This window comes from Crotalus tigris, unplaced genomic scaffold, assembly GCF_016545835.1.
Source record: "Crotalus tigris isolate CLP2741 ecotype Arizona unplaced genomic scaffold, ASM1654583v1 scf7180000024345.2110221, whole genome shotgun sequence".
Lineage (NCBI taxonomy): Eukaryota > Metazoa > Chordata > Lepidosauria > Squamata > Viperidae > Crotalus > Crotalus tigris.
This window is the reverse complement of record NW_024100514.1, coordinates 1,613,625-1,757,803: the sequence shown is the minus strand read 5'-3', so window position 1 is coordinate 1,757,803 and position 144,179 is coordinate 1,613,625. Positions and strand designations below refer to the sequence as shown.

The window sequence follows — 144,179 nt, the reverse complement described above, 5'->3', positions numbered from 1 at the left end:
AATTGCAAGCTGTTTAATCAGAGGAAAATTACCCAGAATACTGCAGAACAATGGTGTCCAACCTTAGCAACTTTACGATCTGTGGACTTCAACTCCCAGAATTCCTCAGCAAGCATGGAATTCTGGGAGTTGAGGTCCACAAATCTTAAAGTTGCTAAGGTTGGACATTCCTGCTGTACAGAAGCCAGCATGATTGCACAAAATGTTTAGTAAGATTATAAAAACAAAGAAACCAAAAGGACACATGTAGGAAATGGAACAAGGGAGAGGTCAGCAAGGCAAAAAACACAACAATATTCAAAGCTGTGGTGAGGATGGTGTTGGAAGACTCAGAATGAGTTGAGGTTATAAAAAGATATAAAAAATAACAAAAATCTATGTAAAAAAATAAAAGGAAACCCTCCTCAATATGTTAGTCAGTGAGGGTGGAAAACACCAGCAAATAACAAAGAAAAATCTCTTATTTTGGCTTAGTCTTTTGTGAAAAGGAGGTATTTTTTCCGCAAGGTGATTGTGAAGAGGAAGATGAAGGGGTAGGAAACTGAAACAGACAAAAACATCATGGAATATGATAATGAAATATCCTCTGGGTGTTATTTACCTTGAATGACTAAGTCTCCAGAGTCAGATGAATGACATCATTTTGTAGCTGTAGAAGAAACTTCTCAGTTAGCAATATAAATTCTGGTTTCAGTTGTGGTTGTAAATTGAGGACTACCTTAAACAGTGCTCATTGGTGATTTTATATCCAGTTAAATGGAGGATTCTAATGGGATCCTATGTCTGGAAATCTTCAACACTTTTGTGAGAAGTCTGGACAGGTGGATGGAATGCTTACAGCAGGGGTGTCAAACTCAATTTCATTGAGGGCGCTATCAGCATTGTGGTTGCCCTCGGGGGCCAGGTGGGTGTGGCCTACTGGGTGGGCATGGCCAGCTCTACATCATTCACATCAAGGGTACCTGTGGGGGCCTGGGCAGGAGTGGGACAGATCTGAGGGTCTCTGGCAGAAGGGGGTGGGACCAGGGCACGTGCCAAGGCACCAAGCCCAGCCCCACTTCCCCAAGGGGGCACCCAGCAGCACTTACCTTCTCCTCAAGGCTGCTTCTGCTGTGCTTGCTCTCCTTACCCAAGTTGCTCATGATGGGTACGAGGGCAAAGTCAGACGGAGGCCCATTCCCTCTCCATGGGAGGAGACCCGGCTTTGTATCCAAAGCTTCCTTAGCAATAGGATGGGAGACCCCCAGGATAGGCCAGGAGGAGGGGGCAAGGGGATGGTGAAAGGGCAGCAGGGCAGGACTAAGGCAGGACTTCCCTCAGGCCCTCCCTCTCCTTCTTTCCTTCTTTCCTTCCTTCCTTCCTAAGTACAGAGTGGTGGGAAAATATTTGAGATGAAGGAGGGAGAAAAACAGGCAAGAAACGCAGCTGGGGAGGTGTCACCCTTCGTGAGGAATGAAGAAATGCACCATGGAAGTGGCCAGCACATGGCCCTCACCTACTTCACATATCTGGCTTGGTGGGCTCTGGGGGAGGGGATGCCATGAGCAGCGTGAGAGTCAATGTTACCTGCTCAATGCCACTCAGCCCCCAGCCTGCCCAGTTTCGGCAGGCAGCGGGGCGCTCTCCTCACAGTGCCGAGAGATTGAGGTGGGCAGTGTGAAGTTCTCCAGCTTTGCACCTTGCTGCCTGCTGAAATTGGGCAGGCTGGGGGCTAGGCAGCATTGCACTTCTCATCAGATTCATGCCACCTGGCTCAGCTCTGGCACTGTGAGGAGAGCACCCTGCTGCCTACTGAAACTGGGCAGGCTGGGAGTTGGGCGGCCTTGCGTTTCTTTTTGGATCTGCGCTGCCCAGCTCAGCCTCTCAGCACTGTGAGGAGAGCACCCCAGTTCCTACCGAAACCCCTTTCCCAGATCCCATGAAGATGGATATGTGAAGTAGGCAAGGGCCTTTTGCTGGCCACTTCCAGGCAATGGTGCATTTCTTCATTCCTCACAAAGGGTGACACCTCCCCAGCATGCACCCAGGGGCTGGGGCTGACCCGGCAGGGGCTGGTTCCTTATTGTTTCCAGACGGCCTTGTGGAGCTAAGACTTAATGCATTTCAGCATAGATGGCCACCACAAAATTATACATTGGCTCCTGGCCGGCCTGGGCCAGGGCCAAGGCAGTGGGGGCCGTTCCCTCACTGTTTCCAGGATGGCTTCGCGGGCCACATGAAACCACTTTGCGGGCTGCATCCGGCCCCTGGGCTTGTGTTTGATATGTCTGGCTTACAGTATTAAATTTACAGGCAGTGCAAAATTGGCTAGAATAACAACTGATCTAGAATACAAAAATCAAATTCAGAACAATCCTAATAGTTTAAGATTAGCAGAATTGAATTCAAGCAAATGCAGTTACTTAAAAGTAGTAATCAAGCATAAAATGGGGCATCCTGGCTTAATAACACTACTTAAGATCTTAAAAGGCATCAGTGCGAAATGGCTGCAAGAAAGCCAGATGCAGTTTTAGGCTGTGTTAAATGCAAAAAATATTAAGTTGTACGAAATACTGCAATTATTCCATTTGGTTTGTTTAGTGTTCTATCCTACTTGTCTAATTGTCCCATCCAGTTTGGTCTAGTGCAGGGGTAGGCAACCTTGGCTCTGTTATGACTGGTGGACTTCAATTCCCAGAATTCCTGAGCCATCAGGAATTCTGGGAGTTGAAGTCCACGAGTCATAACAGAGCCAAGATTGCCTACCCCTGAGACTCTAGTGGCTAGAGCTCCAGCCTAGAAACCAAGAGACTATGATTTCTAGTTCTGCCTTAGGAAGGAAAACCAGCTGGATGACTCTGGCAAGTCACTCTCTCTCTCTAAGCCCAACCTACCTCACAAGGTTGTTGTTGTGGGGAAAATAGGAGAAGGGAGGAATATTAGGTATGTTTTCTGCCTTGAGTTGTTTATAAAAAAAAGTTGTTTTTAAAAGGCAAAGAGGGTAATCAGAACTAAGTCCGATGAAGAAAGTCCAAAGGAATGGTCTGGGAACGTTTAGCCTTGTGAAAAGAAGAGTGAGAGCAATCTTCACAACCCGAAAGAAAGTCACAGAGTCTGATTTCTCTTTGCCAGCTGCGTACGAGCAGAGGCTAGGCAGCCATATTTAATCTGGATTCCTACAAGGCATAGGAGATTGGACTTGATGAGCCCAAGCCTCCTGCCAACTCACAAGCAAGCGCGGAGAAAGTCAAGTTTATTTTTGGAATGAGAATTATTTGCACATTAGATGCTGTGTACATGATGACTTTGTGTGACTGTTTTTCCTCACGTTGTCACCAGCTTTATACTCCGTGCTACTTTGGGGGCAGATATGTGAAAATCTAGTGCATTTCTCCCTTGAGCTTTGGGACTGTTCTCCATCAGGTCAGAATAAGGATGGGGGCTGGCAGGAAGAGAAAATGGCTTCTGATCAATCTGCCAAACCATGGGACAGCGTAGGAACGGGCCATTCCTTTGCCCTTGTCCTCCTGCCATTTCTTCTTCCTGCGCTTAGCAACTCATAATTTTCACAGCGGTGAATTCAACTGACATTCTTTTCTCTTTGGAAGTATTGTCCCTGCTTGTTTTTCCTTAGGGCTGGGCAAGGCAGTTTCCTGCACGGAGAAGAGCAGGCGGAGGCTGTGTTGGTGCTCGCAAAAGCAAGGGCAGGGTGACTCATGCTCGGCAGAGAATACGTTGCTTCTCCAGGACCAGCCTGTTGTGAAGCAGGTCTCTCTGACTTCCTCTGCACTTCCTCTTCCGCCTGCTTTCAGAGTGGCCTGAAATCAAAGGGCCTATCAGTTTCCACTCAAGAAGTGACCTTCCTTGCACAACTGTACACGAGGCTTCTTTTAGCTGCTTTTTTTTTTTTAATGATCACATTAAAAAAAGGAACATTTTTCAAAGAGGAGCCTGGTGCTTTGCTCAGTTTTCCAGTGAAATGGCTTACTTAATCCCGATTTGTCCTAATGGCATTGGGCACAGATCAGACATACCAGATAAAGTCAGGGATAGTCAGCCTTGGCTTTTTTATGACTCGTGGACTTCAATTCCCAGAATTCCCAAGCCAACTCCCAGCTCAGGAATTCTGGGAGTTGAAGTCCACGAGTCATAAAAGAGCCAAGGTTGACTACCCCTGAGATAAACTATATGCAGGCTATCATGTATGATCTTTAATGTGAATGCATTTTTGCCTCATCTGTGTATACAGGTAGTCCTCAACATGCTACCCCAATTGTGCCTCAAATTTCTGTGGCTAATGAGTTTTTCCCCCTTTTACAACCTTTCTTGCCACAATTGTTAAGTAGAAGCACTGCAGTGGTTTAGTTAACATGGTTGTTAAGTGAATCTGGCTTCCCCCTTGACCTTGCTTGTCAGAAGGTCACAAAAGGATGACTCCGGGACACAGCAACTCTCATAAATAGGAGCCAGTTGCCGAGCCTCTGAATTTTGATCATGTGACCATGGGGATGCTGCAACGGTCATTAGTGTGAAAAACGGTCACAAGTTACTTTTTTCAGTGCTGCTGTAACTTCGAACGGTCACTAAATGAGTGCTTGTAAGTCAAGGACTACCTGTATATTAGGATTGGCCCTGGCTTCCCACTATGTGGAAAACACAGTGTAAAAATCATACATGGAAATATTCTGTTTTTTGGATATGGAAAAAAATACAGCCATTTTAAAATACTTGAATAGTAACATGTTTTTGTTCCATAGAGCTATTTGCATTTGGTGAAATAACTTATTATTTATAGAAAAGTCTGTACTCCGCATTCTTTTACCCACATTGTGCCCTTTCAATACTTCATGCAAATAAGTCCAAGTTAATTAATTTGCATAATTTTACTTCCCAAATTCAGCTATACACTGCTTATGGTTCACTGAAATGTTGACTAGTCCATGCCTGATATTAAAATAAATTAAGTCCCTTTAATTTCTATGAATCACAAAGAGGTAGATCTAAATTGATAAACAACACAGCTGGATTTTCAAACTGCAATCTTTCACTATAAAAGAAAAAATTCCTTTGACATTGTTTTCACAGAACATTGAATCATTAACTAATAAACCATCTTTCAGATCAGTTTGTCGTGTGAACTGAACTTATGTGATGGTTTAAGGAAGTTAAGTCTGTCATTAAACTTGGGAAACTGGGCTATTACAGTAAACTGTTCAATTAATCATGACTGTATTGTATAAACCCAATGTTTTTCATCAACCCACTATAGGCTATCCAGACTCCAGAGCTGAATCATAGTGTATTATGGTTGAGCATATAACTGGTAAACATCTTCAGGCATCTCAAAAGATTGAGCCACAAGGGAGAAAAAATATAATGTATACAAGCCAATCTGACTCAAAGGGAAAATTGCAAGCTGCAGAGAAAATGGCAAAGTGGTAGAAACTGTGTGGAGGAGGAAGAAAAGACACATGAATCAGATAATTTATACATAAGTAGGCAATTAATGAGGGCTTTAGCTTTTACTCTTTTGAGAAAGCCTTGGGATTCCCAACTGTTAGTTCAAGAAGTATCAAGATTCTGATCACATCTTCAACTAATTAACTTATTCTTTGTGTAAATTTGTTCTCGGGAAAGAGTGCTAACATTGTTACTTGACTTCCAAATCTTGGGTTGACATTTCTTTCAGACCTTGTCTCCACTGTTGTATAGTAGCTAGGATAATAACTGAAAAAAGAATCATTTTTCTGTCACAATTTCTTTATTCATACATACTGTGCTGCTCTTTGCTACGAGGTATATAGATCACAGCCACTACATCAGTGTTATTTTCCTTAACGTTTAATGCCTCTATTAAATAAACAAAACAGTACAATAAGAAATACTGCCAATGTCTTACATTTTTTTCAGTAAGAACCCTATATATGCCACAAATTATTTGAAATGTCCTTGAAAATGATTTTGCATTGATAATACAGCCATACACTGTCCACATTTAATTAAACTGAAGAAAGACTGTATGGGTGGGGGTGAGAATTGTGCCATTGGCCACTTAGGTTTTAAATATGCAGTTCTTCAAATGTTAAGCACGTGAACAGGTCTCTGGGACATCTGTAAGCCTTGGCATCAAGGTAGTCTGCTAGCTCTATTGAAAACTACCGGTAGGTGAAAAGCTATATCAACCAGAGCCCAGGATTGCTCTGAAGCTTTTAGTGTGAGGAAACAGGGTTGGATCTCTGGAGCACCCAGTAGCTGCTTGCTGACACCTTGCTCTGAAGTCTGTCTGTCCTAATACCTCCTAGAACAGGGGTAGGCAACCTTGGCTCTTTTATGACTCGTGGACTTCAACTCCCAGAATTCCTGAGTCAGCCATGCTGAGGGGAAAGGGAGAGGTTTCCAAGCTGAGCCATGCTGGCTCAGGAATTCTAGGAGTTGAAGTCCACAAGTCATAAAAGAGCCAAGGTTGCCTACCCCTGTCCTAGAACTCTTTTGAATGAGGCATCAAAAGTACCCTGTGTTCTGAAGAGCCAGGCCAACTATTTTCCTGTCACACAGAGGAATGGTGCTTGGCATGGCTCTCCAGAACACATGCCAGGCGCAAATAACTCATTCCAAACAGGCCTTAGAGGAAGTATTGTGGAAGCATAGGTGGACTCCATAGCTATTTCACTCACAATGCTTCCCAGTCAAGGGCCTTCTGAGCAACACAAAGTAGGACAGGAAGGGGCAGATGAATGGACTGTCATCAGTTTGTGCATTAGTATCTCTTCTCCAACTTTTAGGCAGCAAGCATTTTTCGTCCTGCCAAGGATGGGGAGAACACTGTGCAGAAGACTAAATGGAATATAAAAACTGCACGTCACAAATGAACATTTCTGTAACCCAAAGAGAAAGAAAAAGTTGGCAGGCAGTGGTCCTGTTCACAAGTTATGAATGCTGTACAGGATTACAATTATAGTTGTAGAACAATAATATTTTGCCAATGTTACATATTGCCATTAGAATGCTTCTACTGGCTGGATACCATCCACCCAGGAGAAAAATCTATACGGGCTTGGGAAAGCTCAAGGAAATGTGCTTAGATTTTATAGTCCTTGGGGCTTGGTGTAGTGCAGGGGTCTGCAAACCTGGCAACTTTAAGATTTGTGGACTTCAACTCCCAGAATTCCCTAGCTATTGCTGGCTGGGGAATATTGGGAGTTGAAGTCCACAAATCTTAGAAGTTGCCTACTTTGGAGACCTCTGGTCTTGTGTGTGGAATGGATCAAGAGATTTTTGTTATTCCAGGAATTACTTACTGTAAAAAGCAGGACTGTGACAGTAATATGACTCTCACCGAGTGGTCAGCTGGAGGCAGCACTGATGGTTTCATCATGTTCCCCGCCCACTGGCCTCATCCACACTCTCTCCTTGATGTGCTTTCCTCCCGTGCTTGAGATAGAAGGAACATTGGTCGATTGGAGAAAGGCTGCCCCCATAACATTCCTTTCTGCGCCTCCAGAATCCGACTGGTAGAATCATTGCTGTCAAAAGGGGGCGAAGGTTAGCTGCTGCTGCTGCTGCTACTCTTACATGTGTAAAGATAGCAAAGGGGATTATTCTCCTTTTCTGCTGCCTGCTTTTCTCTTCCCAGGCCAGGCACATATTTTTTACCTTCTCTCCTCATTCTGACTGCAGAAACAGTACCATCACATCCAGGCATAGCACAAATCCTTACAGTGATGCAAAGGGCTGCAGATATTTCTGCTAATGGGGGCGGTGATCTCTAGCAAGGATGGAAGTAAAGAAATGTGCAGCAAAGGGGAGAGGAACAGGAAAGCCATAGCTAGGGTGAGGGACAGAGGCCGGTAGGCAGGCAATATGGAGATTAATTCCCTTCCCTGCTTCTTTGCTTGGGGGTCTTCTGGGAGGGGGTCTATGACAATTTGCCATAGCCAACTTGCCACGCCCAACTCATCGCAGCCAACTTGCCGTGGCCTATTAACTGCTGGACAAATTGCCACAGCCAACTCACTGCAGGACAATTCGCTGCAGGATAAGAGTTACACTAATATCAAAGAAATAGTGGAATAGAATCCCGCAGCAAGTTGTCCCACGGTGAGTTGGCTGTGCTGAGTTTTCCTGCAGGGAGTTGGCCATGGCGAGTTGGCCACGGCGAGTTGGCCGTGGCAAGTTGGCTGTGGCAAGTTGTCCCATTTCGCTTGTAGGGAGAGAAAGGGGACAGGCAGGAGAAAAAGAGGCAGGAAAGTCAAAGGAGACTGAGACTGGTTGTGCAGAGGTTACTGGTGGGAATAGGGACTTCATGGAAGGCATTCCACATGAGTGGAGCAAAAAAGACAAGAAAACTTTGGTTATCAGGAGAGGTTTTGATCCTTCCAGCAGCCAAAGAAGGAATAGCCATGAAGGCACAGAGAGTCTTGCAGTTGAATGAGAAGGGATGATTGTGCAGTGAGTCAATCAAGCCCTCAAAGTCAACCACCTCCACCCTTCTCCTCTTCCTCTTTGCAAGACAGAATGGTTGCAGCCTGTCTCAGCAATGGGCTGACCACAAGATGAAGCCACTGCTGTGGAGATAAGTTATCTGTGAAACAGAAAAGAACCGTCCTAGAACTGGGATGTAGAGACTATGGGGATAAATTCATTGTGGCCAATCCAAGATCAGCTGGAGTGAAGACAGTTGCAAGGGCAAATTTGAAATACTTTGGAAGGATCAGAGAGTAGAAACTGTGCTGCTTGCAACAGCTTGCTGTGCAAACTATTTGGAAGAAAATAACATTTTACTAGGCAGCCTCATGGTGTCTGAGGCTTGATAGGAATCCATTATTTATAATATCTCTGCCTTTTGAATTTTTTCTGACTGTGTGTGTAGCTGTAGCAGAGCAAATGTGCTATTTTTACTTGACTTGTTTGCCACAGCTATAACCCTGAGTGAAGGCTAGGAAATTTTAGAGTAGCTTTGAACAGCCTGAAATGTTGGTGTGGGTACACATAGAGCCCTAGATCTTTAGGTAGATAATAGCAACCTATTTAGCATCTTTTGTTCTTGTGCTATTTCTGACGAGATCGGCTTGGATTTCTGCAGCTCTACTGCTCCCCAGGAGTTTACAGGTTCAAAAAGAACAGCTCTGCGGTTTCTTTTTAAATTCTTTTTTTTTTTTTGTCAAGGTGCTAAACATCAGTAAACAAATGAGATGCTGAAGAGTTTTGTTTTAATCTGGTAGTTGTAATAAGCAGTTACGTACATATATTCCAGTAAGAAGTAATAATTGTAAGCTAAATAAATTATGAAATACGAAACAGGGAAACAAACATAGCTAAATCTACTTTGTACCGATATTATGCTCATGTGTCTCTGTATCTTTCTATTGTTATAAACCCTCTTTGCTTTCTCCGCATCCATCAGCGGCTTCATACCTTGCCTTTTGTTCTCAAACCTGTCACCTCTTTTTAAAGATCTCATCAACTCCATCTTACCCAGTGTTCTCAATCTTCCTCTGTCTCAGTCGCTTCCTTCCTGATACAATTATTCAGTCCTCATTCTTTCTATATGACCAAACTACCCCAAGATACTTCTCTACTACTTTAATGTTCAATCCACATTCATTCATTGCCCATTTCTTCTCAACTCTCTCCTACTGATTTTATGAGCTATATTCCTATTGCATGAAACTTACTTTCCCCAATATATGTGTAGTCCTTAACGTGTGACCACAGTTCAGCCCAAAATGTATGTTGCTAAGTGAAACACTTGTTAAACAAGTTTTGTTCCATTTTATGACCTTTCTTGCCACAGTTGTTAAGTGAATCACTACAGTTGTTAGTTAGTTAGTAACATGGTTGTTAAATGAATCTGGCTTCCCCATTGACTTTGCTTGTCAGGTCACAAAAGCTGATCACATGACCCCAGGACACTGCAAACGTCATAAATATGAACCAGTTGCAAAGCATCCAAATTTTTCATCACATGACCAAGGGGTTGTTGTAATGGTTGTAAGTGTGAAAACTGGTCATAAGTCACTTTTTTCAGTGTCGTTGTAACTTTGAATGATCACTAAATGAATTGTTGTAAGTTGAGGACTACCTGTACTTAACTCCCCCTTTCATATAACCAAGTGGGTAAAAGCCCACTCTTACGTATAACTGCTTTCATTTTGTCTGAGAAATGTTCATGCCTTGGAATAAACCAGGTTTTTCTCCCAGTCTCTCCTCATCAATGTTTCTCAGTCCAATTCCCATCTGTAGTAAACATTGTACCACAGTACACAAATTCATCTGTTTGTTCTTGTGTTTTGCCTTTTATGTATAACTTGCAATCATTCACTCCTTCTTCCCTGCCAAACTTAGACAAAATTGTCAAATGCAACTCCCGTTTTCAGATTAATATCATTTGCGGCATCCATTAGCTGTGAGTAACCTACCTGCTAATTCTTCCAATTCCACAATGCCATTTAAAATGGTTTAAGTATGGTCATTTGGTGGCTTTGCAATAGATGTTTCATTGCTTCTCATTAATGTTTTTGTTATTTTTCCTGCTGTTTCATTTAGCTTTGCTTTTATTGCTGCTTTGTCTTTATTGCATCCTGCTTTGCAAACATTTACCTAAAAAGTAAAGTATGTTACAGGTTTTTAAAGTAAAACAATACTGTTCCTGATAGCATATTAGCTGTATGAAATGGTCAAGAAGCTGAGATTGGGGGGTGAGGTTTTGTAAATTTCTGCTACTGGAAGGGGAACAAGGCACAAACTTGCTTCATTGGAACCTAAATCTACCCCTTGTGTGTGACATCATGATGCAATTATGAAAGGGTAGAGCTTGCATTGTGACATCATAACATACACTGGGCAGCATCATGTGCAATGGTATGTGGAAAAGACCTTAAAAGATGGGATGAAGAGATGCTGCATAGGGAACAGTCAGATAAGAGACAAAAGAGCCCACAGAGGGATAATGAGCAAGGCAAGGCGCTCAGAAGGCTCTCCCTAGTTTCTTGGGCTGTAAAAGAGACAACAAGAGAACAGTACTTTCAGACTTGCAAGATTCTATATATTAATAATATGATAAAATAGAATTAGTTTATCTGTTCACGTTTCCTGTCTGATCCCCTTAGTATGGCTGACATCATGACTCACTGTGCATGACTGTGAATGCTGCTGAGTGCAGAAAACCTCTAAAATGGATGCATTTTATATTAAATTATCAATGTTTGTGATCTGAACTTATGTATGTCTGAATCTTAGGTATGGAAATGTGGGACAATTCACTAGTGGCTGAGTGCAGTTTTATCCTTTTTTACCCACATATTGTACAGTCCTCCAGCAGAGAGGAATTTGCCCTGGCCCCAGTGATGTATTTTTGTTTCTAGAATATGTGCTATAGTTCAATAGTTCAATCGGATTCAGAAAAGCAAATAATACTATGTTTCTAATTTTGCTCTGTATAAGAGTTGTATAAACATTATTCTATTACATTTATTATCATGTATAAGCACACGTGTATGATTCAAAAGTTCCAGGTTTTTCACTGCCTCCACAATGCTCGGTGTGCACATAGATGTCTTAAGCTGTAACACCTCAAGAAGTTCGGAAAATAAAAATGGTACTGTATATGGTATTAGACCTTTCATGTCTAAGAGTGGAGAAACACACACCATACAGTACTCTTCAGTGCCAGCCTCAGCTTCAAGACCTCAAACAATTCCAGCTATTAAACAGAGTTAAGTTTTGGAAAATAGCCAGCAGAATATTTGTCCTGAGTATTGAGGTCCCGATGAAATCGGTGCATTCTTGTAACTGTATGTTTAGAAGACAGACTCCAATACAGGTAGTCCTCGACGTACGACCACAAGTGAGCCCAAAATTTCTGTTGCTAAATGAGACATTTGCTAAGTGAATTTTACCCCACTTTACGACCTTTTCTTGCCACCGTTGTTAAGTGAATCACCGCAATTGTTAAATTAGTACTCTGATTGTTAGAGAATCTGGCTTCCCCATTGACTTTGCTTGTCAGAAGGTTGCAAAAGGTGATCACATGACCCCGGGACAATGCAGCTGTCATAAATATGAGTCAGTTGTCAAGCATCTGAATTTTGATCACGTGATCATTTGGATGCTGCAATGGTCGTAAATGTGAAAAACGGTCATGTCACTTTTTCCACTGCTGTTGTAACTTTGAACAGTCACTAAACGAACTGTTGCAAGTCAAGGACTGCCTGTATTAGTACGGTTAATAGCTGTCGTAGAAATGTTTTTCAACCCTATGTGACAAAATGGGCAATGTAAACTCACATTGGCCATAGGATAACTGAGGTTCAACAATATTTAAAGGTACAAAATCCTTTTGTACATCCTGTTTCTTCAGAGGGAAAGAGAGAAGCTTCTATAAAAAAAGTGTAAAATGTCAATGTTATTAGGTATTTATTTGTTTTGTGGTTCCTGAAATCTGGAAACAAACAAACAAAGCCTGTAAAACTTTGTTGTTTTTGTTGTTTTTTTTTTTAAAAAAAGCCTATCGCAAAAATTTAAGTCAGTTCACTTGGCTGTTGTTCTGGAAGGAAAATGGTGGGGTGATATTGCAGAGGAAGGAGTGGGCGAAGGAACTGACAACTGAAACGATGCTGTTAGGGGGAACCTAGCAACGGTCCCTCCTGTAAAGAACTGGTATAACCGAACTGGAGTTGTTTTTCCTTCCACCAGGATAGTGCGAGAAACTGCAGGCTGGTGTTTGTACCTCATTCATTTAAATAGAGGAAGTGCCCCAATTTAGTTTAAACAAGCATAGGCCATGAGAGAGCTTCCAATTCTATGGCAAGGACTACTCCCCCCCCCCCTCCACTTTGATACAGGTTGGCTAGAGTTGGTGAAACTCAGCTTCAACACTTGGGAACCATATGTTGCTCATCTCTGCTGTAAAGCTTCAAGACGTGATTCAAGATGTATGGATTGAAACTGCATTTTGAAGGAAGATTGTAGGAAACAACCATAAGACCTAAAAAAACAAATACTGGCCTCTAAGGTGGCGGAATGAGGTTAGCTGCTACTTCTGCATCTTTTGAAGACATTCAAAGACAAGGGCTTCCTATTCTTTATGGAGTTTTGTTTGTCCTTTCCAAAGAGCCAACAATGGGGTGGAGGAAGCACGTTCAAAACGTGATTTCTTTTCTGTCTTTGAGGTGTTGAAAAGCCTCAGCATCTGTGATAAAATGTTGTACTCTTACAACACTTCTACTTTGATTTCAATAATAACTGTTATAATAGAATACCAACTGTTAGAAACAAAATAATCCTTAGTAGCATCTCAAAATCTTATAGATGCGTAATGCCATATTATTTCATGATGCATAGGTAGTCCTTGACTTATGACCACAATTGGGACCAGAATTTCTGTTACTAAACAAGACAGTTATTAAGTGAGTCACAGTTGATTCTACAACCTTTTTTTGCAATGGGTGTTAAACGAATCACACAGTCGTTAAGCAAATCCAGCTTGCCCTATTGACTTTGCTTGTCGAAAGCTGGTTGGGAAGGTTGCAAATAGCAATCAATGTGTCTCTGAGATGTTGCAACCACTGTAAGTTGATGTCAGTTGCCCAAGCATCAGAATTTTGATTGTGCAACCGTGGGGAGGCAGTGATGGTCGTAAGTGTGAGGACTGATCGTAAGTCACTTTTTTCAGTGCTATTGTAAGTTCAAATGGTTGCTAAACAAATTATTTTAAGTCGAGGGCTACCTGTACAGACTTCGTCCATATTATGTTGCAAACTATAATCAAAGTTCATGCCACGATACTCTTAGTAATCTTTAACATGCTGCAAGAGACTTTCCTGTAAGACAGACATGTCAAACTCGTGACGTCACATGACGTCGCACAATGTATTGGGACGGTTTTGCCATTGCCGGCAATAGGGTGGGCGTGGCTTCTGGATGACGTGTCCAGCCTGCGGGCCAGCAGATTGACACCCCTGCTCTAAGATGACCCTTACATCTGCCTGTGAAAGGAAAACAGAGCTGCCTACATTATTCCTGGGATTCTCCTTCAGAGGCCATTAAAATGCCCAAGCCTTTTTAAAAACAGATTAATGAACGAAGCTGGAAATTCTAGAGAAAACTTAATGTCAAACTGAAAAATTTGGACAGGTGATCAGTCTGGTGAAAGACAAATGATTTATTATTTGTTCAATTATTCAAATTATGTCCTGTCTTTTGCAGAAGACCTCAGGGCAGCATATGTAGCACTCCCTCTATCTATTTCTCCTTATAACAACCCTGTGAGGTAGGTTTAGTTTGGAGGAACCAATCACCTAGGGAGCTTTCCTGACTAAACGTGGATCAGGGTCCTGATGCTCCTAGCTTAGCACTACTCTGGTTTTTATTAAGCAGCAGCAACAACATTATATGGCTATATTTTTGTAGGAATTTGATTGAGGATCAATAAGTCTTGGCAGAGGAGATAAATGGCATCCACAGAACTGCAACTAGGCAAAATTCATTTACTTAGACTATTTTTCAGCTTACAGAAATGCAATTAAACCTAGAGAAATATAATTGAAACAAACCTTAAAATATAACTGAAACAATAAACAATCCAATAGGTACTATATTTTATTTTCTCTCATATTTTTAAAGTTATTATTGCCTGGGAATTTACTAGAAAAATGTCTACTTATATGCTATATCACAACTCCCTCTCTTTTTGAACCACTGGACACATAAAACAAATTTGAGAACATGTTATGAATATTCTCACAAAATTATTATTATGGTTGGCATGACCATAAAAAATACCCATTTCCCAAATGTATTATTTTATCTATTTATAGATAAAAGTATATTTAATTGGATGTTTTCAGTGATTGTATTAATTTTGCTGTTTTCACTGTTTTAATTTAAATTTTTTTTATCTGTAATATACTTTTTGAACTGAAGCTGCCCAGAGATGACTGGCTATAGAAATTGAATGAATGAATGAATGAATGAACTAGTGAACAAATGAACTCATTGCGGTGAACATATCTTTTCCTCCTCTTATTTCCCCCATGACAACAACCCTATGAAAATGAATTGGGCTCAGAGTGACTGGTCCAAGGTCTCCAGCAGGCTTTCATGGCTCTAAGGCAGAACTAGAACTCACAGCCTACTGGTTTTTAGCCTGATGATTTAACAGAGGGATAGACTCAAGATCACACAAAGTGTTAATATCACTTTACAATACCTTGGTAAGGCCACACTTGGAATACTGCATCCAGTTTGGGTCACCACGATGTAAAAAAGATGTTGAGACTCTAGAAAGAGTACAGAGAAGAGCAACGAAGATGATCAGGGGACTGGAGGCTAAAACATATAAGGAAAGGCTGCTGGAATTGGGTATGTCTAGTTTAATGAAGAGAAGGACGAGGGGGGACATGATAGCAATCTTCCAATATCTCAGGGTTGCCACAAAGAAGCTATTCTCCAAAGCATTTGAGGGCAGGACAAGAAGCAACAGATGGAAACTAATCAAGGAGAGAAGCAACCTAGAACTAAGGAGAAACTTCCTGACAGTTAGAACAATTAACCAGTGGAACAACCTCCCTTCAGAAGCTGTGAATGCTCCAACACTGGAAGTTTTTAAGAAGAGACTGGACAGCCATTTGTCTGAAATGGTATAGGGTTTCCTGCCTGAGAAGGAGGTTGGACTAGATGACCTCCAAGGTCCCTTTCAAACTTTATTATTGTTGTTGTTGTTATAAAGGGTAGCCTGAAGCCTTCTTGGAAATACAGATTATGCTTAGGGGCTGGTGCTTTGTTCTGCAGATATGTCCTTGACAGGAAATAATAGGATTTGGGGCTCATTTTTTTCTTTGTTTTTTGGGGGGAAGAAGGGCCAAATTTTATTGGTGTTTTTATATTTATTAGGATCTTAATGCATCAATTTTATTTAATTTCCTGGCAAAAGTTGGCAGAAAATCATGTTATTTAACATTTACCACTCAGTTTTAGCTGTGTGATTTTTGAGATCTGGGAACTGTAAGAAAAGAGGCTTTAGAGTCATGAGTGACCTAAAAACCCACAGATATTTCACTGAAAGAGCGGATATAATAAGTTACTGGAGCAGTCATATGAGTATTCAATTATATTTAGGGGGAGAAAATATATACTTACTGCCATGTATTGTGGGATCTTGCAATAATCCTGATGGTCTTCTTGAAGGGAGATGGGTTACAGATGCAGATCAGTGTAATAATAATAATAAAAAACTTTATTGTCATTGTATGTGTATACACAGTATACACATATAACGAAATTTACGTGACACTCAAAGACCAGGTCCCACACACATAATCCCCAAACACACTCCCACCCACTGTAATATATACAGTGAATATGCTTTCAAACGAGTAATCTGCATACAAAGCATCTGCTCTGCAAATATTGTTTTAATAATCAAAGCCTGATTGCCTGAACATCTCTATTCTTTACAACAGTAATAGTCAATAGGAGCCTTCTATAACTCTGCACAATGGATCCATCATACCAAAAATGAAAGCAGAGGTCTTATTTTCTGATATAGCAAAAGTTACTATATTACCAAATCACTTTTTGAACTATTTCTAATCTATTGTATGCTAAATAAGCTAAATTCAAGAGCAGGGCAGGAATATATCTGTCTCAATCTTGGATTGATTGCAAAATGTATTTGCAGCTTCTGCTTTTGAACCCCCTGGATTAATTATTTTGTAGTCATTTTTTGGATGTCATTTAGATGTTTCTGTTTGGGGAAGAATGTATGTTGGTTCCACATGCATGATTTTATGTTTCTTCACTTCCTAAGTCTCTTCTTTATCTAAAATAGATTGACAACTCTATTATTGGCATACATGAACATAGTCCTTGTGTAGCAACTGCCTCATAAATGACCTTTCACAGTTACAACAGTATGAAAAAGTAACTTTGTGACTAATCCTCACATTTACAACCCTTGCAGGTCTGTAAAGCAAGGGAAAACTTAAATTGGGATGATAAGCAGTCACAGTTTTCTTTAGAAATTGTTTTGCTTTATGACCAAGTTACCAATTCCAGTTGAAGACATTAAACAAGGATTACCCATAAGATAATGTGAAATTCAAATAGATATATAGCACCATCTTATATCATAATCTGACCAACATGCTTGCAGTTTCTGTTCAAGATATATCATATAGTCCATTGTTCAGTTCCCAGACTTAGAAAACAGAACATTTGGGGAGTGGGGGAAAGGGTGCAGGGGAGTTGCTAAGATGGCTCAAGGTTAAAAAGGATTCTGATGAACGTAAACACTGGTTCCTATCCAACACTATGGAGTTCAAAGTTGAGAAATGTAAGATTCTGTCCTTAGGTATGAAAAACCAGATGCACAGGATTTGGGCATCCTAGTGGACCACATATTACACATGAGCCAGAAATGTGCTTCAGTTGCCAATGCAAACTTTGGCTGCATCAACTGTCAAGTTCAGGTCACATCTGGAATAGGGTGTCCGCTTCTGGACACCACAATATAAGGAAGATGCTGGGGAACTGGAAAGAGTACAGAGAAGAATGACATAAGGCTTGGAAACTAAATTGTATAAAAAATGGTTAAAGGACATGCTGGCTGAGGAATTCTGGAAGTCCACAAGTCATAAAAGGACCAAGTTTGAAGACCTCTGGTATAGTGGCTAAGGTTTTGGACTAGGAATGGGGAAATCTCAAATGTAAGTCCAGTATAACCCAAGGAAACATACAGGCTGATTTTGGTCTCTCAACATAATGCATCTCATGGGTTATGACCTGAGAGAACATGTTGTGAGAGGCAATGTTATTTTATACTAGGCTGACTTGAGTCTCTGAAGGTATAGTATAATATGAAGTTGAAAATGAATAAATATGTTCATCTTCCATACCATTCATTTAGTGATCATTCAAAGCTACAAACAGCACTGAAAAAAGTGACTGATGACTGTTTTTCACATGACTGTTGCAGCATCCCCATGGTCACATGATCAAAATTCAGATGCTTGGCAACTGGCTTGTATTTATGATGGTTGCAGTGTCCCGGGTCACGTGATCACCTTTAGCAACTTTCTGACAAGCAAAGTCAATGGGGAAGCCAAATGCACTTAGCTGTGTTACTAACTTAACAACAGGGTGATTCATATAACAATTGTAGCAAGAAAGTTTGTAAAATGGGGCAAAACTTACCTAACAACTGTTTTGCTTAGCAACAGAAATTTTGGACTCAATTGTGTCATAGGTCAAGGTCTCCCTGCAATAATCCTGCTGAATTTTACATTGAAACTAGTTGACTTTCTGCAATGAATAGACATAAATCGGACACCAGGAATAGCAATATTTAGGGAAAAAAATGGGGGAGCTTCATGACGCCATCTTAAACAGAGCTACTGTAAAGACTAATCTATCAGGAAACAGTGGAATTTATTTCACAGAAATTAAACTGACCAAAATTTCTTTTCACAGTACAATTTGGTTATACATTGCACTGAATCATGCTTAGCCACACTTCACTGAACAAATATTTTACAAATCACAATAGCCAAGCTTATATAACTACTGAAGCCAGACAAGACCACCTACAGCAGCTTAGCAAATTGAGAAAAATCTAATCTGTAGGAGTCGCTCAGCTCAGTAATGTAAGGATATCACACTTACGAATGTCTTGCCTCTACCAGTCGGCTAGTCAGATTTCTTCCATTCCCTGCACAACGTCTACACATACATCTCGGTGGACTGATAGCACCTTTTTCTGAATAATAACATTTTAATAAAAATGTTATTAAAAGGCATAAGCTTTTCACCAGAATGGCTAGACTGGTATAGTATTTAAACTGGTGTGAGGCATTGGGGAAGGAAGGAAGACAGGCTGTTTATACAGATGCAGGTGGCTATGCATAGTCCTCGACTTGCAATAATTAGGACCAGAATTTCTGTTGCTAAGCAAGGTGGTTAAGTGAGTTGTGCCTGATTTTACAACTTCTTCGCCATGGCTGTTAAGTGAATCATGCAACTGTTAAGTGGATCCAGTTTCCTGAATTGACTTTGCTTGTCAGAAGCCAACTGGGAACATCACAAATAGGTATCACGTGACCCTGGGATGCTGCAACCATTGTAAATACAGGCTGGTTTCCAAGCCCTGAATTTTGATCATGTGGCCAAAAGGATGCTGTGACACTTGTTGTTTTTTTTCCAGTGCTGTTGTAACTTTGAATTCACTCAATTAATGGTTGTAAGTCAAGGACTACCTGTAGTCTCTTATTAATTAGCTATTGCAGTGCTCTAAGTGTCTGCAGAATTGCCTAAAATCTTTTGCTGTCGGTTAAGTTCAGCAATCTCTTGTTCAGCTGTTAGGAAGCAAAATGTGATTCTTCCCCCCCTCCCCCACCAGAAGGTTATCTATAAGATATTGGTGAGGCTTAAGATGCCACAAGATGGTTTGCTGGCTTGGCTGCAGTTCACTTCCCCAGCTCCCCCTCTGGATCTCAGATCAAGCAGAGACATCAAAGGCAGTGCAGGAAGTTGCTAATACTGTAGGCAGGCACTTGGGCCTCTTACCTATAGACTTGGTATTCTGTACACCTGGTACTTTCAAAATTGAAGTAACAGTTTAACTTCTCTTTATATTGCTTTACTCTCTGACAGCAATTGAGGCTCCCTTCAGGAGTGGAGACTCAAAGGGTAACATTTTCTTGCTATTAAGATGTGGGGCAGGAAGGATTAATTAGCTAATGATAGTAATTGGGTGAAGAAATGTAGCTGCTGAGTGGGCTGCAAGTGTCTGTGTGTATGTGACTGTTTACAAACCGCAGTACCAACACCTTCCGCCTACGAAACATTTAACAGACAGGGAAAACATCTGCAGCCTTGAAAGGGGAAATTCTAGATGCAACACTTATGACATCATGAGTGGGAGGGAGTTATTCTCCAGGCATCCCCTTATCTGGGTATAGCACCAGCAGATCCTATCTCACCAGAAAGAAGGAAACCAAATTAGCTATCTTAGATATATAGATAAAAAAAAAAAAATCACCTCCACTGTGGGGGTGGGAAGGGAAAATAAGCAGACTGACCACACAACCAAGCCTAACAATTTCAGTACAATTTGACTGAGTTGTCACCAGTCTCATTGGAAGCCAATTTTGTCTCTTGAGACTTGTGGGATTACCTCAACAGAGTTAAGAAAGATCACCGACTATAAATAGTCAGTTCAGCAGCCTTTACAGTGAAGTGGTCTGAGTTAAACAACAATAAATAACCACTCCAGACCTGCAGACAAATTGTAATCAGGGCCAGCTTGGTTTCTCTAGAGAAGGTCACAGCCATGCTAGCTGGGCCTCCTATTAGCTTAGGTGTTCGGGAACAATGGTGAAATTATACTTTCTCCTTTCTTCTCTCTCCCTAAAATAAGACAAATCTTCATACCAACCATAAAAAGTGAACTCAGGTCTATTAGGAGATATCTGCTACTTAATTTGTCTGTGTATGTATGTTTTCCCAGAGTCACCCCTTTGATGGTTCAGTTATAGGGATATAATAGAGATAGTCCTTGACCTACAACCATTTGTTTAGTGACTGTTCTATGTTATGGCACTGAAAAAAATGACTTATTACAGGATCCAATCTGGGTCCGTCACAGGGACCAGAGGCTTAGTCTTCCGAGCTGGAGCCCATCCTCAGGAAACTTCTCTCTAGTACTCTGCTAACTCAGAAGACTCAGATTGGATCCTGCAACGTTGCCCTGAGATACTTATATTCGCCTTCACTTGAAAGTTACTTATGATCTTGGCTAGTCTAAAGAAAAGAAGAAATAGGGGAGACACGATAGCAGTATTCCAGTATCTGAGGAGCTGCCACAAGGAACAGGGGGTCACATTATTCTCCAAAGCACCAGAGGGCAGGACAAGAAACAATGGTTGGAAACTGATCAAAGAGAGAAGCAATTCTGGAATTAAGGAGGAACTTCCTGACAGGGAAGACAATTAACCTGTGGAACAGCTTGCCTCCAGAAATCATGAGTGCTCCATCACTGGAGACTTTTAAGAAGAGACTAGACAGTCACTTGTCTGAGATGGTATAGGTCAGTGGTGGCGAACCTATGACACGGGTGCCAGAGACGGCACTCAGAGCCCTCTCTGTGGGCACATGCGCCGTTGCCCCAGCAGAGTTCACCAGAATTGCGAGCACGTGGCGTTTGGAAGCAACAGGATAGGAAGTGAGCGAGCAAGCGGCGTTGGCCCCCCGGGGATGCCCAGTCTACTGTGACCATTGCAGCCATGCCCACCCAGTGGGCCACGCCCCCCCGGCCCACCTAAGGGCATCACAATGCTGATGCAGCCCTGGCACTTTGCGATAAAGAAGTGGGTTTTGGGTTGCAGTTTGGGCACTCGGTCTCTAGAAGGTTCGCCATCACTGGTCTAGGTTCTCCTGCTTGAACAGGGGGCTGGACTAGAGGACCTCCAAAGGTCCCTTCCAGCTTCTATTCTATTCTATTCTATTCTATTCTATTCTATTCTAGTCTATTCTAGTCTAGTCTAGTCTAGTCTAGTCTAGTCTAGTCTAGTCTCGTCTAATCTAATTCTATTCATCCCTGTGGTCACGTAATTAAAATTCAGACACTTAGCAACTAGTTCATATTTATGATGGTTGCAATGTCCTGGGGTCATGCGATCATCTTCTGATGAGCAAAGTCAATGGGGAAGCCAGAATCACTTAACAACCATGTTACTAACTTAATAATTGCAGTGATTCACTTAACAACTGTGGCAAGGTTGTAAAATGAGGCAAAACTCACTTAACAACTGTCTTGCTTAGTAAGAAAAAAATTGAGCTCAATTGTGGTCATTAGTTGAGGACTACCTGTAATTCACAGCAAAATATATTTCGAAGAACAGATCACGGCAAAATATGCTACAGGATGAATAGCTAGAGTTCCTTCCACCCTGTGCAGGATATTAGCTGGCAAAGATTTTAAGACAAAAGTTGGAAAGACTTTCATTATGTTATAGTCCAATTCTAAGGATATCTACTCAGAAGCAATCCCATTGGCATCCAGAAGGACTTTCTCTTTAATAAACATTGTGCGCTTAGGATTTCGACCAGACAGGAGCAATTTAATGATGGATGTAAGTTATCCTGTAGACGCTTCCAAGCTGATACATGTCTATTCAGAAAGCAAGGTACATGTTGATGTTTACTCTCATATAAATGGGTATGGGATTAGCAAAATTGCACCAACTTTCCATAGCTCAGTAAGTCGGTCTAGATGTTGGCATACCAACTGATTTGAATTGACAAAACAAGAAGCTGTTTCCAGTTTTACCATCCTAGATTTATTCAGATAATATTGCACATTATTGTGGAAACAAAATTCATTCAAGTATCATTTTTTTCTGATTTGGAAAAAACTAAAGAATTTTCTAAATTTTTCTAAGCTATAAAATTCTAAACTTTGCTGTCTCTTTTTTTTTTGACATTTACAATACTCCCTTCAAGAAAATATGGAAAGGGGTATTAATTGCTGGTTGGAGAAGGCCCAGTAATGGATCAATGTTCTAACCTACATCTTTTAAACGTACATTCACATATACTTTGAAATGTCAACATCTCTGGGCAACAGACATGTTTCATTTGGAGTGAAAAAATACAGAGTCAACATAAATTGTATTTCATTTTTCATGTCTACAGGCATACATATATCATTCCAGTAACCTTTAACTGGGTGAAACAGTGCATCTTAGAGTAACAATTTTGGAGCCAAGATAACTCAAACGGGCTAACTTAAAGAATGGATCCGAGATTTCCATGACTATCATGGAACTGAAATTTGGCAAAGCTTATAAAACATTTTATGACATAAAAATTGTCATAAGATAAAATGTCATTAACATATTTCCTATGCTGAGGTTTGACTATTCTATGCAGTTCAACATGGGCTATTTTCAAGGCAGATCCAGCCCTGAATGTGTTCAAACTTTTCCAATGAACACAATACATTAGAAGATCTGTCACAGTTGAAAGTATTGAAGAATCTGGTAAGGAAATATCTCTGAAAGGATAACTCAATGAGTAATGTGTTGTCTAGTATTAGTTAATAATGTTGCCACTCATAGAGCCTCCTGTTATATATTTTTCTATCTAGTACTGACAGTTAAGGTATAAAACCCAACAGCAAAGTGTACCTTGACCTTCCACCACGTGCCAGAAGGCCAACCCCCTCCACTGGTGGCTCACCTTGTGCCACCATGTTTTTCCCCCCCTACCTCTCTTTCTTAGCAGCAGGTAGAGGCAAGCACACAAGCAGCCTTGTCCTAGTTCTGGGCTTAATTTTCTGCCAAGAAAGAAACCCTGTGGAGGAAATAAACAAACAACAGGGATGGGTGTAACTTCTGCCTGAGCCAAAGAATGAGCAGGGCATGTGGAATGCATTTATTTAGAGCCTTATGTAGGCCAGATTTTCACAAGCACCTATTTCCATTCCAATACAGGTAGTCTTTGACTTAACAATCATTCATTTAGTGACCATTTGAAGTTACCACAGAACTGAAAAAAGTGACTTGTGGCCATTTTTCATGCTTACAACCGTTGCAGCCTCCCCATGGTCATGTGATCAAAATCCAGACACTCATATTTATGATGGTTGCAATGTCCCGGGGCCATGTGATCACCTTTTGTGACTTTCTGACAAGCAAAATCAATGGAGAAGCCAGATTCACTTAACAACCATGTTACTAACTTAACAACAATAGTGATTCACTTAATCACTATTGTGATTCACAGTTGTTAAGTGAATCACTATTGTTGTTAAGTTAGTAACATGGTTGTTAAGTGAATCTGGCTTCTCCATTGATTTTGCTTGTCAGAAAGTCACAAAAGGTGATCACTTGGCCCCAGGACATTGCAACCATCATAAATATGAGTGTCTGAATTTTGATCACGAGAAAGTTTGTAAAATGGAGCAAAACTCACTTAACAACTATCTCATTTAGTAACAGAAATGTTGAGCTCAATTGCGGTCATAAGTAGAGAAGGGCCCCTTTAAGGACCAGGCTGCCTCCAAATGCCCAATTACTTCTGTTCTGTCCTAATATATATACCTAAACTCCTGGAAAGAGGAGCCAGCAGTTTCCATAACCAAATTGTAGGCATAATGTAGAAGGCTCACAAATTTATACTTCTGCAGGATTGATGGGAACTGTAAAATAGAATTAAATTATTTTAAATTATTTTCTTTCAACCTGTAAGTTATGTAAAGAAAAGAATCATCAGTGTAAAAATCAGTCTGTAGGTGACAAGACTATTAGAGGCATAGATAATTAGATTAGATGATAGATAGATAGACAGACAGACAGACAGACAGACAGACAGACAGACAGACAGACATGCAGAGACAGAGACAGATAGACAGATGTATATTAATCAATGTATGGGTTGGATTCAGTCCTAATTTTTCAAGCAAAGTTCTTACTTGATATGTTAGCAATCCAGCCCTGTGCCAGACTAATTTATATAGCTAATCACTGTCAAAGTGAGGTATTAAAATATACACCATATGGCTATTTTGGAATAAGCTCCTTATTATATACTTGAATCGGTTCTAAGAAATTGCTTAGGTTTATGTGTTGTGCTAAAGCATTATTTGTTTCAACTATTATTTATTGTGGAACCCTGCCATTGGGTAGATTTGCAACAGACCAGCCAACCCTCAAAATGCTTACCATGGCCCTCTTTAACTGATGCAGTTCAGATGAATTGAGACTGCAATTCCCCAGTCACTCCTATGCTGGCCAGAAATTCTGGGGTTAGCAGTCCCAACATGTCTGGAGGGCAACAAAGTACAGGAAATCTGGCTTATAACATGACCCAGGCGCACACCCACTAACATCCTTCAGTGCACTTGAAGGAAGTTAAGTAAGAAAAGAATGAGTTTTTGTAAATGTTGTGCTATTTAAAATATACCATCTGAACAGATAAGGTGTGTCTTTGTGTGGGTGGTTGGTAGATAGATGAATAGCCATACAAAAATACCACAAAATGTTTAAGCATGGAGGGCTTTGCCTGGTATCCCAGCGTGCGAATCTACCTTCTTTCAGGGTATAGCTCTCTTTCATTCATCTTTCTTAAAACAATCATAGTTGGCTTGTTCTTTTTTCTTCTCCAACACTGACTCTTTCATTTTCAGCAGTCCAATTTTGACTACTGTATATAGTCTTTATTATGTAGCATACAAGTGTGTTTAGGCAGAGCATACATATAGTAATTAATAGTTTGATGTGGAAATGATCAAATTGAGTTTAATAATAGGTGGCTAGTTGTTTTTAATTGTTGGTAGATTTGGTAGGTCTTTCATTTATATAACAAGGACAAGGAATTTTCAAACAGCTTCTGACATACAATAGATTAATTAAGGTTATTCAAAGATTGATTTTTCACCCCTCATACTATCCAAATAGGGAGCCAATTTTACTCTGGTAAAATAATACCAAGCTGCACCTTCTAGATCAGCATGGCTGGCTCAGGAATTCTGGGAGTTGAAATCCAGGAGTCATAAAAGACCCAAGGTTGCCTACCCGTTCTAGATTCTGGTGCATCTTAGAACAGGGTGTATATATGTATGTATTTAATACAGTCAATCCTTGACTTACAACCACAAATGGGCCCAAAATTTATATTGCTAAAGCGAGACAGTTGTTAAGTGTATTTTGCCCCATTTTAGACTTTTCTTGCCACAATTGTGAAGTGAATCACTCTACTTGTTAAGTTGGTAATACGATTGTTAAGTGACTATGGCTTCCCAGTTGACTTTGCAAAAAGGGAATCACATGACCCTGGGACACTGCAGCTGTCATAAACACAAGTCAGTTGCCAAGCATCTGAATTTTGATCACGTGATCATGGGCATGCTGCAATGGTCGTGTGACAAATGGTCATTGCCTGGAATGATCTGTTTTTGACAAACCCATGTTGGCTTCTGGTTATAACTTTGCTTGCTTCTAGGTGTTTGCAGATCTGTTGCTTGATTTCTCTTTTCCAGGATCTTCCCAGGTATTGATATCAGGATGATTGGTCTGTAGCTTTCTGGATCCATTTTTTTAAAAGAGGCAACTCTGAGAATTACCTGCAGAAGTAACATCAGTCATATTTTGGGAGAACAAAGTCCAGTTTGAAAATCACCAAGTTGGGATGCTCCTTTCCTCGGAATATTAGGTATAACTCCCCGCCCCCGCCCCTTTTGTTCTTGCGATCCCTATGAAAATTTCTCCATTAAACCACTGACCTGGATGGCAAGAACCGCAAAGGAACCGGGGCGAAGCAATCCTACTGAATCCGCAGGGAGAGCATCCGGGCATCTCCCCGTCCCATAAACCTTGCTCTTAAGCGATAGGTGTTTAAAATCCCGGCGCTGATTTCAACTCAAGTCTCACTCTCAGGATGGCCCCTTCCCTTCCTTGAAAGCAGCTGCGGTCTCCGGGACGGGCCGCCTCCACCCTCGAGAGGTGCACGCTGAAGGTATCTAACGCAAGAGCCGAGGCGAGAGGGAACTCCTTCGTGCTGATGTCAGGCGTGGCGTAGGCTGACTCGCCAGAGGGTGTGATTGCGTTTGGCTGAGCTTCAGACAGCCCCTCTATCTTATCCTGTTAACTTCCCGGTGCTGAGGCGGGCTGCGCGAACGAGGTACTGTGCGGACCATCCTGCTTGCTTTCCCTTTTTCCTCGCCTTGCTCGCTCGAGGCAAGGACTGAGGGCGCGCGCCGAAGGAAGGCGTCCAACCCGGAATGCTTGCCGTGGGCGCGAAATGGGGGAGAAGTTGGAGAAGATGCAAAGCGCGGGCGTTTTCGGGGCCGGCGGGGCGCCCCTTTGGCGGCAAAAGGACTCTGAGGCAGATGTTCGAGCCCCAGATTGCGCTGTGAGCTGTTACCGTAATAGTTTCGCGGGGCTGGAAGGAAACCTGTGCAAACGGTGTGAGGGACTAACTGTCTTTCCCGCTTCCAACTCTTGTCGCTCGCCCGCTGGTCTTTCAGGAGGAGGGAGTGAGCGCGGCGGCTTGTGTGTGTGGGGGGTGGTGGTGGTGGAGGGAACCTTCGAGAGATGCAATCTGGGGAGCGTTTTTTTTTTTAAGGTTTCTTTAAAATATCCATGATTCCGACGCAGGTCCTTGGAGAAACCAACGGACGGCTTCTTATTTTAGCAGAGAGAGAGAGAGGGAGGGAGCGAGAGAAAGAGAGAGAAAGAAACAGCCCTTTGCATGTTTCAAGAGAGAGAAAAAAGATGGGTAAAGAAACTTCAGAGTACTGTCTCGGGTGATTCACCTCGGACTGCTTTGCAAAATGGCATGCAGTGTTGCCCCAAGAAACCATGCGAGCGCAAACTTTCTTTGCTTTTCAACCGCCCCTCCCCGCCCTCTAAGAGGAAGGAAAACTATTTTAATCCAGGCTGTGGTGGGTTGCCTAGTGCGGGTTGAGTGCTTTTCAACGTGGCCGTTGCCCTGCTGGTGTCAGCGAGTCCTTCCTTGAAGGCTTTGCGGCTTTATCTGATCTCAGGGAAGGCCTGCTTGGCTTCATTTCCTTTGAATAAGTGGGCGTTGATTATTTGGATTTATTGAGCATAACATGGCACAGTGTTGCATGCCTCACGATTCTGCTGCTGAGGATCTGAGTATATTTGTGCTCTTTCCACTTGGCTGTATCTCTCTCTGCAATGCAGGAGACAATTAAAAAAAACAACAACCAGTGGACAATAGGACATTATTTCAATCTAAATAATGGTGAAGTCCCTTCCTAGGGATAAGAATATAAGGTAAGTGATGCCCTGCTTGGTCCAGATGGATCCCTAGCCTAACTTGTGCTGCAGTCTGGTCTCACAGTGGCCCACCAGCTGTCCACATTTGTCTCCAAGCAGATGGCCTTCAGAAGCAGTCCCATTAAAGTTAATAGCCCTTGATCTCCATGAATTGGTCCAACTGTTTTTTGAAGCCAGCCAAATTGGTCACCAGCACCACATCTCTTGATTCTGCATACAGTAATGTCTGAAGAAAAACAACCCCCTTTTTTTTGTTCAATAGGATTTATTCCATAGTCCACATTACAAAAGTGTCAGAGTTTTCTCTAGTTTCCTTCCTGAAGACTCTTAAATGAAAATGTGGAAATGTTGTAAGAGGCAGCAGTTTTTGAGTAACTATCTTGCATTACTCTACTGTAGCCTCTGCCAGTCTAAATGGTAGACAGCAGTTGAATTTCAATATACATCTCTCAGGAGGTTCCCTCAACCCCTCCCTAACAGAAAGCTTCAGAAGGAATTTGGGGAATTTGTAGCAGAAGAAGCCTTATTCTTTGCACACTGAGTGGGGGAAAAAAAACCGTATAATGGTTCAAATGTGTAAGAGCCAATATAATCAAGGAAATTGGAGAACTGACCCAACTTGCACAGTGGAGGTCTAACTATTGGTACCTGGACCATAGAAGCAGCTGGGGAGATGGTCCAGAAGCTAGCTCTCTGGGGGCCGTGGGAAATGGTATCAATCTCATTGCCTCAAGATATTTGTAAGACGAGAGGAAACCTGACCAATTAGGAATGTCCCAAAATGAAGGTCAAAGTAAACCAGGTTGCATCTTCAATTCATCGGCCAGAAAAACTGTGCAGTAAAGACTTTCTCGGTCCATCCATAAGGCAAGTGGATATGAATTTGAATGGACAGTATGTAGTCTTTTGGAGAGACACTGGAGCTATAGTCTATCATGGTGTACACTCAGTACTTTGTCAAGGCTCAAGCAGAAATGGCCTTTGTTAGGCTTTTTTTTTTCAGTGAAAAAAATGGAATTTTGCAATGGTGGAGAGTCATCCATATGCCATGCTGTTTGAGGGTGACTGAGCAGAACACATATAGAAGAGCCACCAAGAAGGCTCAAGAATCAGCTGAGAGTGGATTTCTTGATCCTGACATAAGGGATCGGCTGGAGTGGAGGAACTCAGTTCAAATACAGGCTGAAGGGGGAAGGCCAAGTAAGTCTGGTAGCAGAGAATAAACCCACCCACCCAAGATCCCAACTTCAGTTAGGTGGCAGAGAATTCTAAGGTTTAATTAGTATGACCCTCCTCAGTCATCTTCACCAGTACCATCTGGCAAAGAAAGATGGTTTTGTGTAGACTGTAGAAAGCTTAATAGGAAAACAGCCAAACAGCTCTCTTGTGCCTTGCACTGATGACCTGCTGGAGCAACTTTGGACAGCCAAATACATTTGAGTTGGCCAAAGGATACTGACAAAGATCCTTGTTAGAAAGTGGTATGAAGAAGTCACCCTTCATCAGGGGTGTCAAACTCGCAATGTCACGTGATGTGTCGCGATGTATCGTGACTTTTCCCTTGCCGGCAATGGGGTGGGCGCAGTTTCGGCATGATGCGTCCGGCCCATGGGCTGGCAGTTTGACACCGCTGGCCTACATCATGCACCATAAGTTGTGATCTATAAATTTAACATGTTCTTGCTTGGACTTTCCTAAAATTGGTCCTTGAGTTGCTCAGGAATTTCAATCACTTTCTTCTTTCTGTGCCTTAAAATCAGTCTTGATTCCTGGTGACTTCCTGACAGATTCCTGCAGTTTTCTTGGCAAGATTTCAGAAGTGGATGCCCCCTTCCTATGGCTGAGAAAGCGTGTCTGGTCCAAGGTCATCCATCTGGTTTCGTGCCTAAGGCAGTACTAGAACTCACAGTCTCCCAGTTTCTAGCCGATGCCTTAACCACATCAAACTGGCTGTCTCTAAATCACTGTGCTAGACATATTTAGATAATATGGCCATCTTTTCAATCACCTGAAAGCATAGCTGGAACACCTAGAAATAATTTTCCCACTTATCAGGGATATCAGATTCATTATTAAGACCAAGATGTTCACAATTGAACCAAACCAGATAATTGGATAGGTCATTTAGTTATATCCTCTTTGATAGGGAAGAAACAGACTATCTAGGAATGCCCTGCCCCAACAAGAAAAGATAGATGGGATTTTTCTTGGGATTACTATAGGGGTTTGTGCCAAGGAAGTCACTCACAAGACTGGTGCTGTAGTATAATGTGATGCTGTAGACTGAGGAGTGCCAGGTTGCAACTGCTTCAGCTGTTATCTGATGTTATGAGTTTTAGACGTTGCTGTGTTTGTCTTACCACCCCTTGCTGAGGCATCATTGACTGAGTTAACGCGAGTGGTGCAAGTGAACCATGCTTTTCATCTGGAGATCTCCAGATGATAAAATGTCAGAGAGGAAATCCCATTGGTTTGCGTATGAGAAGGAATGTGATGCCATCGTTTGTACCCTTGAGAAACTAAACACATAACAGATCTATGGGGCCCATTGTTTTGAACTCAGAACTGTCCACCTAACACTGAAGTGGCTAAAGTATGTTCAACACAAGAAGATGATTGTACATCAAGTCTTGCTCTACAGAAGTATGATTTCAAGATAAAATACATTCCAGGGAGGATGGTCACACTGCTATGGTAGATGTGTTGCCCAGGATGTTGATAATTCATAGTGGAAAGTAGAAGAAAGGTTGACCAAATAATGGAAGGATAGCGTTTATAGATTATCCCAATTCATTTTCTCTTTATAATGTTCTAAGTGTTATGTCTTAGCGTAATATTCTTTCCCATGAGAACTTTCAGGAGTTGTAGGTTGTTTTTAAATCAGCTTTCACTCCCTAATCTACTTTTAAAACTGCGGCTGTTTCAAATAACCAACCTCATTGTCAATGCTGCAGCTTCATTGCTAGTCTACCACACTGAGTTTGAATACCTACTCCCAAGTATGGAAATTCAGGCGATTTCCTCATCCTCTTCCTTACTTGAAAAAGGATTGTTGTTTTAAAATGCAAAGACAGTACTCTGGGGACATTGACCTAGATGTTTTTGTGCTTGAACTGGAGAAATGAGTGGAATGTACCAGCTCTCCAACAGCTTTTTTTAAATCTATTCTTTTATTGTTTTTAAAACAGTGATAAAAAAGAAATGGGGAAAATTAAATAATATATAGATTAATGAAATATGGCTTTGTACAAAATACAGTAGTTTTATAAAGGATAGTTATATAAATTTATATGAAATATGTGGATATTAATTGCATTAGATAACTATATATAGAATTGTAACTTTTTACTGTTAAAATGATATATTGTAGCTCCACAGCAGCTCTGATAAATGCTTGCAATTAAGCCAAGAAGCTGCTAGAAATCTGAAGAAAAAAACCAGAAAGCTTTGCTTCAGGATTCAGGTTGTCTCTTAGGTAGCTGCTTTATTAAATATTGTGTTGTTGTATATTTTTCTGTATTCATTTTAAATTGTGTTCCAGCTTTAAATTTATCTTAATTTCTTGGGAGCTGATATATAAAATCATTAATTCATATTAGTCCTAGTCAAAACCATCTTATGATCTGCTAAGAACGTTGAACATATTATTGAAAACTGAGCTTCCAATATCATGTACTTTGAATTACATTATTAAAATAAAGTTTGATTTTCTTTATCACATATGAGATTGATTTAAATCCCAAAGATGGAAGGAAGGGCTGAAAACATCAATTGCAAGCATTGTCTATGCTATAGGACAACATGTTGTGTTACAAAAAAATTTATCTTTGATTTGGAAGAAAGGCAGTCATTTCCCCATGTGACTCACCACTTCTATGTTTTTTCTGAAAACAGGTTTTTCTGTACTGTGACTTTTAATTGAAAGTGCCAGATTTTTGGGGGGGTCTGGGCATATGCAGTATTCTATAAGTTAGTCGTGCAGTTAAAAGTGCATTTTAATGTATTTATGAAGGATGTTATCAACATTTTATTGAATAGTTATATTGATAAGCAGATAGATCAAGAAGTGGCCTTGAATAATTACTGTATTTTTAAGGTAATGTGCATTAAATGCAGTGGATCTAAACAAGGCTTTTGATTTCTTTTGATTATTCTGGTAATTCAGAAATTCTTGAAATATTACGAGTCATCTAGGTCAGAGGTCCCCATCCTTTTGAGCCCCAGGGACTGATTACATGGAGAGAAGTTTTTCCACGGACCAGAGGGTGCAGGTTTTGTGTGCTGTCTGCATCTCGCAGATGGGGCTTTGCTTGTTTGTGTGGACCGGTTGCTGGCATGCCGTGGTCCAGTACTGGTCCACAGACCGGGGGTTGGGGACCTCTGATCTAGGTGGTAAAGCCAGAAAAATAGCTGTGTTATGGCATGTTTGCAAAATAGTCTAGTAGTTGTTTGAAGAAGGTTGTTGTTGGCAGTTGGCAGAATTAGCCTGCAATACTGCATTCTAACCACTGTGCAACAACAGCTCTTCAAATATGAAATACTCAAAGTGTGCAAGATAATACCTGTAATTAAACGATCAGCCAGTATTTAACAGGGCAATTTTATGCACGTCTACTGAAGAAAGAGTTTTTTTGGAATTCATGGGTGTAATTAGAATTATAACCAAAACTCTGTTTTGTTTTGTTTTTCATTCTGTAATATATGGCCTGGCATACTTGTAATTGTTTAAATGTTTCCTAGAATTGGAAAACTACAGATGGAAAAAACTAGGGAAGAGTTCACTTGAATAGAAAGAATCAGCATTCAGAAACAAAATCTAAAGCATGAGTATGACCCAGAGAGGAGGTTCTTTGCCTGGATAGAGATGGAAATTGCTAAGCATAAATATTTTTTATAAACAAACAACAAACAGTAGATGAAGTGGAGACGTGATTTATTACCCAGGAACATCATTGATATTAGGGATTAGTTCCAAATAACTGGGGTTCCATAAAAAATTAAACCAGGCTGCGAAACAACTAAAACCAAGAGTTTAGATCTGAGCTGGCAGATAAGGATTGAAGCAGCTAGCGACAGGAGATTACAAAGCAGAACTGTTTTGATCTCAGGACTGGATTATATTCCAATGGTGAGATTTATTTCAGAGGTAACAAACCCACCACGTAGTTGGATTACACCAACTCACTCCACAGGTAACTGGTACAAATCGTGATGACATGAAAATGATAAAATGTGCATTACCATATCATGACACATGCCCTGGCCTTTTGCATCTGAATCCTAGTACTGGGTACACATATATAGATTATAGCAGTTTGTGTTGCATTATTATGCAGATTTCATTTTCTGTTCCTTCCTGTGAACACTTGTGATCAACTCTATCCAGAATGCAGAATAACAGAATAACAGAAGAGTTGCAAAGGGACCTTGGAGGTCTTGGAAGCATTACTGACTCCCAAGTGAACTTCCAAGGACTTCTTGCTGATATACATACATCCCTATCTAATAATGCATTTGGTGATGCTGTCCTCCCACAGATTTAAATATGGTTTAGTGGCATCTTTGAGTTTTGCACTGAAGGACTTATGCTCATAAATATCATAATTTCCTGGCCTTCTGAATTAGATCCGAGTTCTGGGCACTTGCCAGCTTCTTATTCTTCCCCAGGTACATACCTTATTCCTCTTTATGGCAGAATCTGTGACATCTAATGCCAAATGTATGGTTTGGAGTTCAGTTCCCATCAGTGTGGCCACAAGCTAATTATGGTAGCTGTAGTAATTTCAGGTTGTCTACTGATCTAAAAAAAATGTAAATTAATTATTCACATAACAATACATTAATCCAAGGGCCTACATCAGGGATGTCAAACTCAATTTCATTGAGGGCCGCATCAGCATTGTGGTTGCCCTCGGGGGGGCTGGGTGGGTGTGGCCAGGGTGGGTGCAGCCTACTGGGTGGGCATGGATGGAGTGAGTGTGGCCTACTGGATGGGCATGGCCAGCTCTGCATTGTTCGCGTCAAGGGTGCCTGTAGGGGCCTGGGCAGGAGTGGGACAGATTTGAGGGTCTCTGGCAGAAGGGGGTGGGACCGGAGCAAGCGCCAGGGCATGGTCCATTTCTTCATTCCTCACAAAGGGTGACACTTCCCCAGCAGGCACCCAGGGGACAGGGCCGATACCGCAGGGGCTGGTTCCTCGCTGTTTCTAGACGGTCTTGTGGAGCTAAGACTGAATGCGTTTCAGCATAGATGGCCACCACAAAATTGTACATTGGCTCCTGGCCAAGGCAGAGGGGGCCGTTCCCTCACTGTTTCCAGGATGGCTTCACGGGCCACATGAACCACTTCGTGGGTGGCATCTGACCCCCCAGGCCTTGTGTTTGACATGTCTGGCCTACATTTTTTTTTTCCTGTGTAAGGTTGTTCTTGCCTTTGACTGATGTGACCTTACAATCCCAAAAAGTGGATGGAGCTGGATAAAAATGATTTGAATCAAATATGATTTAAGTAAATGTTCCCAATGTATTCCTTCGCACTCATTAAAAATTACAGGTTGGTAACCCTGGGAGAGATTCTGGGGTTGCTATGCTGTTACCACTAGTTATATGCCTCTGCATCAGTTCTTTCCACACTCCTCTTTTGATCGGGAATTGTTCTCCTTTGTTCTCCTATGTTTTGGAAACCATTCTGTGGGTGCTATTATCAGCATTTTGCACCCTAAAGTTTTTGTGCTTATCTGGTGAATAAAATTATTTTAACAATAAAATGACATGATAACACCAGTGTGCAGAGCACACAATAAAGGCGCCACTGTCCACCTTCCTTTACCTTTAATCAACTTCTATTTGTAGGTGTAGCCTGCTTTTATCATTTATTGTTCAGCATGTTGGAAGAATTAATGATGAAGAATTTCTTAAAATTGCACATGGGCAGTAGGAACCTTTAATTACTTAACAGCTATTTATAGATAATTCATTATAAATGTGAAAAGAAATCTTCTGAGAGCAAATCAATAAATAAAGCCTCTCCCTCCCCCCAGTATCTATTAATGATGAATAGCCTATAAACTGTTCCAGTACTCCATCTGCCAACATTAAAAATAAATAAAAGTGGCTGGACAAACAAGGAGGAGACTTCCAAATGTTGCTGGAATATGGAGGAGGCATGCTTTTAATTTCTTATTATTGCACGGTTTCATGACTCTGTTGGTAGCTTGTTTTGCCTGTTGTGCCTTTTGTCCGATGAACTGGTATCTTAGGTTGAAGGATAAATTAAAATACTTTTAATAATTGATCAGTATTATGAGAGGATCTGAGCCATGGGGAGATGACATCCTTCATAATACAGCATTATACTTAGTGCTTGTGCACAGTCATCATTTTATTCTACTTTCTGCTAATTAGAAGAACACCAGTGTCAGGCATAATTTATTTCGCAGGAAAACAGCAACAATCCTTCTTTCATCTATCAAAAGATCGTGTCTTAAGCTCACATCTAACTTAAAGGGGAGTTAAAATTCAAGAAAGGTGGCTTGCAGCCTTCCTTTCTCCATTATTTAATATGGGGTGGGGAAAATCAATAGATTTACCACAGAGGGAACACGAAGAGAAGGGGATTATGGCTGTTGTAATTGCAAAGTAATAAAAGAGTTTGCTTTAGGTGAAAATAGCAATGTTTGAAAAAGTGTCTAAGTCAGTGACAGCATGCATTGCTGATAACATTCTGTGGCAAAAATCTAAAAAATGGTGCCTAGTCCATCATGTAATTTGCAGGTGAGCTGGAATTGCAGTCAAAAAATTACTCTGCAAGATGGGAAAGGCTGATCTGTTGAGTTGCAATTTGATTTACAGGGGATAGCAATAACTATATTTTGCCATATCAAATGTGGTGTTAAAAAAATACGTATGTCCCAAATTCATTTTAAATTAAACCGTTAAATTGGATGCAGTGAAGTTTATGTACAATATTTTTAGAATGATTCCTTGTAAATATGCTTGTTAGCAAACAGTTTTAGTTAATTGCTAGACTTTTTTTATAAACAATACTAAAAATCCTGATACAGTGTGAAGAATAAATTAGAGTTTATTTTTATTGCCCATCTTCAGTATTAAAATAATATTTTGTGCTTTTCTGGGTATATCTTTAAAAAGTTATTTGAAGATATTTGAAAATCTAATTGGAATCCAGTGGATCACTGAAAGCACATCTTGTGCTTCATGTTCTACAGTATCCATCTGTGCCTCAGATTTGATTCCATTGAATTACAAGCATTTTGATTTTTTTAATTTTGTATTTCCCATTTGATTTATTTACTGTTAAGCAATTAATATTTCTTTTAATTCAATAGCCATCTCATCCAGGAAGATTGGCATAAAACCAATTGATATTAAACTGATCTATATGTTCAGTTGCTTACTCAGACTAGATGGGTGAACTGCTTATTTTTGTCATTTAGTTCCATTTGCAAAAGAGGAAAAGCAGTGCTGCAGTAACAAATGTTAACCTACTCTACTCCACACCAGTCATGCATGTGCTGTATTTTTTATTTAAAAATTATCCTTTGAAAGGGACAGAAATATGCAGATATTTTGCAGATATCAGTAACTTCTTGTGTGTCAATTCAGTTTGAGGTGAAACAATAATGCATCTCGGAATTATGATTATGTTATTTTAAAATATTCATAGAAGATGAAACCCTATATATCTCATCATTATTTTGCCTACTTATTTAATTTCTGAAAGCTGCAATAGAGATAACAACATGTGTCAAAGTCCATATTTACCTATGAAATAAGAGACTGTTCTTGTACAAAGATCAGTGAACTTTACAAATTCAAATGCAATCATTTTTAATTTAGGTATATAAAAGAGCTTCCCGTTCAAAAATTAACTCAAAAAACAATTTGGCACTAATCTGCCAAAGACAATATTATCATTAAATCAGAAATGGCTATATCAAGACCTGTAAATAATATGGACATCTGGAATCTTACTGCATGGTCCAGGATTCCGGAGACAATCCAGACTATATTTGCCTTATAAAAGTACTACAAGCAGCAGCAGGGTTCTGATGAAAAATGGAATTTATTGAATGGAACAGGACATAACTCGTAGGCAGGAAATATATGTGTTTCTAAATCCTAAAATAATTGTATTTGGTTTTGGATGTTCTTTCTGTAGTATTTTGGGAATAAGTATAGAGAAAGGTAGAGAAAAAGAGAACAACCAGCAGCAAAGTGGATGGACTCAGTTGAAGTGAGTGCATCGTTGAAACACCCGAATAACCAGGTTAGGAATAGATCTATGAAAATCTATGTAGTTGATAAGAATCAAGACTGACTCAGTAGCACTTAGTCAAACAAGCATAAGTGTGTATTTTGATAAGTTGATTATGGAAAAAAAAGCCAGCTTTCCCATTTTTCCATTCCTAAATATTAATTTATTGAAAAAGTCCAATAAACTTTTATATCCCAGGGTAGGTAGTCCCCTATACCAAAAGAAAAGAAAGCCATGTGGCTCTAATTTGGAAGCCTGATTCATGAAAGTTGGAAAAGATGGGAGAATCCATTGATTGTGGTTGGGAGTAGAGAATCAGCCTTAGGGATATTTTGTTCAAGTTGCCTTCCATGCAGCTAGCATGAGGCTCTGACTTTCTGCCACAACAGAGACAAAGGTGGTTGTAAGAAATGTCAATAGAAGATTGTTTTCTTTATGCAAGCAAACATCTGTTCTCTCTGTCAAATTGTGCAAAGTCCATATAGGGATCTAACAAGCTGAGGTGTGTTTGTTTTGGAATTACAATTCTTCCTTAAGGTGTGCTTATTTCCTGAGTGATGGACATTGAAGTCAAAGGAAGAAAGGAATTGCTCTTTAACAGCTGCTTGCAACTTGTCAGACTTTGATCTTACCTGATGAATGAAGGTGCAACTTGTTATATTTCATACCTGCATTTCCCAATGTGAGATTGGGAAGGGGGGGGCAGTGAGAGAGAGAAATGCTGGACTCAGAAGAGGAAGAAGGGAACTGTTGTTGCCTCAGCTTGTTTTAAGACCAAAGCTCTGAAAATATGTGAAACAGGGAAGCAGGAACAACATGACAAGAAGAAAAAGAAGAAACCTTGTGTGCATTTTAGGTATAAGATAAATGCACTGGAGGTTATGGACATAGAGAGAGTGAAACATAATTAATGGATTTGGGAACCCATCTTCTCAGAAATAGCTTTTCTCTTCTTTTTCTCTTTCTAGGACTGTGCAGTGATTGGGATTTAGTTCAGAAAAGATAGTTTGGGGTATGTGGGAGTGGAAATGCAGCACTTTCATTACACTGTGCTTTTTTCCCCAGGATCATGCGGCTGCTGCAGGGAAGTACACATGTGCTCAGAACCAATTTTTAAGAACCACATGTAAAGCACTGCATGGCACTAGTGGTTCTGCATAATCAGAGGAAAATCCCCCCCCCTCAAATAATCAAAGTTTGTAAATAAAAAGAAAAACACACTTTTTTAAAAAAAATCTACAATTGATTGAGAAGGTCTGGGAAGCTTTGAGAATAAGAAATATACTAAGATGTCAGTTGAGGTGACACAAATTGGAGGTGGAAGAAACTGGGAATTGGTGCTCCAACACTCTTCACTGAGAGAATCTTCTAGAGGTGGTAATTAAAGACAGTATTTGTGTATACGTATGTGTGAGAGTGGGGAGAACTATGTGCCACAAGAATAAAAAAAATCCCTCCCATCTCTGCATTATATGTAGTTCTTCAGCAAGCAAGATAAAGACTCTTCAGAATCTCCATTTTATTGTTTCTCTCTCCCAGATTGTTGAATAACAAAACAATAAAATCTAAATCCTCATGCTATATAAAAGAGCAGAGGAAGACTGGTGGGGGACAGAATAGAATACAAAATAACAAGAGTTGGAAGGGACCTTGGAGGTTTTCTAGTCCAGCGCCCCCCAACCTTTGTGGCACCAGGGACTGGTTTTGTGGAGAAAGGTTTTTCCACAGACCAGAGGGGGCACGGTTTTGCATGCTGCTTGCATCCTGGAGACAGGGCTTCATTTGTTTGCATGGACAGGTTGCTGACATGCTGCAGACCAATGCGGGTCCAAGGATCGGGAGTTGGGAATCCCTGTTCAAGTCCAACCTCCTGCTCAGGCAGGAAGCCCTATATCATTTCAGACAAATGGCTGTCCAATCTCTTTTTAATAACTTCCAATGTTGGAGCATTCACAATTTCTGGAGGCAAGTTTTTCCATTGATTAATTGTTCTAACTGTCAGGAAATTTCTACTTAATTCTAGGTTGCTTCTCTCCTTGATTAGTTTCCATCCATTGCTTCTTCTTTCTACCTTCTGTTGCTTTGGAAAATAGGTTGATCCCCTCTTCTTTGTGGCAGCCCCTCAGATATTGGAACACCGCTATCATGTCACCCCCTAGTTCTTCTTTTCATAAAACTAGACAAACCCAATTCCAGCAACCGTTCTTTATATGTTTTAGCCTCCAGTCCCCTAATCATCTTTGTTGCTCTTCTCTGCATTCTTTCTAGAGTCTCAATATCTTTTTTATATTGTGGCAACCAAAACTGGATGCAGTATTCCAAGTGTGGCTTTACCAAGGTATTATAAAGTATGAGCACATCATGTGATCTTGATTCTATCCCTCTATTAATGCAACCTAAGATTGTGTTGCCTTTTTTGGCAGCTGCAGCACACTGCTGGCTAATATTTAGGTAATTGTCTGCTAGAATTCCAAGATCCCTCTCACAATTACTACTATTGAGCCACGTACCACTTATACCAGTGATGGCAAACCTAGAGACCGAGTGCCCAAAGTGCAACCCAAAACCCACTTATTTATCGCCGGGTGCCAAGTGGACATGGCCCACTGGGTGGATGTAACTGTGGTGGTCATGGCAGACTGGGTGGGCATGGCCAAGATGGGCGTGGTATCCTCAATGTTGCTGGTGGGGAGGGACGCCTGTGGGGGCTGGACAGGGTTGGGGGAGATCCAGGGGGGAGTCTAGTAGATGGGGCGGTGGGCAGGAAGCTTGTCCTGCAGGGTGAGGTGAGGCAAGGCAAGGCAAGCCAGGGTGGGGGTGCAATTGTCGCAGGGCAAGGTGAGGCAGGGGCCAGGGTGGCTGCTGCCTGACACAATCGGCCCCCGCACACAGAGGCCAGCGAGCGCATGGGGGCTGGCAGTGTCCGTCAGCAGCCACAGCCGGCCTGCCCCTTGACCTGCACACTCTGGGGCTCTGCAGTCCGCTGCCAGAAGTTCAAGAAGCTGTCTATGAGCTGAATGGCCGGCCGACGCTGAGGAGGCGATGCAGTGGGTCGTGCCCGGGAAAAGGAGAGCATGTGAGGCCAGGAGGGATGGGACGGGGGGAGGGAAACCCGCCATGCTGGGATGCATCCGGCCATGTGGGACCTCATCGAGTTAGCAGGCGGCAGGTTGAAGAGGGACGGTTGCCATCTCTGGGGCATGGTGCGCGTGCCCACAGAGAGGGCTCTGAGTGCCGCCTCTGGCACCTGTGCCATAGGTTCGCCACCACTGACTTATATTATACTTGTGCATTTGGTTTTTCTTGCCTAAATGTAGAACCTTACTTTTTTCACCATTGAATTTAATTTTGTTAGTTAGCGCCCAATGTTCAAGTCTGTCAAGATCCTTCTGTATTTTAAGCCTGTCTTTTGGTGTGTTGGCTATTCATACTAGCTTGGTGTCATCTGCGAATTTGATGAGTTCCCTATCTATCCCCCTCATCTAATCATTGATGAAGATATTGAAGAGCACTGGGCCTAAGACAGAGCCTTGGGGTACCTCACTGCATACTTTCTTCCATGTAGATGCAATTCCATGTTGAGTGTGGTTGGTCAGCCAGTTACAAATCCATCTGATGCTGTCTATCCCACATTTTTCTATCTTATCAAGAAGTAGGTTGTGGTCTACTTTTTCAAATGCCTTACTGAAATCCAATTAAATTATACCCACAGCATTTCTCTGAACTACTAATTTTGTCACTTTGTCAAAGAATGCAATTTGTTTGGCAAGATCTGTTTTTGACAAACCCATGTTGGCTTTTGGTTATGACTTTGTTTGCCTCTAGGTGTTCGCAGATTCATTGCTTGATTATCTTTTCTAGAATCTTCCCAGGTTTTGCTGTAAGGTTGATAGGTTTCTAGTTATCTGGATCCATTTTTTCCCCTTTTTTTGAAGATGGGAACCACATTAGCTCTTTTCCAGTCCTCTGGTAGTTTCCCGGTGCTCAGATCTTTGAAAGATATGGTTCAGTGGTTCTGAGATCAAATCTGCAAGTTCCTTCAGAACCTTAAAGTGTAATTCTTCTGGTCCTGGTAATTTGAACTCCTGTCTTGGAATTAAGATGCACAACAAGGTTCCTCTTCTACCACCATTCCAAGGGTTGACAAGAGAACCTGAAGGATTGCTGATCTTATTGTGTATACATTTTCAGGTTTACCTGCATCAGGCAGGTTACTGTAATATTTTCCATAAAACAAAACTAAAAGCACTGAAATGAGCCAAAGAGGGACAGGATTAAGATATAGTGCCTACCTAAAATGTCTTCGGCCTTTATTTATATAGCTGGACTGCCTCTTCTTCGTTATGTCTGCCCATCTCATCAGGCGCAGCAAAAGAGGTATGCCCGGTCAAAGAGTTATATCTGGCAGGACCCATGAGGCAGATCTTTTCTGCTGTGATGCCCACCCTGCATAACATTATCCCACCAAGATGAAACTGGCCCCATTCTTGGTAGCTTTCCAGAAGTCCTACAAACATGGTTATGTCAACAGGCTTGGGGGTCTTGATAATTTAATGGGGTGGCTACATAATAACACCAAAGATTTTTCTTCTTCTAGTGTTTTTTAAAATAATATTGATATTCTTATTGTGGAATGTTTAAAGTGTTTATTTTTTATGATGTTTTAAATTGTATGCTGCCCAAAGTTATGTTTGCTAGGCAGGCAGCTTTATAAATGTGAGGAATAAATAAAATAAGAGAACGGGATGGGAATTGGATGAGAAACAAATAACAAAAACCACGTGGGGCTCCTTTCATGCAAGGTGGGAAATAAAACCGTGATTTCACCCCATTCCATGTTTTAATCTGTCTCTCCATCCAAAGCAATAAATTGTTAGTCATTAAATGCAGAATTTGTCACAAAACCTGTCATGTAGCTGGGTGGGTCTAAAGCAGTGTTTCTCAACCTTGACCATTTTAAGGCATGTGGACTTCAATTCCCAGAATTCCACAGCCAGCAATGCTGGCTGTGGAATTCTGGGAGTTGAAGTCCACATGCCTTAAAATGGTCAAGGTTGAGAAACACTGGTCTAAAGTGACATGGAATGGTTTGGATCCCTTTCTGATTTTATAAGGTACCAGCCAGAACAGTGCCATTTTGATGAAGCTGGTTAAAAGGACAGACCAGGAGGCATTATGAACAACTACATTGCAATGGAATGAATAAACCTAGGATCTCTCTTCAATTTTCCTTTTCCAATGTCACACCTGCCATTTCAGAGTTAGAAACTATTATCTTTGCTTGTATGGAGCCCAGACCAATTCCTATTTTGCTTTCAGAAGTAAAGATAAGATGTTTCTCATCTCAGTTTCTATAGGGAAGCTATCTGGACCAGCACCATCTGATGATGGGAGATTGTTCTCCATACTTGAATCAGAAAACCAGCTCAGGAGAGCTCAGGTTAGGTTTGACTACATAGTCAAACCACATAGTAGGGCTGTATTACTATTATACTTCTCGTGTTTCCTGTTACCTATTCCTTTAGCAACTTATGACTATAACTTTGTTGTTTGTATCTTATAATTTATGTTGATTGCTTTTATTTAGTAGCCTATTATGATTTAAGTTGGTTGCTTATTTAGTATCCTATGACTACCACTGTATTGTATCTTATGATTTATGATTATTGTATTTTATGATTATGATCATGATTTATGTACACTGCTTGCATGTACACTGAGAGCTTATGCACTGGAGAAAATTCCTTGTGTGTCCAATCACACTTGGCCAATAAAGAATTTTCTATTCTATTCTGTTCTGTTCTATTACCTGCTCTAGAAACCCCAGTGTTGCAGCTCTCAAATAATTGAAGGAGAATACCTGGAGACATCATGAGAGTCAAAAAGGTGGCCACCCTTGCTACTTTCATCATCCCTCTTTATTCACCATCCTTAGCAGGCAGATAACGCCTTCCAGTATTACTGACGGTGTAGCTCTGGTGTTAATGTTCACTGCAGACGTTTGGTCCAGTCAGGATGGAATGAACACATCTTGCTTCTCCCTCTCTTAATTTACATTCATTGGGATATTGGCCACTATAATCATCAGTATCTCTTATTTTGATTTAGTTCAAAGTTCTGGACCTGTCTCATGGAAGCCAAGGTGAGCATGGCCCTTGTTGCTTGTAAAAAAGAACTGATGAGCAGCCAAATTTCAAGCATATTTTCACAATCATTAATGTGGGCAGAGCATTTTTGATTGGCCAGAGATGCTTCAAAATGCATGAAAATGTGAAGGCTGCTTCTGTTCACAGCTCACTAAAGCATCCACATTTGTTTTCATGATTGTGCAGCTGTTGTAGAAGCCACCCGCAGCAAGCCCAACATCCTGGGAAAAGACATAGTTGCTTTATTGAGTTGCATGTGAGTGCTGAGATTGTGCTTCTATGCCTTGTGATGAATCTCTTCCTAGTTGATTCTGAAATATTTCCCAGTTTGAAAAGGAGAATCTGATCAGCATTAATTGCATTGTACAAAAAGAACACCTGAATTGTGCTGGTCTGGAAGGGGCCAGTATAACAGAGAGGTGTTATAAGCTTTCTCGGCATTTCCATCAAGAAAGGAGCATGCTAAATCAATTCTAGGCCAAGTTCCCAGCTGGTGGAACTTCACTTACCTGCTGTTCAAGCAGCAGTTTCAGAAATTCATGGCTATGTTTGACATGACAAGCAGGCAACTGGATAGCTCCTTACTAATGAGAAAACAGACTCACGACTGAAGGAGTTTCTCCGCTTGAGTCATTTTCTTTGTGACAGACCCGTTAAGACTAGAGGCATTCTCTAATGTGTGCAGCAGCTAAAGCCTTCCAGGTTGTAGAAGGAGCCCTCAGCCAAGAATACCATATCTGGAGGAGAAGGCTAGACATCCAGGAGATGTTCTATTCCTAGTAACTGCTAAAATCCTGATTCCAGTGTAGTGCTCTCTTTGTCAGGCCTGAGCATGCCAACCTCATCTTGGTATAGCGTGAGCTAGAGCAGTGTTTCTCAATGTTGGCAGCTTTAAGATGTTGAACTTCAACTCCCAGCATACTGGCTGGGAAGTTCTGGGAGTTGAAAGTCCACATCATAAAAGCTGCCAACTCTGAGAAACATTGAGCTGCTAGTAGAAGGGGAGGTTTCTAACCCAGCTAGGTTCGCATTTGGTTACCTCCCTCCATGGCTTCTCATATGCAATCATTGGGTCTCTATGTGCTGCTTTTTCCATTCAGGTATAAGTTGAAGAAACTGGAAATACTGTCTGCATTGAGTTGACTGTTGATTGTAGATAGAGTTTTGCATCTTACTTGAGCTGTAATAGAGTGCTGTTGCTGTCAGAACTTGGGAAAATAATAGTGAGAGTTGGTGGTATTTTAATAATGTTGTCATTTTAATGCCACTTAATTGCCTGAATAGTCCAGTACTCTTTTGTACTTAGTTACCTAAATGGGATGTTGAAAATGGTCAAGGACATTCAAAATTTACAGTTCTGGAATAGATTGTTCTGGTTTCTGCACAAATACTGCATTTTTCTGACTACGAAATAGAAATCTTATTATAGAAAATTTACTTCTGGAAAAGTACTGAGCTATCCCCAAATAGCTAGACTTGCAAGTTCCAGGGGGAAGAAAAATACCAGAACTTTCTCAAGGCTAACAAACCATTCAGTCCCTCAATAATAAATTTTGTACATGAGTAGAAACATTTTGAAAAACACTGTATCCCAGTAGTTGATGGAATGTTCAGACTGGGAGGTGCTAACCAATTGATAATTGAGAATATAAGAGAATTAGATGTTTGTCCTAGAGTTGGATCCATTGCCTCAGTGTAAGAACAGAGAGTTCTGTTTTATTAGTTATTTCTGTGTGTATTTGCATATGTTCTCAATTTGTTGTAATAGTATCTTTTGCCATTTTTTTCTGCAAGTTGGCTGGTTAGTAACAGTTGGCATGGGCTGCCAACTTACCTATTTTTATGGTTGTGGAGTAAAAATTAAGGGAGGAAGGAACTTGTACAAAGTTCCTGCCATTTCCCACTGTTTAATATGGCTGGAGCATTCTTTGAGTTTTTATTGGAATAGAACAAGGAGCACTCAAGTCCTTTTTGAGTTTTGTTCTGTTCTAATGCAAGCAATTCTCAGTGTTCTGACAGAAATTTCTTGAAACAAAATGTGTTTTTATTTTATGCAAAAAGTATGGGCAAGAGTAGGATAAGGAAAGTGAAGGATAATTTTACGGGGAAGGTATGCAGTCTGGGTGAACCTTTTTTTCCCAGAGAAAATTGATGGAATATTTATTATTCTACTGTTTGAAGATGGACAGACAGTTATCCAATTGGATTAGATCAAATAGCAGAACTCTATACCAAGACTGTTCCTTCTCAGTGTAAAGAATAGTACTTTTAATGCATTTGTCAGTAGTGCAAGCAGTCTTGAAGAACTGTTGACATTGAGGAGTTTGGTTGAGCATCAATGCACAAATGAACCATGGGAGTATAAGCAATTAAATTGACTTTAAATACTAAGGAGGAAAGTGCTACTTACTGTGGCTCCTTTTGTGTTAGTCGTTTTACTGTTCTTTGTTGGCAGTTTATATGCAATATAAAATCAAATGTGCAGCTTATTCTTTTTTTCTCGACAATTTCTGAGAAGTAATATAAGCACACATTAGTGCAATGTAATAGTAGGTTGCTCTATGAACACAGGAGGGTGCTGTTTGAAATATGTGAGGGCAGAAATATTACAGACTGGAGGTGGTATCCTTTATCTGGAAAGTGAGCCGTTTGCTTACTTAGGGAGTATATTTCCTGTCCGTCTTTGATTCAAAATGTACTGTAGGTCTGAAGTAGTTTTAAAAAATAAACATATCAGTAAATTATAAAAATGCCTAAACATAAGATTCAGAGCAATATATATAAAGCTTCATCTCTCACTATTCCACAGCTTTCTGTAAAAAGAAAGATATAGAAGGCAATCAAAAATTGGATTTTGCAGATATCTGGAGGGAGAAAACTCAGCATTAAGAGGGTTCTTAATTGTTTGAGCTACTCATATTGCTACTGAAGCTTTTAGCACATGAATCTGGAAAGAATATACAGGCTTCTATAACTGGTCTATAGAATCCAAGCAATTTAAGGATGAGTGTATCATCGCCTCAAACTAAGCCAGCCAAAAAAGTAATTAAATGATGACAATTTTGGAGGACTGAGGAAAAAAATCATTTTAGATTCTCCTTTCTCCTGTTTGTCATTTTCTTGCTTTTGTCAAGTTATGCAACCTACACAATCCCACAAGTGTTAATCAGTTTCAAAGCCTTGCAGTGCCACAGAACAAACTCCATAGCCAGGCATCCTCAAAGACTGCTGTATATTTTAGCTTGGAGACATGGGGAGAAGAGCAACACTGAAGGGGAAGACAAGATAAATATTGAGATTGATCCACTTCTGTTAATTGAACTGCCTGGAATGGGCTCTAGTAGTCCCCAAATGTTGTTCTTTCTGCTCCTTTAGGCAGCCACCTAAGCAACCTATGAAAAAATATTATTGGGCAATCTTTGACTTAATTCGAAGTTCATGGAATCCTTGAAGACAGAAAGAAAACAGAATTTTTAAAAAAATTTTAAAAAACAAAACAGAATTTTTTTTTTTTTTTGAAAGAAATGCATTTATTGGTGGTTTTGAAAAGAAAAATGGTGAAGGGGAAGGAGTGGGCAGGAAAACTGACAATTCAGCTGTTGCAGTTGTTGAAGTCTAGTGACAGTCCCAGTAATACAGGATTGCTACAACTGAACAATAATTGCCCCTCTTCCTATTAATTGGATAGCAAGTGGATCTGCAAGTTGGTGTTTGAATGCTGGTTGTAATGTAACAAATTCATAGACCTAACACAATATATGAGAAGATTGGATGATGTGTAGTCCTCCAAATACAGTTCATTTAATTTGTTACTGCTAGCTACAGTATGTTGCTTAGAGTTGTTGGAAGCCACATGTCAACATCTGGAAGACCACATGTTGCTCATCTCCATGTTGTTATGCTAGCATTGTTATAAACCTGTTATCTATGTTTGTACAGTACAGTGACGGCACAAATGGCTTTAGTTCTAAAGGGCGATTCTTAGCTCTGAGTGTGTGCCACAATGTTGGATCCTTGATGCCTTGATGGATCTTCTCTTTTGGTTACATGGAGTCGAGGAAAGGACTTGTCTTTCCTTATGCTAGTTAAAGACAGGTGTACACAAGGTTTCATCCAATTTTGGGAGGCCTGGGGGTTGTAGAGAAGGGAAGAGGTTGCAGAGTGGGAGGGTGATGCATCACAAATATATGTACTAGTACTGTAAGCAAAGGTTTTTGATTTTAGCCAGATTGGAAGGAATTTGATGGATGTGCCTCTTCATGTTATCTGTTAAACTTATTTTAACACTTATACCAGGGTTTCCCAGCCTTGGCAATTTCCATGTCTGTGGACTTGAACTCCCCAAATTCCACAGCCAGGAGGGCCATTGCTGAGACTTCTGGGAGTTGATGTCCATTCCCATTCAATTTGCCAAGATTAGGAAAAACTGACTTACAACTACAGGTTCTGGGTACTTCCTTCCTAAAAATGGTGGGAAATTGGCACCAGGTTTTATTAATTATTACAGAAGGAGGCTCTGGAGTTGTAGAGGGGATTTGAGGGACACAATGCAGACTTGAGGACGATTCAGTTGCCTTCCGTTGATGTTCACAAGGGAAGTACAGAGAGGAGAGGAAACAGTTGGAAAACATAGCCATAGGTGATTTTTTTTTTGTTTTTGCAGTATAGTAGGTCCATAGCCATAGTTGGATAGGTGGTTGATCCTTCATGCTTCATTAAGAAATGTTTTATTTTCTTCACAATATGAGCTCTCTGTATCTCTCATTATATCTCCTGTCACTCTCTGTCAGCCCAGTTCACCTCATGGAGTTGTTGTTGTGAGGAAAATAGAAAGAGGAAGGAATGTTGGGTATGGTTTGCCTTATTTGAGTTGTTTGTAAAAATGATAAAAGGCAGAATACAATAAATAAATTATAAATAATTCATAGAACAATGTGATGGAGGGTTAAAGCTCTTTTTCTCTCTCCAAGTAGTTATCAAATAAATAATTAAAGATCGAAAACTTTTTCCAGGTTCTTAAAGTTGGCCTTACACCCCCCCCAAAAAACAAAAAAAAAACATTTGATCCATCTTTAGCAGTGAGTGTTCTCAGATCCTGGCAAATAAGCATTTCTCCCCTTTTCCTATTGTTCGATAAAGAATTCGATAAAGGGAGAAGACAATTGGCTTCTGGCTTAGTTTAGGCTGCCATTTTTTACCATTTTTATATAGCCCAGTCTAGAAAAGCGGAGAGTGAGTAATTTGTTCAAAACATTTGCGAGTGGTCCTGTTATTCTAGCACAGGGGTAGGCAACCTTGACTCTTTTATGAGGCGTGGACTTCAACTCCCAGAATTCCTGAGCCAGCCAAAAAGAGCCAAGGTTGCCTACCCCTGTTTTAGCAGAAGAAATTCAGAACAGAAACTGAAAAATCTGGCTTCTGCTCTCGCCTAACTACAGTATTTCATTAACTCTTTGATTACAGTATATTCCAATTTCATGTACATAATTAGGTTGACATTTCAAAATCTCTTGGTAACAACACCATACATAATTATACCTCTATTTGTTTTATGTACATAAATATAGTATGGGAAGTTATGTGTTTCATATTTCCCACATATTCATGATCATCAAATTTTGGAAAATTATAAAGAGCAGCATGTGCTGGAAATATCTAGCCTAACCCAAGAATCCTATGAAGACCTTAACTTGAGCATTTTCTTTAAAAAATAAAATAAAATAAAAACACACCTATTCTCTGCTTAATTGCTGCTGATAGATGAACACTTTATGCATCAACTAAAATAAATATAAGAGAAAAGTAGTCTATCAACACTGCATACTGTACCTATGATGCTTCTTGAATGTGGGATCTCTTAGCCTATATATTTTTAGGCTCAAAATGAAACCTATGATTTATGGCTAGTTATTGCCAATCCACCAGAGTTTTATTTTAAGTATACATTTCTCCAATCTATCTGACTTACAGACTATGTAAGACTATACATATGTATTTTCCTTCTTTATGGCTAGATTAGCTAGGATGGCAGAGCTGTGTTATGATTGCTGCGTTTGATGATCTCATTGCCCTTTCTGATCACTTCAAATCATATTCCTTGCATTTGGGCAGATACTGTTCTGACCTTCTGATCCGGAAAGTTCCCGAGCAGATTCCAGGGTTTTCTTCCCTGAAATCTGACTCCAACCTAAGAGGCTGGGACATTGATCTGTGGCTTCGTTCTCTCTAGCATCTGGTTTGCATTGCAAACTCCTGCCCCCTGGAGCCAAGGGCATCTGCTGAAAATCTAAAATTAACAGCATATGTTGATCGAATTAACTGGGCTTGGTGACTCCAGCCTCCTGGGCTGGCTCCAGAGCTGGCTCAGTTCTTCTACTCTACGTATTTTGCTCAGACATTTGTGAGAGGATGGTTAGGTTCATGTCTAGGGTAGCAATGCTCCCTCGACTCTCATTTTTGTAGTTCTAATAATGGTAGAGGAATGTGTTTCTCTAATCTGTTCGCTGCTGATGCTGCTTGGTTTCATTTTCAAGGCTAGGATCAGCTCTTTCATAAGGTGACCAACTTTTTTTCAATGAAAAGGAGGACACAAATAAATTGAAGAAAAAAATATCGTAAATAAATGAAATATTTTATTCATTGCAACAGTAATACAGAATACACTATAATATGATAAATGCATAATAAAAACATTTGTAACAATAACATTTTATATTGTAATTATGCTTCCATGCCGCGCCCTCGCCCGCAGCTGCCCCACCAGCATTGCTGCCCCGCCGTGTAGAGCAGGCCCCATGGCTCCCAAAGCACCAGATGTGCCGGCTCCGGCTCCACCCTGGGGGACAGCCCACCATCAATACACCCTGCCTTCAGCCCCCCCGCCAGCACCACCGCCCATCCTGCACAGCCCCATGTAGAGCAGGCCCCATGGCTCCCACAGCACGGGGGCAGCCAGCCACTGCTGCCCCTCATACCCCCGCCTGCAGCAGCCCCGCCGCCCCTGCCTCTTGCGCCCGCAGCCATTATTGCCCTAGCAGCGCCGACGATCAAGAGAAAGTTACTGTGGTATCGCCACTCCAGTCTCCTCCAGGTATCTTTGGGACTAACTAGGAGATGGTGTAGTTGGGAAGCAGGGAGGGGTGCAAAGTTCCTGCCAATTTGCCTTCGCTACAGACAACTTACATGTGCAAAGTTTGCCGGCCAGGTGTTTTGGCATGCTCAGCAGCAATTCCTATTGGCTTTCGAAAGCCAATAGGGAGAGTAGCACAGCTCATGCAAAAGTTGAAAAAAAACCATCAAAAAAGGTGCCGGAACGCCGTTCTGAGCATTCTATGAGAGAAAAAAAGCCTTGCAGATTAGTCTTCAAATATCGAAAAGGAGGACATGTAGGAGGACACTTTTTGAGGGAGGACAGAACTTACAAAAGGAGGACTGTCCTCCCTAAAGGAGGACGGTTGGTCACCTTAGCTTTCAGCATTCATGGTTGGGCAGGAAGAATAGATCTCTTTCTTTTATGCTGTCCCAGTCTAGCACATGCCTCAGTAGATTATGAGATGGGCCACGGAATTTACTATGTAAAAAAGGATTCCTGTGGCATCTCACAATGAAGCTCTAGAGTAATGGGGAGACTTTGCTATTCATTCATTCTGGCATGGTAAAGTAAGAATTTAGGGCACATATTAGATGAAGTGAACAGTAATTCCTCAAAGTCCTATAGGATTTGGTCAAAGCAAACATTTTTTCTGTGATCTCAGATATGAGACTCATGAAGCAATATGCCACGCCACTCTCTGCTCTGAAGAAAAGGAAGGCAAAGTGACTTAAGAGATGCCATAGGTTCAACAGCACTGGCATTTGCCTTAAACCTGTTCTGAATGACAGAGCATTACCTGTTCCTGTGAAATGGGTCCAGTGGTACAAGGAACAAAGAAGTGTACTGTGTCCAACTATTTTCTACAAGTCTGTCTTTGTTGTAAGCAATTGATGTGTTCCTGGGGACAGTGCAAAACATCCAAAAACTATCATGCAAATTACAGAAGACTGATCACAAGACCTTATTACAAGTATTATGTATCTTTTTCTTCTTCTGATCTCCCAAGAGGTATCTGTGATGCAAACTGATGACCATCTTGTTTGCATAATGTTTTTATTGCCCTTTAGGCCTTCTGCTATAGAAAAGAATAATTGCAGCTCAGGGTTCATCTGTGGAGACTTTGATGTTCTCTGGGCTTGGTTGTTTTCTTGCAGACATTTAGTTACCCGGCTAGGTAATACCATCAATGAAGATGTTATCTATTTGGGTATTGAAACATCTGCAGGAAAACAACCAAGCTCAGAGAGTACCAAGGACTCCACATAAAATATTTAATCACCACTGCTTCTGTTCTTGTATTATTTATTAAAAACATTATATGTAATGCTTCTTATTAAACATATCGATGTAGTTTGAAAGCAATCATAAAGCTAAAATAAATGAGATAATATAAGATAGATACCACAACAATACATTGGGGGGAAATGCCTTTATCGTTCATACACAAAAGATCTGCATGAAAAGATGGGCCTTACGTTTCCCAGCTGCCGAAACAACCAATCTTTTCTGCTTTCCTTTCTACCAATAGAAAAATAGCAAATAAAGTCAGGTCATCAGATATTTGAAGATTGAAGGGGATTATCCCTGTTGGCTCAGATCTTCATGACATCCATAACATTATGAAAACATGCATTTATTTGTCTGATAAATATACACACTTCCCCTCTATGACTGTAGTTGACTCCCGTAGAGGAACTGAGATGTATGGGATTTAAGTAGTTGGGAACGTGTATTTACGGAACCAATTTGCAAAGAATCCAAGTGGCTAGATGTGAGCAATTTGGAATTACTGACCATTGTGTACGTTGTAAGTTGTGGGGGCTGAAGTATAAAAGACTCTGTACTTCTTTAAGATAAATCCATTAATAGGAAGACTATTAAACTAATTGCACAAACTGAAAGATGGAATAGATGGTTAGATAGTAAACTCTGATATACAGATACTTGACTTACAATCATTCATTTAGCAACTGTTCAAAGTCGGAAATGGGATAACTTGCTCCAGCCAGCTCACCGCGGCTGGCTTACCCCAGCTGACTTGCCCCAGTCAACTTGCCCTGGCCAACATAACACGGGACAACTCAACATGATCAACATGATGTGGGACAACTCGCCATGGGACAGTTCAATGTGGGGATAACTCAATGTGAGATAACTGTACTGTTATCCATCGCTGTTTCTTTGACATTATTGTAATTTTTGTCATGCACATTTCATTTTGTCCCTCCTTTAGCATCCCTTCTTTAATGATTCCATGCCACCATTCCTTCATTATTTCTTAGGTAATATTGAAGAAATGGTGGAATAGAATTAAAGAACGAAAATCTTCAGTTTCCCCATAGTCATGTGATCAAAATTTGGGTGCTCGGCAACCAGCATGTATTTATGACAGTTGCAGCATCTTGTGGTCAGGTGATCACCATTTGCAACCTTTCCAGTCAGTTTCGGACAAGCAAAGTCAATTGGGGAAGCCTGGTTTGCTTAATGACGGCTTGATTCACTGCAGTGATTCCCTTACAGCTATGGCAAAAAGGATCGCAAAATTAGACACGACTCAACTGCCTTGCTGAGCAAGGAAATTTCTGGTTCCAATTGTGATTGTAGGTCGAGAACTGACTGTAGATGAGAAACATGTTCCTGATTATTTTAAAATGTAAGTGACAGGATTTTCTTTCTGGCAAAGATACATTATTTCCCACCAATTTTTCTGTAATTCAATTGTTTATCAAGGGTAAGACTTGAATGCTGAAAACTGGGATTCCAAATGCCATTTAATCCAATTGTTCAGAGGATGGGGACATTAAAATATCTTCACTGAGCAGCTGACTTCCACTAAGCTTATTCATTCTGAGTATTCATTTTATTTAAGAAAGCTTGTTATCCTTTCTCATTTGCTAAAATCCTCCCTAGTTAGGAGGCAGTGTGGTAGGAAGGTATGTGTGTGTCAAAATAGGTTACTTTCATCTGTTAAATTCCCTCCCGATCCTGTGACATCCCTGCATCACAAGACATATACACCTGAGGCACTCAGAAGTGCAGCCATTGGCTTCCAAAATTTACCTCTTTCTATTTTGTTTTAAATGTTATCAGATCCAGTTCTGGCATTTGGCCAGTCCAGTGCTTTTTAATGGTGAATGATAGCTTAATTAAATAATTGTAATAAGGATTGAAAATAAATGACCATCTTTCCTCTATGGACAGTATCTGGCAGTGTTTGTGATTCATCAGTAGCCCCGTGACCCGTTGCCTAACGGAGTTCTTAACTTCATCTCCTACCTCAATGCGATATAAGGCGGGCTCCAGTGCTGCTACAAAATCTAACATCCGTGCATCCATCAGGTTGTACCCTGTGTCTCATTGTAGCAAGGTAAGCTGTGGTTGAGTCAATACCTTGGAGGATAGGTTGTGAATCAGTCTATCAGTATAGCTGCCATCACCTAGCCTCCGTAAATTGTCTGTTTTGCGTTGGAGTATTGCAGCCATTTGCCAGCTTGCCCTCTTGGTGGCTTGGTGAATGTGGTAATCCAACGCCCGGAAATGCTAGTGTGTTAACTCCATGTTGCAGTGCTCACGGTAGTCCTGGGCCCATATCTTCAAGGCATCTATCTGTCTGTGCTGGTCGTTAATTAAAGCACGCATAGTGCGATGTTGGAACTGGCGGACGGCCAGTTGGCACTCCATGGAGTCAATGATTGGTTTCTTTCTCAACGACTTGGGAGGGAGGTCTTCCCGAATGCAGTCATATAGAAATGCCAGTTTGCGATAATTAATGGAGATGTGTCGTGCCAGTTTCTCCCATCTCCTTGCCATCACACACTAATAGAACCCTCCATTATAAGAGGAACCACCCGGTGGCCCATAAAGCAAGCTGCGTCAGAACGCTGTTTAAATATATAGACTCACACTGTAGCACAGCCAAAGCAAAAGCAGAAGAAAGGAACTATCTCTTCCGCGTCTGCAAATATAACGGCTATCCAGTAGGGTTCATCAAACGTCACAGCGCACCACCCAAACCCTAGGAGAACTTGCAGACCAGCAGGACATCAACACAGGCGGTACGTGTCCCCCTCCCATACATCAATAATGTGTCTGAAGCAACAGCTAGGTTGCTAGCCCCCTATAACATAAAGATAGCCCATAAACCAAACCAGACGCTACGCTCCAGGGTCATGCGCCCCAAAGATCCACTCCCCAACAAAGAAAAATCGGCAGTGGTGTACAGGATTAATTGCAAGGACTGCCCCTGCAATTATGTTGGGGAGACCTCTAAAAGACTGACGACCTGGGTGCATGAGCACGAGCTGGCTGTCAAAAGATGGGAACAGCACTCACAGGTATGGACACATATGACTAATTTTGGTCATCAGTTCGACCTCACCGATGTACGAACCCTATCCAGTGACACTACTAAAGGAGGCCACCTACTTAAAGAGGCTTGGCTCTCCGATAAAAACTCGATAAATCAGCACATAGAACTCTGCTCGGCACATCAGGCATTGAGAACGTGGGATAAACAACATCATGAATCCCAATGAAGACAATCTACTTGCTTGCCACAAGACCAGAGAGATAGGACAACAGGGAGAGTGAAAGTAACACCACAATCCATGGACAACCAGATAGTGGTTGCTGGTGAACAACCGGCAGAAGACCTTTCCCTGGGGGTTTGCACACGTTCAAAAAGAGTACGAGAGCTGTCAAGCAGGGGAACCAAATCCAACAGGCAATCCACTGAGGCTTCAGTAACACGGAGGCAAAGATCACGAACAACGATCAGGTGGAAGGGTGACCAAGTCGAACGACAAGCAGGAGACCTCCCGGATCCCTTAGAGCACCCATGTGGTGTAATAACACCCCCAACGAAAGAGCGAAGGAAAGAACACACAGGTCAAAAACCACCACACGAGATATCCGAACATGCTTGACAGATGACATCAAAAAGACCCGACACATGCACAGAAACAACAGAGCGCAAAAACAGCAGAGTGGAGTCGAATGTACGGCATGTTGACAGCCCCATGATAAAAGAACAACTGTGACCGTGGGGAGAGAATAAACCAGAGCGTCGCACACAATGCGAGAGCTGCAACGACACGTACACAACGAACGTCAGAAAAGGGGGGGAGGAATGAACGGCCACTCCAGGAGCCAATGAGGACGTGTTGGGCAACCACAGAGACACGAGAAGGACATTTGAGAGAAAAAGGGGGGAGGAAAGAACAACAAGCCCAGGACCTGACAAGGTGGGGAGGAGTGATAAGAGCAGAGGGGCAGAATCAAGCACACAATACAGCAACACCCCCATGAGGAGTGAACAAATACGATCCAGATTGGATGAAAGAAATGGGCTAGGACGAGGGCTGCAATGCAATGACTGGGGTGACACGAACAAAATAAACATCAGAAAAGAGGAAGAAGAGGGAATAGGGACTATAGTAAGCAATAAAGGCATAGGGTATGACTATGGAAATATGAGAAGGATGACGGAAGGGAAGGCGGAGGGAAAAACAGCAAGCCCAAAGCCCAATAGGGCGAGAGTGAACAACTGGATACATACGAAGGAAATGCCCAAAAAAGGGGGGGAATGAACACGCTGGTTTTAGGAGCCTGTGGAGGGTGGATAGATAATAATGGACACATGAAGGGGGAGAGTGGAGGAAGGGAAGCAAGTAACGGAGTAGCAGCCCCAAATAACATCAAGAAAACAGCCAATATGCACCTCTCAGAGTTTAAACAATTAAGACCATTGAGTGGACCAATGATGAGGTCCAGGAGTCGTGTGCAAAAACTGGCCAGTACTATAAAGGAGACTCCCATCAACCTGCTTTAAGCCCTGATAATGTCGGTAGTGTCGATCCTATCTAGGAGCATGTTTTGCAGGCAGAGGTCACATAGTGTGAACACTATACATTCAAAATTGGTGGCTGACAAAGAGTTAGTGGGAGACTAGTATAGCTATTTATAGCTATATACAGCTGCCGAACATGCAAGCTGCCCAGGTTCGAATCCCTGAAGAGTGTGACTAGCTGATGAGGGCTAATGAGCCTGTAATAGCTATACTAGTCTTCTATTAACTCTTTGTCAGCCACAAATTTTGAATGAATATATATATTTGCTGCTCAAAGCACGAAGCTGAAAGTACCAGCCTGAAGATGATGAATGGGACTTCGTCGAAACGTCGCCAAGACACTTCCAATTTTACGTGGGAGAAAACCCGAACAACCAAAGACCTACATACAAATACCCGCGAAAACCTCAGAAAACATATATATATCTATATATATATATATATATATATATATATATATATATATATATATATATATATATATATATATATATATATATGTACTGAGACAATTGGTTTCTTGGATGCTAAGGACATATAAAAAGTTTCGAAAAGATTAGAGGGGAGATTAAAAAAAAATTCTGAGCAAGGATAATTTGGCATGTAGAGGTGTGCAGATGTTTTTAAGGTCAAAACGTTCCAGTCATGTTTGTTCTGATCTCACCAGAAGCCTTCTGACATCAAAATGGCTATTCCAAATTCTCTAGAAATGGTCTGACCTTAAAACAGGACACTCTGACTGCCAAATAGAGGTTAGAATGGCCTGTTTCAAGATTGGACCATTTCCAATAAGCTCGGAAGGTTGGAACCATCTATTCAACTTTGGAACAAAATGCTTAGAGATTGGAACACTTTGACCCTGAAATACTCTGCCAAAAAAGGTGATATAAATAATCTGGCCAGCTATAGATCTCCATTAACCTTCTAAGCATAATTAGTAAGTTTTATATGTATGGTACCTATGCATAAAATTGAACATCTAGGCCAGGGGTAGGCAACCTTGGCTCTTTTACGACTTGTGGACTTCAACTCCCAGAATTCCTGAGCCAGCTGGCTTAGGAATTCTGGGAGTTGAAGTCCACAAGTCGTAAAAGAGCCAAGGTTGCCTACCCCTGGCCTAGGCTATTGAGGAGGACATTATTGATCCTGAAGAAACAGGATTCCAGGGAGTTAGATCAACAATTAATCAATCCTAATGTTATAATGACTTGCTAAAATATGCATTGCACAGCTACATTCTAAATTATATACTGACCTTGTTGATTTTTGAACAGCATTTGACCTGATTTGAAGAAATAAATTAGGGGTAATTATAAGTAACTCTTTGAGAGATAGGCACCTCCCACTTCTTATATGTTGTGTGAGAAAATGGGTTTACAAATGGTGTGCAGTCTTAACTACATTAAGACTGTTTGGGGGGAGGGGGGAGAACGAAGCAAGATTGTATATTGGCTCCATGTATATTTTTAATAGATACTGTACATAAAGTTAACATTGCAAGCTGCCCATAGTCATTTCAAAGCTAGATGGGCATCAAACAAATTTAATAAATTAATAAATAAATTCACTGATAAAAAGCTCTGGATATTCATGCCCCCCAATTAGCAAAAAGCAAAATTCCAAGCTTTTTCATTTGCAGATGATGCAATAATACTTCCATAAACAAGTTAGCATGAGACAAGAAATGAAAATGTAGGCCTCCTCTTGGCAAAAGTTAACATTTTATCATAAATTATATTAAAAAAAACCCAAAACTTTTAGTGCTTTCCAACATCAAATGAAGGCACAAATGGAGAATTAATAACCATGCAGATTATTCAGTGCAAGTATCTAGCAGTTACTTTTCCAGAGCAATAGGAAATGAAAGGCTCACATTACACGTGCTGCTTTGAAGGCACAGAGGAATCTCACAGCCATTCTAAGATTTTAGAGAAAACAAGGTGAGAAATTTGTTCTGGCAGTGATTAAGCCATTTCAGACCAAATGATTAGCACAAAGGATGTATGGAATGCAGCTGGGTCCATCCTCATATTTTACAACCTATCAACAGATTCAATCAGCTTTTTTTAGGGCCACAATAGGTAGCCCCAGATGTATAATGGAATCCTAGGCTGGAAGCAGGTTTGCCAATGTTGAAATTTAGGCCTGATCTAGAATACTAACTTGGATTCAAGGTAACTTTAAACCCCAATGGATTATTTCGGCTGTTGTGAATAAATATCGACAACTGGCAATTAGTTTGTGCACAAAAGCTCATTACCTCTGGATTCTCACCTGTATCACTAAGCCAATCGGGATATGAAGATACCGTGAGAATGGTCAAAGAAAGGCTGGCTGATCTGGAGCTCCAGAAGAAATTGGCCCATACTTCTGTTGCACATTAGATGGATGGTACCAATGATGGCCTGGCCAATTATTTCAACAACAGCAACAACAACAATAATTTTAGAAACATAGATGGGCCTTTTCTTTTTTTCTTTTTATTAAAAGTTTTACAAATTTAATACAATATAACCCAAACCCCTCCCACCCCTTCCCCCCTCCCCCACTTCCCAGAGCTGATTGTTGTTGTTAATTGCGAAGTCGTGTCCGACCCATCGCGACCCCATGGACAACGTTCCTCCAGGTCTTCCTGTCCTCTACCATCTTCTGGAGTCCATTTAAGTTCTCATCTATTGCTTCAGTGACTCCATCCAGCCATCTCATTCTCTGTCGTTCCGTTCTTCTATTGCCCTCAATCTTTCCCAGCATTAGGCCCTTTTCCAGTGAGTCCTTCCTTCTCATTAGGTGGCCAAAGTATTTGAGTTTCAACTTCAGGATCTGGCCTTCTAAAGAGCAGTCAGAGTTGATCTCTTCTAGGACTGACCGGTTTGAACGCCTTGCAGTCCAAGGGACTCGCAGGAGTCTTCTCCAGCACCATAGTTCAAAGGCCTCAATTCTTTTGCACTCAGCCTTTCTTATGGTCCAACTTTCACAGCCATACATTGCAACTGGGAAAACCATGGCCTGGACTATACACACTTTTGTTGGCAGGGTGATGTCTCTGCTTTTTAGTATGCTGTCTAGATTTGCCATAGCTTTCCTCCCCAGGAGCAAGCGTCTTTTAATTTCTTGGCTGCAGTCCCCATCTGAGGTGATCTTTGAGCCCAGAAAAATAAAATCTGTCACTACCTCCATTTCTTCCCCATCTATTTGCCAGGAATTGAGAGGGCCGGATGCCATGATTTTGGTTTTCTTAATGTTGAGTTTCAAGCCAACTTTTGCACTCTCCTTCTTCACCCGCATCAAGAGGCTCTTTAGTTCCTCTTCACTTTCTGCCATTAGAGTGGTATCATCTGCATATCTTAGGTTGTTGATATTTCTCCCGGCAATCTTAATTCCAACTTTTGATTCATCTAGCCCTGCCTTTCTCATGATGTGCTCTGCATATAAGTTAAATAGGCAGGGCGACAGTATACAGCCTTGCCGGACTCCTTTTCCCATTTTGAACCAATCAGTGGTTCCGTGTCCAGTTCTCACTGTTGCTTCTTGACCCGCATATAGGTTTCTCAAGAGACAAATGAGATGGTCTGGTACTCCCATCTCTTTAAGAACTTGCCACAATTTGTTGTGATCCACACAATCAAAGGCGTTAGCATAGTCAATGAAGCAGAAGTAGATGTTTTTCTGGAACTCCCTAGCTTTCTCCATGATCCAGCGTATGTTGGCAATTTGATCTCTAGTTCCTCTGCCTCTTCGAAATCCTGCCTGTACTTCTGGTAGTTCTCGATCCACATACTGCTGGAGTCTAGCTTGTAGGATTTTAAGCATAACTTTACTAGCATGTGAAATGAGTGCAATGGTGCGATAGTTTGAACATTCTTTGGCATTGCCTTTCTTTGGAATTGGAATGTAAACTGACCTTTTCCAATCCTGTGGCCACTGTTGAGTTTTCCAAATTTGCTGGCAAATTGAGTGAAGGATACAACCCTTGCAAGTTAACTAAAGCCACACAAAAGCATAACGGTCTTATGGAAAAAAATACATAAGGTTTTGCAAAGCAAAATTCCATGTTTTATCCCACTTTAGTATCGTATGCCATAAAAAAATTTACTTCCAGTTTTTTTTATTTACTCTTCTATGCATCCAGCCAAAGATTACAATGTAGCAAATAAAGTAGATAAGATGTAGTAGGTTTAATAAACTAGGTTAATTACGTAAATTAACAGGCTTTATAGTTTATAATTTGTTATACTATCTTAGATTTACCTGTTTTACTTATATGCGCACGGATATTTTGATTTTTTTTCTTTTGCAGTAATCACAGACCTTAATAAAATTTGTTCTGTTCTGAAAAGTTTTGCAAGTAAGGATAAAGATTCACTCAAGTTGAGCTTGATTTCTAGTATCTGTATGACCACATACGGTAAGTGTGGTTTTCTTGGCAGTTGGACAGACGTGATTGTCAGGTTCCTGTTTTGAGATCTTTTTTCAGGCTAGCATATTGCTCTAATATTCCCCATAAGGCTCCCACCCAATACTAGCCAGATCCAGACTCTGCTTAGCTTCTGAGCTGAAACAAAAATGGCTGCGGTTTTCTACTACTTCAGATACATGTGGTACAAGATACTCCTCAACTTGCAACCATTCATTTAGCAACCAAAGTTACAACTGAAAAAAAGTGACTTGCAACCAGTCCTTGCACTTTAACATCCATTGCAGCATCCCCATGGTCACATGATCAAAATTCGAGCAGTTGGCAACCAGCATGTATTTACAATGGTTGCAGCATCATGGGGTCATGTAACTGTCATTTGCGACCTTCCCAGCTCGCTTCTGACAAGCCAAGTCAATAGGGGAAGCTGGATTCTCTTAATGACCACATGATTCACTTAGTAACTGCAGTGATTCGCTTAACAACTGTAGCATAGAATTGGGCACAACTCCATTTCCAAATTAGTAATGGAAATTCTGGTCCCAGTTGTAAGTTGAGGAGTATCTGTATTATATGAATATTTTAAATAAATAAATAAATACTTGAACTGATATTTTCAGGGAAGATTCTCAAGAACAAAGGCTAACAGTGTTAACAAGACATAAAGGTTGAAGGTGGTCCAATATATACTTTTCTATTAATTCTTCCTTCTGAAAGTAATCTTTTGTTGTCTGCAATCATAATACACTAGGTGGAGGGATTTTTTTTCTTTTTGTATTTTCCTCCCTCTTAGCAGCATTCAGCTGTTCTATATCATTAAAAAAAGACAATAATTGATTCAGTTGTGCTCCTAGCAAACAATTATGAAGCCGAGTAATGAATTCCTCTCCATTAGTCAAAGCTATAATACTACAAGATTGAAATATATTTTTCTTGGTAGCATAGGAGAGACAATTGCTCAAGGAATTATTACAAAAGTGGTTGAGAGAAAACATTGCTGGATGAGGTGGGTTGGGAAAAGTATATAAAGTCTTGTGAATGAGTACTATATATTACAGTGTCAAGATAAAAGTGCTTGTGTTGATTGACTCCAGTAAAAGCACATGGGAGTTATGACTGTTACTTTGATGAAAATAATCCATGCTGTTGTGAAAAATATTGTACCAATTCTATGTTTGGAATCATCCAGAAAAGAAAATCACATAATAAACATTGTAATATTTTTTATATAGCTTCATAGTCCCATCATATTTGGAATGCTGCATGTTGAGTCCTTGGCGGAAAGCAGACACGAGAAGCAGTTGAAGTTCTCAGTTTTCTTTATTCTGCGTTCAGCTTACAAGTAGATGGCTTCAGCAGCTCCCAAAACCTCCCAGCTTCTTATATAGACATTTCCCGGGTAAATGCGATACTTTTCCCGCGCCAGCACCCGCGCATGCGCAAGGCGCTGGCGACAGCCTTTCTGGTCCCGGGCAGCTTTGCACCTGCCCGGGACTGCCTGCAAACGCCCGAGCCGTTTGCAAGGCTCGGGACATAACACCCCTTTCCCCCGGGCTAAAACTACTACCAACATATAATCATTTATTTTATGCAGTGTTCTGCTTCTCAGTGCTCCTATCGTTACCTGGCTTTTGTTTAGCCAGCAATGTTATGTAATCCTCTAAGTATTTAGGAGACTTCTTTGCTCTCTGTGACCTTCTCAGCTCTGGGTTACTAGCGTGAGTTCCCTGACTGAAGGGAGATGTGAGCCTGTTCTCCTTATTTTGCCTTGGTGCCTTCCAAGGACTGTGCCCCGATGCCTGGCCTGCTTACTCGCCCACCGGGCTCATCAGGCCAGGGCTTCTGTCACTTTGTGACCTGGTTGACCTGCCTCGCTGTAGACCCTCGGGCCCCTTGAAGTGATAGCCACTGCTGGGCGTCTCTGTTGAACCTCCTAGGTCCGTCCAAGACCTGTCAGGAGGCTGACCATTCCCTGAACCCCGTTCTGTGTCCGGGCTTGTGTGGGTTTCTGTACTTTCCCAAAACTCAGTTACTCCCTGATTTGGGCTAGAGGTGTTGTAGTCGGGACTTGGTTCCTCGACCACCTCCCTGTATGTTTGACCCCCTGTAGGATTTGGGGTAAGGTCAGGCCAACCTTGGGGATTGTGTGCCAGCTCTCTTGCGGGGAATGATTTGTTGGGATGCCCCCGGGTATCCTCCGTGACTGGAGTGCTGTGTGATGTGTGTGGAAAGTGAGTATGCCCCCGGGGTGACTCCCTGGCTGGAGTAGGCGTGGATGCCTGGTAGTTAGGTAGGCTCATAGAATTCTTGTTCGGAGCTCTCGCGGAACCCTGGGATGGGCCGTTTGTGGCTCCATCAGTGGAGATGGGCAGCAGCTCGTGCCCTTCCCTTTGCTCCAAAGGGTCCCCCTCCCCCCCTGGAAAAGACCCAGGAGTCTCATCTGAAAAGTCCCGCCTAGGGCGGAGTTGGTCGATGTGCCGACGCAGGACACGACCGTTGTCCAGGGCAACCTCGTAGGAGAGAGGACCTGTGACCCTGGAAATAGAAGCGGGGACCCATGTATGACCAGGCCCGTAATTGCGAGCCCAAACCGGGGCACCCACAAGTAGTTGTCTAGGTGCCCTAGGATGTGAGGTAGATGAAGGCAGTCTGTCCGGATGCAACTGGTCAAGTTTAGTAGTAAGTTGACGCCCCCAACGAAGTTCAGCTGGGCTTCTCCCTGTAGAAGTGGATGGTGTGGTGCGATAAGAAAGGAGAAAGTCAGCCAACCTGTGATGCCAGTCCCCGTAGGTGAGTCTTTTCAATGCGTCCTTTGTGATGCGCACCATACGTTCAGCCATACCGTTGGTGGACGGGTGGAAGGGTGCAGACGTGGCATGACGAATCATGTTTGCCTGTAAGAAAGCTTGGAATTCGAGGAAGTGAATTGAGGGCCGTTGTCGGACACAATGACATCTGGCAGCCCGTGTGCAGCAAAAATCCCCCTCAGTACCTGAATAGTCTTTGCAGTGGTGGTGGATGAGACAGGTACAACCTCAAGCCATTTCGAATGGCTGTCAACAAGGACCAAGAAGAACTGGCCCTGAAAGGGTCCAGCGTAGTCAATGTGCACCCTAGACCATGGGGACTGTGTTTCCTCCCATCTATGCACGGGAGCTTGGGGCATCTCTGGGCGAGATCGTTGGCACAGGTGGCATGCATGCACCTTAGCCTCAATATCTTTATCTAAACCAGGCCACCACAAGTGGCTGCGCGCAAGAGCCTTCATACGAACAATGCCAGGATGACCCTCGTGGAGGGATTCTAAGACCCTAGTCCTCATTGAGGTGGGAATGACAACTCTGTTTCCCCAAAGCAGACAACCCTGAGAAAGGGACAGCTCGTTCCTTTTGGACCAGAAACTCTGAAACTCAGGACTAGGGCAGTGCTCAAGCCAACCAGACAAAACCCAGGAACGGACACGTGAAAGTGTGTGTTCTGTACCTGTTTCAGCGGCAACATCCCTGGCACTAAGAGGGAGCTCGGGCAAGGCTTGGATTGATAGAATGTTGACAGCTGGCGCAGGGTCAGCTTCTACTACTGGCAGAGGCAATCTACTGAGGCCATCAGCATGGCCCATTTCTTTTCCAGGCTTGTGGAGTAAGGAAAAATCATATGCAGACAAAAAAATAGACCACCTAAGCATTCTAGGGGAAATGATTTGGGGAGTCTGCTTACGTGTGGTAAACAGTCCCAGCAGAGGCTTATGGTCAGTGAAGACCGTGAAATGCCTGCCATATAGAAATCATGGAATTTTTTAATTCCAGCAACAACAGCCAGAGCCTCCCTGTCTATCTGAGCGTAGTTGCGCTCAGCAGAAGACAATGTTCTGGAGTAATATGCAACAGGAACCTGAGTTCCATCAGACCTGAGGTGGCTCAGGACAGCTCCAACCCCGTAAGGGGACGCATCACAAGCGATGCACACAGGAAGGGACTCGTTGAAATGTGCAAGTACACTGTTAGAAGTGAGCAAAGCCTTGACTTTGTTAAAACAACCCTCATGCGTTTGTGACCACTGCCACACTGCTTGCTTGTCTAGTAGCCTGTGAAGAGGCTCAGCTACACTAGCTTTTTGTGGAAGAAAAGAATTGTAGAAATTCAGGAGGCCCAGGAAGGCCTGAAGTTCGGCCTTGGACTTTGGCCTAGGTGCTTCTAAAATAGCAGTCAGTTTGGATTCAGCAGGGTGAATCCCAGCAGCATCAATTTTGAACCCCAGAAATTCAGTAGAAGGCACCCCAATCTTGCATTTGTCTTTTTTGAGCTTGAGGCCTGATTTCCTGAATCTTAACAGAACAGCTCTTAGCCTTTCAGCTAGAATGTGTGTGGAGTCTCCTGCAATTAAGACATCATCAAAGTAGGGGCAAACCCCCGGTATGCCCCGCAGTGTGTTTTCCATTACGCTTTGGAAAATCCCAGGAGCGACATTCACTCCAAACTGCAGCCTTTTTACCTTAAAGGCTCCCCTGTGGGTCACAATAGTCTGAGCTATAGCAGCATCATCATCAACAGGCAGCTGTTGATACGCTTGAGCTAGGTCAAGCTTTGCAAAAACGCGCCCCCCCTTGAGGGAGGCCAGAATATGACTGACCACAGGAACAGGATAGGCATGTTGCTGCAATGCCTTATTCAGAGTGCATTTGTAGTCAGCACAAATGCGAATGTCCCCATTTGCCTTTAGAGGCGTGACAATGGGGGTCTCCCAAGGACTGGAATCAACAGGTTCTAGGATTCCCTGTTGAATCAGTTTGTCTAACTCAGTGTCAATTTTACTCTTTAAAGCAAAAGGGACCCTTCTTGCTTTAATTCTAATGGGAGTGACAGTGGGGTCTAGCTTTAAGGACACAGGGGGTCCTTTGAATGTGCCCAGCTGGGGGCTGAAAACATCTGCAAATTCTTTGCAGACTTCCTGTAGGTCGAGTGTTTGTAAGCTGTTGAGTCCTGTGACGTGTATCCCCAGGGCCTCAAACCAATCGAGTCCTATGAGACTCGTTCGTTCACCCCCTACTACTAATAAGTCTAGTGGACCTTCAAAACTCTTGTATTGCACGTTAAGGGTGGCCTCCCCCTTAACACACACTCTTGAATTTTGAAAATCTGTTAACACAATGTCAGAAGGCCTTAACTTGGCCTGAGTTCCACTACCGGAACAAATCTTCCTAAATGTATGCAAGGAGATAATTGAAAAGGCAGACCCTGTGTCTAGTTCCATAGATAATGGAACCCCTTGTAGCTTCACCTTGAGTGACAGCTTTTTCTTAATGGGCTTGTGTGTGCCTGTCCTAAGGATGCTTCTTCGCGAAGCGCAAAACCCTACCCTATTCTGGCTGGGGAATCTGGTACCTTTCAGGCGCAGTTCTTCCTGAGGTTGTACCTTTCGTCGGCCCAGACACACAGCTGCAATGTGTCCTTGTTTGCCGCATGCCCGGCAGGTAGCGGAGCGGAACTTGCAGTCGGTTCTCCTGTGGCGACCTCCACAGCCGATGCACTTGAGCGGAGCTGAAGAGCTTCCCTTCTGTTTTTCTTCCTTCGTGGGGTGGAGACGGTCGACTTCCTCGTCCGGATCCTCCTCGGAGTTTCTTTGGACGTCTTCCTGGTGCACGGATGCAACCTCTGGACTGTTTCTGATCGGCTGCATGTTCTTGACAGCGCCGCCTGCTGCTTCTTCTGCGGTGACTTCCCTTAAGGCATCTTGGTAGGACAATTCTTCTTTAGCGAAAAGTCTCTGTTGTAGATCTCGATGCCTTAACCCGCACACGAATCGGTCCCTCAGTCGTTCTTCGAGGTCTTTGAACTCGCAGTGCTTGGCGGCCTTCCGTAATGCGGCGATGAATTCTTTGGCCGACTCACCGGGCCGTTGATCCCTCTGCTCGAAGGTGTGGCGCCATGCGATGACGGACATCTTGGGGTGGAAGTGCTCCTTCAGTAGCTTCTTCAGATCTGCGTAGCTTACAGACTCTACTGGAACAGGTGCTGCAAGGTTTTCTGCGATGTCGAAGGCGTCTTGACCGCAAACACAAAGCAGGGTGGCAGCCTTCAAGCTCTCTTCCCTCACTTGGTTTGCCTTGAAGTAGTTCTCCACCCTGGCTACGTATGACTCCCACCGCTCTGGATGTGAGACGTCGAATTCCGAAAGCCTTCCGATTTTCGCCATCTTCAGGAGACGGGTCTATCAGCCAGCCTACCCCCGAATGCGCACTGGATTGGCGGGTAGCTGCCGAGTCGACGCCGGTCCGCCGGACTCACTTGGTTAAGCTTACACTTCTTCCTTTCCAGGCGGTGTAAGGCGATCCCACCTTCGTCACCAGTGTTGAGTCCTTGGCGGAAAGCAGACACGAGAAGCAGTTGAAGTTCTCAGTTTTCTTTATTCTGCGTTCAGCTTACAAGTAGATGGCTTCAGCAGCTCCCAAAACCTCCCAGCTTCTTATATAGACATTTCCCGGGTAAATGTGATACTTTTCCCGCGCCAGCACCCGCGCATGCGCACGGCGCTGGCGACAGCCTTCTGGTCCCGGGCAGCTTTGCACCTGCCCGGGACTGCCTGCAAACGCCTGAGCCGTTTGCAAGGCTTGGGACATAACACTGCATATGAGTCACAAAAAATGAAGAGAAACATTATAGAACTGGATAAAACAATCCCTCAAAAGGCAATCAGCTTGACTCAGGATCTGGAATAACTAATGTATAAAAAAAGATTATCTAGTGCTTTTTATCTTAGAAAGGCGATGAACAAGTATTCTAGAATCCTAGAATCCTGAATCATATAATAAAGTTAAATGAGAAATTCAGGAAAAATAAAAGAAAGTATTTCCTTAGATTGCCTGACCAAAAGTTGTGGTGATTGGAGGATGTAACAAGTGAGACTGAGGTCATCCTTTTCACTGAATGGAATGAGTTATGCTTGCAAAAGCTGCAGAAGCCACACACCAAGGGATTGACTTTGTTAGCTTTGGCCAGTAAACGAGAACACCGCTATTGATGGGTCAGCTGGGCCACCTTCAAGTGAAGCTCTGCTTCTGGGACATGACATCTTTCCCATTGGAAAAGTAAAAGATGGTGAACCACAGGTGACAAGTGGCCGTGGCAGTGCTATTCAATGTAACTGTAGGATTCCTATTCCTGTCATAGTGTGTAGTTCAAATATGTTGTTTTCTTTATGGGATGTAATGATAACCGCAAAGCTGGATAGCTTTAAAAGGACCCACACAAATTTTTGAAGAATCAAGTCAGATGTCGAAGTTGCATCCAGTAATAATACCAATTGTCCTTTCAATGTCAATTTTATTGATTGATTCGATTTATATGGCTGCACAACTCACCAAGTAACTCTAGGTGGTGACCAATCTTAAACTAAATTTCAGGTAGTTCTTCACTTACCAGTGGCCACTTAGCGACTATTTGAAATTATGACACACACACATACAAAAAAAAAGGTACTTACAACACACACACCATTGTGGTTATGTGATCACATTTTGGGTACATGACAACCAGCTCACATTTACAGTTGTTTGCAGCATCCTGTGGCCACATGACTAATTTTTTACATTTCTCTCAAAAACCATTCTTTACTCCCAGTTTTCAGCAAAAATACCTCATAGTGAACAATGGATTTGTCTAACGACCATGGCAGTTGCTTGAAGACTGTGGCATTTGTTTAATGCAGTGGTTCTCAAGCTGTGGGTTGGGACCCCATTTGGGGTCGAACGACCATTTCACGGGGGTCGCCAAACAATGCAGTCTGCCATTTTTTCCCCCTTTTCCTTAGCTGTGCTACTCCCTTTTATTCTATTGGCTTTTGAAAGCCAATAGAATAGACTCTCTTGAATAGAGTCTAATTCTATTGGCTTTCAAAAGCCAATAGGAATTGTCCAGGCTGTCTCTGCCCTGCTGAGCCCGTCAAAAGTCCCATTCTGCAAACGGTGCTGCACCAGTTGAGTAGTCCTCGACTTACGACCGGTTGAGTAGTCCTCAACTTATGACTGGTTGGGGGTCGCGGCATTAAAAAGGTTGAGAACCACTGGTTTAATGACTGCTACAAAAAAAGATCATAAAAATGACTATCACCACCAGGCAGGCTCCATTATGGTTGTAAGATTAGGACTACCAGTAAAACCAAATTTCCAGCATACATACAAAAAATTAAAATAACACAATTGCTAGCTGGGGTTTGTTCCCTACGTCTTTCCTGTAAATATCTGGCTGGCTCTTTTGAGAAGAGAAATGTTGGGTCAGGCCCAAGTCACCAGGGCTTTTCTTACATTCTGAATGTTTTCAGTCTCAGAGCATTTATGAGCTGGGGAACTCTGCATGGTTACTGTGTTGATATATTACCAGCTGGGAAACAGGGACTGATCACAATGCTTTGATTTGCTGTTTACGGTATTAAGTCCTTGGGATTGCTATTCATACAGTTCCCCCCCCACTTCCTGGGGTCTGTCTAGTTCACAAATTAGATACTTTATCCTATGCACTGTCTTGTAACGCCAACATTATCCCATGTTTGTTCTTTTTGTTTTTCTAAAGATTGTGTACATATAGATGGGTTCATGAAGTAGCCCAGTCTTAGAAGAGTGGGGCCTCAGATTCATGGGAATTAAGTCTTTGAGGGATTCAGCATTGGCATGGCTTCATAGTTTAGCACTCACAGAGACCAAAGGGAGTTCTCTGACTTAAGAGGAGCGTTTCTAACTCAATTATCTCAATGGATCTCTCTGCCCTTAAAAAGCATGAAATTATGGCTGAAGCCACTTAGTTTCTGTTCCCAGAATGCACTGGTGGCCCCGCATGGGGCTGTACTGTATTGTTTTAGCAGTAAGAGCCACGTTCTTGTTTCCAACAACAAGACCGCTATTATTTAGTGGCTTCAATAACCTTGGGCAATGTTATTCTGGTTGCCAGGGAAACATTTCCTTTGTTGGAGCCCATGAACTATTGGGTGTAATTTATGGATTTATTTACGTTCTGGTCCTGACAAGAAGGTTACAGTTGGGAAGAAAACAGGATTTGCAGCCTGCGAAAGAGGAGACGTTCCTGAGATGCTAAAAATTAAAACTCCTCTAAGCCAGGCCCCTGTGTCTTGAGATTTATTTCCTTTCAGTCTTGGTGGTCAGCTCCTTTTGCAACTTTTGAAAAATTCAAGCTTCAGATTCTTAATTCTTTAAGGTCAACAACTAAACTCTTAAGGCCCAAACAACAAGCAAAATCACAGATACGTTTTTTCTTAATTGACAGGCCATATGTTGACTAGTTTGACATTTCTTGAAAAGAATATTTTTATGTTCTGCTTTATTTCCTTTTTTGTCAAAGAGCAGAAAGAATTGGCAGGACATAATGAGACACACGGGAATACTTAGAACTGGAGTAGAGCGGCTGGCTGGGTGGAGGGGAACAAATCATTTGTATCTGTCCTGCTCTGCGTTTCCCCTCCTCTTGAAACGCGGACCAGTCTCCAGAAGTGTGACCACCACTGTGGCTGATAGAATTGGCTTGGGTTGGTATAATTTGCCACCGACACCTGGTGCTGGTTCTGCCTCTGGCATATTGTACATCCTAATCTCTCTTGTGCTCTCAAACACTCAGAATTCTGTTTTGCAAATCAAAGCTGCTTTTTTTAAATGCAGTATTTATGATGCACAAAATTTGGATCCATATGTTAAAGAACATGTTCAGAAACAACCTCTTTTTTTCAGGAAAGCATTGATTTAAAATGACTAGGGGTTTTGTGTGTGTATACATCGATACATACACTTGCAGATATAGTCAGGAAAACACACACACAAAGACACACGTCACATGCTGTGAAAAAAAAGAACCACAGAGCGTGAGGGAAGAAAATGATGGAAAGCCACCAGAGATTTATCCTATAAATAGTAGGTTCTCAATCTTGAGTCTCTAGCTAGAAAAATAGCTTAGAGTTTCCTTAATCGTCATGATTTTATTTCCCAAGTTACCCTTAATATTCTTCCATCTGCTCTGCACGAAGGCCAATTTTGTAAAATGAGCCCTGTCCTTGGGATTGTGGAGTGGTCAAAGCAGTTGTCTATGCCTGATGATACTGTCTATTTTATATGGATCTAATCAGTGGAACAATTGTTGTGCCTTCTACCATTCTACCGCAGCAAACTTTCCAGATTTCTGCTCACTCTTTTGCTTGATATCAGGCAGTTTGCTGCTACAGTCATGGTGTCTCTTAGCCTCAGTGATTTTAAGAGATGTGGCCTTCAGCTCTTGCTGGCTGGGGAATTCTGAGAGTTGACGTTCATGCCTCTTAAAGTTGCTTAAGGGCAACTCAGGTTGCAAGATTAGATACTTGGTACTTAATAGCAATAGCAAGCATTTATTATCCAAACTGAACATCCATTTCTTTGGGCTTGTAGGCTGTTTTAAGTGACCACAATAAACAATTCATTTATAAGAGGGATGTGAATGAAAGAATTGTGGTCTTGATCCTTGATAAAGATTCTGGGTTGAGGCAGAACAGTTGCCCAATCAAAGTTTTGTCTGGAATCATCTTTTTATTTGTTTGCCTGTTTATTTAATTCTCCAGGACTAGAGGGAAACTAGTCAGTTTATTTTTCTAGATTAGATAGTCATTCCTTGATGGATGGCATTACCATCTGCATGATATGCAGGAAGTTTTTTTAAAAATAAAAAAGGGGCTTCTTCTTAGCATAAAGGCTGGAAAAGGAATTCCTCAGTTGTTGGCTTTTGGAGCCTGTATTTGCTGGGCTTTTTGTGCTAGCTATCCTGAATGTTTGGAAGTCAGACTTTTATAAGATTAGTATAGTTCTTCTATGCTCTTTCCTCTGAAGGAAATTGAATGTCAACATCTGCCTTGAGTATTTCACCTCTTTGGCAAAGGGTTAGGATTGCAGAGGCAATGGAGAATCACAAGTTGGTGCTAAAGTTAGCAGGCCCAATGTGGGACAGGGTTGCTTGCTTTGGATTTTCTCCTTTTTTTGCCTCTCTGTATTGATCACAGAGTCACATATTCACAGAGCTGGAAGGGACCTTGGAGGTATTCTAGTCCAACCTTCTGCCCAAGGTAGGAATCCTTATACCATCCCAGACAAATAGTCATCCAATCTTTTCTAGGAAATCTCCAGTGATGGAGCACCCACAATTCCGGGAAGCAAGCTGTTCCTCTGATTAATTATTTGCACTGTCAGAAAATTCCTCCTTATTTCCACCCATTGCTTCTTGTCCTGTCCTAGATGTCTGTGGAGAATAAACCGAGGCTCTCTTCCCTGTGACAGCCTTTCAAGTATTGAAAGACTTCTACCACACTCCCCTTAAGCCTTCTCTTTGTGAGGCTAAGCATGCCTAGTTCCCTTAGCCGTTCATCACAAGATTTAGCTTCCAGTCCCCTTCTCATCTTTGTTGCTCTTCTCTGCACTCGATCTAGGGCAGTGATGGCGAACCTTGTAGAGACTGAGTGCCCAAAAACTGGTCCCGCCCCTGCTCCATCCCCTGCCTCGCCCCCCACCCCGCCTGCCTGCAGGGCCGCTCATCGCCTCCAGGGCCTGCCGCAGATCGCCTAGGTAGCCCAGCAGCGCCATGGCAGCCACACCCTCTGTCCGCACCCCGCAGCATCAACTGTGCACGATGGGGTGTGAGGGCAGAGTCTTGTCTATGCTGCCTGGCTGCCATGTCCTTGGCTGCGCTGCTCCACGTGGGCCACACTCGGGGGCGACTCTCCTCCAAGGGGGCTGCTGGTGAGGAGGGGGTCATGGGGGGAGGCAAGGCTGGGGCAACAGCACATGTGCCCACAGAGAGGGCTCCGAGTGCCGCCTCTGGCACCCGTGCCATAGGTTCGCCATTACTGTTCTAGGGCCTCAACATCAAGAATATGAATATCAAGAATATGGAGTGTGACTGAAAAGCAAAGGGGGATGTGGGAGAAAAATGAGGAAAACGTGAAGAAAAAATTGACATCTGCAGTGCTCGAGTTAAAAGGAGGGACGGGGGGGGGGAATCCATGTGGGCCATAAAATGCTATTAGGACTGGAGAGGCCCCTTCCTTTTCCATTCTCTTAAATGCTGCTAGTTGCAATTAGTCCTATTAGCACTAATGGGTTTGAGCACAGGGCTCTCTTCTGCACACCCACCAGAGAACATGGAGCACTTGTTGTTCCTTTTTATCTCAGCAAAATAAGACCAGGATATGTCAGAGCAATAAATTAATTATCCTTCTGGGAAGTTCCTGAGGGAAGGATGATAAATGGCAGCTGGATCAAACCTGGGAATGAAATGGAAAAATCTGACCTAAGAAGGTGCTGACTCCACATTTGAGGGGAGGCACTTGGATCGTGACATAGGGAAACTGAGTCACGGCATATTGTAGTAGCCATAACTTTGATTGTCATTTTTAGCGCTCATTTTAGATTCCATTTGTTCCTTCTTACCTTGGATTCCAGAAATACTTTCTTATATGTTTTGGAAATATTGTGTAGCTCAGTATATAAGGCAAAATCCTTAGCAGTATCTAGATCAGTGGTTCTCAACCTTTTTAATGCCGTGACCCCCAACCGGTCGTAAGCCGAGGACTACTCAACCGGTCGTAAGTCGAGTACTACTCAACTGGTGCAACACCGTTTGCAGAATGGGACTTTTGGCGGGCTCAGCAGGGCAGAGACAGCCTGGACAATTCCTATTGGCTTTGGAAAGCCAATAGAATTAGACTCTATTCAAGAGAGTCTATTCTATTGGCTTTTCAAAGCCAATAGAATAAAAGGGAGTAGCACAGCTAAGGAAAAGGGGAAAAAATGGCAGACTGTGTTGTTTGGCAACCCCCATGAAATGGTCGTTCGACCCCAAATGGGGTCCCGACCCACAGGTTGAGAACCACTGATCTAGATGGATGCAAGGGGGAAAAGGCTTGGTCTCTGGCAGTCAGTATAGATTTGCAGGGTACCTCACAATCAAGTCTTGGATACAGAATTTTTTTCATATCTTTATTTATTCCTTTTGATCCCACTCAAGGTCGCAAACATATCTAATATTCCTTCCTCCACGCTAACAACTCTGTGAGATGGGTTGGGCTGGGCTGAAAGAGAATGACCGGCCGAAATTTATCCAGCTGGCTTTCATGCCTTAAATGGAACTATAGGTAGTCCTCAACGCACGACCACAGTTGAGCCCAAAATTTCTGCCGCTAAGCAAGAGAGTTGGTAAATAACTTGCACCCCATTTTACAACCTTTTATGCCACAGTTGCTAAGTGAATCACTGCAGTTATGTGAATCATGCGGCTTTAAGCAAATCTGGCTTCCCCCATTGACTTCGCTTGTCAGAAACCAGCTGGGAAGGTTACAAATGGTGATCACATGATCCCAGGACAGTACAGCTGTCATAAATGCATGCCAACTGCCAACGCGCTTGAATTTTGATCATCTGACCATGAGGATGCTCTAATGTGGAAAACGGTCATAAGTCACTTTTTTCAGCATTGCTGTAACTTTAAGTGTGTCAATGATGCTAACATCAGATGTTTTTGCTTTGACAACAGTTAGAGATGCAACCATTTCCTTCTTACGTTTTACTTTTAGAGTTAGATGACGCTGGGGGGGAGGAATGTGCATGAGAGTTTAGATAGACATAATAATACTGGACTAGTGTGTGAACCAAGGTTAATGTGCTCAGAGGAGGGGAATCCAGTTTTTGGCTTCGACTGTGTTAGTACTAATGCTATGTTACTCAAATAAAGATTCTTTAAGGTAAACAAGGCCTCGAAGTTCTTTGAAGAGTTTCATCTGTCAGAACCATGACATTGCGGTCACTAAACAAATGATTGTAAATTGAGATCTACTTGTAGAACTCACAATCTCCAGGTTTGTAGCGGTGTCTTCACCACTGGACATCTGCTATTAGACCCCGAACCCTCTCCCAACAGTTACAAGACAAGTTGTGAGGGGCAAATTACTTCAGGAAACTTCAAGAAACCACCTTTGTTTCCTCCTTACATTGAAACATCCATTTCTATATGGCTTACAATCAGTGGTTCAGTTAGCAACTGAATGTGGCCATAAAATGGGCAAAGCTCAACAACTCATTTGGTTAGTAATAGAAATTTTGGGCTCAATTGTGGCTGTAAGTTGAGGACTACCCATTGAGGAGACTGAATGTTCACAGAGCCCCTTGCCTCCCAGCTCATGTTTTACACATGTAGAGTATAGCATTTGGCCAGCAATTAGCTGCAGTGAACTGCTTAATGCTACCTCATAATGGTTAAAGTGCCATCTGGGCTCATAGTGGGTGCATTTATTACTGTTTATCATTACTGCTACAAATTTGAATGAAGTTCTTTAATTTACGTGGTTAAAATGACATAATTGTTGATGGTCTTGGAATATAACAAGCTTCATTTATTTCCTCATTTTTCTAACTATCTAAGCGAAATGGCCCAAAGAGTTTCTTTAATTTTATAAAGGGCATGGCAGAACAGGAAATAACTTTAAAAGGATTAATTTTGGCTCTTAGGAGAGACAGATGGAAAAAGTTACAATGACTGGAAAGCAAAAAAAGAAGAAGAAGAAGAAAAAGCTCTGACACTGATGGCACTTTGGGGAAAGGGGTGAGGTATGAAGGCCAGGGTGTGGTTGAGGATAAGACAACCCCTCCCCAGGAGATAGGGAAACTAATGGATTCTTGGACACTGTGGGGAATTGTGCAGAAGCTGCAGTAAATGATCTTGCTGAAACCTTTATTGACCTATGGCAGGGGTAGGCAACCTCGGCTCTTTTATGACTCATGGACTTCAACTCCCAGAATTCCTGAGTCAGCTCTGCTAGTCACTAGTGCAGGGGTAGGCAACCTTGGCTCTTTTATGACTCGTGAACTTCAACTCCCAGAATTCCTGAGCCAGCATGGCTCAGCTTGGAAACCTCTCCCTTTCCCCTCAGCATGGCTGACTCAGGAATTCTGGGAGTTGAAGTCCATGAGTCATAAAAGAGCCGAGGTTGCCTACCCCTGACCTATGGAATAGGGAAACAGAATATAGGTAGTCCTTGACTTATGACCACAATTCAGTCGAAAATTTCTGTTGCTAAATGACACATTTGTTAAGCAAGTTGTGTCCCATTTTATGACCTTGCTTGCCACAGTTGTTAAGTGAATCACTGCAGATGTTAAATTAATAACATGGTTATTAAGTGAATCTGGCTTCCCTATTGACTTTGCTTGCTAGAAGTTCGCAAAAGGGGATCACGTGACCCTGGGACACTGCAACCGTCATAAAAATGAGTCAGTTGCCAAGTATCTGAATTTTGATCACATGGCCGTGGGAATGCTGCAATGGTCATGAGTGTGAAAAATGGTCATAGGTCACTTTTTTCAGTGCCGTTGTAACTTTGAAGGGTCACTAAACGAACTGTTGTAAGTCAAGGATTACTTGTAGGCAACTGAAACAATCCTTTCCTTCGGCGCCAAGGATTCTGTACCTCTCCTTATGTTTTTTTATTTATTTATTTCATTTTTATCCCATCTTTGGGATAAATACATCAAAGCAGCAAACATACCTAATACTCCTTCCGTCTCCTATTTTCTCTCCAACAACAACCTTGTGAGGTGGGCTGGGCTGAGAGAGAGGGACTAGCCCAAAGTCATCCAGCTGTTTTTTAATGCTTAAGGCGGGACTAGAACTCATGGTCTCCTGGTTCCTTAATCACTAGACCAGGGGTAGGCAACCTTGGCTCTTTCATGACTCGTGGACTTCAACTCCCAGAATTCCTGAGCCAGCCATGCTGAGGGGAAAGGGAGAGGTTTCCAAGCTGAGCCATGCTGGCTCAGGAATTCTGGGAGTTGAAGTCCACGAGTCATAAAAGAGCCAAGGTTGCCTACCCCTAGTGACTAGACCAAACTGGCTCTCTGGTTACCCTGAAGAGGGCTCCAGAGGAATGAAGCAGGCCAGGGGGCACCTTGAGCACAAGCAGTAAAATATTGAATGAATAAATGCACATGGAAGCCAACTGGATATTACTTCAGTACCTGAAGCTATGCAGAGAAGCTTTCTTTGTAGTCTCTGTTGCACCCTCAACCACAGGTAGTGCTCCACATACGAGCCTGCCCGTTACGGTTGTTATGTCACGATTGTCGTAAAATGACCAGGTCACGTGGACCAACCAGATTTCACCATGTTTTTTGTTGCAGTCATTAAGCAAACACTGCAGTCATTAAGCGAATGTTGCACTTGTGTGAACCCACTGTTTGCTATGGCCGCAGTTTTGCTGAAAACCATAAGTACCAGGTTTTACCCAAACTGCTGTAAAACATGGTCACATAAATGTGGCCATGTTGCCAAGTGCAGTGACATGATCGCAGGTTGGTCATGAGAACTTAAGATCCGGGTTGTAAGTCCCTTTTTCAGGTAGGTTGTTAACTTTGAATGGTTGGTAAGCAACCGGTCATAAGTTGAGAACTACCTGTATCTATCCAGTAAGATTCTTTATTGTGGCCAAGGACTTACTGTAGTGTATATCGGAGGTGGTGACCCTTTGAGAGTTGTATGCTATATGCAATGAAATTTCATTTTAATGTATGTAGATTAGTGTGCATTCAAAGTGACAATAAAGTTATTATTCTATTCTATTCTATTCTATTCTATTCTATTCTATTCTATTCTATTCTATTCTATTCTATTCTATTCTATTCCATTCCATTCCATTCCATTCCATTCTCACTTGCTCTAGAAACCCCAGTGTTGCAGCTCTCAAAGAATTGATGTGACAGATTTATGAAGTATTTTTATGCCAAGAAAGGATGCTTTTAATGCAGGTCACTGCAGCATTGCCATTTAGTCTATAGTAATTGTGTGAAATCGCTTTTAGGTTATGTAGCCTCAGATCGTGCACATGGTAGTTTTAATTCTCTGATTTACCACATGCTTTTTAACTCCTGCTGATCTTGATTTCTTCAGACTAGGTGAGGGAAGTTGGCTAAGTGGATCCAGAAAGTGGTGAATGCATTATTTTGTGAGGAAGTGGTACTTCCAACATTAAAAGAAGCAATAGTCTGTCCAGTCTAAAAGAAGCTTTCTCTAGATTCAAAGGATTTGATCAAACATTGCTCTATTGTAAATATTGCTTGTTTAAGTTGTTTCCGCCCAATTGCAATGTTTTGAGTTTATACTGCTGTCTTTTACAACCTGGCTTAGAAAATTATCAGACTAATACATGTGAAAAAGGCAAAGGGTATATGGCTCTTCTGATTTTGCTTGATGCTACAGCTTTTGATACCATTGGCACAGTCTCTCTGTGAAGTATCTTCATAAGCTATGGACTCGTGTCTGGGTCCATATTTTGCTTCTACTGTATTTTCAAGCACAACCTCAGGTAGTAGTATGGTGACTGTACCCGTGCCCCTATGAGGGTTCCAACATATCGTTCCCCTTTGAATCTGAATATCTAAAGGGCCCTACAGATGTTTCCTGACCCACTGCTGTCACTGGAATCCAATGGGAACTCTGTAGCCAGGAGTTCCTATTGCCAACTTTAGTTTATATATCAACAGTGACCTTCCCGGTATGGTCTAGCAATGTTCTTGCATTTATCACTTTAGACTACAATTACTATTACTATTATTACTACTACTACTAAATAATAGTAGTAGTAGTAGTAGTAGTAGTAGTAGTAGTAGTAGTAGTAGTAATCTACATGACCAATACATTAAAAAAATAGCTGGGAAAGCAGATATTAACAAGACCTGGCAATGGCTAAGAGCAGGAAAATTGAAGAAAGAGACCGAGGGACTAATTCTGGCTGCACAAGACCAAGCCTTAAGGACAAATGCATATAAAGTCAAAATTGAGAAGACAGCAACAGACAGTAAGTGCCGCCTATGCAAAGAAGCTGAAGAAACAGTGGACCACCTGGTAAGCTGTTGCAAGAAGATTGCACAGACTGACTACAAGCAGCGGCATGACAAAGTAGCAACAATGGTGCATTGGAAGATCTGCAAAAAATATCATTTGCCTGTAAGCAAAAACTGATGGGATCATAAAATAGAGAAAGTCATAGAAAATGATAAAATTAAACTGCTCTGGGACTTCAGAATTCACACAGGCAAGCACCTGCAACATAACATCCCAGACTTAACAATTGTCGATAAGAAAGACAAAAAAGTCTGGATAGTGGACGTGGCAGTGCCTGAAGACAGCAGAATAGACGAGAAAGAACTGGAGAAGATAACAAAATACAAAGACCTACAAATAGAAATACTGTGGCAAAAGCAAGCAAGGGTAGTACCAATAGTCATAGGCTCCTTGGGTGCAATCTCAAAACAACTGGAGCACCACTTGAACACCATTGGCATTGACAAATTTTCCATTAATCAATTGCAAAAGGCGGCCTTACTAGGAACTGCTTCCATCCTGCAACGATATCTGTAATACCATCAAACACCCACATCTGCCTATCTCAGGTCCTGGGTAAGGACTCGATAGGTAGACAAAATGCCAAATCCAGTCTGAACATCTGGCTGACTGTGCGATGATCCAAAATAATAATAAATAATAATAATAAAGTTGGAAGGGACCTTGGAGGTCATCTAGTCCAATCCCCTAATAACCCATGATAACCCATCTCCATCTTTACCATTAAAGAATTTATGGATTACTGACATTGTTGGGGAGATCCTACTTTATCTGCCTAAATCAGGATGGGCAAACTATGGCAACTTTACAATCTGTGGACTTCAACTCCCAGAATTCCTGAACCAGCCATCTACAGGTTGTAAAGTTGCCATAGTTGCCCAGCTATGGCCTAGATATAGAAATTGTCATTATGGAGTTGCTTGCAGATACTCTTTTTCTTGTGTGGCATCTACATTCTGGAAAGCTCTCCCCTGAATTTCATGAGTACCTATGATATCTCAGGCTGATTTCTTCACTCAGGCTGATGATGTCTTCATGTTTTTATGTAATGGGATGGGATGAATGCTTTTTCCTTCCTTCCTTCCTTCCTTCCTTCCTTCCTTCCTTCCTTCCTTCCTTCCTTCCTTCCTTCCTCCCTCCCTCCCTCCCTCCCTCCCTCCCCCCCAGTAGATCATGTGTATGTGTATAAAATATATATAGGCAGTCCTTGACTTACAACATTTGTTTAGCACATAAGCTTGGAGGCACACAGTTAAGCCTAATCTTTAAGATGCAGTTCACTGATAAGGAGTTCAGTGAAGGCTAACAGTTTTAATGTGCTTTAAAGAGGCAGGATCCTGAAACATTCTTGTTAATAAAGATGGCACTGGAGGCTGTTGCTCTGCTTTGTGGCGTACTGACTTCACAAGTTAGCCAATCAATAAAAATGTAAAACTAAAAAGGATTTTTAAAAGACCAGGGTGATCAGTATGTAGCTAGTCCTCGACTTACGACCACATTTGAGCCCAAAATTGCCATTGCTAAACAAGACAGTTGTTAAATAGGTTTTGCCCCATTTTACAACCTTTCTTGCAACAGTTGCTAAGTGAATCACTGTAGTTCTTAAGTTAGTGACACGGTTGTGAAGTGAATGTGACTTCCCCAATGACTTTGCTTGTCAGAGGTCAGCAAAAAGGGATCACATGACCCCCGGGACACTGCAACCATCATAAATACGTACCAGATGCCAAGCATTTGATCACACAACCACAGGGATGCTGCAACAGTCATAAGTGTGAAAACTGGTTATAAGTCACTTTTTTTCAGTTCCATTGTAACTCTGAATTGTTGTAAGTTGAGGATGGGGAAGTGAGAATTTCACAGGCTCTCTGGTGTCTGTAGGCACCAAGTGGAGGATTCCAAATTACCGTGTGACCTGTTTTCAGTTGTACTAGGTTTCCAGAAGTTTTCTCCAAAACATGCCCCCTCCAACAGCTTCCTGCAAGTCTCCCTTGTGCTCACTGCCAGGATTGTATCTCTGTAAAATGTGTGGCATTTCCGCCAATAACACTCAACACTTCCATTAAATTTTAATGGGATCAAATTTGGCACCATCTGCAGCAGACTGGTATAAATGGCTAAATTGATCCCACCACCTCCCAAACCGCTTTTCTTTCCACCTTCGCCTTGGATGATCTCGTTGACTACCTCTTGCCTTGCCTCTGGATCTCTCCATCTTTTCCAGCCTGCCGGGGGGGGGGGGTGTCACTGAAAATGGGCTTGCCCTTAGGCAAGAGGTGCAGCAATTGCTCTGCCGGCTGCTCGCCCACCTTCACAGGTAATTGGGGACTGTCCCTTTAACAGGCTGGATGTGTGAGCTTGTCCAGATGAAAAAGCTGCCGTGCAACATGTTTCCTCCTTTGGGCGATGCCCTACCGACCGCCACCGGCTTCTTTTGCTTGGCTTGGCTTCAGTTGGGGATTCCACCTGCCTCAGGAGCAAAGCCTTTGGCATCTCCGCCTTTCTCCAGGAGTTAAATCCACCAGTGATACGTCTCTCTTTCTGAGCCTGTGCAGCTGGAACCTTGCCTCTCCAGGGGCTGCCTGTGCCGTGGCCAAATTCCCGGTTTCTGCTCCGGAAGCCAATTGTGCCAGGGAAGAATGTGCTGGCTCAGCGGATCAGTCCAGAGAATGCAAAGAGACTACCGAGGGGGAGAGAGAGAGAGAGAGAGAGAGAGAGAGAGAGAGAGAGAGAGAGAGAGAGAGAGAGAGAGAGAGAGAGAGAGAGAGAGAGAGAGAGAGAGATTGTGCCTAGAGCACCTTCTATGCCCATTTCATCTTCGTCCCCTGCTATCTAATGACATCTCCCGACTCTTCTGTTTGCAGACATAAATTGGAGCAAAAGCAGCATCATGTCTGACGGCAAAGAATGGGCCACCATCAGCCCGGAGGAGTTCACCCAGCTGCAGAAGTATATTGACTGTGAGTCCTTCTCCTTCTTCCTTTATACCAATAGACTTCTCTTAGCCCCTAATAGGAATAGAGGCCAGCGAGCCCCATGGATGGGCAGAATCCGTGAAAACTTGAACTTCTCTGGAATCATACCAACTCCTTAAAACTTAAATCTGGTTTACTTGAGGATTGAGAAAGGAGAAGCAGCCATTTGTGTGCCGATCCCAGCAAGGCTCTGAGGATAATTCTTTTGTGCTACCCCATGTCCATCTGTTCCCTCCCTCTACTCCCTCCCCCCAAACTCAGTAGTATTAGCTTAATAAATCGTGTGATATGATAAATCACAGTTGAGTGTCCAGAGACAAACATCAAGGAAGAAATAATCTTAGTTTTTGAGGAAGTTAAAAGATTTTGGCTTATCTTGGGCCACCCATTCTACAATAATAATAATAATAAAGTTGAAAGGGATCTTGGAGGTCATCTACTCCAACTCCCTGCTCAGGCAGGAAACCCTATATCGTTTTGGACAAATGGCTGTCCAGTTTCTTCTTAAAAACTTCCAGTGTTGGAGCATTCACCGCTTTTGGAGGCAGATTGTTCCACTGGTTAATTGTTCTAACTGTCAGGACGTTTCTCCTTAGTTCTAGGATACAAGTTAGATACCTTGTATTTTAACATCCTAAATTCAGAATATTCTAATATCAGCTGGATTGGATGTCTCACTGCAACTCTCTGATTCTTACACTACTTTAAAACTTAGGACAGAATTCAGAGAGTTCTAACTGTTAGCTAATACAAATGTCGTGCCTGACATATCTTTTTGGTTATAGCATGTACTGTGTCAGAATTCCTACACTTTTTTTTTCCTTGTCAGTTTTCATTTTTCCTTGCTCTACAGACAGCAGCAAGAAAGTGCAGGATGTGCTGAAGGAATTTTATGGAGAAGGTACATTGTCTCAGCATCGGCAAGGGGATGTGAGTATCCTCCTCTTCCTTTCCTGCAAACATCTCCATCTTTTGCCTTGCTAGGTTGTATATTTGCCTTAGGTGTTTACAGACAGGGTGACCCTGCAAATCAATACCTCTTTCCAAACTTATGTGCCACTGTAGGTGTCTTCTGTCTTTCACACATAAATTCCAGATTTCCATGGTGCTTAACTGCATCGTGGGATGTCATGGAAGGCAGGAAATGTGTCACATAAACTCTAAAACTTAGCTGTTTGACCCAGAGTGCATTAGATTTAATTCCAAAGAAATCTGATCTTATTTGCAACTAAACCAGTCCTCTGTCAATTCACTCTGCCATGTCATAACCATACTTTGTAAAGGTTAATGATCTCTCCCAGTGTCGATGATCAAGATAATGTCCTAGAGAGCCCCGTGAAAATGGAATTGCATTTACAGAGATGGTTCATCTGTGTAGCTGTTTGGTTTCAACTAGTCTTTGGTCACACCGGGGTTGAGAACAAGGAGCAGAAACAAGGTAGAATGTGGCTCTCTAGAGCCTATCCAGGGTAGCACAATCTCCATATCTCAGTCCTGGAGGAAAATAAAAAATTGCAGGAAGTGGGAAGAGAAATGATCGTATTCCAACCTCCTTTGTAGCATTTGGGGGTGGGGGTGCTACAACATGGTTGCTGCCTGACCCAGCTGTTCCAGATGGTCTGCTGCTGATGGCATATGGAAGCAACATACTGACTGGATCAGCTGTGCTATGCAGACAGAGCCATAGAATTACAGCGAGGACTGTGTAGGCCAGTGGTTCTCAACCTTTTTAATGCCGCGACCCCCAACCGGTCATAAGTTGAGGACTAAACAGGTCGTAAGTTGAGGACTAAACTGGTCGTAAGTCGAGGACTACCCAACCGGTCGTAAGTCGAGGACTTTCCCTGCCCGGGAGCGCTGCGCATGCGTGGTGCCGCCCCCTGCGCCAGCTGAGGCGTAGCTGGCAAGCGGCAGAGACGGAGCAGGCCGACCACTGGCTGGGCCACCAGCTGGCCCAGCCCAAGGGAGGTAAGGCACCCGCCGGAAAAGGGGAAAAAAATGGCAGACAGCCTTGCTTGGCGACCCCCGTGAAATGGTCGATCGACCCCAAATGGGGTCGCGACCCATAGGTTGAGAACCGCTGGTGTAGGCATTGTAGTCCAATCCCCAGTTCCGAGCAGGAAATCCAGTGCTGGAGTCAGGAGATATCACTCAGGTTCTGATTGAGGATTTCCAGCAGACAAGAGTCCCCTCCCCAAGTAATTGATTCATTTGTCACATATAATCTATTTTGCAATCTAGATCTGGTTCTACTCGCTGCAGAAGCAGAGAACAACCCTTTACCCACTCTTGGGTGATAATTCGTATCTGAGGGGTTTTCATATCCCCTTCTTGGTCTTCTCTTCACCAGCTATAAATTTCATCTTTCATCTCTCTTCCTAAAACTTATTTTCTGCACTCCCAAGGGTCTTTGTTGCCATCCTCTGGACCACTTTCATTATGTCTGTATCAGTGGTAGGCAACATGGCGTCTTTCAAATATTATGGATTCAGCTCTAGCCTGCATGACCAATAGCAATAAGTAGTTGTAGGCCAAAACATTTGGAAAGCACTGCTTTGTCTAGCTCCTGTCCTACATCCTTTCAAAATGTTTCTTGCCCAGAACTGAAAGCATAACTTCAAGTACAATCTGAAGTATTGTTGTTATTTTATGGTTCATCACACAGTCAGTCAGATGTTGGAGACCGGACTTGGCATTTTTATCCACCTACAGAGTCTTCCCAAGGACCAGGCTTAGGCAGATGTTAGTGTTTGATGGGTTTAGAGGTATCGTTGCAAGATGTAAACTGGTCTGAGTAAAGCTGCCTTTTGCAATTGACTGATGTTGAATTTGTTAATGTCAATAGTGTTCAAATGGTGCTCCAATTGTTTGGGGATTAAATGCAAGTATTCAGTAGTGCAGCTTGGTTGAGCTCCTGGCTCTTCTTTTTGTTCATTAATTAAATTTATTTTTTTCTACTATTCATCCTAGTGTGCTCCCCCCTCCCCCCCCAATGTGGCCTTTGCATTTGTCTTTCGATTCTGCCAATTATTTGAGGATTTATTCTTGCCGTCTGAGATGTTGGTGAATCCTCCAACTCTTACATTATTCTCAGATCTTACATTTCTCCCGTTCCCTCGTCTAAACTGAACCCATTCAGAAGTACCGAAGTCAGTCATATGGCAGGCACTCCTCTCTGCCGCCTCTGGGTGTGATCTTGCAGTCTCATCTGCTTTTTAACCAAAATGTCAAATATGGGTTTGTTACCCCCAATTCCCTTTTGCCAATTTTACCAATTTATTTTAGTATCTTTAAATGCCATCTTTTTGTTCACATAAAACTTATATTCTAAAAATGAACTTTAGCCTCCCTTTCTATATTCCGACATTCAACAGCTCCATTAGGGCTTATCCTAAACCTGCCCTCATCACCCCCACCCCCCATCACTCCACATGTTCTTCTTGTTTGAAGTATATACAGTGATTTCCTTCTGGTTCCATTAATCACAATTTCATTAGTTCCAGTAGCAACCGAACAATGGGAAACAGCCTTCCTGCTTCCCATTAAAATGAGAAATAACATTTTTAGCATTCCCTGCATGCAATAATATATCTAGCACTGAAGTGACACATTATTAGCTGAGTCAAAGCTCTGCTTTTGGGACAATCAATAGGGAATGTTAACAGTCGTGATTCCTGGCATTCTCTCTTTGGCTTTGCCTTATTTCTCTGATAATGCTGTTCTCAGTTAATAGACTTCGAAGGCTTCAAGCTCTTCCTGAAAACTTACCTGGAAGCAGAGGAGATCTCGGATGGACTTTGCTGTCACCTCTTCATGTCTTTCCAGACCACAGCAGGACAAGCCACAAAAGAGCCAGGTATGCGGTCTGGCAAATGGCCTCACATAAAATATTGATCTTTCTCTGAAGGTTTGGGGAAGGAGAGGGTGGGTTTGCATCATTTCTGCCCCCTCCATCCAATCTTTACTAAGGATCTCTTTGGTAAGGATCGGGTTTGGCAGCCGGAATATCTAGCAGTTCCGAGGATGAAGGATTACTGACACATCTTAACCCAGTGTACTCTCTCCTTTTCAGCCAGTGGCTTTGTTTGCCTCAATGACGTCTCTTGTTACTTCTCACTGCTAGAAGGTGGGAGGCCTGAAGATAAACTGGAATGTGAGTACTGCAAAGGATCAAGAGAGCAGAATAGCAGCCAAAGGCTCAGTTCAGAGCTTGATTTTTGATGGAGGCACATTTTTGACTAGGAAAATCTGATTTTGGTAGTTCTTCAGCACAGAGAACCAACTTACTGTCATTATGATAGCTCTGGCCTTCCTTCCTTCCTTCCTTCCTTCCTTCCTTCCTTCCTTCCTTCCTTCCTTCCTTCCTTCCTTCCTTCCCACACACATAAATGTGATTTTCACCTCTCAAGAGTCACCTGCCAAATATATTATCATAGGTATGTATAATTTTGATTAATTTTACTCACTTTTCTATGAAAGAGAATTTAACTGGCTGGATATGCAGAAGGGCAGCATTCTCTAATATGCTCTGGGTAGTCATGTTCACCTCCCATTTATCCAGGACAATTATAATTTTCCTGCTGACATCAACCTTAAGCTTATACTGTTGATCAACACAAGAATGCCTCTGATATTTTAAATTTGTAGAAGTCTTTTGAAATCTTTTGTGAAAACTGACCTTTTAAAAATTTGGGGATTTATGCTGGGTCTCTGCAAAAGAAATTGATCTTGCTCTCAAACGGAAGAATCCTGCTTTAGTAATATGCTTTGCCTCCCTCGAGTAAGATTAAATGAAAACCGTTGATGAAATAATACTATTGAGGGAAGAGGCCTGGAGCAAGAGGATGAAGGCAGAGTTGCATATATCTGGTAATCCCTTGTCTAGAAGCTTCTATTTTTGATTTCCATTTTTCCTCCCACAGTCACCTTCAAGCTTTATGACAAAGATGGAAATGGTCTTCTTGACAATTCAGTAAGTAGCATGAGGCCATTAGAAGTTTATAGAGTTTTGGAACCAAGTCTCCCTGTTGTTTTTTCCTCCACTTCAGGCAGAAGAATTAGTTTATTCACCCAACACACACACACCCTCATGCACACATCCCCCTGTGCTCAGCTTTTTGTGGTAGAGAAGGTCCAAATACTTTGATGCCAAATGTTTTCATACAAATCTTTATAAAGTAATGCATCCTGCTGTAATACAGACAACAGCCTCAACTGCTAGTATACATCAATCTGATTATTGTTGGTTCCTATTGGTTTAGCACCAAAAGGTGCCATCTTTTTTTATTCAAGGACCACACATGGCTTTTGAGCAGTGTGCAGTGAACTTGCTCCAAGGGCTGTGGTGAGGCCACAACAAAAAATAACTTTGGTTTGATTTAATGTAAGTATAAATGTAATTGCTCTTAATTCAAGTTAATTAAATGCAGTTAAAAGAAATCCTTAGATGTTTTGGGAATATGGTTTCCCCTTCTTTTATATTATAAATGATACTTTGGTAAAAAAAACCTTTGAAGGTACTCTGGAGACCACATCCTGTGGAACCTTTGGGAGAGAGAGAAGAAATTTGCTCTCTTCTAATTAAACAGCTGCAGGCCCCATCACTGCATCTCCTGGAAAACCAAAATGTCTGATTTTCAACAGGCTGGGACAGGGCTAGGCAACCTTGGCTCTTGTATGACTCGTGGACTTCAACTCCCAGAATTCCTGAGCCAGCCATGCTGGCTCAGGAATTCTGGGAGTTGAAGTCCACGAGTCATACAAGAGCCAAGGTTGCCTACTCCTAGGCTAGGACCTATTGCTTTTGTCCGGCTCATTTTCTATTCTCTGATAAAAGTTGGGGACGCTTGCTTTAATCTGAGCTCTAAGCTTATCCCTCTTTACCAACACTCTTCCCTTTAATATATTTGGCTACAGCACCAATGACATCACTTGTTAAGAATTCTGGGACCCATAGTCTAACACAACAGGAGGTGCCAGACTGGCAAATTTATGCACGTTGGCCCTTTCATATGAGCCGCCACAATTTAATTTTGGTCCTAAACTGTGTTCTTCTCTCTAGGAGGTAGATCGCATCATCACACAGATGATGCGCGTAGCTGAATACCTGGAGTGGGATGTCACTGAGCTTAAACCAGTAAGTGCAGAATTCCTTCAGTTGCTTCATCTACCCCTTCCTCATCTACTTGCAAGCTATATTACCATGATGGGCTCTGTTGGCTCTAGAATGAAGGTGTCTATGTTGGGCTCTGGATCTGGGTGGGGTAGAATGTGGTCTGGATTCCCAGGAGGGAGGAGTTGCATTCCAGAGGGCCAAGAAACAGCAAGGTTTAGATCAAGGCTTTTCAACCTTTTCACCCATTGTACTACTTTTAGGATACGGCAATATCCGAGTAACACCAGTCACCTAGCAAGGTGTCAAAAACTTGATGACCCATAAAAAAAGAAAAAAAAGAGATGAAGTACAGGTAGTCCTCGACTTACAACAGCTCGCTTAGTGACTGTTCAAAGTTACAATGGCACTGAAAAAAGTGCCCCCCCCAAGCCACAGGCGAGCAAGACACCTGCCTGCCCACCTGGCAGCGCTCTTCCTCCTGTCCGAGGTTTCAATTGTTGTGAGCATTTCTGTTGAGGATTGGCAGCGGGGGCGGGGTGGGGGGTGTTTGGTTTTTATTCCCCCCGACTGATGGGTGGTTGCAGCAGGTTTTGGTCACTTCACATGACCCTGGGACACTGTGACCGTCATAAATATGAATCAGTTGCCACATATCTGAATGTAAATCACAAGACCCTGGAGATAAGGCAACATTCCAGCTGATTGGTGCTTCTTCAGGGCTCAGCAGAAGCGCCAGGATCAATGCCAAGCTCCAGCTGGAGCCTGGTGCTGATCCTGGCGCTTCCACTGAGCCCTGACAGTCCCAAAGAAGCGCTGATCCTGGCGCTTCCGCTGAGCCCTGACAGCCCTGCAGCTCCAGCCGTCTCTCGCTCAGGCTGCTGCCACTGGTTCAGCCCATTCCCCTCCCCCACTACCACTTTTCTAGGATGATCGTATACCACCTGCCAGGTGCCAATGTACCACAGGTGGTACCCGTAGCACTGGTTGAAAAGCCCTGGTTTAGATAGCTCGGTTGGGAGGAAGAGGGTCAGTTCCTCTCTAGGAGTTCCCAAGATGTATCTTTAATGATGCAGGTAGTTGCTTTAGTTTGGCAAGATTTCTGTCTATAGGCGTGGAACAATAAAGGAAACTCAGCATGTCTTTCTTAGGTTTTGGAGCCTGGCACCAGGGTTGCTATTAACAATAATTTTTGCTATAACACCAAAAGGGAAATGGTTCATATTGTGTGCATTCAGGAGGAAAGATTAGGAGACAGTTGGAAGGGAAGGAACCTAGAGCTAAATGAGATAAAGCCGGATGTGTCTTTTGTATATAGAATCAGTATTTGGTTAATGGGATTTATCTGATAGAATAGTGATTTCCTTTTCTGCTTCTATTAAGAGAAGAAAAGAGGTTTTGAATTTTCTGGATTTGTGGGGAGGGTTGTTGTTTTTGTCAGATTTTTGGGGGGGGGGTTGCAAGAAATAGAGTGGCTTAGAAAAAAAAAGCTCTTATTCCATGTTTCTGCTCAATAGTTGCTGCCATTCAGATATGCGTACAGAAGGATAGGGGATACTGGATAGGTATGAGGGATCGTTATGCTTTTTGTTTATCGTATTTCTATATCCCAAATTATTGTCTGATTTATTGTGAAAAGTAGGTGGTCCTAAATCTGGAGGCATATGGTTAGCCCTATTTTAGTTACAGCATTATCTTAACTTCGGGTTTCTTTTCTCTTTGTTTAAGGGAGCTGTTTTTCAAAGATTTGCATGAATAAAAGACCTGGGAATGAGGAACCAGTTCAGTGTTGTGCATGAGGAAAGAGTAGTCCCTGCCTTATGCTGCAGATAATTGTTGCTCATTGGGCGCCTCTTTGACAAAGAAAGACACGCTCTCTTGAAACGTTCCTCCTAAAATGAGGGTTGCACAGCAGTTTGGGACAAATGGACTGGAACAAACACTGAAATGGCTCCCTCCTAAGGTTCTCCTTTTTGGATCTCCCCTCCCCCCACCTCAGATCCTGCAGGAGATGATGCGTGAAATTGATTATGACAGCAGCGGTACTGTGTCTCTCTCTGAATGGCTCCGCGGCGGTGCCACCACCGTCCCCCTCCTGGTGCTACTTGGGCTGGAGGCGGTAAGTGCAGGGGACAAAGGCCTTGTTTTCCTAACTTACTGTTCAATGTGGTTTTTTTTGTTTTCCTTGTGCGATATGTGATAATTGGTTGATTTCTTTGCTTTTCCTGATCCTTCTCATCATGGCACTAGAGTAGGAAGGCTGGTCTGGCTGGAAAACTCTCACCTCTAGGTGCCTTCCAGTGATCCTGTTTCTGTCTCCAGTTCTGTTCTAACCCAGGGTGAATCAAGTGAAACATTAAAAAAAAAAAAAAGTTCAGAATCCACCCAGAGAATTGAGTCACAGGCAGCACTTTTACTTAAGATGTCTCTCCCCTCGTTTCCCTTTTTCTATAGACAACAAACCAGGAATTAACTATTTCTCCATGTGTGTCTGGCATGCCGCTGTTCTGCTATGTCAGCCTTGCCTAAGCTGGTAGGGGCCATGGAATTAAAGCTCTCAGAGGATTGTTGAGTCAGTAGCCGAGGGCTGTTTGCAGTTCTGCTGCTCTTTCCAGCTCCATTGGGGACTGCAGCAGAATGAATGCCTGTAAAGCTGACTGGGGACTAAAGGAGAACGACAGCATCGTCTTGAAATGGCCAGAAAACCTGCAGCTGAGCACCGGGTTTCACTTCCAATGTAATGAATAGTGAAACGAACCAATTTTCACGTGTTTTGAGCTGCTTTGGCTATGGGTTGGCATAAAGGGGGGAAACAAACAGCTAAGGAGGACTTAAGGCCACCTCACTCTTGGGCTAGGAACAAGTTGAAAGCAGGACGGGACGCAGCAGGAAAAAAATGGTCTGAGCAAAGTATGTTCCATGGTAGGTGCAAGGTTAAAAAGGGTCCTCATTTTCTCTGACCGCACAGCTGTGTGGTTGCAAAGTGAAAGATTCTCCGTAGCAATCTATTTGCTCTTTGAGGAGGCACGAACAGAGATTTCTCTTTTCTGGGAAGCTTGAATACAATGGGCATTTTTTTCCCCATTCAGTTGTGTCTGATTCTTGAAGGCTGCCCGGACCAGACCCTACCGTTTTCTTGGCAGCATTTTTCAGAAGTGATTTGCCATTGCTTGCTTCCTAGGGCTGAGAGAAAATGACTGGCGGAAGGTCATCCAGCTGGCTTTGCACCTACGGGCAGAACTAGAACTCCCAGTCTCCACCAGAGTGGCTACGTAATGGACATTTAGGTGCAAACCATTCCATGCATGTTCCAAAAGCAACATTACTTTTATGCTCAGGAAAAACGACAACTTTTAGCCCAAATCCAGTCTCTACCTCTGTTCCGCTAGGGAGCCTCGATACCTCCTCTTCCCTTTGGCTCCCAAACCAGCCATTCCCTAACCTTCTTCCTTAACTGCTGACTTTTTCCATTGCTTCAGACGATGAAAGATGATGGGCAGCACCTGTGGCGCCTGAAGCACTTTAACCGCCCTGTTTACTGCAACGTGTGTGAGACGCTGCTCTTGGGGCTACGCAAGCAGGGGCTGCGCTGTACTTGTGAGTGTGTTGCTCTCTCCTGGGGTTGTGTGGAAAGAGATGGGGAGATGGCCTTCCTTCTCTTCTTTCTGGGGGCTCAGGCTTTCAACCCTTCAAGGGAGCTGAGACTGATTTGATGGTGGAAGCAGAAGGAGAAGGTGTTCTCCAGTTGCTGCTTTAGCAGACATCCTCAGGGATCAAATGACAAGCTGCAGTGTTCCAGGTCACTGCATTGATCCATCTCGCTTAGATTTATCAGTCCTGGCTGGCAATGGCTCTCCAGGGTATCTGTCTGAATTGGCCTCAGTAGTCTTCCCAGCCCTATCTAAAGACACATAGGAAAAAAACTGAATCTCCAGCAAGCAAGCAGCTGCTATGTCATGAAGTTTGATCTTCCCTTGGGAATTACTGTAGTTCTGTGGCTCTTTATTTATATATCCGACCTTATTATTTTGATAACTCAAAGGCAGCGGACATCCCTAATACTCCTTCCTCCTCCTGTTTTCCCCACCACAACAGCCCTGTGAGGTGCATTGCCCTGAGAGCAATTGATCCAAAGTCACCCAACTAGCTTTCATGCCTAAGGTGGAACTAGAACTCACAGACTCCTAGTTTCTATCTTGGTGCCTTAACCACTAGACTTCTTTCCCTCTTCTTCCAACAGACAAGCGCAGTCGGATGGTCTCATATTATTCAACATATTACTCCTTTTCTTTTACACTGTAAAAGAAAGCAGAAACCTCCTTTCAAATCTGATTCACAAGACTGCATAGGCTTTGGGGTGGGGTGGGGGGGTATATGAGTGGCAAGCGTGCACACCCAGCTCTATTGGTGCAAGTAGCAGGCACGCACGCCCTCCACTCGCACAAATGGAGCTTGGTATGCAAGTGATGGGCGCTTGTGCTCCACTCGCGTAAGCAGCTGACACTTGTGCTCTCATGCAAAGCTCAATTTCCAGTGACAGTGTAGACTGAACCCTACAGTTCTGTCAATAGCAGTAAAAAAGCTATTTTCTGTTGCCAATTTGGGGGATTTTTTTTTTCATTTCCTAATCTAGCCTCCAACCCTGGTGTCCCATGATGGGCTCCCGTCTAAATTTTAATCCAGTCTTCTCAGTTTGGCTGGCTTCTGAGTTAGGCAAGGTCAGCCCCATGCTGCCACCTGCTGGAACACATTAACATTGCTCATCAATATTATATTTACGTTGACAAAATCAGTTATGGAGCAGTGGTTAAGTACAGCACAGCATTCATAATGGCTGTAACTTAATTTATCCAGGAGAAGCATTTGTTTTCGCATATTATTAGTTTAAAACAGATACAAAAGAATTCTGTTATGGATTCCATTTGGATCAATTTGAGGACTTTCCCTCCCTTGTTAAACAAGCATCTGTTTAAAAAAATATTTTTAGATACATTGCACATAGGTGTACATTTGTGTGTTCTGTACTGACAGCAGTGTAGGGTTGTTTGTTCAGGGCTGTTCCTTCCTGAGAACTTGGAGTATTTGCACGATTTGGCCATCTAGAAGTTTAAAAGTAGCTTTCTCTGCCTCTGAACAATCTAGCAATTTTTTTCTCTGGATGCTTATAAACTATTCAGTGAGAGAAAGAAAAATGCCATCTCAGAAATCCACCTGAGCATTCCAAATTCAAAACAACTGTAGCTTGGTTGTTTAGAAAAGGTGGAAATCTTTCAACAGTAGTCTACTTAGCAGAAAGTCGAAGAATTAATGCTGACGTTAAACAAGAAGAGAAAACTGCTGAATTCTCATGTTCTCTTTTCCAAGAGTTTCTTTTTAGCTGTGTTCTCACCACACACTAAACTGTAAAGTGAAACAGGTTAGTGTGTCATATGAATATTTAAATCAGCAGTGCAGTTAGAGAGGATTGTTTTTATCCTGTAACAGCTAATCTTCCGTGGTCAGTCAAGTCATGGGAACGTAGAAGACAAGTTTAATAACAGGTTAACCCTCTTTTCTGGGCAAACATCCAAAATTGTCTCATGAAAAGCAGGAATCCTTGAAAAGTTCGTCCTCTGGTTCTTTTTCTGTTTTATTTCTCAGCCTTTCCTCTCCATGACAGTTTTGTCTGGGGATAAAGATGACAGAAAGAAACTCGAGTGCCTCAACCTTCTCCTATTTTGTCTGTGATGATGCCGATCCTGACTGGGTTACTCCCCATAATTTTTTCCAATTTGATTTTTTCCTAACTAGATTTAAAAAAAAAAAAAGCCTGCTGGTCATTTGACCCGGCCTTCCCTGCTTATCTGTTGCTGGCTCATGGGGTCCTTTATCCAGGATAGCAAATGGAGTAGTTCAGCTGTTTCATGTGAATATGTTTGAAAAAAAAATGCTTAACAAAAATATAAGAGTGAGGAAGCTATGGGGAGAGAGAGGAGGAGCTGAGATGCTACACTAAGTTCATAGGATCAAATTTTAGGCAGAGAAGCTATATGCTGCTTGGGGGTTTCTACTAGCATCCCGTTGAATCCATCCTCCTTTTGCCCCACAGTCTGTAAGTACACCGTGCATGAGCGCTGTGCTCGGAAGGCTCCTCTCAGCTGTATTAGCACCTATGCTAAGAATCGCCGTGACACCAACGTGAGTAACCGAACAAGGAAAGTTCTGTATCCCTCAGCCAGACTTCTGTATTTTTGCCTTCCTTATCCAGGATTTCTGCTTTTTCCGTTTCTATTGGCTCCTTCATCTTCCCAACCTATCCCTTCATTCTTCAAAGAAGTCTAGGTGGTACCCCTGTTTCTAGTCCTCAGTATGTGAGATTCCTTTTTACTTTGACTCATTGCCCTTCCTTCCTTGGCTTTGTTATTAGTGTCATAACCACCTCTAGAAGACTTTTGGAGGGATGAATGTATTTTCCAGTTTGTGTTGTGTGCCGAGAGATATACATATTATGAGACAGGAAAAAAGTAGATGGCAGCCAAAAGGGACAATGTTTTTAAAAAGACAAAATTGCCTAAATTAATATTTCATTTAAAAGTAAATAAAAGATATAATGTTTCTGGTGGTGGCTAATTAGGTATTTATTTATCAATCTTATTTGTTAGCCATTCATCAGGTATTCATTCATTCATTTATCTATTTATTTATTTATCAATCATTCAATCAATCAATCTTATTTATTAGCCATTCATCTTACCAAAGGGTAACTCCAAGGTATTTCCAGAAGTGTGGCATGGTAGCAGATAAGAAACCTTTATGTATTTGTGCTACTATTTTTCAAATTATAGGTAATCCTCAATTTATGACCGTAATTAGGAAAAGAAATCCAGTTGTAAGTCATTATAATAATAAGTTGAGGCACCCATTGTGATGGGAAGTAATTTTCCAGCCTTTTTCATACTAATCATTAAGCAAACACTGCAGTCATTAAGCAAACCCATTCATTTAAATGAACATTTTTGCCTGAAACCTGCAAAAAATTCCAGAAACTGGCAAAATCCAGTGTGAATTGTAGTCATGTGACTGCACAGTGCCGCGATAAAGCTGACCCGCTCAACGTGCAGTCACATGACCATGTACAACAGCCGGGGGTGCTTTACAGGCTGCAAAGCACTCGTTCCGTGGCTGTTGCTACTTCAGACTGTTATAAAACAACCAGTCAAGGACTAACTGTAGCAATGAATTCTCAGTAGCAAATAAAGAGGCCAGAGGAACCAGATTTGTCTGCCAGTTGCCCACCCATGCTGTGGTCTAATCCTGAAGGCTTTAATGAGTGGTTGAAACTTCAATTCTTGCTTTTGAGAACTTACAGTATTCTTACCCTTAACTAAATTGCCTGCAAAAGGTGAATGAGAATGTCAAGAAGATCCCAAGTATTCTAGTTCCCATTCCTTCCCTTGTCCCCATTTCAATTTCTAAGACCAGGGCTTTTCAAACTTTTCACCCATTGTACCACTTTTAGGATATGGCAGCATCCAAGTACCACCAGTCGCCTAGCAAGGTGTCAAAAACTTGATGATCAAAAAAAAAGGGAAAAAGTGATAAAGTACAGGTAGTCCTCGACTTACAAAAGTTCGCTTAGTGACTGTTCGAAGTTACAATGGCACTGAAAAAAGTGCCCCCCAAGCCACAGCTGAGCAAGACACCTGCCTGCCTGCCCGGCCGCACTCTTCCTCCTGTCCAAGTTTTCATTGTTGTGAGCGTTTCTGTTGAGGATTGGCAGTGGGGGTGGGGTGGGGGGGTGTTTGGTTTTTATTCCCCCCGTCTGCTGGGTGGTTGCAGCAAGTTTTGGTCACTTCACAAGACCCTGGGACACTGTGACCGTCATAAATATGAATCAATTGCCAAGCATCTGAATGTAAATCACAAGACCCTGGAGATGCTGCAACATTCCAGATGATTGGCACTTCTTCTGGGCTCAGCAGAAGCACCAGGATCAACGCTGAGCTCCAGCTGGAGCCTGGCACTGATCCTGGCGCTTCCGCTGAGCTCTGACAGCCCTGCAGCTCCAGCCATCTATTGCTCAGGCTTGTACGGTGCTGCCACCGGTTCAACCAATTCCCCTCCCCCGCTACCACTTTTCTAGGATGGTCGCGTACCACCTGCCAGGTGCCAATGTACCACAGGTGGTACCCGTACCACTGGTTGAAAAGCCCTGTCTTAGACCTCCCTTTTGAAGAGTGTCAGGAAGGTAGAACCTGTAGCTTGGGGATTGCAGTTCTGCTGATCTCTCTCTCTCTCTCTCTCCAGATTTCATTATTCCTCACTTCCCTCCTATAGGTGCAAGCACATGTTTGGGTAAGAGGAGGCTGTGACGGCAGTAAATGTGACAAGTGTCAAAAGAAGATCAAGAGTTTCCAGAGCCTCACAGGCATGCACTGCGTCTGGTGCCATCAGAAGGCAAGCTGGTGACCTCATGATTTGACTTTAAATGGGGATTCTGGCATCAGAAATCAGGAGGGACTTTTCACTAGATGGCTCTTATTCTGTAGGTAGTTCGTACACAAGAAAAATTAATTTGCACAGCAGGAAAATTTGGAGAAATACTATTGAAAAGGAGGATTTAAATGAGGGTTTTAAAAGAGGAGAAACCATAACTATATCTACTCTTTCCCTGTCCTAAGGTTTGTGGTGACGCAGTGGAAATTTCACCACGGTTAGATAATTTTCATCAAGTTCGTTTCCCTGTTTTTAGAGTTGTTGTCCACACAAATGTATTTTGGAGATGGTTGGGATTTCCCAGTTTATCTCTCGGTTTTGCATTGTTTTGAATACTGACTCTTTCATGGATATAGTTAGATATGGGGTTAGAAGAGCAGAGACATAGATGATCTCTTTGCTTGTTTAACAAGTTGCCTTTACAGGACATCCTTTTTGTAAAGGCATTGAATTAGTTTCCATATCAGCATACCTAGTTTTCATATATGGCGCATATGGTGTGAATCTAGGCATCTTCAAAGAGCTTACTATGGATTTCTTCCAAAATTAGAATTCAGGGGGTCTTTTTTATATACACAAGCCAAAATTTTGTTTTATCAACTCAGAGTAGCGCTTTCTTCCCCCTTGCTTCGTGATACAGAAGGCAAAGTCATAATTGTTGAACCCAAACTGATGTTCCCCGGAAGAGGGAAGACAGAATGGCACTTGAGATCTTGGGGGCATCTCTGCCTGTTTTCAGGGCCTTGAGGCATAGCATAGCATTGAGAAACACTGACTCTGTGTCTTGATCTTCTAGATTCATGATGAGTGCCTGCCTCTCATGCCTTCCACCTGTGACTCCGGGAATCTCAGGGACCATATCCTGCCGCCTTCAGCAATCTACCCTGTTGTACTGGTGAGAGCAAGGGGCTTTTTTTTTTTTAGTTTTTTTTATTGAAAGTTTATAACATTTTACAATAAAATACTCCCCCCTCCCAACCCCCCAACCCCCTCCCCCCTACTTCCCAGAGCTAAATACAGTTTTAAAAAACGAAAAACATAGAATTTAAATGAACATCAAACAATTATACATACATCCAAAAAACAAAATTTTAAACACTTTAACTCCAGTGCATAAAAACAGAAATTACCATCCTTGAACATAAGTTATTCAAAAGCTTACCCTTAAATATACATCATTCAAAAGCTAAATAATACTTTCTAATATCATATTTATTCTATATAAAATTCACCCATCTTTTCCACACCAAAATATATATCTCTTGCGACTGGTCTTTCAGATAAGCCGAAATTTTTGCCATTTCAGATAAATAAGAAACTTTAAGAAGCCATTCTTCTAAAGTAGGCAAAAAATCCTTCTTCCAGTATTGTCCAATCAGCAACCTGAGAGCAAGGGGCTTTTTGAGACAGTTATTGTAATTGACAGTCCTGTTGCAGAAACTTAAAGGCAGAGTTTAGAGCAGGGGTGTCAAACTGGCGGCCCGTGGGCCGGATGTGTTATACGCAGGCCACACCTACCCCGGCTCCGCAAAGGCAAAAAACACTGTGATACATCACAATATGCCACATGATGCGATCAAATTTGACACCCGTGGTTTAGAGTAATCGTTGCTTGTAGACCTGAGTGCGAGAGGTCCTTGGTGCTCTCTGCCCTTGGTTGTTTTCTTGCAAACTAGGTAATGTCATCAGTGCTGTCACTACCGATGATGTTACCTAGTTTGGATAATAAAACTTTGGCAAGAAAACAGCCAAGTTCAGCGAGCACCAAAGACCCCCTAATTTCAACCCTCAATTACAAATATTCTCCTTTATTGAGATCAGCGTTTACCAATCTGAGCCATTTTAAGATGTGTGGACTTCGGCTCCCAGAATTCCCTAGCCAGTCACACATCTGAAAGTAGCCCAGATTGGAAAACAGTGATATACAGTAGATCAACTATCTCTACAAGGATTTGTATGGAGATGTTACACTGTAAAATCTGTCACTTCAGTAGCGTGACTGATAAAAGGATGGATGATGTTTCTCATCCAGCACAGAGAAGAGAGGGAGAAATAGATAAGCATACTTATTCAGTTATAGGTCTTTTCATGTTGTTTTGCATGTACTTGGATTGTAGCAGAGATATTTAAAGCACATCCTTACCATGCATATATTTTTTTTTAAAAAAAAAGGAAAGCAAGCATTGCCAGCACTTGGGAGGAAAGAAAAATCCTTAGCTGGACAGTGTCTTTATTAGGACCAGCCCAAATGCCAGGAAAACTTGGAATGCAAGCTTCCGAGTCCTCCAAAACTATTCTTCAAAAGGGTACAAAAAGCAGCTGATGGAAAAGAGAAAAAAAAAACTTAAAAAGAAAAACAGGATTTGCAGTGAGTCATTTATCATGTTGATGCACTGCAAGAGATATTTTGGTCTATTTCCTCTTTTGGGAGGATTGGCCCAAAGTTATTTTTAAACTATTTTAGTTTCATTCCTTTGGGGCGGGGTGTGCTGCCTCCTGTATGTGTTGCCCTTGTGAAGAATGTATGTTTCTTTGAGATTCAAATTGCCTTTATCAGATTCTACTTATAGTTGAATCTACAAGAGGAGAATTAGAGGGAGAAGCCATACTCAGCGATAGAGCACACAGCAGGCATGCAGAAAACTCCCTGTTTATTTCCTAGTGTTCCTTGAGAAGGTCTACGGCAGTGGTTCTCAACCTTTTTAATGTTGCAACCCCCAACCGGTTGTAAGTCGAGGACTATTCAACCGGTCGTAAGTCAAGGACTACTCAACTGGTGCAGCACCGTTTGCAGACTGGGACTTTTGGCAGGCTCAGCAGGGCAGACGCAGCCTGGACAATTCCTATTGGCTTTTGAAAGCCAATAGAATTAGACTCTATTAAAGAGAGTCTATTCTATTGGCTTTCAAAAGCCAATAGAATAAAAGTGAGTAGCACAGCTAAGGAAAAGGAGAAAAAAAATGACAGACTGCGTTGTTTGGCGACCCCCGTGAAATGGTCGTTCGACCCCAAATGGGGTCCCGACCCACAGGTTGAGAACCACTGGACTACAACATTGCTGTAGAACAGGGGTGTACAACCTTGGCGAATTTCAAACTTGTGGGCTTCAACTCCCCAAATTCCCCAAGGAGCACCCCTGCGGTAGACTGAGCCACAGTTTGACTCAGAATAAAGCACCTTCCAATATTCCTCCAAGGAATCTGCTATAGAACCACACTCACCCTGTTTCTGACCTACACTCAAACCCCTTTCCTATTTTGAGACGTGGTGTAAAATGCCTGTTGGGGGGAAATTGTTGAATGCCCCCCCCCATATCCAGAACAGGCCAGTGACTCGATGAGATGAGCTTGTGAAGAGCTTAACACCCCAGGCTGCTCCTTTCAGCTGTTTCAAAACAGAGGGGAAAGACTTCAAGAAAATTTTGAGCCATCACCCTGTTAGAAACAAAATTCATCCAAATCAAAAGAGACCGTCTGCTTAAAAGAAGGAGGGAGGGAGGGAGGAATTGATCTATCTTTGTTCTGGGAACCTGCAAGCACCTAACCATCAAGAGAGGAATGTCTGTGGAGATTCTCAATCATCCAGATCATGGTTGTCCCAAAGGTGCTTTTTCAAGAGGCAGCTAAGAAGCTTCTTAGATGAGAAGTGAAACGTCTTCAAAGAAAAACAAGAAAGTCCAGTTGCCTTTTGAAAAGCCAGATGTCTTTTTACAGGCCATGCCTGTGCTGTTCCTATCCCAAAACTTCTTTCCCAGCTCTGGATCTTCTGATTTGTTCCATCTCCTGCTCGTCTTTCTCCCGTGTGTCACAGGAACGGCAGAACAGCCAAAAAAACGGGACTCCTTCAGATGAACCAGCTCAGCCATTCACTACTCCTGAGGGACAAGCTTTGCGGGTGAGTCTGGTGTAAAGTGGACCGAGTTGGTTGCCAGCACACTAACCTTCATTAGAGCACTTAGATCTCTGAGCACTCCTTGCTGTCTAGGATTGAGATGAGCTGGGCTTCCAGTTCCCCTGTGTGTATTTAAAAAAAACACAGTACATTTATGTTGACATGATTGTTATTAGTACTTGTTAGAAATTAGGGTGAGTGGTAATAAGCAAAAGCAATCAGCACATTTCCAACATTGTTGTTTTGATTAGTTTGGTCATAAATCAGTGGAGGTGCTGCAGTCTGTGACTTTAGTCAGAGAAAGACCTGCAGGGAAAGTTTCTTTTGCCTATAAACTCATAGCTGGGGTTTCACTCGCCAAGAACAAGGTCTCTAAACTTGGCTGCTTTATGAATTGTGGACTTGGCTGGCTGGAGAATTATGGGAGTTGAAGTCTAGAAGTCTTAAAGATGCCAAGTTTGGAGACTCCTGTCCAAGAAGAGCAGGTCTTGTGGAGGCCATATCACGTGGGCTGCCATATCTGGCCCAGAGGTCATAGGCAGGGCCAAGAGTCAGAGAGACAGGGCATGGTTTCCAACCTGAGGAGAGAGGCTGGGAGATGTTTTGAGTGGCCTGGGGTTCAAGGCCTTGCCTAAATTGAAAAACTGATGTCCTTTCCTCTCTAGGAGACATGTCAGTTTCCACTGCGTGGATCTCCATTAGCATATTGGAAGGCTTAGCACCTTCTGAATTGGCAGTATGGGTGCTCACAAAGGGGAACTGGGAGGCAAATGATAAGAGCAGGGTTATATGCCACAATGTAAGCCCCATTCTTTTGTATATGTGTTGTGACATCATGCGCAGACAGCATGAACAGAGCTGTTTCAAAACGCTGAAAGCATCAGATCCTGTTGGTGCCTCTGAATAGCAGTCAACTGCACTGAATCTAAGTTGCTACGTAGGGAGTCCTCAACTTACAACCATTTGTTTAGTGATCTTTCAAAGTTACAATGGCACTGAAAACAGTGACTTAAATGCAGTCCTTGCATTTCAAACCATCTCATGGTCATAGGGTCAAAATTTGGACACTTGGCAACCAGCATGTGTGTATGATGGTTGCGGTATCCCACGGTCCTGCGGTGCCCATATGCAACCTTACCAGCTGATTTTTGACAAGCAGAATCGATGGAGGAAGTTGGATTCACTTAATTGCAATGGTTGACTTAACTGTGGCAAAAAAAAAGCCAGCAAAATTGGGCGCCAATCACTTAACAACTGCCTTACTTAGCAATGGAAATTCTGGTCTCAGTTTTGGTCATAAGTTGAGGATTACATGTACATAGATGACTGACTGCTTCTTGTGTCTCAGCTACAGGATAGGGGTCTGTCAGGTTCTCCTCTTCAGCCTTGGAATTGGATGAAAGAGGGATATTCAATTCATCAAATTCAAATGTGACAAATTGTGCAGGTCCTGATATTGCTCAACTGCAACTTCCAGCGCTCCTAGCCACCTTGACCAATAATGAAGAATGCTGGGAATTGTGATTCAGCAACATATCTACAAGAAAAGAGCCAGAGGGGAGGACGAATCCCTCCCATCCTGCTGTCTGTCAATGCCTGCTCTCTCCTGCCTTTCCATTTGTAAATCTACTTTAGAGCATTCCAGATCTCTTCTGAAAAATAGTCTGTCAGGGTTCAAAAGCAGTAAAGTAGCCGCTCAGCCAGAGGCAGCAGCTTCTCGCTGCAATGAAAGGTTTATGAGATCAGAAACTGCAAACACAAGGCTATTCCTGGTAGATACATTTAAGGATTAATGTTCCTACATATTTGCACAATTGATTTTATTTTAGCCATTAAAGGAGACACATTTATGTTTAAAGCTGATTGACTATATTCATAGCAATAAGAGAATTGCTATGTGCATCTCGGTATCCCATAGGGAATAAAGCTTACAGTAAATCCATGTAGGTGCATGATTAGACTGGTGTCATTTCTGGCTATCGAGCCCAATTTACCCCTGTTTTTTCTATCTCTGTATGTGCTGTGCTATATCCCAATCTGCACCCTGTTGTTACAGTACAGGGCAATCAGATTTGGCCATTTACCAAGGCTATTTGTGTTTCTAACCCCTTTCCACAGATCATCCCTTTGCCTGACACACACCCTTTGCTTGTCTTTGTCAATCCTAAGAGTGGTGGAAAACAAGGAGAGAGGTGAGAACAGTAGGGTTGGAAGTGCGAATGTGGGAATAGGGCAGGCTAGGCAATTTAGGACAACTTAAGCCAACTTTGCTTTTGAATCCAAGCAAACCAAGTTGTTTCAGAACATTTTTCTTCTTATGTTCCCAAATGTTTTTTTTTTTTGGGGGGGGGAGCATAATATAAATCCTGAGCTGCCTATATAATGCCATGAGTCCAGTACCAGTGGTGGAACCCCAAAATTAAATTTAAAAAAATACAAATTATATATTTCTAAAAGTTTGGGCTGATGATTAAGGCACCAGGCTAGAAACTGGGAGATTGTGAGTTCTAGCACCACCTTAGTCATGAAGCCAGATGAGTGACTTTAGGCCAGTCACTTTCTCAGCCTGTGGAAGAAGAAAAGCAATGGTAAACCACTTCTGAAATCTTGCCAAGCAAACTGCAGGGACTAATCCAGGCAGTTGCCAGAAATTATCTTTGACTTGAAAATACTATTATTATTATTATTATTATTATTATTATTATTATTATTAATAATAATAATCATCACACAGTCAGCCAGATGTTCAGACTGGATTTGGCATTTTTGTCTACCTATCGAGTCCTTACCAAGGACCTGGGCTAGGCAGATGTGGATGTTTGATGGTATTACAGATATCGTCGCAGGATGGAAGCAGTTCCTAGTAAGGCCGCCTTTTGCAATTGACTAATGGCGAATTTGTCAATGCCAATGGTATTCAAGTGGTGCTCCAGTTGTTTTAGGATTGCACTCAAGGGGCCTATTACTATTGATAGTATTATTATTATTATTTATTCCAGAGCTATAATTGCACTTAATAATGAACTAAAGGGCCACCATCAGTAAACTGTTGGACAGTATTACTTGGTCTGTTGGGTGGATGTTTGGGTGGTTTTAGGGGTGGGGAATTGTGGTGGGTGGGAGTGTGTTTGGGGATTATGTGTGTGGGATCTGGTCTTTGAGTGTCACGTAAATTTCGTTGTATGTGTATACTGTGTATACATATACAATGACAATAACGTTTATTTTATTTATTTATTTATTATTATTATTATTATTAGTAGTAGTAGTAGTAGTAGTATTGTTGTTGTGGTTGTTGTTGTTATAACCAAAATGTCAAATCCTGTGTAATTTCATTATATTTGCCTGAAAATGTGCAGATTTTCTGCAGAGGTTGCTGAAAGTTTACCAATCATGGGACATATTTATTTTTTGATCAATAATTTGTTTAAAAAAATGTTGGCATCCATTGTTGAAAAGATGGCCAGTTCTGATGTAGAACATACAAGCATGGTTTGCCTCTGTGTGTAGGAAGGTTCCCAAGGGACCCAGAATTGGGGTTTCTAATGAGATCTGAAGGTCCCTGCCATTCATGTTTGATGGGATGCAATATTTATTTCTCTGTCAAAATGGATTTCTAGTTTGGATTTCATTGGGTTTTTTTTTTTTTTTACTGTTTATGTCTTGTTGACAGAGTGCTGCGGAAATTTCAATATCTGCTGAACCCACGACAAGTTTATAACTTATTAAAGGGAGGTCCTGGACCTGGGTGAGTTAATGTGAACTTCTGTACATCAGTCTTGATTTTCCTGTTTATCTGTATTTCATGTCTTTTTGCAGGATCAGTAGCTAACTTGGGGGCGTGTTTTTGTTCTAGCCTCAATTTTTTCCGAGATATACCAAATTTCCGTATCCTAGTTTGTGGTGGTGATGGCACTGTGGGATGGATCTTGGATGCCATTGGTAAGTATTATTTATATAGTTTTATTAAATATTTTTTAAGAAGAGGATTAAAAACTAATACCAAATAATAGAAATAGGAAAAAAAGAAAAGAAGGAAGAAATCAAAAGATAACGCTAAAAGTGCAAGAAAGGAAAAAGAGTAAAAGAAAAAAGAAGATACAATGAAGTATCTTTATAGCAGTTTTAAGAACAATTAAAATTTATCTCTTACTTTATGGTTACAACATAACTCTGTTCTTTCTATAATCTATTCTGTCTAATCATCAAAACCATAAACCATAAGCTCATTTTTTCTCTTTTTCAAAATGTCTATAAAGAGGTTGCAGTCAGCAAAAAACATATGTTTTTTTCTGTTCAAAGAAGTCAAATTAACCATCTCTGCATGTTTTATCATCTTCATCAATTATTACCTTACTTGCTGTACCCAGCCACGCGTTGCTGTGGCTCAGTGTGGTTAAATGGAAAAGAAAGAAAAGAGAAAGCGCATGTTTGTAATATGTTTAATTTCACAATGCTTGTGCATATACAATATTTTTTGTTGTTCCATTGTGCAGACATAGAGATTACGTCCAACAGATGGTACTGTTTTTCAAAAAAGCATGTTTTTACCTTCACAGGTGTGACATCTATATAATATAGGTATATAAAAACATGCGCGTATTTGAATGCAAAATTTCAAAGCAATTGGTGAAGAACTTTTGGAGATTTAAGATTTTGAACAAACGAACATTTACATTTTTATTTATATAAGATTGTGGATAATACCAAATCTTTCCATTTGGGGGCATACAATAATCTCGCTGCAGTTATCATGTATAAAACAAAGTTCCATGACTTTTTTTCCAATTGTTTGTCTATCAGTCCCAAAAGAAAAACCTCTGGTTTCCACTCTATATTAATCTTTAAAATCCTTTAATCAGCACATGTATTTAAATCCAGAATTTTTTAGTTTTTTTACACATTCACCAAGCATGATAAAATGTCACTTCTTCTTATTCACATTTCCAAAACAAATTTGAAGTGCTTTTATATATTCTAGACAATTTGGCAACATATACCAATGATGTGTTACTTTATAAAAATTTGCATTAAAATAATTAAATGTTAATTTCAATTCTTTCAATCATATATTTTCCCATTGTTCCATGTGTAGATTATAACCAAAAATGTTAGCCCACTTTATTATATGTTCTTTCATTTTTACTCCTGTTTCAAATTTCAGTAAAATATGTTCATTATTTGTACACATTTCTATTTCAAACTCAGTCTTTTGTCTATATTAACTGTTTCTAATATTAGTAAATTAGAACCCTTGACAACTATATTCCCTCTGCTACCAATTCTTCTCTTGATTTTATTTTACATGACTATGATTTCCTGGCTGCTGAAGATCATTAAAACAATATTTTTTTGCACCAAAACCCAAAAGCCGATTAAAAGTACCCGTAACATGCCTACAATCTTACTAACTGGTTGTCAACTAACATCCCTGTTTTCGTTCATATAAAGACAGAAATATTGCCAAATTCTAATAAATTATGCACAGATTATTTTTCATGTTACTTCTTCCTCAGATAAAGCCAACCTACCAAGCCGGCCACCAGTGGCTGTTTTGCCTCTAGGAACTGGCAATGATCTGGCCCGTTGTCTTCGTTGGGGTGGAGGTGAGTAACAGTTGCCAGCAGGCCTACCAGGCCTCCCTTCTGCTGCACCAGGGGTAGGCAACCTTGGTTCTTTTATGAGTTGTGGACTTCAACTCCCAGAATTCCTGAGCCAGCATGACTCAGCTTGGAAACCTCTCCCTTTCCCCTCAGCATGGCTGGCTCAGGAATTCTGGGAGTTGAAGTCCACGAGTCATAAAAGAGCCAAGGTTGCCTACCCCTGTCTACACCTATGAACCCCAAAACTTGATCATTCACTTTGATCTTGTGAAGAGTATTTTTCATACATTTTTTTCTAAGCCCAGATTATGACCAGTGGGCTTACCGAGTACCAGCATGGAAAGGAACTTGACAGGAAATTAAACTCATAAGCTTAGACAGACTCTAGATTTGTCTCTGGAGTTGTAGATTCTGGATATGATGTGTTGTAATTTCAGGAGATCCTAAAACTTGATGTCTGGACCCATCCCCTCCTCAGGGATATCCTAGACCAGTGCCCCCCAAATTTTTGGGCACCAGGGACTGTTTCCGTGAAGAGAGGTTTTTCCGTGGACTGGAGGAGGACCTGGTTTCACATGCTGCCTACATCCCACGGATGGGACTTTGCTTGCTTATGTGGATCAGTTGCTGGCATGCTGCAGCCCGGTGCCAGTCCAGGGACTGGGGGTTGGGGACCCCTATCCTAGACCATGCCATATTCCTCCAAGCAATGGAAATAATTGATTTAAGCTGAGACCTTTTTGTTTTGTTTTTTTCAAATAAGAGTTCTACATATATAAGGATCGCCACAATTAAGGAAAAGAATGTGGCAGTGAAACTCTAATCAACATCTGACCTGGAGAATTTCAAAGAAGGAGCGAATTGATAATTTAAACATAGTTTGGAGTCTTGAGAGGGTGATTAGACTGAAGTTTAATCAAAACATTCTAAACTTCACTAGGGAGGAAAATAAATATTTGTACTGGGGAAAAAGGAGAACGGAGAGAAGCTTAGGATTAGTTTTTTCACTTGCTTACTTTTATGAATTGGAGTATTGACTAAAGTGGAACTAAGTAGAGAATGAAAAACTCTACTTTCTATTGGGGAGAGAGGCTGCCTTAAAGTCATTGCTGACTCCTGGCAACTGCCTGGATTAGTCCCTGCAGTTTTCTTGGCAAGATTTCAGAAGTGGTTTGCCATTGTCTCCTTCCTAGGGCTGAGAGAGAATGCCTATCTCAGATTCATTGGTTCATTAATTTGGTTTCTTTTCACCTCTATTGTGTATACTTTTATTCACATCTATCTTTTTGTTCCTACTGTATATACTATATCTTTTAATATGTAATGAAATAAATCAAAATGAAGGAAAAACATTTATAAAAGAAATATTTCTGGGAAAGGCTTCTATTCCGGCAAAGATTTGTAGTTGGGAATAAGGTGAGGCCAAAATCAAAATAAACCCCTTTTAGAAATAAATTTCAATAATACAATTAGACTCCCCTTATATTCTAACCTTGAATCCCAACCTATAGAGTTTGAATTCATATATTCATGGTTAAACATATGACTCCAAGTATTAATAGCACACCATTTATAATAAGATATAGCCAATAAGAGGGATGAAGTCCAACTGGGGCATTCTTATTTCAGATCTCTACTCAGCCATATAATTTCTGCATACTTCTGATGGTCACTGCCTTTGTGGGCAGGAGTAAATTGTCAAAAGGACGGTTACCTATGTGAAATGGATCCACTTCTGACAAAATTAGCTCGGTATCACAACTGCTTTCCATTCTAGCTTAAGGTATTCCACACTAATAATTTATAGCCTCTTCTAGAGTTATCCAAATATTTTTGTGCCAAAAATAATAGTAAAGCAAGCAGACTTTATGTCACTTCACTGATGGGTAAGTGATGCTGTGAAGATTTTTAAGGTGCTAGTATGAAAACAACCTTAGTTTTGCCCTTAAACCAGAGGTCCCCAGCCTTGGCTACTTTATGACTTATGGACTTCAATTCCCAGAATTCCTCAGCCAGCCATGCTGGCTGAGGAATTCTGGGAGTTGAAGTCCACAAGTCATAAAGTGACCAAGGTTGAAGACCCCTGCCTTAAACAGTACCAATAGGAGCAGTAGCATGTGAGTTAGTGTTAATATATAAGCAAGGAAAAAGAGTTTGAACGGCCTGGATGATTCATTCTTAGCTGAAAATTGCCTGGCAAGATGAGAAGAGGCCAGATGATAGAGATTTCATAGCCTCTTCCCTTTCCTAAACAGTGAAATCATAAATCTTGACCCTTAATCCTCCCAACTAATGCTCTGCTCTTTCCCAGGTTATGATGGTGAGAATCTGGTAAAGATACTGAAAGATATTGAAGCAAGTAGCATCATACAGATGGATCGCTGGTCAGTGCAGGTGATGCCGGAGAACCCTGATGAAAAAGGAGACCCTGTGCCCTATGAGATCATCAATAACTATTTCTCCATCGGCGTAGTAAGTAGAAACAAATGAAAACAAGAGAGAAGGGTCATCCTTTGCTCAAGAAGGCAAAGAGGGGGTAGTTATCTCTATGTGTACTGAAAGAAAGAGTAGTGATGATGCGGGGACTGCTATAAGCTTGCTGTTGCCCTTGAGGACAGTAGGCACAGAAAGAAAATGGCTATCATAAACAGCCATAACAATGAAAAGGAAGAAGGAGACAGGATTTAGTAACAGGGAGAGACAAGATGGATGTAGTGGAATCTCCAGCTAGACTGGAGGGAAGTGTTAAGAGGGGGCCAAGCTTAGAGTCCTTGCACTGCAGGAAGTGGCACAAAGTCAGGCTGACTTTCCCCAGAATCCCTGAAGCCTTATCTGATCGTTCCCAATGAAGTCTACCTGGAGAGATTCTTGTAACATAGGTGACTAGCCATAAAGCTTCTGCTTGAAACTATTCACCAGTGGTTGCAGTTGCTTGTGCCTGACAGTGGTAGTTTTGGAATGAACTAGAGAGGTTGCTAATGGGTTTAAGAAATGGAAGGGGAGAGATAATTTTTGTCATAGAACGCCCAGAACGGAGTTCCGGCACCTTTTTTGGATGGAACCTTGTAGGGTAGGCAAGGCGGGTTGTATGACATGTGTGAGTTCCGGCGCCTTTTTTTTTTTTAAGAAAAACACTGGTTAATTGTATGGTTATCTCTGTGCTGAGGCATCTCTCATCTCCACAAAACACTTCTCCAGCCCTGACTTTCTCTTTTTCACTTTCCTTTTCTTCAGGATGCCTCAATTGCCCACCGATTTCATGTCATGAGAGAGAAATACCCAGAGAAATTTAACAGCAGGTTAGTTCAGTTGTGGAAGAGGGTAGGGGTTTCCTGTTGCTGCTGTCCTGTCCCTTTTCAAGCCTGATTTGGCAATTCTGAAATCTCAAGTCTTCCTATGAAACTCAATATAGTGCTTTTGTGTTCAACTCTGCCTCTAGAAATATCTCCACTCCCTTTGACACCCTGATTTGATTTTCCCGGGAATATATAAGGACAGATAGTCCTGCAGAGAGATTGGTTCTGCACTGGGCAGTGAAAAGTGAATACCTGCCATGGAGTGGGGCCCCCAGCTAGCAAGCCCTATTAGTGGATGTATTTGCCTGGGTCAGAAGTAGGGCTCAACCACACACACACCCTCTACATTGTCCCTTTTCTGAATAGGATGAAGAACAAGCTCTGGTATTTTGAATTTGCCACATCGGAGACTCTCTTTGCCACGTGCAAAAAGCTCAAGGAGTGTTTGTCTCTAGAGGTGAGCATTTCCTTTGTGGTCCTGAGTTGATCGCTGATCTGGGTTGGAAATTTGTTCACTCCTGTAACCAGCGTGCATTTCTTTGCAGCAGTGTCTACCACAGAGTCACACTTTAGGCCCAAAATGATTTTATTTTGGCCTGGAACATTATGTTTCCTCTGATAGCCTTTCCTTCAACTTTCCCAAGAGGGCATATACATGGCTTGGTACATGTGAAATAATAATAATGCCTCTGTGAACCTGTGTTTTTCTTTCTTTGACGCTGATTAGCCTGAAGCAATCTATTACATTTTCAGCATTAAGACTTCTACCTCAGGCAAAATAGTTAATAAGAAGCTTGAGTTCTCAAACTTCCTGCTCCTAGCAGTGCCATTTCTGCATATTTACCCAGCTGTGCAAGAATGGATCTAGAACTTGGATTCTATAGTGCTATTCAAATTATTGCATTAAAAAAAAACAATTATTGTCTTGCTCACCTTCCTTTTTTATGTATGTCTCTACCAAGTGCTGTGGGCAATCCCTGGACCTCAGTGGAGCCCTCTCTGGAGTAGCTGTCCTCAATATTCCTAGCATGCATGGGGGTTCCAATCTTTGGGGTGAGACCAAAAGACCTTTGGGGGAGGCAGCGGCACGTAGCACAGCTGGAGGAGCAGCACAGCCTCAAGTCATCACTGAAGCTGAAATCCTGAAGAACTGTGTACAAGGTGAGACAGAAGAGTGGGTAGATAGTACAAAGTTTGAAGCCTTGTAGATTGGGCTATTTACATTGTAGTAAGTATGACAGAGAAAGGCAGGCATGGCTTGAGAGGGTGAATGAAGAAAGGCACACAACTCCTAAGAGGCCAAGATAGATTAATACTGTGCTGCCCTTTCTGAAACGTTGTGAGGACTTGAGGTGACAGGGTGACTTTTCTTATCTTTGGCTTTTCTCCTTCCAATTCTCTATCCAGATCTGAGTGATCGACGGATGGAGGTGGTGGGCCTGGAGGGTGTATTTGAAATGGGACAGATCTACACAGGTTTGAAGAATGCAGGCACGCGGCTGGCTAAGTGCTCTGAGATCACCCTGAGGTAGGTGGGCTGTCAAGTCAAAAGGTGTGTATTGTCTTGTAGTTGCTGTTTGGAACTCTGACAGCCTTTCCTTCAACTTTCCCAAGGGGGCATATACATGGCTTGGTACATGTGAAATAATAAAGATGCCTCTGTGAACCTTAAGAGTGAATGTCTGTTAATGGTAATTGACACCCTTCTTAGGCTGAGTTGAATCATTACCATTATGTAGAATGACTCAGTGAGTGTTCTTAGGCAGCCATTATCCCTGAGCCTCATCCCAACTCCACATCTGACATATGAGATTAAGAATACTGACCATAAAGATTGCTGCTGGGAAATGCCTAGGCAGGCTGGTGGGGAGAGCTCAAGTGGGGATTAGCCTTGAATTGTGCAGTTACAAGAGACCTAGGGCTGAGCCCCTGCCCAGTCCATGGGGCTTCATCTGTTTATTCCCAAGAGAAGGCAAGCAGTCTGGGAAGATTCCTGTATTATAGGCAGAATACAATAAAGTAGTTAGTGAAATCTACACATGTGGATCTGGTTTCTTGCACCTGATAATCGCTGTGATAATATGTGATATGAAGGTGTGATGATGCTAGCTGCAGTATAGACAGATGAAGGCAGGAAATTATTACTAAGATACTCCATCTTCAGTATTTGTTCTTTGGATAATTGCATGAGGATCTCTACAAAATCTGAATATTCATCATCATCATGCCAACTGCCTGTTTTTCTCACGTCTTTTTTGCAGAACTTTCAAGCATCTTCCCATGCAGATAGATGGAGAGCCATGGATGCAACCACCGTGCACAGTAAGCACCTCCTAAGGTCATATTCTGTGTTTTATTGGGTATGAAGACCTGTTTTGGTGAGGCCATAGAGCTCCTTATTATAGAAGGCTTCATAACCAGCTCAAGTGCATAGCTGGTGCATTCTGGTAAAATCTGAAACTTGCAATACATAAGTTGCTGGAATATGAAAATTGCTAAGAACAGTTAATGAAAGGGCTTTATTACTTTAAGCTAATCCACTAAGGCAGACATTTCATGAAAATATATGTAACCTACACTGTTTCAAATAAAAAATAATTTCAATGAGTAACAGTTAAAAGCTATCCAAAACAGATGAGTTTTTAAAACAGTCTTGAAAGCACCTATAAATAGGGCCAGCCATTTGCCTTCTGAGAGGAAATGTTATAAAAGAGAGCCACTGAGAAATGCTCAGTCTATCTCTTGGGTGGTCAATAAGAAGTTTGTAAGAGTAATCTTAAAAGTTAAGTCAGTTCATGTTGTGCGAAGGCAAACCTCAAGTTTCAAATAATCATTGGCTGCTCTTTGTGTAATAAAAAAAACGTTTCCACCACCCTTTTCTTACAACACAGCTGATCAGAGAGCATCTGGACAATGAGGAATAAATGATTATTTCCAACAGTGATGTTTATCAGGATATAGTATAATTAATGCAGTGGAATACGATTAAAACCTTTTCCCTTTATCAGGATTTCTGCATATATATATTTTTTAGTTTTCAGTTTAAAAAAAAATAGAGGGTAGTTCCAACTCCAGCTGGGTCATTGCAGATTTTTTTAGGACTTTTTTTTTTTAAATGTCCCAGAAATAAATACCCAAGAAGTGACATCCACCAGAAAAGCTGGTAGGTTGTTTTCAAATTGCCACTCCTAGCTAACTGAAACAAGCCACATTACTAATTAAATAGTTGTCCAAGATTTGCAGCAGGCCCATTCTTGTCCACTCAAGGCCAAAATATCACTTCAAGCAGGCTGCAAGTGATCCTTGAAAACACCTGGACTTAGATTAGGGCCTTAAAGATCAACTAGCTGGGTTGGAAGCTCTATCTTGACGGCCCGATGGAGTGCGATCGAGTCTATGTTAACTTATAATGACCATGAGGAGACCTATCTGTGTTTTAGTTTGTTGAAGAGGAGATGCAATCAGACAGTGGTTGGTCTGCTCTAATCATCCAAAAGCTGTGATATGGGGTGTTGGATGGGAAGGTGGAGGAAAGGCCTGAGTCCTGCCGTAAAGTCTTGACACATTTTGCTCTTTCTTTCAGATCAGAATAACTCACAAGAACCAAGCTCCAATGCTCATGGCACCCCCTCCTCGTTCCTCCAGCTTTTTTGGCCTGAAAAAGGGACCCCAAGAGACCTAAATGGGGCTTCTGTTCCTTTATGGGAGCAGCTGCTTTCACCAAAATGCAACTTTGGGTACTCTGTTGGGGTATTCTGCTTTGTGCCACAAGGAGAGCCCTGTTCTGTCACCACTCTCCATAGCAAATTAGAAGAAGCCAAATTTCTATCTAGTACTTGGAAAGCAAGATCCGAATTCTTAGCTTTTGCAACATACATCATTCTTGCCCATTTCCTAGTTTGGAGCAGGAGAACTTGGGCTCTCTGCCTGTTAGGTTTTGCAGCACCCTGTGATTGGGTGTTGCCCTCAGGTTTCCTGCGTATGCTAGTCTCCCTTTTAATGTGTGGATGCCAAATTCTTCCTTTGTTGCCCACTAAAAAGCCTCTGTAGACGGCTACCTCTTGCCGTTCAAATTCTGTTCCTTGTAGATTTTGCTTTTTGCACTTGCTGTAACTACTGAAAGACAATGGTGGCACCAGCTGTTCTTTCCTTCCCCCTCCTCTTCCTTTCCTCTTTTTTTAATTTATTATGATTCCATGCCAAGTCCTTTCCTGTACAGTTTTCTCAGAAGAGCTTCAACGTGGTAATAAAGGGCTGAGCTTGGATATGTTTTTCCCACTGTAATCAGTTTTCTTGGCGATAAGCAGAAGTTAGCTGTTAGATGGTGGGTGTCCCAGTTTTTAAAAAGTTATCTGCCTTTTGGTCAAAGCTTGTAGAAAATGAAATGAAGCATGTTACAAGATTTCTGACCCACAAAACAGTAAAGAAATGGAATCTCACCTTTGGCTCATTTTACCTGCTATTGTGGGAGCACAATCTCAGTCAGGCATCGCCATGTGGGCATTAAATACTAGGGCAGGAGCAGCTCTTTAGAAGTCATGAACGTTGACACCCAGTCAACACAGCCAGTGGTGAATGATGTGTACATCAACATCTGGAGGGCCACAGGATTCCCCTCTCCTCTCCAAAGTTCTGTGCACACTGGCTTTGTAACTTCTTGCAATTGTGCAGCAGAATATGCACAGAAGCATGAAACGTACATGCAATGTGTTACAGTTGTACAGAGGATCAAAAATTGGGGACGTGCATATTTGCTGGTATATCTGCTCACAATAGAAGCCTTAATTGGATTCGTAAAGCTGTCGGCATGGATTTGCTGCTTTTCCCACTTTCCTTCACTATGCTGTGCAAGAAGGTAATGTAAGATTACATTACACAGGAATAATAAACAGGGCAAAAGCGAGCATTATAGATTTTCACTGTTGCAGGTTTGATGTTTGATTTAGTCATTTCAAATTCTATCTGTCAAGGATTGGGATAGTTTTTAGTACTAAGTGTGTGAAAACTTGTTCAGTAAAATTAGGGGCCCCCGGACAATAGTCAATAATGTTTTTCACAATTAATCTTATGAAAGTCAGAAGGCTGCTATTTTATTTTGGTATAGCATATTGTTTATTCCTTTGTGGCACTAGGATTATGCTCTCTTTTTGGAACGTACCCTGAAAAATCAACAGAAGATGCCTAACATTCTTCCTCAAATGAAATTTCTTGGCACACAGCACTCCAATGCAATTGTGTTGTATAAAGGCCCAACATCTTTTTCTGTTGCAAGGCACCCATAAAAAGTAAAACACAGTGCAATAGAAAAAGAGTAGAAGAACTTAATCCCTTCCCTCTGAAATCATCCTCACCTTTTGCTAGTTTTATCCCCATAATGCCCCAGATCGGTGATGGCAAACCTTTTAGAGACCGAGTGCCCAAACTGCAACCCAAAACCCACTTATGTATCATTGGGTGCTGGGTGGGCGTGTGGCCCACTGGGTGGGCGTGTCTTCGATGGTAACGGCACACTGGGTGGGACTAAAAAGTTTAATCAATCAATTCCAACTTTGCGAGATCTTTTTTTGAAGTTGAAATTGATTGACTGATTGAACTTTTTTTTTTTGCACATGGCGGCGGAGGCCTAAAGCGAAAAGATTTTATAAAACCCAGCTGAAGGCCTAGGACTGGGGTGACGGCACGCGTGCCCACAGAGAGGGCTCTGAGTGCCGCCTCTGGCACCCGTGCCATAGGTTCCCCACCACGGCCCCAGATCTATATTTTGGAGGGACAAGCTTTAGGGACCAACTGTTGAAAGCAAAGAGTAGAGCATTTATTTTCCATGAATTCAGAGGAGGCTGGGTTAATCTTGTTCTAAGACATCAGTGTAGTTTTATTTGTAACTGTGTCCAGCCATTGTGCTTTGTAAACACTGGTTTATAACTTAGTGTGAACCCAGCCAATGTGGCTCAGTCAATAAACCGCAGCTGGGTGATGTATGAACCATTCTGTCCCTCACAATTTCTTCAGTAAAACTTCCACTGCTGGAGGGCTGTGCAATAAAGAAAGAGACTATAGTTTTGGCCTGGGATGGGAAATAGGATTTCAGGTAGTATCTTGGGAGATGCCACACCTAAGGATACCAAAAGCAATGAGCACAGCATGTTTAAAGAATTAAGGCCTTTCCATATTTCCACTTTTAGCACAATAAAAGTGCAGCTTTCCATTTATTGCATCTAATTTTGTACATTTGTCGCAGTGGCATCATGTTCAAACAGAGAAGGAATCTGGCACTGCCATTTTTTTGTTTAGTGACTCATGGAATGAAACAATAGAGTTGGTGTCTATACCGTGTGGGAAAATCCATTTTAAACCACAGATGTTTGTCACAGAGATACAATATGCTGATATCTATGGTTGCCCCTTTTCATGAGCTGCAAATGAATCCTATGTTTGTGCTCTTGCATGTTCCCAAGTCTTGCACAACCCTAACCTGGTTAGAATAGCAGGGTGTAACTGGGGAGACCCAGTTCACATCCCCATTCAGCCAGGAGCTACACTGAGAGTTCTGAGATTAAAATGGAAATAAGAGGGAGATGTCAAGGGCTCCCATAGAAAAAGCACAATATAGCTACTGTTCATTACTGATAATGAGGAAACTTGATATGTTATTTCCATGCGTTTTAAAAGCAATATCAAACACAGCTCTCAACTTAGCAGCTTGAACTAGGAAAACGAAGGGAACATGGAAACAAAAACATTGGAAAATAAAATACATCAAACAGAATATTTTATGGCCTGCTGAGCAAAACAAGGCTGCTTAAAAGAGTCAGCATTTACAGATATTTTCTTAGATTTTATTGGACTTAATGATGCCTCTGTGTTGTTATGAAATAAGGAATGAATCTGAGCACTTGCACCCTCTACTGTATTCAAATTATAGTACAGTACGGCATGAGGGTGCTTGAAGGAGAACAAGAGATCTAACTGTCTCCAACACTAGAAAGAACAAAACAGTTGGTGGTACCAGCATGGTCTCCCTTCAGTGCTCTGCATTTAGTCTTACACAACCTTTCTTCGGACTTGGTGATAGTAACAGAATAACAATTGGAAGGGATCTTGGAGGTCTTGCAGTCCAACCCCCTGCTCAGGCAGGAAACCCTATACCATTTCAGACAAATGATTGTCCAGTCTCTTTTTAAAAACCTCCCATGTTGGAGCAACCATAACTTCTGGAGGCAAGTTGTTCCACTGATTAGATGTTCAGTGGAAATTTCTCCTTAGTTCTAGGTTGTTTCTCTCCTTGATTGGTTTCCATCCATGTTTCTTGTCCTGCCTTCAGGTGCTTTGGAAAATAGTTGACCCATTCTTCTTTGTGGCAGCCCCTTAGATATTTTAAGACTACTATTATGCCATCCCAGTCCTTCTTTTCATTAGACTAGGCATACCCAATTTCTGCAGCCTCTCTTCATATGTTTTAGCCTCCAGTCCCTAATCATCTTTGTTGCTCTTCTCTGTACTCTTTCTAGAATCTCAACATCTTTCTTATATTGTGACCAAAACTAAATGCAGTATTCTGTGTGCTTTTACCAAGGCATTGTAAAGTAGTATTAACACTTCACATGATCTTGATTCTATCCCTCTGTTAATGCAGCCTAGAGCAGCACAGTAATACAGTATTATAACTGTTTTAGTCCAGTTGGGACTTGGCCCTCACAAAATCTTGGAACTATTGAACTGAATACTTTATATGGTCAAGTGTGATTAGAATCCCTCATGAGCCTGGGGCCATCTGAATGTGTTAGACTACTGCTTTCACACCCTGTAACCAGCTTGATCAATGATCACAAGTCAAGGATGCCTGATGGGAGGAAAGGTTAATTAGCAAATGGAAGAATTTGTATACCAAAAATGGGAGTTGTGGCCAAAAAATGGGCAACCGTAAACATAGTCTGCACTGCTGAAGAATTCGTTCCACACCTAGCAATTCAAACAATATATTTTTCAGTAGATGTTGCTGTGATGAGTTATTTCTACCTTGGCTATAAAATGAAAGTGCCGTGAAGCTAAATTATTTTTTGAGATGCTTTGGTTCTCAGGGGATTATTGGTGGATTGTTGGTCAGTTTGTGGAAACACTAGCCTCACCCTCCCTGTAACCACACCACAGGGTTTTTCAGGGGAAAAGGGCTTGGCTGACTTTTCAACCTTTCACATTAATGACTTGTAGGATTTTTGCAGACAGCCAGATTAATGCAGTATGAAATAAGAATGGGGAGATAATTTATTTTACTGGCTTATAACATCATGCAGTGGGCTTATTTTCTGGTACCACATTCTTAAAGTAGAGCAGTAATATTTTTCACTCATTTTCAAACTCCTTTGGGAGTTTTTCAGAAACAAAAAGGAAGGAACCAAAACTGCCTTACAATAATAGGCTCAAATGGGACAAACGATCATCCCTGATCATTCCAAAATCTTCACGATTAGAACTTTTTATCAACTGAAACGGAAATGGAGTGATTTCCAGCCTTTGCACATTTGCCTTATCTCACCCTCAAATACAAATAAGAGAAACTTGATAAACTCCAATCTTACTTTTGCTGATAATGATATAAATATAATGAAGAAAGGATCAGGATGAGTAGCCTCGTTGCACAGCCATGCCAGTTTTTGTTTTCCCCAAAGATTTTGTTATAGGGCCATGCAGAAAGTCTTTATATTACTATAGCAACATGTTTAATCTGTTTTTGGTGGTTATTGTTCCCAAATGGCTTGTAGCTGCTCATATGGATGTCCATCTGTACTTAGAAAAGGCAAGACCAGCTTTAGATTTCAGTCTTAGTAAACAAGTCTTACATTACAAGTCAAGCATATCATTTTAATTGCAAAGCCCCTTCCTCCAATTTCAGAATTTGTTACTCCTCCTCCTTAAGCCACCCTGAGCAGAGACACTTGGTGGCAGCTCAGGGTGGGCCTGAAGTTGAGGCCTGGGCCTCAATTTCAGCCAGGTTCCACCACCACTGCCACTCAAAAAGGCCACTGTGTGCCATTCTTCAAGGGTTGCGAACCTTGGGGAAAGGTGGGTGCCACATGGTCCAGTGTTCCCCCAAAACTGTGTGAGAATGGGGCATGCTTTTGAGAATGTTCATCAGTGTCAGATATTGATGAACTTGGCAAGTCATATAAAACATGGCATGTCACCTTTGATATATGTGTCATAGTTTCGCCATCACTGCTCTAGACCATGGCCTGGCTTGAGAATTATTTTTCTTATAAATTGTGGATTCCTTTGTCCACTTTGATTTGCCTCATATCATTCTCTTCCCAGGCATCCAATTTCAAAAGAATCTCTGAAGTTTATTCTCTGACTGTATTCTCTGAAGAATATAAAATGGATGCAGATACTCGTGCTCGCTTTATATCAGCCTGTCCCTTATCCTGTTCTAGAACCTAGCACCTCTTTTTGGAAAAATTTTTTGCAGAATTTGTTTTGTGAGATGCAGCCACCCTCATTCCCCATTTCTACCTCCAGAATTGCCCAAGATTTCTTCTGTGCTTTCTCTCTCCTCCTCTTTCTGTCCTCTGGAGCCATTAGTACCCAGTTTGAGCTCTGGTATCTTGCTCACACGCAGTGTCAACGAGGCAGCTGGAAATCCATTTTCTTATGAGGTGGTCTGTTTGTGTTGATTAGTTTCTACCCGTGTTTCCCTGAAAGTAAGGCCTATATTAACAATAATCCCTAGCTTGACTTTTTGGGGTGGCCCTAATATAAGTCCTATCCCAAAAATAAGCCCTAGGTTTGGGGTGAGGCAAGCACCTAAAAATCAAGCTGGGGTGGGGGTGTGGAGCTGCCCCATCTGCCCCACACCCACTTACCCTGCAGCCCAGGCCTGCATTTCTCAATCACAGGGCTTTCTGGAAGGCCTGTGCAACCAAGAACAGAGCTATGTATTCAATCCACAGCTCGGTTCTACAAGACCTCAGCAGCTGTGCACTAAGCTATGGTTTGAATCCATAGCTTGGTACTCGGCTGCTTAGGCCTTCTGGAAAGGCCTGACTGCAAAATGCAGGCCCGAATGCAGCTGCAGAACTTTGGCCTCAAAAGAAGTGGAACAGCTAAGTGGAGCTGTCGGTGCTGGAGGTGAGGTAAGGCCTACCCTGAAAATAAGACCTGGTGCCTCTTTTGGAGACAAAAAAATAAAAAATAAGACCCGGTCATATTTTCAGGGAAACACGGTAGAACCAAATTCTAGACTGTCCATCTAGCAAATGGGATTCACAATTTGACTGCTGTTCCCCACCTAAGTGGCTCACATTGCACAGACAAACATCACACTGAGAAATAGTCCATCAAACTTTTGATATATTTATTCATGGTGTATAAAGGAGATACTGTGTTTTTTAAAGAAAAGATGGACAGACAAAATTTAAAACAATAGTTATGCTCCATTGACTTAAATGAAACCAGCCTGCATCTTGTTGGTTCTCTCTGGGTTTGCATGAAATGGGTTGAAGTTAATGTGCTTCTTCCCTGGGAAATGCTTATGCATAACAGCAATGAACTACTAGGGATGTCTTGGAAGCAGCTGTGAACCGTTTTAAACAAGGTAGAATGCTGGTTCTTTTTTTCCTTATTATTATTATTTGGGAAAATAAGTCTGCAGTGGCTGACTGGGGCTCATGCCACTGCAGACAAAGTCGATACAATACTATCTCTCTTGTATCTTTCTTGCCACGATTCATTCCCCCATCTAGTTATGGGGCATAGAAAATAAAATGGGGTCAGCCCCATTTTTGAGGGGCTGCTTTAGAATGTGCTGTCAGTACGAGAAATTGATCAACAGGGTTAACCCTCTTATCCTTTATTAGAAGTCACGGTCAACTATAGGGAGTTAATTTAAAACTTAACTGTCCCAAAACTACATTGCTGATTTCTTCCTTGACCCAAAGAAATAAGTCATGGGAAGAAAGCCAAATGAACAGCTCTCTTGACTACCATTTTGTTCTCCTAGGAACATCATGGCACAAACTCAATGTGATTGTGGTGCTCTAAAAACAACTACACTTCAGTGCTGTCTGTATCTCCCCACCTAGGCAGGTACTGAGATGGCATCTCAAACTGGCTGTTTACTCAGCTGGTATCAGAAAAGTATCAACTTAAGGGAAATATAAGAGGCATGATTTCCTTTTTCAGTAATGGCTCAATGCATTCAGTTTTTAGTTTGCAAGACTTGTTGACTTCCACTTAGATGACGTTGCCACTGAGCAAGGGGCTGCTTTCCCCACTGGCCCGCCGGCCAAATGCCTGGCCAAGGAAGAGGCGTACAGCTGTGCGGTCAGGAAACCAGTTCCTTGGAGAAGCACCAGCAGACATCATGGCCCGTAGAGGGATGTGTCTCAAATGCCTGTAACCAAGGAAGACATTAGTAACAATCTTGAGCACACTGAAGTTTGAGAGCACCAAAAGCATCTCCATGTTCCTTACTCTGCTTGCTCTTTTGAATAAGAACTCGTTAACATTCTTTGTCTGGCAAAAGAGACGAGCTGTTCAACGGCCCTATGAGAGATAAAGACCTCCACTGGGTGGGCTCTGCAAAATGCCTGCCATAAATAAAATGACAAGAGTGAACTGCCCATTCAGCGTGGTTAGTTTATAAGAGGCATAGTGTACAAAAGGCCTAAGGAACAAGTTGCAAGATAATATAAGAAGCCCTGAAAAGAAAAGCCAATGAACCAACAGAAGACAGCCAATGAGAGCAATTAATGAAATTCTGGGGAGGAAGATTTGTTTGCAGAAGCATCACAGATCAAATTAACCCCTTTGCTATGTGTTTAGGCAAGATATCACACTTTTCAATTGCCCGCGTTACTCTGATTTTACCCTAGTAAAGCTGCTCCATCTCTGCTGTCATCTCCCTAAATGTCAGCATACATGTACATAATGGAGAACTTAATAGAAGGAAGAAGTCTGTACTTAGAGCAGAATGCATCTGTGGCATGCCTACTTCAAGGATTGTAACTACAGGGCAAACCTTTGCTTGCAATCTTGGAGAATCACTATCGGTCAACGTCCAGCCAGACACTCTTTTCTCTGTTCTGATGAAGTAACTTAACATGCTCCAAAGATTAATCACCTTGCTATTTCAGATCCATCCCAGATGCCATAAGGACTTGATTTTTGTGGGTGAGCAGCAAAAGCACAGATCCCCTTGCATCATCTCCTAGCCAAAGCAGAATATGAACATTAGGCTAAGATTTAACCCGCAGCTGTTGCGCTTGGTTGGGAAATGTCAGACTGTCCCATCTTCAGTCAGATGTTAGTAGCTACTGTAGCTCCTAAATTAGTATTATATATATATATATATTGTATTCACTCCTGGCTAATGTTGAACAACCAAAATATGAATGGGAGTAGACTCACCGATAGGTATAGATAGCGGCTCCCACGGCAGCAATAACCAGCAGCATTCCAACTACAAATGTAATTTGGGCTGAAGCTTGATTTCTTTCTGCTATAAGAGACAGAGGAATTCATATTTAGTGGTGTTTATAATAAGGATTGTGTGCTGTTCCTTTAGAAATATGGGCAAACCATTCCTTTAGAATAGACCTATATTTCTAATGGAAAAATAGACAAGCTTTATTGTAAACAACTCTACCTCAACTTTACTATACTTCACAAAGAGCAAAAAAGAGGAAGAAATTGGTTAGGTTGACACACGTGTAAAACCATCACACAATTTATTTGTTTTTAGCTTAGATGTATGTCAACATAGTCATTGTGGTTGTTAACTATGGCTTAGAAGATGTATAAATCCAGCCATTATATTTAGCCTCTGGTGGTCGGCATACTTGAAAGAGAGATTGCAATAAACTGCTGATAATATAAAAAGAAACAGAAGGAACGTTGTCCTACAGAAGACTTAGGTCACCATAGTATAGTGGGCCTTACTCTGGATGCTGACTTGGGTGCTGGCAACAGCTAAGGTGTTGGCATCAGCCAGTGAGATGTTGACGCAATAGAGGCCAGATTGGTTGAAGGCCTGGCGCAAAACAAACTGGCAGTCTGGGCTTGGCTGAACAGGGTTGCATATACTCTCTTGGACTATCACACAATCAGGATCTGAGATAGTTGTGCAGACTTCTTCAGGGAGGCTATAAGTGAAACAAGGCTATTAGTCCATCCATCAGAAAAAGGCCAGTTCCCTTCCCAAAATCATACATATGGACACTCCCCTTGGCAAGGTTTCCACATGATTGCTCTGCTATTCAAATATTGTTGTTCAAAAATATTTCCAAACACCCACCATTCTGAGGGGCTTGTTTCACAGCTCCAGTTGCTCAATATCCAATATCCCAGGGGTCTTCAAACTTGCCCTTTTATGACTTGTGGACTTCAACTCCCAGAATTCCTCAGCTAGCATGCCTGGCTGAGGAATTCTGGGAGTTGAAGTCCACAAGTCATAAAAGAGCCAAGTTTGAAGACCCCTGCAATATCCTTTCTTTTTGCTCCATGATCCCACATGCTTCAACTACTTTAAGAAAGTGGGATCTGATATCAGACTTATTATTTTTTTAAACCTATGAAACCTACCTTCCCTGGCATGTCACAGTAAGATCTACTGCATTCTCAGCAATAGCGGGCGTCAGCGGCATTACCTGCACAATTTCCACACTCTCGATGCCCTCTGCAATAAAAGAGAACACAGAAACGTTTATGCAGCATAGATGTCCCATATTTTCCCCCTCACTCTGTGAGTTATTCCTGTATAGTATGTGGAGGCCTTTTAAACCTGGCTTCTATACCCCAAAGTTAACTGGAAGAAAATGTTTAGTTTTTCAGGTAAAAAGGACATGGATACAATAGAAGAGACTATTGGTTAGCTCAGGGTTGAACTGTGGAGTCCATGGTGTTCTCTGAACTTGGTTATTTGCTTGCAGGTGTTTTATTACCCAGCAAAGTAACATCAGCAGTGCAAAAGCAAACAACCAAGCTCAGACAGCACCAAAGACACCATAAAATAGACATGCTTTCAGATATGGAAAACAGAATGTGAAATGGACAATTTAATTTTCAAAGGACATCTTGTATAACTTTTAGCCCCAGACATGTGATGTTAGTCTTACCTAATCTATCTTCTAATTGTGCTCTGACCACAATTCTCTGCTAGCTTGGAACTTTAAAAATACGTGGCAAAGTTTGGGTTGGGGAAGGCTGTCTTATGGCAATCACATTATTCTGTCATCTTCTAAAGGTAGATGGCTTTGCACGTAGTTTAGATCCATCCTCCTTGCCTAATGCTGCCCAACAGCCTCTGGCCTAACTGGTATGGGTGTTCAATGGTTCCTGTTACCCATCATTCCCTAGACTTACGGATGATGTCCAGATTAGTGGCAAAGGTTCCATAACGATAGAGGAGGCATCCAGTGGGTGCCTGACGTTTCACCAGAAGCTGGACCGCATCTCCTGCAACTGTTCCTGTGGCAGGCATAACTGAATCCACTGGATTGATGGCTGCTGTGTCTTCAGAGGTATCTATTGGGGAGAAAATGCTGGAAATATATTACGACATTCATGGATAAAGGCTCATTTTTATTCCCCCATAGCTTCAGATTGTCTCCATCTTAAAAATAGTACTTGCTGGAAGGGATAGCCATAAATTTAATGGACTGCCTCAGAAATTAAATAAACTAGTGCTTTCCAGATGTTTTGGGCCACAGCTTCTGATAGCCCTTCCCATTGGTTCTTGCCCAGGGCTGATGGCAATTGAAATTAAATATCTAGAAGCGACTAGGTTGCCTACTCCTGTTTAGGATAAGTAATAGGAATACAATAACTGATTAGAATAGGTAAGTGTTGCTAAGGCATAAGGTGGGTGGAATCATGAAATAGTTTTCTGTGCCTTTTGCCTATCTGTGTGTGTATTCATAATGTCACAGATAGATATGCAAGTGGTGGTCCTTGTGTTATGACAAGTTTTGCCATTCTGATGAAACATGATTCTTTCAAAGGTATTACAGTTTAAAGAAACTGAATGTGCAGTCCTAGCATTAGATGGGGACAAGTTGGGGAAGGCAATAATAGGACAGTCAAGAGAAGAAATACTACTGTGTCGTCAGCCCTTCAAAATAGTCCAGACTAGGAAAGTAAAGTCATGCAGGCTAATACTTCTTTTATTATAAAGTTAAAAGAAACAGAATGCTGGAAGTTTGAAAGTGCTTCTTCCCTCCCTCCCTTTAATCTTTGGGAGAACCTGGGAGAGTCTTGTTGAAATGCTTTCTCAGATTATAATTCTGGCCTGGACTCAATTTTCTTTTATCCGACCATTGTTTTGGTAGTGACTCTTCTTTTTGTTCCTCAAGGTCATTCCTTCTTCCCATTAAATATCTATGGAGATTTTCAGTCATCCAGGTCATAGTTATCCCAAAGATGCTTTTTCATTAAGCGACTTCCTTGTTTTTCTTTGAAGACGTTTCGCTTCTCATCCAAGAAGCTTCTTCAGCTCTGACTGGGTGGTGGGGAATGAAAGGATTTATATTCCTTGCAGACAGCTGTTCATTTGCATTCTTTTAGCAAGTCCTTAGTGCTACCTGGAGGCTTATCTGTGTCTTCAGGGTCACCTGAGTGGTGCAAATGGGTGTGGAGCCTTCTTGGAACTGTTGAAAGGACTGTTGAAAACTTCATGCCCTTCAAATGTTTCTGACTCCTAGTAGCTTTATCTAGCATGGCCAGCAAGCAAGAGATACTCCAAGCAGTATTTAGAGGGGCTCATCTCTGCTCTGGAATTGTCCTAAAATTACATTTTTAATCGACCAAAGGAAACTTTGTAGAGGCTTCATATGGTTTACCATTCACCCAATTGATTTAGATCATTTGCCCACCGTACTTTCCCTACAAACAGTTTTCCATTCTTGGCTTCTAAAACTTCCTACGATGAGCCACAACTGGGATTCTCTGGCCATTCTGTAACTCTTCCCTTCACATGCAGATAAAGATAGAAAGCACAGCCCAAAGTAGCAGACTATTCTCAGAAGCACAAGGAATCTCCTGCTAGGCCTATCTGCTGCCAGAGACACTGGCTGTGATTTAAAAAATGTTGAATACCTGAAAAGATAGTTGTAGATGCAATGGGGGACAAAACAGTTGGTTCCGCTGTTCCTGGGTCATTCTCAGGTACTATTGTAGATGAAGAACCTGGAGCCACAGACCCTGGTAGAGATTCAGTTGCTGCAGTAGATGCCAATGCCATGGTATTTGGGAGAGACGCAGACACGGCAATGGTTATAGCCTCAGTGTCTGCGCTATCTTCAGTTGCCTCGGATGATGCAACAACTGCAGGTTCCACAGAAGCAGCCGCTAAATCCGCTCCTTCAGGCCCAGCACTTACATTTGTGGCAGGAACTGTGGCTACAGACGTTGCCCCTTCAGTTACTGCTGACGATACAGTGGAAAGGACTGAAGTCGCAGAAGCTGGGACTAAAGATGCAAAATATGGGTGGAATAGAAGAAAGAGAGAATGAGAGATTACACAGGAAAGGTACTGAACTTAATTTCTATAGACAACCTACTAAAGATCCTACTAGAAAATCCAATTCTGCTGCTATAATTCATAACATGTTCCATTAAGGGCTGGCATGAATTTCTGCATTTTATAATTTTATATAAATCTTCCCTTTCACTTCACTTCACTTCTCTTCCCTTTTCCTTTTCCCCTTTCAGTTTAGCATAGGCTGGTTGTTGATGGAATAAGTTTGGCAATAGGATTGTTTCATGAACCTGGAATCACCTTTCCCAAATAGATGTTCTCAAGATCTGTCAGGCTTTGATTTATGCAGCCTCAAGGGAGTCCAATACAGGTAGGCTGCTAAGGAATATGTGTGCCACCCAGAATATGAAATATCAAGGATAGTTTTTGCCTGGGAAAATATATACTCCAGAAAAATCCAGAAGCAGTTTTGTGGATTCAAAATTTAAAACCAAAATATAGACCAGGGTGTCCAATCTTGGCAACCCTAAGACTTGTGGACTTCAACTAAATATGGCTGTCTGTGGAATTCTGGGAGTTGAAGTCCACAGGTCTTAAAGTTGCCAAGGTTGGATACCCCTCACATAAACACTTAAGGCCTTCTTGACATTCTTGTTATGAAAATGCTTGAATAGTGTTCTAGTGTGATCAAAGTGAGAAATTATCCAAATTTGGAAAAAATCTAGGAGCGGAATAAACTCTTTTTTACCTCAGGAAAATTTTGTATTTCCAGGTTTTCTTATTTACTTTAAGAAGCTTCTCTAAATCTCAGCTGCCCTTGGAAAGGATTCTAAGGAATCCCACCTCCACCCCATTTACCTATTGGTCCTTTTTATCCTGTTTGTTGTTAATGTGTATACTGTTAATGCCCAACTTTTTTTTTAACAATTTCAATCTTCTATGTTTTATTCTTCTGTTTAGGACATTATAACCTGCCCAGAGTCATTTGATAGTGAGATGGGCAGGTAAACAACAAACAAATAAGCAAGCAAACAAGCAAGCATCCCTCAACGTCTGCATCCTCCAGACTACAAGTTTACAACTACAATTCCTTATCACCCTCAACTCTCAAGATCACTAAAGTTGAAAGTGGTGGGAATTGTAGACTAATTCATTTCCAGGACAACTGATTGGGAAAGATTGTTGAGGATTCATTCAGCTACTGTGCATTCTTGTTGTGGACTCATCACCCAGTGTGAAATGAGAGTGAGAGAAAAAAGGTCCTTAATGGTTTTAAAGATTAGAAAAGATGGACAATTGTCTTTTAGGTAATCAGCTGAGGCCCCCTTTGCATCCTGTTTTTTTCTAGAAGAGGTTGGAAAACACTGTTCAATTTTCTACTGCTATAGTACAATGTTGTTCCACTTCCTCTTAAAAGCTCTTAATTATCAACACTTCTACCCTGGATATGAACATTCATTCTAGATACAAAATAAATTATGCCAACTCCTTACCTGTAATCCCTATTTATTTGAAAAGTACATGTAATCTTGATAGAGAACCTGAGTTTGAAATACAGTATCTGACAACAGATGGGATGCTGGCTAAAATCAGCTAAGCAGATGAATATTTACCAGAAGTCAGATCCTCTTCAGTGCTTGCCCCAGTAATGCTATTTATGGTGGAAAACACACTGGAAGCTTGAACAGTTGTTCCACTCAGAGTGGTGGTGGGCCTGAGGGTTGTGGGCATGACGAATGGGTCTTCTGAAGTACTGCCTCCACATGAGGCCACAGGAATGGCAGCCTGAACCACCACACGAGGGCTGAAGGTACCAGCAGAAAGGTAGGTGTGAGTGACCATGGTTTCCCGAGAAATCAGGGTCCCGCTTTGGTCACCAAAATCCCAGGAGTAGGAGATGTCAGCCTCATGGAGGTATTGACTAGGATCATGGAGCTGCACAGCAAAGGAGATGGCTCGGTTTCGCACAAAACGGTTATCTGTCCCATCGGTATCAAGAAGTTGTGCAATGTTCACTTGGAACGGGATCTGGTCTGTGAAAGGAAACAGAAAATCAACAAGCTTAATTTGTAGAGAATGAGTAGCTTGTGGGGTCCTTGGTGCTCTCCGAGCTTAGTTGTTTTCTTGCAGACATTTCATTCCCAAACAAGGTAACATCATTAGTGTGGAAGCTTTTCTGAAACAAATTTGCTCCATTCCTCTCAGGAATCCAATTTGGCTATTCCACAACTAACTGTCTTCTTATCAGTCCAGCAGCTTCTTTTTGTTAACCAAAAGATAGCTGGAATGAGTGTACAAGGCAACCTAGCCTTTCTAGCTTTTATTATGGGACCTTTGGATATCTTTTGGATGGCTAAGTGCAGAAGGCAGGAGATAATGTCACAAAATCCCCAGATTTATCAAGCACTGTCCCCAGCCGTGTCCACCATTAATGTTTACCTGTGATGCTGAACTGTGAGGAAGTACCACCAATAGGGATGAATTTCTCACGTCCCCGGTAATGATAGACTGCCACATTCATGGTATAGGAGCCCAAAGCTACATTAGCTGTTTCAATAGTCAATGAGGAGGTGGGACCACCTACCACTTGCCAGTATCGCCCTGTAGGAAGAAAAAGAATATGGGAGAAATGCCAGCGATGAAGATAGCAGGCCTATCATGCCACTTCCTAAGTTGAGAGGCAAACTGTCCTTCCTCCTGGTGCAATTTAGCTCAGAAGTGAATGCTTTCCAGATGTGGCTGCTCCCACAGTTCTCTGCAGGTCTGTTGGCCATCGTTTAATAGTAATAATAATAATAATGATGATGATGATGAAGTTGGAAGGGACCTTGGAGGTCATCTAGTCCAACCCCCTGTTCAGGCAGGAAACCCTACACCATTTCGGACAAATGGCTGTCCAGTCTCTTCTTAAAAACTTCCAGTGTTGGAGCATTTACTGCTTCTGGAGGCAGGTTGTTCCACTGATTAATTGTTCTCACTGTCAGGAAGTTTCTCCTTAGTTCTAGGTTGCTTCTCTCCTTGATTAGTTTCCACCCATTGCTTCTTGTCCTGCCTTCAGGTGCTTTGGAAAATAGCTTGATTCCCTCTTCTTTATGGCAGCCCCTGAGATATTGGAATACTGCTATCATGTCCCCCCTTGTCCTTCTCTTCGTTAAACTAGACCAGTGGTTCTCAACCTTTCTAATGCCGCGACCCCATAATACAGTTCCCCATATTGTGGTGACCTCCAACCACTTATACATCACCGGGTACCAGGGGCGTGGCCAAAGAAAAGGGGGAAAAAATGGCAGATAGCCTTGTTTGGTGACCCCCGTGAAATGGTCATTCGACCCTAAATGGGGTCCCGACCCACAGGTTGAGAACCACTGAACTAGACATACCCAATTCTAGCAACCGTTCCTTATATGTTTTAGCCTCCAGTCCCCTAATCATCTTTGTTGCTCTTCTCTGTACTCTTTCTAGAGTCTCAACATCTTTTTTACATCGCGGTGACCAAAACTGGATGCAGTATTCCAAGTGTGGCCTTACCAAGGCATTGTAGAGTGGTATTAATACTCCATGTGATCTTGATTCTATCTCTCTGTTAATGCAGCCTAGCACTGTGTTGGCCTTTTTGGCAGCTGCAGCACACTGCTGGCTCATATTTAGGTGATTGTCCACTAGGACTCCGAGGTCCCTGTTTTGTTTGAGAAGCCTGGGGAAGTTAGTTAAAGCTTGGTAATAATGGTAATAATGAGTCCCCTTTTCAGTTCAGGACTATGCAGGAATATAAGAACGTCAACAAATAAAATAGAAATGTAAAATAATAGAGTAAGATACTTAACAGTATAGATTAGGCAGCTTATTAAATATGGTTTCTAGCAGAGATCTTGTGTTTCCAAGTGCTGTATAAATAAGCAGTACTTTAGCAGGACATTATTTTTGTATTAGCCTCTAAAAGTTATATATCTACAGTATGTGTCTGTCAGTCTATCTATCTATCTATCTATCTATCTATCTATCCATCCATCCATCCATCCATCCATCCATCCATCCATCCATCCATCCATCCATCATCTTCATCTACAAGCTTTCCAGAAAAGAAACAATCTTAATCATACTAATTATGTAATAAAACTCGTATCTCAAAACTAAATCATGCAAATACAGATGGTCATTTAGTGACGGCAATTGATTCTGACAACTCGGTCATTAAGTGAAATTGTCACTAAGTGAATTTGTGTGTGTGTGTGTGTGTGTGTGTGTGTGTGTGTGTGTGTGAGAGAGAGAGAGAGAGAGAGAGAGAGAGAGAGAGAGAGAGAGAGAGAGAGAGAGATCCTGCAAAAGTCACTAGTTGCTGCTTCTCATTCAGATAAAATTCTCTTCTATAGCAACCTGTTTTTTTTCTTTTTTCTTTTGCCCTCTGACAGAGAGAGATGTTGCTTAAACAATCTATCTCTTCCTGACCTGCTTTTCTCCATATAATAGCACTTCCCTAAAAAGTGCTAACTGGAGATTAACAAGCTCATCTGTGACCTTAATTAAGTTGATTCCAACGCTCCAAGGCTGTTGCCTGAAACTGACAAGACCTTAATCAATTTCACATGCATTTTTATTACTGTTGTATTTGTGAATGGTCCTTATCTGAGGCAGTCACTAAACATGGCTACCTGTAATTTGGAAGTAATCTTCAAAGGGAGGTTATCTTTCTCTATATGCTTTTTTTTTAATGTAAAACACTATTTTTAAGTGTTCAGGAAAATTTTAAAGGAAATCATTTTCTACAGCAGCTCTATCTATTTATGTGCTGTCCAACACAACAAGGCATACCTTCACAGTTAAATCTGCCCAGTCCCAGTGAAGATTGTGCCACAACATGTGGATTTTTCTTTTATGTCAACTAAGAAAGGGCCTTTCCTGCTATGGAACGCTTTCTCCTTATCATGTGCCAGCTTTGTTTCAATTTTATGCATGTCCTGAAACATGTTCAGTCTCTATGGCATATGCCATTTCACAATGGTACTGTTTGAAGACTCAAGATGGTGGGTTCATACCTTTTATGTGCTTAAATATAAATCACTATTTTATTTTTCTTTCTAATTTGCCAACTTTTATATCTACTCATGTATTCTGTTGATGTTCCCCACCTGAATATCATTAGCATAACAAGCAGTATAAAAATATTTTAAAGAAATATAAATAAGCATTTATAATGAGTAACACACAAACCACCTTATGGTTTAGAACAATGTATGGATTCAGACACTGTATAGGTTGCTAGGCTGAAGTACAGGTCCTCAACTTACAACCGTTGGCTTAGTGACTGTTCAAAGTTACAAAACCACTGAAAAGTGTGGCCTAAGACAGTTTTTCACAAGACTGTTGCAACATCCTCATGGTCACATGATCAAAATTCAGATGCTTGGCAATTGACTCATATTTATCATAGCTGTGGTGTCCCAGGGTCATGTGATAGCTTTTTACGACTTTCTGAGAAGCAAAGTCAATGAGGAAACCAGATTTACTTAACGTGTTACTAACTTAACAGCCGCAATGACTCACTTAACAAATGTGGCAAGCAAGGTCATAAAATGGGGCAAAACTCACTTAACAACTGTCTTGCTTAGCAACAAAAACTTTGAGCTCAATTGTGGTCGTAAGTCAAGGATTACCTGTAATGAAAAAGAAAATGACTGAAAGGCACGGGATCCTCCCGCCAAGTGCCCAAGCAGCAACTTACCCCATGTCTGCCAGACAAAAACAAACTTGCCAGGCCGGCGATCGTTTGGGGAGAAGGGATGTCCATCAGGAAACACATAATCGGAAGTATCATCCTCCTGGTCTGGGAAAACAGGATCCCCTTTTCTCATACGGGTGCCTGCAAAGGAGAATGGGATGAAAAAATGAAGAAAGAAATGGTCAGCAAGACCTCAGTTGAAATCACAGCTTTCCTGCAGGAATATCCATGTTGGCGGTTTACCATTTATGATGCAGTTCTGGCTCCATACTACACGTCCATCTGGCAGCACAGTTTGATTCCTGGGAAAGTGCAAAGCAATCCTGAATGTGATTTTGGCACTTGTTAAAGTTGGGGCATCATTGCTGATATCAACTGTCACATTGCCACCTAGAAAGAATAAAAAAAAGTTGTCCAAAATTTCTGATCTTATGCCACCGCTGGCACTGCACTTCCATATCTCTGCTATTGAGGATAAAAGAAGGCACAGGATTGAAAAAAAGTGTGCCAGCAACAACTTAAAAAGAACAGAAGGACATTTCAATAGAAGAGAATATTTGTAGCTCAGGGATGAACTGTGGAGTCCTAGATGCTCTCTGAGCTTGGTTGTTGTTGTTTTTTTTTTTTTTTTGCAGATGTTGAATTACCCAACCAGGCAACATCATCAGTGCTGGAAGGAAGTGGGGTTTGCTCTCAAGGACCCCACAGAAGCAAATTTGGTAGGAAGAGGATAACTGCAGGAAAGACAGAGTGCATCTCAATAAGGAGACTGGGTGACCAAGTGACAGATTGCTTTCCAGATGCAAAGATGCTGTCTAAGAGTTCTTTATAGTTAAGTGGAACTTAGTCCAGGCAGAGGATGCTTCCCCACAGAGATGATCCTTTGACAGTCTTTCCGAAGAATGACTGCAAGTAGAGTCCATGGTCACCCTAACCACCAACACTGAGGCCTAGAAGCCTCAATTGATTGTTTCCCCTTCATGTCCAGGCCTACTTGCTTCAAACTTATCTCATACCTCGCCAGCAATTTCCCTGTCTGGGATCTCCTTCTCTCCATCGGGGGTAAAGGCTGGAGTTCCAAGTCTTGTAAGCAGAGTATCTCCAGCTCCCGTTTTGTCCCCATCTGTTGTTCCGGCCACTGAACCCTAGAAGAAAAAAAAATCTTCAGTCCTGGGGGCATTCACTGGGGGGGAAGGGTAGTGGTCAAAAAAGTCCAGAGGGCAGACACGTGTGTACTCCCCCCATGTGTAGCATATAGAAAAGGAGACAGCTTTAATTGCATAATTGCAATGGTCCTGTAGAAGAACAGGCAAAGCTGGGTGGGGAGGCGGTAGAGTTAAACAAGTCATCAGCCTAGAGTCATTATGTTCCCACAAACGGTCTAAGTCAGTGGTAGGGAACCTATGGCACGGGTGCCAGAGGCGGCACTCAGAGCCCTCTCTGTGGGCATGCGCACCGTCGCCCCAGTCCTAGGCCTTCAGCTGGGTTTTATAAAACCTTTTCGCTTTAGGCCTCCACCGCCATGTGCAAAAAAAAAAAAAAAAAGTTCAATCAATCAGTCAATTTCAACTTCTCGCGGAAAAAAAAAGATCTTACAAAGTTGGAATTGATTGAACTTTTTAGTCCCACCCAGTCTGCCATTACCACCGCAGCCATGCCCAGCCAATGGGCCATACCTAGCTAATGGGCCACCCTACCTGACACCCGACGATGCATAAGTGGGTTTTGGGTTGCAGTTGGGCACTCGGTCTCTAAAAGGTTCGCCATCACTGATCTAAGTCCAATCCTTCTTGAATTCCGTTGAACTTTTTTCTGGTGCCAATTTAGTACTGAACTTTTAACTAAATTCTTGTGTATAGGCTTAAGCAATAAATCTTCTGAACTGCAACGTAACACATGGTCCTGATTCTTTGTACCCGACATATCCTCTTCAATTTTTTTTTTTTGACAGCCCTCCTTTCCCAGAAATACTCCTGCTTTAGTCTTTTTACCATCTCATAGTTTCTAATATATCAGAGATAAAGTTAGGCCCATGGTATCTCTAAAAATCACCCCCAGTCACTTTTATCTTTTATTGCTGGATGTATAGCAACCATATGTTACCTTAATTCTGCCAAAACCTGCTTCTGAATAAATAAATGAACTTGTATGTTTAAATAAGTGGATTATAGCTGTACAAAACATATTTTACAGACTGATTAAAGGCAATTCTAAGTTGGATGGACAGCGAAGGGATGTTCTGATGTTTTCTGCACATTGATTAAATCCTTTCTGGCATCTTGACATCTCCACCCCTATGTGTCATGCTGAGCCTGTTCAGATGTGAAAGTATTTGGATAGGCTGAGTTCTCCCCAAACCGGGCAAAGTCTTCTCTGGAAAGCTACACTCTGGATTTTAGGAACTATGCAAGACACATCAGACCAATCTTCAGTGGTAATATTTGTCAGGTTATTTTACTGTTTTCCATATTTTTTACTTAAAGAAGAAAAGTGACATAAAATAGCACCACGAAGTAACACAATAGGACCAAGGGTCTCATCTTGAACAGTGGTATAGAGGGGTTATGGAGCTAGCTGAGGTAGTGAAATTGATTATTTACTCAGAGACAATAAATTAAATTTCATGCAACCTGGAGGCTTTGATAAATTTCTTATAGGATAAAGAGAAAAGTCAGCTTTTGACTTGGGATTCTTACAATGAGAATGGACTTGACTAAATATTGCAGCTTTTTAAATATAAGGTTATTTATATTTGATAACTTACTATCTTTTAGATCAGCGGTTCTCAACCTGTGGGTTGGGACCTCATTTGGGGTCGAACGACCATTTCACAGGGGTCACCAAACAACGCAGTCCATCATTTTTTCCCCCTTTTCCTTAGCTGTGCTACTCCCTTTTATTCTATTGGCTTTTGAAAGCCAATAGAATAGACTCTCTTGAATAGAGTCTAATTCTATTGGCTTTTAAAAGCCAATAGGAATTGTCCAGGCTGTCTCTGCCCTGCTGAGCCCGCCAAAAGTCCCATTCTGCAAACGGTGCTGCAAGTTGTCTGCAGTGAAGGCGAGCTGTCTGGAAGTTTCCACCCCTCCCTGCTCAGCAACTACTAAAAATGTAAGTAAAAGAGGGCCAGGAGTGGGAGGTGGGAGGCCGGCGGGCGCAGGGAGGGTTGCTGGGCGCGTGGGGCCCGGGGGCGCTTTACTTCCCTTGGGCTGGGCCAGCTGGTAGCCCAGCCAGTGGTCGGCCTGCGCCATCTCTGCCGCTTGCCAGCTACGCCTCAGCTGGCGCAGGGGGCGGCACCACGCATGTGTGGCACTCCCGGGCAGGGAAAGTCCTCGACTTACAACCGGTTGGGTAGTCCTCGACTTACGACTGGTTGGGTAATCTTCGACTTACGGCCGATTGGGGGTCGCGGCATTAAAAAGGTTGAGAACCACTGTTTTAGATGAAGTTAAAGAGATGAACATTTAATGACTACTGGCTTTTAGTATGTAGATTATGAGTATAATATATGGGGTTTTTTTCTTTAAACTTAGAGAGGTGGTTGTATTGTTAATACCTCTGTACTAAAAGAAAGTTGGAGGTCACTTTTGTTATATTAGTTTGAAGTACTTTTTTGTCATTTTATTTTTTTATCATTCCCATTCCCTTTTATGTTAGTTTGTATTTTAATGTATAATGTTAAAACTTAATAAAGATATTATTAAAAAAAATAACACCATCACAGAAGGAATGATTGCAGCAAAGGTAGCACAGGCAAACCTTCAGAAGTTCAGAACTAGGAAGTTATAGTTGGTCTTTGAATAGTTTGGCCCAGGAATGTCGTCCAGTGGGCCATAACAACAATATTTAACTGATATTAATTTTAATACATTTAAATCTTCTAAATGTAAATAGATTCCTTCTGTAACTCTGAGAGTGAGATGGGTGATACTAGAATTTGATAAATAAATAAAAAATAACAATACATATTATAATTTGAAGGCAATTTTCAGAAGTCTTCTGGAGCAGCAGCCAAGGCTTGAGAGCTGTATAGTGCCACACCCATATCACCTAAAGGAAGCTGGTCTTGCCCCTGTGGTTATATGAATCAGCCTCTAGTGGAAGGAGGAAGGGGGACAGAGGTGGGGTTAGGCAAGCTTTAGACCTGTAGTGGCTAACCTTCCTTATTACACAGTGGCTACACAGGCCTGCCTCAGCTGAGAGTCACATGAAAGAGCTTGAATAGAGGCCGCCAAGACCCATGTGATATGAGCCCCCCAGCACTGGGGTGGGCTGATCTGTCACATGCTGTCTGCACCTACAGCAGAATAAAAGAAAGTCTTGAGTGCTTAGCCACATCACTGGTAGTGGAGAGAGATAGCCTAGGGAAGGGTGTTCCAAGCTACTTGTGGGAAGCAGAGGAAGTACATAGGAAAATGTGAATGAGAAAAGAAAAAACAGCATTTGCTAAACGTGAGAAGATAGGTTGGTTTTCCAGGATTTTACCATTAGTTACACAGGCCGCTCCAAGACACTTCTCTTTAAAAACAAAACAAGACGCCCACTTTTCTTTCAGATCTCCCGAGTCAAGGTAAAAAGAGAAGCAATGGAGAGAACACGCTGCAAAAACAATCCCAGATTAAATGAAAGGCTGCCTTACACCTAGTCAGCCATTTCATTCCGCACTGTCTACACTGATCTTCCCTACCTGCTGAGAAGGACTGTACTTCAGTTCTGGCTGGGAATTATTGGGGTTGAGGCCTATCAGATCTGGAAAATATCAGGTTGGGGAAGGTAGATTCTCCCCAGCATTGTGAAGAATTTTTGCCCATCTCTCTGAAGATGTTTCAGCAGTTACCAGCATCTGTTTGACTTTCTTCAGCCTTGAGAAATAGCCAAGGTTGTACCCAAGTAGTACTTGGATGCAAGATCACCAAGAAACGGTAATTTTTAGGGCTAAAAATTAGGTTTGAAAGACAAAAAAAAAAAAAACCTTGAGGACAGCAACAGTAAGCCACTTAGAAAATTAAAAACCTTTACCCTTTACTTGGGGATATCCTGGGATGACCTGCATTTGGGATTTTCTGCATTTAAAATAGATGTTATAATACAAAATAGTGGCCCTTTTCCTCCTCCTCCTCCTCAGTCATGTCCGCTAACCACTAGCTTCTGCCAATTCTTAGTGAAGTTGCTATGAAAGATTCATGTCTGGAAACTTCCCTGAGGAAAGAAAGAACTCACAAAGAACAAAGGATACACCAACTACAACCAGTAGCTGGACGTTAAAAGGCTATTAAGATTTGAAATGGAAGGTCCTCCCACACACCCACTAATCGGGGTGACTAAGAATTGGATCTGACTGAACAGGGTGAGACTTTCCACTATTAGTCTTTAGCAAATTAGGCACACACATTCCATATCCCAAACCGCAAACACCAGCAAGAGGATTAGTGAGTCTTGTCTGCCTAGAGAAAAATCCAGATCACCACGAGGTTTGGCTTTGCAAGAGTTGTGTGTGTGTGTGTGTGTGTGTGCATGAATGAGTAGTAACATAATAATTAAATTAAACCAAAGCTCCAAAGGCAGCTTTAGACTGGCAAAGAAGCATCATTATTTTTCTCACACCGTAATGAGCTGAATAGAGGTGAATTACTCCCCAAAAACATTTTATAAGAATTCTGAATATTCTAGAACTGATCCAAAATTTATAACTAGAGCAAATTAGTCTTTCTTTTGATGCCAATAGCTTCTCCCCTTCGAGCTTGCCCTCTAAATTAAACCTGTTTTCTAAGTTAGATCTATGTCCCAAGAAATCAATTTGAATTCTCCATTCACTGTCACTCACTGCATGTGTCGTATTTGCTCACTGTTCCTTCTGCAAAATCTACCACTGCCATTCATACATTAGCACCTATGAAAGGAATCAAATCTAGTTTGGTCTGTAGATGCACAGGCATTGTGTGTGCATGCAACATATGTTATATAAAAGAAATCATATTTCTTCTTTAATTTAATATCCTATACAATCATATTTTTCTGAGAATATTTTTGGTTAAAAAGGAAAGTTTGAAAAACAACGGACATCTGCGTGCAAAAATGTTTTAAGGCATCTATGCATAATAAGAGAGGTTCTTTATTCAATAATGTGCCTATATGCCTCAACATTATTATTTATAACAGTTGAAGGCTTAACTCTACTGTAAGGATTTGTGTTCCTTTGATTCCTGTGCTAAGATACCTGAACTTACCTTGTAATGCTGATAACAATACAGTAAAGAAACAGCTGTTAAGTCTCTTGAGCTGTGAATATTTCTGAACAGCAAGTCCAACATAGAGAATATTAAGATCATACCTTGTGCATAGGTGAAATTAATAGAGGCTACCTGACAGCAGAGCTAGGTATAGCTCAGTCTGACATTTGGAAATATACTGACGCACAAGATTATAATTTACGGTGGGGCAAACTTCTGTGGGTGAAATAAACCTGATCTCTAGGAGAAAATGGGGTTCCACTTACTGCGCTGAGCTGTGGTAGTAGCCAGGAGAGCCCAAATAGCAGCCCATAGGAACCAGGTCCGTGACATTTTCAGATCTTGAGTTCTTTGTAGTCTCTTGAACAGTTGATGGCAAAAGAAGGCAAGGAAGACCCTCCTGCTCTTAAAAAGGGAGCTCATTTGCATATACCCACCTCTCTTTGGAGCATGAAGACATTGCTTTCTTTCCAGCACTGGGCTTTCCCCCTCCTCTTTCTAATAAGTGAGATGGGGGAAGGGGAGAACATTGGCTGTGTGATCCGGTCACAAGTTTGCATTGTGGCCAACACAAGGAGGCCCCCTTTTTTAATCCCATAGCTGGAATGCCAGGGTAGGGGATGGGCGATGCTTGAACACTGAGGTGCTTCACAGCAGAGGAGGAAGTTGGAAGAGATAACAAGAAAGAGCCAAATGACTAGTTATTCAACTTCATTAAAGGGCCTCATAAGGGAGAGATTACAGGGCACAACACCCCCCCCCCCACAGGTCTTGGTTACTTCTCTGGACCTTTTCCAGGTTCAGATGTAAGACAATGGAGCTTAAGCAAAGTATATCAAGCAGCTAAAAAACTCAGAGAAGTAACTGATGGAAAAGGAAAGGCTTCCAGTTAAGCCCTTCAAGTTGAACTCGATTCTTTAGCAACATTACAGATGTGTCTGTCCAGGAATTATTGATAACAATAAAGAAGTGATTTGCTATTGGCTCCTTCCAGGATACTTAAAAAAAACCCTTCCTAATCTAGCTTAATGCCGTGCAATTTCCCAAGACACTCCAGTCCAACTATAACTCAGGTCTGACCCTTGTTAACATTTTAGGGTTAGCAAACATCAGTTAGATCAGTGGTGGCGAACCTATGGCACGCGTGCCAGAGGTGGCACTCAGAGCCCTCTCTGTGGGCATGTGCGCCGCCATTGCCAGCAGCTTGCACAGGTCCATTAGGCCGCCGCTGCCTGGAGCAGCAGCCCCACCCAGCATAAAGGAGGCAAAGCGGCCAGCTACCAAGCGCCCACACCCAGCAAGTCAAAGGCCACCCTGAGCAAAGAAAGCTGGATCCCCATTGGCGCCATAGCCCCCCAGTTTCAGCTAGGATTACGTGCCTCCCCCCATCTATGCTGGACCTCCTGCCCACCACCCCACCTGCCAGAGACCCCCTGGATCTCCCCGAACCCTGCCCCACAGGCGTCCCCCCCATGAGCAACATCGAGGTGGCCATGCCCACCCCAGCTACGCCCACCCAGTCTGCCGTACCAACCACAGCCATGCCCACCCAGTGGGCCACACCCACCCAGTGGGCCATGCCCCCATGCCCCCCCCGAGGGCACCACAATGCTGATGCGGCCCTGGCACTTTGCGATAAATAAGTGGGTTTTGGGTTGTGATTTGGGCACTCAGTCTCTAAAAGATTCGCCATCACTGAGCTAGATAGTGCCACACTGCTGGATTTTCATCAGTCTAAGAAATCAAGGACTTGTGGCTATTTCAAGGCTCATAAGAATATGATGGTGAGCTAGGGCTGACTGAAGACATCTAGGTAACTACGTAGAGACGATGGTTGTGCAGAATAAAAGACCAGTGGATAGATTAACTGTTCAAATTTTTTCGAAAGAGTGTTTGGGAGATCTCCCATGACAGAGGTTGCCCAATCTTTTGGGCACCAGGGACCAGTTCTGTGGAGAGAGGTTTTTCTGCGGACCACAGAGTGTATGGTTTTGTGTGCTGCCTGCATCCCACGGATGGGGCTTTGCTAGTTTATGTGGACCAGGTGCTGGCATGCCATAGCCCACTACTGGTCCATGGACCAGGGGTTGGGGACCCTGTCCATGAACTCCTCACAAGGACAACACATAGTAGTCTCTCATGGGTTTAAGTGCCAAGAGCCAAGGGTATGACAACTTTGCTCTCAGCAGCAGTGGAGGCTTTCATAAGGATATCAAGCCAGTCAAGCTCACTTGTTAATCACTTTTGGAAATGTTCAATTTAACCACTTTATAAATATTAGACATCTTCAAAATGGCGAGCTTAATTTGATACCCAGTGAGTTTTATTTTCTTCAGATTTAAAAAATTTTAAAGAGAGACTCAAAAATGTAAATAATATAAAACTGGCAAAAAAAGCAGGAAAAAAAGGATTTTTGTTTAAGAAAATTTTAATTGGATTAGGAAACCAGAGAGATTTGGAATATCAGTTATTTTTGTTGTATAATTTTAAAAAAGTATGTAATTAAATAGCACACTTGTGGGAAATGACTAAAACAGAACCAAATCCGTATTAGGAATTGAGGCTTGATGAAGTTTGCAAATGGTCATTAGACACAAGCAAAGGACCAGGCAAAAAAAGTATTAAAATGGATAAACTGGCTATAATTTTTTCTTAAAGTTTTTTTTTTTTTTGCATGGGCTAAAATGTTAATAGTTAATATCGCAGAAAGGATACAGATTTCAATGGTAAACTTTTAGAAGATGAGAAAGATTTAAGAAAAACTTTACTTGACATAGCCATTATAGTGTTTAAAGTTATGGAATTTATCAAACTAGGAATACAAAAGATAAATTAAAAGAAGGATCTGGAAAAGAAACAGCTGCTACAAGAAATCCTGGATGATGCTTCTTTATGAGATTTACAAAGTAGACTGGTGAAAGGTTTGAAGACTTCTTTTAAATACCAAAGAGAGATGAAAGATCAAAACTTCCAATGCTATAGGAAGGATTTAGAGATTGTGCAGAGCAAAAAGAAGAAATATAAAGTTGATAACAGTTTAACAGAGAGTTTTGAACCTTACTCTTGTTTTTTTTTTATTATCTTTCTTCCTGCAAATAGATCTACTAGTTTTAAAAAAATGGGGGGGCTGTTTTGCAATGGGTGGGAATTAATATTAATCAATATTCAATTAGGGGGATAACAGGTGTTTATATGTTGTTTTCTTAATGCACTTTTTCAAAATATCTTAAATATTTTGTGATTTGTGTTTTCTTTTTGTTCCTTTTGTTGTTGATTTTTGGACTTTTTGGAGTTTTGTACTTTAACTTACTTTTTCAATAAAAAAAATTCTATTAAAAAAGAATAAATATAAAGTTGGACTATTTGATCAAGGATAAACTGTTTGATATTTCTGGTAATTCCTAATGGACTTTTTTGCTAAAACTGGATTGAAAAGACAATTTCTAGGTTGCATATATGGTAGATAAGAGATAAACTATGAGAATTTTTTTTATTATAACATTATACAGAGTGAAAACTTAACACATCAGCTTGTGTTTGGTGTAATGAAACTTTATTAATCTTCAGCCATTCACACTATCTGCCAATCTCACCTGCCTCTTAAGCTTATTTGTGAAAGCAAGTATGATACGTCCAGGTTCACTATCTTTGGAAATATACAGGTGTATATACTTAACATGACTCTGGGACACTGCAACCATCAGAAATACATGCCAGTTGGTAAGCGTCTAAATTTTAATTATGTGACAACATGGATGCTGCAACGGTTGTAAATGTGAGACATGTTCATAAGTCACTTTTTCAGCATTGAACAAAAGGTTGTCGAGTAACTGAATAGTCTATGAAATATTACAGAAGTCCCTTTGTGTTGGCATTGTTACATATAGTGTAAGCGTGTGTACATGCATGCCAAAGATCCTAGAATCACAATCCATGCAAGATTTTGACATTCTCATCCCTAATCTTGCAATATTTTAAGACTAACCACATGAGATACGGTAGCGTTGGCAAACCTTTTAGAGACAGAGTGGCCAAACTGCAACTCAAAACCCACTTATGCATCATCGGGTGCCGGGTGAGTGTGGCCATTGGGTGGGCGTGGCTACAGTGGTAATGGCAGACTGGGTGGGATTAAAAAGCTCAATCAATCAATTCCAACTTTGCAAGATCTTTTTTTTTCCGTGAGAAGTTGAAATTGACTGATTGATTGAAACTTTTTTTTTTTTTTTTGCACACGGCGATGGAAGCCTAAAGCAAAATGGTTTTATAAAACCCAGCTGAAGGCCTAGGACGGGGCAATGGCATGCGTGCCCACAGAGAGGGCTCTGAGTGCCACCTCTGGCACCCGTGCCATAGGTTCACCACCACTGAGATATGGTGAAGATTTCAGCTATATTTAATTATTAAAAATTAATACCTATTTCATGTTCAGGTTGAATAGAGGTCATCTGAGTGGGGTCACATATGCCCACAACCATTTATATAGTGAGTCTTCGAATTGCGCCATCACCGCCTAGTGAGAACGTTGTGCAAACACAAGCCCCATGCTCAGCTGGTTTTCTCCTTTGCGTTAGTATGTACTCAGATTCTTTTTCCGGGGATTTTTAAAACCGACTTGAATCCGAATTAATCTGAAGCTCGGATCCCTGCTGTCGTCCATACGCTCTACTACATTCGATCGGCCTTTTCCCAAGTGCCGTATCCGTACTTGGGCCCTTACAACCAAAACTCTCCTTCTCGAAAATGACGGCGCTGGCCCTTTAAGAAAAACTTCACCTCTTCTCTTTCTCTCCCGCCACACAACGAGCTTCGCTATAACCCCGCAGCCAATAGGGTAGCAGGAAAGGCGGGGCGAATGGAACGCGGGAAGCCGGAGGAAAGGAGGAGGGGAGCTGGAATCGTTAGTATTGTTTGAAGTTCAGCGTTGCGCGCGGGAAAAGAAGAGCGAAGGCAGAAAAAGCCGCGGTCACTCAACTGCCGAGCAGAAACACACCACGGTCGATCGGCGTCGTGCGAGTTCGTGGCCATTCGAGTCCCTCCCAACCGCAGCCACTGCCGGGCGGCTCCGGGACCGGGCTCTTGCGGACCACCGCCTCTCCTTCCTGCTCTGTGCCGGCGAGTACTTTAGGGGCAAACTGGGATCCTTCCCATCCCGCGTCTCCTCCGATGGAGAACTTCCAGAAAGTGGAGAAGATCGGGGAAGGCACCTACGGCGTGGTCTATAAAGCAAAGAACAAAGTCACCGGCGAGGTGGTCGCGCTTAAAAAAATCCGCTTGGACACGTGAGTGAAAGACCTTTTCTCTCCATCTAACACCCTGCTTTCACACGCACACCCAAATACATGCGACGGGAAGAGGGATCGAATCTCCGCTTAAAGAAGGAGAAAGCGCAGCCCGAGCCTCCCTTTGCTTTTGGAAGGAAGTCTAGCTTTGGAGCGGTGGTCGAGGAGCAAAGGGTGTGGGAGAAAAAATGGGAGACTCGTAATCTGGCGGCTCGGCTCCTCCTCCTCCTTCGCCATTAAGGATGCCTTTAGAGTGAAGGCTTGGTTCAGAGGAGGGAGGTTATGATTTTCTGTGTTCTTGATCCGCGTCCAAATGTTTCAGAAAGTTATGAAGACGACAGACGAGAGGAGACGCGCACCCTCGTCGTCTCCGCGGCTCCTCTTTATCTTGCTTTCTTAATAAGGTGCTAATTTTACCTGCCTGCAAACAGCCCAGAGCAGAGCACGAGCTCTTTTGCCACGTAGGTACCTGGCGAAATGCAGATAGTATGCAGGATGAAGCCCCTGGGCTGGGAGAGCTTTCCAGAAGAGGGGCAATGGATTGGAATCGCTAGGCAGCTGGCTTTACAAGTTCTTGCTTTGGAATTATTATTTCATCACATGGTCGGTTGAGATTGGAGCAAAGATGAATCTAAAAATTGTTCTTCCATGTTTTGAGTTAAAAGTATGCTGCTTATGTGACCGAAACCTTAAAATGTCCTTTGCTATGAAAAGTAGTGCAAATAAACGTTCCTTCTGTGTGCTGTAGAATACCCAGCTAACATCCTGGATTCGGTTAATAATACTAAGTCTTGAATAAGCCCTTTCCCCTTTGTTTTCTTTGGGCCTGATAAAACCATGGCTTCATTTATATCTCCCCTTTTTTATCCACTAGAAGCTGATGGTGGTATACATACATACATCTTAATTTTCTTCCTTCCCCTTAATGTTTTCCTCATAGTAATCCTGTGGGCAAGAGGAAATGATTTGGGGAATATTTATATTCTGGAGTTTCCCAAATCTTGTCCCTGTAAAGCTGAGAATTAGATTAGAAGGCCAGTTTGATATGAGATCAGTCAAACGAGCCAAAAGTGCATACAGTGTCCCAGCAGATCCTATTTAATCTGCATTACTAATTATTATTCCACTTGCATTGAGTAATCATCTATTATGCACTATCTTTTTCATTTACAATTCTAGGGCTTAGTTTTCAATCTTAGCATCTCAAGCAGTCAATTTACTTGGCTAAATTCATTCTAGTTTCATCTCCTCCCTTCTTAATTTGATGTTTCTCTTTGCTTTCAGGGAGACAGAAGGAGTTCCCAGTACTGCCATCCGAGAGATTTCTCTCTTAAAGGAATTGAACCATCCCAACATAGTCAAGTAAGTATGTGGAAGACAGAAGGAGATGATCTGGAGAGTAATAAATAGAATGTTATTTTTGGGTCTTCAGGCCATTTACCAGCCACCATAATTTTTATACAATTATAGTGGTTGGTAAACAGTGGCCACTGTTCACTTTTTTAGTTAAGTTGGGAGCAGGCATTTTTATGGGCCAGTATCTGACAGCAACTGATCTGGGAAAACTTGCTTCAAATAAGGTTTTACAGTAAAAGTTACACGCTTCCTTGTTCCTTATTTTATTTCTGCTAAATTCAGAAACATGGGCAATTTGAATATAATTTGTAAC

General features: G+C 41.9%; 3 protein-coding genes across 5 annotated transcripts in view; 2 read left to right on the top strand and 1 right to left on the bottom strand.

Moving 5' to 3' along the window:
- Positions 1-26,321: 26,321 nt before the first annotated feature.
- Positions 26,322-113,079, top strand: DGKA (diacylglycerol kinase alpha). Of its 3 annotated transcripts, none has more exons than XM_039326779.1 (24): positions 26,322-26,490; positions 81,327-81,422; positions 82,291-82,367; positions 85,164-85,293; positions 85,510-85,590; positions 86,360-86,409; positions 87,499-87,573; positions 89,549-89,668; positions 91,029-91,146; positions 93,638-93,726; positions 95,866-95,985; positions 96,821-96,919; positions 99,835-99,918; positions 102,034-102,107; positions 103,589-103,663; positions 103,772-103,857; positions 105,432-105,521; positions 107,830-107,990; positions 108,753-108,817; positions 109,181-109,271; positions 109,777-109,975; positions 110,222-110,342; positions 111,076-111,136; positions 112,398-113,079. In XM_039326779.1, the coding sequence occupies exons 2-24, from the start codon at positions 81,353-81,355 to the stop codon at positions 112,494-112,496; spliced, it is 2,235 nt and encodes a 744-aa protein (XP_039182713.1). In that variant the 5' UTR covers positions 26,322-26,490; positions 81,327-81,352; the 3' UTR covers positions 112,497-113,079. The 3 variants fall into 3 exon arrangements, with proteins under 3 accessions (XP_039182713.1, XP_039182712.1, XP_039182714.1); XM_039326778.1 differs by lacking the exon at positions 26,322-26,490 and adding an exon at positions 26,514-26,655; XM_039326780.1 differs by lacking the exon at positions 26,322-26,490 and adding an exon at positions 26,698-26,886.
- Positions 113,080-119,141: 6,062 nt separating this feature from the next.
- On the bottom strand, positions 119,142-137,659 carry PMEL (premelanosome protein). Its single transcript, XM_039326818.1, has 12 exons — positions 137,495-137,659; positions 132,015-132,143; positions 131,242-131,388; positions 131,002-131,139; positions 127,722-127,883; positions 126,896-127,315; positions 124,901-125,272; positions 123,170-123,331; positions 122,390-122,483; positions 121,748-121,950; positions 121,217-121,307; positions 119,142-120,200 (listed from the first exon to the last, which is right to left on the bottom strand). The coding sequence occupies exons 1-12, from the start codon at positions 137,655-137,657 to the stop codon at positions 120,041-120,043; spliced, it is 2,241 nt and encodes a 746-aa protein (XP_039182752.1). The 5' UTR covers positions 137,658-137,659; the 3' UTR covers positions 119,142-120,040.
- Positions 137,660-142,097: 4,438 nt separating this feature from the next.
- The window catches only part of CDK2 (cyclin dependent kinase 2), a 9,626-nt gene continuing 7,544 nt past the window's right edge, over positions 142,098-144,179 (top strand). The window contains exons 1-2 of the mRNA XM_039326817.1: positions 142,098-142,510; positions 143,795-143,872. Of these exons, the coding sequence (XP_039182751.1) occupies positions 142,395-142,510; positions 143,795-143,872 (194 nt within the window). The 5' untranslated portion in view covers positions 142,098-142,394. The remainder of the gene's footprint in view (positions 142,511-143,794; positions 143,873-144,179) is intronic.

Coding starts and splice junctions, on each gene's coding strand:
- DGKA (XM_039326779.1), top strand. CDS start 81,353: ATGTCTGACGGCAAAGAATGGGCCACCATCAGCCCGGAGGAGTTCACC. Junction 81,423..82,290: donor GCTGCAGAAGTATATTGACT/GTGAGTCCTTCT, acceptor CTTGCTCTACAG/ACAGCAGCAAGAAAGTGCAG. Junction 103,664..103,771: donor AAGGGAGGTCCTGGACCTGG/GTGAGTTAATGT, acceptor TTTTTGTTCTAG/CCTCAATTTTTTCCGAGATA.
- PMEL (XM_039326818.1), bottom strand. CDS start 137,657: ATGCAAATGAGCTCCCTTTTTAAGAGCAGGAGGGTCTTCCTTGCCTTC. Junction 131,140..131,241: donor CCAGAACTGCATCATAAATG/GTAAACCGCCAA, acceptor TCTCCTTTGCAG/GCACCCGTATGAGAAAAGGG. Junction 127,316..127,721: donor CTCACAGTTCAGCATCACAG/GTAAACATTAAT, acceptor TTCCTTTCACAG/ACCAGATCCCGTTCCAAGTG.